Source organism: Coregonus clupeaformis, unplaced genomic scaffold, assembly GCF_020615455.1.
Source record: "Coregonus clupeaformis isolate EN_2021a unplaced genomic scaffold, ASM2061545v1 scaf0114, whole genome shotgun sequence".
NCBI classification, from domain to species: Eukaryota; Metazoa; Chordata; class Actinopteri; order Salmoniformes; family Salmonidae; genus Coregonus; species Coregonus clupeaformis.
The window spans coordinates 610,862-718,698 of record NW_025533569.1 but is presented as its reverse complement, the minus strand read 5'-3'; the positions used below and the strand labels follow the sequence as shown (position 1 = coordinate 718,698).

The 107,837-nt window shown below is 42.0% G+C and overlaps 3 protein-coding genes and 1 long non-coding RNA gene across 5 annotated transcripts; 3 read left to right on the top strand and 1 right to left on the bottom strand.

Annotated features, from left to right (window-relative positions):
* Nucleotides 1-23,647: 23,647 nt before the first annotated feature.
* LOC121583570 (mucin-5B-like) lies at nucleotides 23,648-37,025 on the top strand. Its single transcript, XM_045213489.1, is given in 30 exon segments — nucleotides 23,648-23,675; nucleotides 23,768-24,029; nucleotides 24,167-24,281; nucleotides 24,762-24,852; nucleotides 24,949-25,055; nucleotides 25,185-25,398; nucleotides 25,500-25,625; nucleotides 25,932-26,049; nucleotides 26,196-26,334; nucleotides 26,535-26,645; nucleotides 26,947-27,016; nucleotides 27,140-27,277; nucleotides 27,375-27,539; nucleotides 27,649-27,743; nucleotides 27,842-27,968; nucleotides 28,186-28,438; nucleotides 28,601-28,642; nucleotides 28,866-28,977; nucleotides 29,155-29,306; nucleotides 29,430-29,568; nucleotides 29,655-29,765; nucleotides 29,906-30,085; nucleotides 30,538-30,777; nucleotides 30,900-31,056; nucleotides 31,295-31,423; nucleotides 31,581-31,728; nucleotides 35,356-35,399; nucleotides 35,492-35,752; nucleotides 36,478-36,906; nucleotides 36,909-37,025. Coding segments are annotated over 30 exon segments (4,359 nt in total). The 3' UTR covers nucleotides 36,965-37,025.
* Nucleotides 37,026-45,470: 8,445 nt separating this feature from the next.
* LOC123483452 (intestinal mucin-like protein) lies at nucleotides 45,471-53,224 on the top strand (the record flags this gene model as incomplete). The annotated part of the gene is made up of 19 exons (XM_045213487.1): nucleotides 45,471-45,792; nucleotides 45,909-46,114; nucleotides 46,263-46,434; nucleotides 46,535-46,782; nucleotides 46,989-47,172; nucleotides 47,332-47,533; nucleotides 47,774-47,946; nucleotides 48,089-48,158; nucleotides 48,245-48,366; nucleotides 48,581-48,612; nucleotides 48,978-49,146; nucleotides 49,314-49,418; nucleotides 49,570-49,610; nucleotides 49,819-49,941; nucleotides 50,083-50,181; nucleotides 50,277-50,405; nucleotides 52,196-52,235; nucleotides 52,442-52,565; nucleotides 52,768-53,224. Coding segments are annotated over 19 exons (2,775 nt in total), but the record flags the coding sequence as incomplete, so codon positions are not given.
* A 1,594-nt stretch (nucleotides 53,225-54,818) lies between these two features.
* On the bottom strand, nucleotides 54,819-62,833 carry LOC121582926 (toll-interacting protein). Of its 2 annotated transcripts, XM_041899089.2 has the most exons (7): nucleotides 62,659-62,833; nucleotides 59,522-59,606; nucleotides 58,947-59,096; nucleotides 58,636-58,818; nucleotides 58,300-58,452; nucleotides 58,087-58,174; nucleotides 54,819-56,991 (listed from the first exon to the last, which is right to left on the bottom strand). In XM_041899089.2, the coding sequence occupies exons 2-7, from the start codon at nucleotides 59,597-59,599 to the stop codon at nucleotides 56,771-56,773; spliced, it is 873 nt and encodes a 290-aa protein (XP_041755023.1). In that variant the 5' UTR covers nucleotides 59,600-59,606; nucleotides 62,659-62,833; the 3' UTR covers nucleotides 54,819-56,770. The 2 variants fall into 2 exon arrangements, with proteins under 2 accessions (XP_041755023.1, XP_041755024.1); XM_041899090.2 differs by lacking the exon at nucleotides 59,522-59,606.
* A 17,482-nt stretch (nucleotides 62,834-80,315) lies between these two features.
* On the top strand, nucleotides 80,316-84,766 carry LOC123483453. Its single transcript, XR_006658253.1, has 3 exons — nucleotides 80,316-80,393; nucleotides 82,147-82,161; nucleotides 84,716-84,766. It is a non-coding gene; the product is annotated as an uncharacterized LOC123483453 (long non-coding RNA).
* Nucleotides 84,767-107,837: the final 23,071 nt, after the last annotated feature.

Below are 107,837 nucleotides of genomic sequence, written 5' to 3'. Positions count from 1 at the left end.
AAAATTATGGTAACTAGTCTGGCCCTAATTCAGGGTAAAACATTTTTTTTTGAGTAAGCAGCTGATGTGCCAAAAAGCTGCAAAGCATTATCAGGCAGCTGGTGCTCATAGCAAGCCTCACCAGACAGCTTCAGTCCATATCGAATGAAGGGTCTGCAAGGACATCCGATTTCTAAGTTTGCTTTTTACCACATTCATCTGGCTGAATACTCTCTCGACTTCAGCATTCGAGTGTGGCAAGGACAACACAGACACAGCAGCCATGGCAAGTTCTTGAAACGGGTTGATATCAGCTGCATCCCTGAACTTCCAAATCTCACTCCAGAAGCCCAGTGTGTTTTTTGTCTCATTCCATTTACTAAGATGGATGGCACGCCATTGCTAGACAATCTTGTCTATCTCTGCAGGGGAGTAGCCTAGGAGCTTGACTATTTTTTCTATTTCTCCAGGGCTCTTATTGTGCTTTAGACTTTTCTCCACATTGAAAACTGACATGTACTGCAATGCTTCGATGTTATCCGGCAGTCTCACCATCAACTCATTAATGAGGGAGATGGTGAAGGCTACACACCACTTTCGGACATTGTTTTCATCCTCAGGCGCAAGGTGGAGCTCAGCTGCCTTTGACTCAAAAAGGTAACCAAGGTACGGTTTGGGACTGATGTATCCATCTATTGGCCCTTTGAGTACATCAACATTTGCCAGTGGATTCAGCACCCTGCTGCTCACAGACTTGATCAAGCTAACCAAGCTGTCAAGTAGCTTAAGAGGATCTACTTGCTCTCCCTCAAAAGCCTTGATGGCCAACTGTACCTCACCCAGCACTGACTTCAGAAAAGTCAGATACAATATGTTTTGAGGATCACTGTACATGGAGTACAAAACCTCAACCATGTAGCAGTGTTCACAACTCCCACTTAGAAGACACTAGATAATAACACGTTTTATTAAGTTAACTACACCTTCCACTATAAACCTATAACCCCTTTTTAGTAATTTAAACATCGCAAACTGTTGCATTGATGTTTTTAAAAATATAAATCTATTGTTTCATAATCCAAAACCCATAAAAAGATGTCTACTTAATCCATCAGGCCAACAGCAACAACTACCTCCCATCGTTCAACATATCTATAAACATATTATCGTTATCTGAAGTAATGAACCATCGTCATAACTCACCGCTGTTTAACCAAACTATATAATGTCATAATAAAATGATCAATTATCAAATATCGTTCCTTATTCAACTATCGAGACATGTTCTTCATTAGTAAATCGTCTCCACAAAGCAATGCTACCTAATAACATATTCTCATTCTCCTAAAAATAAATAATTGCTTCTATTAAACAATCCCATTCAACATCAAGTCAACCTGTCTCATCATCCAATTAACTTACTTATTTTTTAAACCCTCTACAATATCTATCATACTCTACCGCTAATTTTCCTCATAACGGTACCTCAACAGATGATAAATTAATTTAAAGCTATAGTCAAAACCAATAAAACATCCATTCACCGATATGCAATTTTAATTACTATTTTCCTATCCACATGGATTGCCTTTCCTATAATGTTATCAATGAAACCAGTAATTCACGTCAATAGCATCAATGTAAAAAATGTGCTTTCTGTCCCTTACTGGATTCGAACCAGGGACCCTCTGCACACATCGACAACACTCACCATCGAAGCACCGTTACCCGTCGCTCCACAAAAGCCGCTGCCCCCGCAAAGCAACTACTTCCAGTTCATAGAGCAAGTGACGTCACCCAACGAAAAACAGCACTAGCTCTCACCGCTAACTAGCTAGCAATTTCCTGCCGATAATATTCAACCTCCTACGACTTCCTATACCTAACGTAACCCATAATGTGCCTTAAAGCGCTCTCACGTTTCAGCAAGCCCCAATGGTTAACACCCGCAGACAAAAATGGAAATTCTTCCATTTTTACTAGCAGACCTAATAAAACACACTTTCAAACAGCGTTCTGCATTTTCCTCTATCATAGGGTTTAAAAACGAACTTAACAACATTAACCATCCTAAATTGCTGTAGTAACGTCATGTTTGGTTCAGTGTATCTATTACCATATAAGACATTCACTTCTCCATGCGTCGTAAACTATATCCTATTTCTCTTGTAATCAACTAAAATCATAGCCACGCAATTAAACCATCACTCCGCCATTATCAGAATGAATGAGATCTATTCAACTACCCTTTCTAAGTAAGCTACAAGTAACACCAAACACTTGCTGTAGTTTACCATCATATATTGAAATCATCCATTTATCACGATCCAATTTATTTATAGACATATTCCACCATTGTCACTTGTTTCATCTAGCAAAACATTCAATGCCCAAAAAAATTACTACCACGTACTCTTCTCTGCATACCCATTAAGATTTTTACATGTTAGTCATTTAGCTGATGCTCTTATCCCAAGCGACCCACAATTAGTGAGCTCATACATTTTTATACTTATACTAGCCCCCCTTGGGAATCGAACACGCAACCCTGGCGTTGCAAGCACCGTGCTCTACCAACTGAATACATTATCATTCTAGAATTCACCAACTATTCGCATACATCACTGGTGTCACGCATACTATAGAATAAAGTAATAACAATTAGAATTTGTCAAATAAATGTTTTCCATCCAACTATTCAAACTTGCTTCAAATATCTCTTTCAGCTCGATACAGTCAAGCAAGTACGACTCTCTTTTACCCGGAAACTAGTTCATGGCATTAGTAAAGTCTATTCACATCCCAACAATAACTAATAATATATTTATATTCATATTATTAAAAGACCTTACTTTCATTCCAGTCGACCTAAACAATTCAAATTATGGCCATAACTCTATCGCAATTGCCAGTCCGCTATTCAAATGTATGTAACTGTCCTTTCTGATTAGACTATAGTCACTCCTCCCTCTTTCCTGTTGAATAAGTGAGTCCTTCAGTCTGAAAAGACACAGGCTGCTAAATCGTCCAGTTTGATCCTGACTGTTCCGTCAATCTAAACAACCCACAACCATAATTGAACTATACTTAGAAAACCTAGACTCTGATCAGCGATGCAGAATCTATGCTTTATTGAAAAGACAAGTTAATCCTCCTTCATTTCAATGATAATGGTCAGTAGTTTTAGTATCTGGCACATTCCACACTTTATCAGTAAATAGCTTTGAAGGACACAGATCTCACACTCTCAACGTAAACAACTTAGCAGTCAACGAGTCAAACCCCACATTCATTGATTTGGAAACAGATCTAACGACCTAACCAAATGAATTATATTTTCCCCTAATATACTAAAATTCCTTGACTATTTCACCTCTGCTTCTGAAATAATAGATAGTTTATTATAATGCTTAATTCCATCACATGCCCTATGTACTTTCTCCCATCCCCACGTACGTCTAAGTTTTTTTGGGGGGTGCAAGTCAGCACCTATTAATTTTATCCAATCCCTCTTAATAAATTACACTCCCATAAAATTCATTCTATTCTAATACATCCACATCTACCAAACCATTCATGTTTCTAATGATTCTTTATTGCCACAAATCAATTAATCACAATCTAGTCTCAGCGGAACGAACAACAAATTACCCAAATCCTTCCCCTCAGTCATAGAATCCTCCCAGAATCGTATATGCTGGTCACTATTCCCTGATCTTACAAAATTCCATGACAGGCATTGTTGTACAAAACTCCAAGATATCATTTACAAGAAAAGCGTATTATTCCAACGTATATATATGTAATTATCATACACACCTCTATATCTCATCATTCAAACTTTAGAGTGCGACTCATTTACACCATTATACCACTCTTATTTCATATTTATACAATGTTGTTCTCAAACGCGCTTAATTACTATTTGTATAACCTACAGGAATTTTTTATTCTATCAAAGGGCCCAAATTTGGAATGCTAACCCTATCCCAGTTATTATTTTACTGTAGTCAATTTTCCAAATATAATGTCAGAAACATACCCTAAAAGATTGATCAAAATACAATGCATAGACATCATATGATCACACCGGTACACGTGACCTGTTCCTCCAACAGGATTTATTCTACCCCTCCTGGTAATGTGAATCTTCTACACTCAGTTGGTCAATGAATATCCACGCACCATTTATTCTTCTCTTTCCTAATGTGAGATTGGGCACGCCCTTTCTCCATCAGACAGAAGCTTCAAACGACCTCAAATATAGTTCCTTTCCTTACAGAAAGGCTATTACTTGCAGGATTTGTTATTATACTCACTCACACAGATGAGCAGCCACTTGTGCCCAAATGAATCAGACAGTTGATTGACTCACAGTAGCCCAAGCAAACCACTCATCCACATGATCAGACCTACTCTATCTAACACATTCTCTATACTTTGAAGCCCTAGTGACTGTTTAACCCGTTCACCTACTCAGGATGACCGGTGTTAACTCCAATTTATGTCACCTACTCAGGATGACCTATCTTTTTACCTGATCGACCCTTTCTGATTCACTTCCCCGACACAAGAAAGACGATTTTATACAGGATTTCTATCTATTGCCCCCTAGGTGATACACTTCCTCAACACACCTGGACTTCTACCTATCTTACGCTTTCCTAAGCGACCTGTAAATTCGGCCCTCTTTCTCTGATACACTTCCACGACACAGGAAAGAGCGTTATTGCACAGGATTTTTATCTAACCTACTGTGGGGTTCTAGATGTGATGCCTAGCATAGAAAGAATGCATTAATGATTAAACATAATAGGTTTGTACTGTACTGATATAAATTGTTTCACATAACAAGCTGTGATTCCTGTGAGGAGCTGTTAGGGAGTAGGGGGAGATAAGAACTTGTGTCTCAAATGTCTCACATACACGAACACTGCCTCTTTGTTAAACCGCGCTCAAGGGCATGTGTACTGCAAAAGTGCCGACTCTCTACAGGTTGTGATGATAACAACTTATGCCAGGCAACAGTGTGCAACAGTGAAGCGCCAAGGGCCTGGGACCAGCCTGTGCGCCAACGATTGGCTGAGTAAGTCTAAACCACGCTCAGTCTCTACCCTGATAGGCCCAGCAAGGAGCGGGAACTATCACTGTCAGGGTATTTAAAGAAGAGCCTGTAACAATGGATCAGTTCTTTGAGTGCCCTGTGTGGTATTTCAGTGGACCCGTATATACAAACATCATATTTACCATTGAAGTGGTTTGCATTAATTAAAATACTAGTCTATTTTAGAAGAAGTGTATTGACCTCTTTTGTTCCTAATACCAGATTTGAATTGACGCAACTTAACACTACGCTTTCCTAAGCGACCTGTAAATTCGTCCCTCTTTCTCTGATACACTTCCACGACACAGAGAAAGAGCGTTATTGCACAGGATTTCGCCTACCTAAGCAGTCCTCAAGATGATTCACTTCCACTACACGTCTAGAGCGGTATCTGTAGGTCTTTTTAACATGTTATTGTCTGATCGCTCAACCAGATGGACAGCCGCCCGTGCCGAAATGACCCAGACAGAGCGATCAGCAAGATGAATCAAATGAATCGACTGAATCGAACAGACGCATCTGATGAGCCGCCGAGTGACCCCGATGATTGAATGCACGAATTGAGCAATTGAATCAAACAGATCGATCAGACTGTCCAGATGAGCAACCTGAATGAGACAGATTAATCATCCAACTTGACCACAACCAATCAAATCACAATGGATTAAGCAGAATGACCAACAGGACGAACAAATGAATCATATGATTTGAACAAACGGTTCAGACGAACAACAGAGTGACATCGACATGTATTCTTAAATCCAAAAGCTCCCAGTCTCTAATTTTCTGGTTCTTAAATTTGGAGAGACCTACTTGGTATTCTGCTGCTGAGGCCGGGCCCTGGATCGAACCATACAACTTTATACTATATAAGTAAGAACTTGGCTTACCTATTAAAAGCGGCCGCTTTTGTTTGTATGGTCCGTCCATGCCGTTTCATAAATGCAGATGTACACCGTCTCTGGCCCCTGTTATCAACTCATGGCGAAGCTCGCCAAATATGTCGTAGAAATATTTGACTCAAAAGTAGTCAACTTAAAGATATTTCTCAAGAGACTGGAGCCTGTGAATCCAAAAATTAGACTTTTATTATCTAATAACAGAAGCCGAGCAGTTCCATGGAATGGCTGTCTCTCTTTGGCTTAGACATCCCTTTTATACACAAATGCAGAATCATGTTACATAGCATATACAGTCACTCCCCTTAGGGCAAATTATTAACTTATTTTAGTGCCACTCTACCCTTATCTTTCAACGTCCAGATGTCACATGTGGTTTACTCCAAAAGGCCATGGGCGCTTTTCCATATGAGGCCTCTTCCCTAATCTCATTATATTTGTGGCAGACCCTTTCATAAAAACAATACACATACATAGATTAATGCATGTTTACACACTGTATTGGCTATATTCCGTATTTAAACATGCATCTGGATTACAAAATGTCAATCATGTTTACTATATTTTACCTTTGACATTTCCCAACATTTTGCCTTAATGATAAATAATTGATTACCATAAAAACCAGTTATAAGTCTCTCGTACCAAGTACTCCACACTACGGGGGATGGTGTCATTGGAAGCATGACTTACAGCAAGCTGCAGAGAGACTCACACACAGCGAATCAGATCTTTGAGGCCATACTCCTCCTACAGCACTTTATGGACCCCATTGTTAATCCCCGTCATAACAGAGGCATTGTCAGTCCCTATCCCCAGGAGTTTCTCTTTTTTTCATCTTGTAACGATCCCGGCAGTCTGAGTCGGGTCCTGTCTGTGGACTAGTTTTTCTGCTCGGGATCTCCAGTTTCCCGAGGGTTCTGGAACGCTCCGGGGAGCTCTCTTGATTTCCGCACCTGCATCCCATCAGCAATCTGCACACCTGGTCCTGATCATCACCCTTCTTAGGCTCTGGCCTAACATCCATTCCCTGCCGGATCGTTAGCCATGAACAGTAGGTTTACCAGAGTATCAGTCTTAGAGCTTCTAGCGTTAGTTTTGTTGTTTTGCACCTTGTTGGTTTGTTGTTTACTTACCTCCGTTTTGTTCCATCTGCAGTCACTCGTCCGGAACCTTCATCCAACCTCTGCCTGGTGGTCGGCGGCTGCCGAGCCATGACTGGATCAACCACTGCACCCCCAACAACTAATCAACGCCGCCCGCTCTGTTCCCTGGATTATTCAGCATCACTCTTGAATTTGTAAATAAACACTCACCTTCGTTTCAACTTACCTTGTCCTGGTCTGCTTCTGGGTTCTGGCTTTGTAACGCGTGACAGAACGATCCGGCCAGTAATGAACCCAGCGGACCTGGACGCTGTTCGCCATGCCATTTCCCATCAGGAGAAGATGTTGGGACAACATAGCACGGCACTACAGGAGATAGCGTTGTCAGTTCGGAACCTTTCTACCGGTCTGACGGAGGTCCAGAACCAGCGCAAGTTTCCGGTGGAGGATCCACTACCGGTTTCACCCATCTCGCCTGCCGCGTCTGGAGCTGTGTCCTTCCGTGAGCCCAAGGTTCCGACGCCGGATAAATATGAGGGGGAGCTGGGAAGATGCCGTTCTTTCCTTATGCAGTGTGGGTTAGTGTTCGATCTACAGCCCTACTCTTATGCCACAGACAAGGCTAGGATAGCCTTTGTGATTGAGTTGCTGCGTGGTCGAGCGCTGGAGTGGGCTTCAGCCGTTTGGGAACGACAAGACCCCTGCATGGCTTCATACCAGGGGTTCACGGCCGAGATGAGGAAGCTCTTCGACCATTCCGTCCGAGGGAGGGACGCAGCTAGGCGCCTGTTTTCGCTTCACCAAGGAACTCGCAGCGTGGCCGACTTCGTGATCGAGTTCAAGACGTTGGCTGTGGAGAGTGGGTGGAATGAGGAGTCTCTGCAAGCGGCCTTTTACCAGGGTCTGTCGGAGCAGCTCAAGGATGAGTTGATCTCCTATCCGGAGCCTAGTGACCTGGACAGCTTGGTAGCCTTGTCTATTCGGGTGGATAATCGAGTCCGAGAGCGAAGGAGGGAGAAGCAATGGGGTCCGTCCAATCGATCAGCTTCTCAGTTCCCAGTCGGGTCGGGTGGTGGACCAGAACACGTCGATCATTCTCCACCACAAAGGATTAGTGGAGAGGTCCTCTCTCCCGATTCTGAACCCATGCAAGTGGGGCGGCACGGGTTAACCAAGGAGGAGCGTCAACATAGACGTAAGACCAACTGCTGCCTCTACTGTGGTAGCTCGGGACATTACATCTCCACTTGTTCCCGGCGGTCGTCAAACTGCCCGGCTCGCTAAAGTTGGGAGGACTTTTAGCGAGCCAGTTTCAACCTCTCAGTACCTCTGTCAGACCCCGTTTCCCGGCTACCCTTGTGAACAGGAATCAGAGCTTAGCGATTAACGCTTTTATCGATTCAGGTGCCGATGGAAGCTTTCTTGATGCCGAGTTGGTGGAACAGCTGGGGCTTTCCAAGGAGCAATTGCCGGAAGCCATTGAAGCGACCACTCTGAACGGCAGTAGTCTGGCACGTATCACGATGAGGACTGAACCGGTTAAGATGCTGTTGTCGGGGAATCATTCGGAGATGATTTCATTCTTCATTCTGCCGTCTTCCCATGTTCCTCTGGTCCTTGGATACCCCTGGCTGAAGGAACACAATCCCACGTTCGATTGGGTGACGGGCAAGGTAACGAGTTGGAGCCTTGATTGTCATGCTAACTGTCTCAAGACTGCCTGTCCCCATTCGGTTCCCAGTCAGGTGATTGAGGCTAAACCCCCAGATTTGTCCCTGGTTCCCGAGACATATCACGATTTGGGGGAAGTGTTCAGTAAGCAGAAGGCTCTGTCACTCCCTCCCCACCGACCATATGATTGTGCCATCAACCTGTTCCCTGGAGCTGTCTACCCCAAGGGAAGGTTATACAGTATCTCCCGCCCTGAACGTGAGGCTTTGGAGACCTACATCAAGGAGTCCCTAGCTGCTGGTCTCGTTCGTCCCTCGTCATCACCCCTGGGGGCAGGATTCTTCTTTGTGGGTAAGAAGGATGGCTCTCTTCGACCGTGTATTGATTATCGGGGGTTGAATGACATCACGGTCAAGAACAAGTATCCCCTGCCCTTGATGAGTTCTGCCTTCGACTCCTTACAGGGTGCTACGGTGTTCACCAAGCTAGACCTACGCAATGCGTATCACATGGTCCGGATCAGAGAGGGAGACGAGTGGTTGACGGGTTTCAATACACCGATGGGTCACTTCGAGTATCAGGTGATGCCGTTTGGACTGACCAATGCTCCAGCGGTATTCCAGAGTATGGTGAACGACGTCCTGAGAGTTATGATCGGTCTCTTTGTGTTTGTTTACCTGGATGACATTCTGATCTTCTCGAAGGAACCTTCCGACCACGTCCAGCATGTCCGGCAGGTTCTGCAGCGATTGTTGGAGAATCGCCTGTTCGTGAAGGCCGAGAAGTGCGAGTTTCACGCCCACACGACATCCTTTCTCGGGTACATCATCTCCAGGGGAGAGATTAGGATGGACCAGGAGAAGGTTAGAGCGGTTCTGGAATGGGCCCAGCCCGGTACGAGATTGCAGCTCCAGAGATTTTTGGGGTTTGCGAATTTCTACCGCAGATTCATCCGGGATTACAGCCGTGTGGCCGCTCCGTTAACTGCCTTGACTTCCAGTATCAGGAGCTTCAAGTGGAATCCGGAGGCGGATCGAGCGTTTCTGGATTTGAAGAGGCGATTCACCAACGCACCGATTCTCTCTCAACCGGACACGGCCCGTCAGTTCGCCGTTGAAGTGGGACGCGTCTGATGTGGGAGTTGGCGCCATCCTGTCGCAGCGATGCTCCACGGACAGTAAACTCCATCCCTGCGCCTACTACTCTCGTCGCCTTTCGCCTGCGGAGAGGAATTACGATGTGGGTAACCGGGAGCTTCTCGCGGTGAAACTTGCCTTGGAGGAGTGGCGCCACTGGTTGGAGGGGGCGGAGCAACCGTTTATTGTCTGGACTGACCACAAGAATCTTGCTTACGTGCAATCGGCTAGACGTCTCAACTCCCGTCAGGCCAGGTGGTCGTTGTTTTTCGGACGATTCAATTTTTTCCCTGACGTTCCGACCTGGATCTAAGAACGGCAAGGCGGACGCCTTGTCTCGGATGTTCTCCAAGACGGAGGAGAGTGGGTCCAAGACCGAGACAATTCTCCCCCGGAACTGCGTCGTGGGAGCTGTTAGGTGGAAGATTGAGGAGGAGGTGATGGCGGCTCTTCGGACGCAGCCCGGTCCCGGTAACGGTCCACCCGGTCGGTTGTTTGTGCCTGAGTCGGTTCGTCCTGCGGTCCTCAAATGGTCCCACGCCAGCAAGATGGCTTGTCACCCTGGCGTGGCTCGGACGATGGCGTTTCTTCGCAGACGTTTTTGGTGGCCTGCCATGGCCGAGGATACTCGGGGGTTATGTTGCTGCCTGTCCAGTGTGTGCGCAGAATAAGAGTACCAATCGGCCCAGCTCTGGACTACTTCACCCCCCTTCCTATTCCCCGCGACCATGGTCGCATCTGGCCCTGGACTTTGTCACTGGGTTGCCCGCTTCTGAGGGGAACACGGTCGTTCTGACTATCGTGGACAGATTCAGCAAGTTCGCCCACTTTGTGCCAATTGCCAAGCTTCCCTCTGCCTCGGAGACGTCCGAGATCCTGGTTAGGGAGGTTTTCAGGGTCCACGGGTTGCCCAGTGATATCGTTTCCGACCGTGGCCCTCAGTTTACCTCTGCTGTCTGGAAGTCCTTCTGTTTGGCCATTGGAGCTACAGTCAGTCTCACATCTGGTTTTCACCCCCAATCTAATGGTCAGGCGGAGAGAGCCAACCAGAAGATGGAATCCACGCTACGCTGCCTGGCCTCTTCCAACCCCACCTCCTGGGTCTCTCAGTTGCCTTGGGTTGAGTATGCCCACAATACTCTCCCCTACATCTGCCACTGGGATGTCTCCCTTCCAGTGCCTGTATGGCTACCAACCTCCCTTGTTCCCTTCTCAGGAGAAGGAGCTCTCAGTGCCTTCTGTTCAGGCCCATATTCGTCGTTGCCACCGGACCTGGCATCGGGCCAGAAAGGCACTCCTTAGAGTTTCGGACCGGTATCAGCTCCAGGCGAATCGTCGCCGGATCCCCGCTCCCACCTACACCATCGGAGATAGGGTCTGGTTGGCCACACGGGATCTTCCTTTACGGACTGAGTCTAGGAAGTTGTTACCGAAGTTCATTGGTCCGTTTGTGGTGGAGAAGGTGATCAATCCGGTGGCAGTTCGACTCAAACTCCCGAGGACGCTCAGAGTCCATCCCACCTTTCATGTCTCCTGCCTCAAGCCTGTTTTCCTCAGTCCTCTGTTGCCTCCTCCGCCTCCTCCTCCTCCTCCTCGGATGATCGGAGGTGGTCCTGCCTACACGGTGCGACGCATCATGGATTCCAGACGGCGGGGCCGGGGTTTCCAGTATCTCGTGGACTGGGAGGGGTATGGTCCTGAAGAGAGGAGTTGGATTCCGCGGCGACAGATCCTAGATGCTGACCTCATCCGTGACTTCTACCGCCTCCATCCTGGCGCTCCGGGGAGTCCGCCCGGTGGCGTTGGTCGGAGGGGGGTACTGTAACGATCCCGGCAGTCTGATTCGGGTCCTGTCTGTGGACTAGTTTTTCTGCTCGGGATCTCCAGTTTCCCGAGGGTTCTGGAACGCTCCGGGGAGCTCTCTTGATTTCCGCACCTGCATCCCATCAGCAATCTGCACACCTGGTCCTGATCATCACCCTTCTTAGGCTCTGGCCTAACATCCATTCCCTGCCGGATCGTTAGCCATGAACAGTAGGTTTACCAGAGTATCAGTCTTAGAGCTTCTAGCGTTAGTTTTGTTGTTTTGCACCTTGTTGGTTTGTTGTTTACTTACCTCCGTTTTGTTCCATCTGCAGTCACTCGTCCGGAACCTTCATCCAACCTCTGCCTGGTGGTCGGCGGCTGCCGAGCCATGACTGGATCAACCACTGCACCCCCAACAACTAATCAACGCCGCCCGCTCTGTTCCCTGGATTATTCAGCATCACTCTTGAATTTGTAAATAAACACTCACCTTCGTTTCAACTTACCTTGTCCTGGTCTGCTTCTGGGTTCTGGCTTTGTAACGCGTGACACATCTCCTCCCTCCAACTCAACAAGCCCCAGAAATGTTGATACAATTGCCTGCTTGGTGTCACTAAAGTACCTTATCACAACCCCCAGGTACTTAGAAACACTTACATTCGTGGACTCATCGAGGAGGCTGAAACACTGGTCACCCACATCTGCGACCAACTTTTTCAGAAAGTATGGTGCTAGAACACCATTAATCATTTCTGTGCACTTTGTCCTGTGCATTTTGAAGTGGGTAGCAGCAGTGGAGTCTGAGAAAGCAGCTCTACATGCTTCTCCAATGTGATCACATGCCAGCATGGAACAGTGTTCAGCGATAGCTAATGCCATGGTGGCCTCAGCCATTTTTTGCAGAGTCAATTTCTTTAACCATAAATGGCAGCTTGTTTTGGGTGGAACTGTTATAAGGCTTTGCCTTCTGAGTATGTTTTTGAGTTGTCATGTGTTTTTTTACATCACTAAGTTTGGTGTAGAAATCAGCCTTACAATACAGGCAGTATGCCTGTGTATCATCTCCAATAAACGGCTTCAACCAGCCTTTGAATTCAGGGTTTGATTCCCACTCCTTTCTGTATTTTTGAGTGTACAGTTTAGACTGAGACATGATGAGCTAGCCAGCTAGATGTTTAGCTTATGTCACAGAGAGGCACATACACAGTGGACGAGGTGAGTAAGTGACTGAGGCTGTGTGAGTCAAATGCAGTGATTTATTTTTGTGCAGTGATTTATTTTAGACAAAGAACATTTTACATTTACATCCCGCCCTGAATGTAAGCCAGGGCGGGATCAGCCAGCGGCGGCTTCCCGCATGCGCGATTAATTTGCAGTCTGGACGCGGAGGGGTGAACATCTCCTGCTCTGACTGCAGCTGGGAGGGACTGCTGTGCGAGGACTGGGCCGCCTGTGAGTGCTTTGGGACGGGGTTGTGGCCCACGGCTGCACCCGCTGCTCGTTGAGAAGAATAAGAACGATATGTGCTTTCACGTCAGTCTCCAAAAGTCTCCAATAACACCAGATTTGTCACTGGTCGATTTTTTTGAAAATGTGTCGCTAGAGGGGTCTGAATACTCGCTAAATATAGTGACAAAGTCGCTAAATTGCAACACTGGAGCTACGGGGTAGTACCAGGGTGTTAGTAGGTGACGTAAGCACCCAGATGAAATAAAATAGATTTAATGAAATAAAACCGAAGATGTTAATATCATCCAGCTACTGTAGCTTGTTAAATTGCGTCAATTCAAATCTGGTATTAGAACAAAAAGAGGTCAATACACGTCTTCTAAAATAGACTAGTATTTTAATTAACACAAAACACTTCAATGGTAAATATGATGTTCGTATATACTGGTCCACTGAAATACCACGCAGGGCAGACAGAGAACTGAGCCATCGTTCTAAGTTCTTCTTTAAATACTCTGACAGAGATAGTTCCCGCTCCCTGCTGGCCTATCAGAGTAGAGACTGAGCGTGGTTTAGACTTACTCAGCCTATCGTTGGCGCACAGGCTGGTCCCAGCCCCTTGGCGCTTCACTGTTGCCAGGCATTAGTTGTTATCTCCACAACTTGTCTCGAGTCAGCAACCTCAGACACAGTTTGTTCCTGAGATTTCAGTACTTTCCCACTCTAACTGTGCTCTTTGTACATACAGTGGGGAAAAAAAGTATTTAGTCAGCCACCAATTGTGCAAGTTCTCCCACTTAAAAAGATGAGAGAGGCCTGTAATTTTCATCATAGGTACACGTCAACTATGACAGACAAAATGAGAAAAAAAATCCTGAAAAATCACATTGTAGGATTTTTTATGAATTTATTTGCAAATTATGGTGGAAAATAAGTATTTGGTCAATAACAAAAGTTTCTCAATACTTTGTTATATACCCTTTGTTGGCAATGACACAGGTCAAATGTTTTCTGTAAGTCTTCACAAGGTTTTCACACACTGTTGCTGGTATTTTGGCCCATTCCTCCATGCAGATCTCCTCTAGAGCAGTGATGTTTTGGGGCTGTCGCTGGGCAACACAGACTTTCAACTCCCCTCCAAAGATTTTCTATGGGGGTTGAGATCTGGAGACTGGCTAGGCCACTCCAGGACCTTGAAATGCTTCTTACGAAGCCACTCCTTCGTTGCCCGGGCGGTGTGTTTGGGATCATTGTCATGCTGAAAGACCCAGCCACTTTTCATCTTCAATGCCCTTGCTGATGGAAGGAGGTTTTCACTCAAAATCACATGATACATGGCCCCATTCATTCTTTCCTTTACACGGATCAGTCGTCCTGGTCCCTTTGCAGAAAAACAGCCCCAAAGCATGATGTTTCCACTCCCATGCTTCACAGTAGGTATGGTGTTCTTTGGATGCAACTCAGCATTCTTTGTCCTCCAAACACGACGAGTTGAGTTTTTACCAAAAAGTCATCTGACCATATCACATTCTCCCAATCCTCTTCTGGATCATCCAAATGCACTCTAGCAAACTTCAGACGGGCCTGGACATGTACTGGCTTAAGCAGGGGGACACGTCTGGCACTGCATGATTTGAGTCCCCGGTGGCGTAGTGTGTTACTGATGGTAGGCTTTGTTACTTTGGTCCCAGCTCTCTGCAGGTCATTCACTAGGTCCCCCCGTGTGTTTCTGGGATTTTTGCTCACCGTTCTTGTGATCATTTTGACCCCACGGGGTGAGATCTTGTATGGAGCCCCAGATCGAGGGAGATTATCAGTGGTCTTGTATGTCTTCCATTTCCTAATAATTGCTCCCACAGTTGATTTCTTCAAACCAAGCTGCTTACCTATTGCAGATTCAGTCTTCCCAGCCTGGTGCAGGTCTACAATTTTGTTTCTGGTGTCCTTTGACAGCTCTTTGGTCTTGGCCATAGTGGAGTTTGGAGTGTGACTGTTTGAGGTTGTGGACAGGTGTCTTTTATACTGATAACAAGTTCAAACAGGTGCCATTAATACAGGTAACGAGTGGAGGACAGAGGAGCCTCTTAAAGAAGAAGTTACAGGTCTGTGAGAGCCAGAAATCTTGCTTGTTTGTAGGTGACCAAATACTTATTTTCCACCATAATTTGCAAATAAATTCATAAAAAATCCTACAATGTGATTTTCTGGAAAAATAATTCTCAATTTGTCTGTCATAGTTGACGTGTACCTATGATGAAAATTACAGGCCTCTCTCATCTTTTTAAGTGGGAGAACTTGCACAATTGGTGGCTGACTAAATACTTTTTTTCCCCACTGTATGTCCTTGGGCAGTTCAACAAAGAGGCAGTGTTTGTGTATGTGAGACACAAGTCTTATCTCATCCTACCCCCTAATGGTTCCCCACATTAATCACAGCTTGTTATGTTAAACAGTCTATATCAGTACAGCACAAACCTATTATGTTTAATCATTAATGCATTATTTTTAAGCTAGGCATTCACATCTAATTATAAGAAAATAGATCCCCACAAGCTGCTTCCTTAACATCAACAGGCAGTACTAGTAGCGCAACAAATGTAAATAGAAACCAAAAGTAAAGTTCTAAGCGATCATAGCGATCTGACTCCCCCTTCTGTCTGAACTTGGAACATTCCTGTTCGCATGCTTGGGCCACTGACCCTTAACCTGGATGTTCTGTTCTGCGTTGTGTACTATTCTAATAATCTGACGTTTTAACTCTCCTACACAGACACCCAGTTCAACAATGACTTATCCTCTTCCAGACAAACAACCAGTGGCGACCCATCATTCAGGGCAGGTGGGTTGCCTGTTTTGCATGTTATTTTGGCATTAATAAGTGTCACATATCAGTTTGCAAACAATGCAAAAAAATAAAAAATAATAATAGAGTTAATAAAGCATCCATAAAAACATGGTCTCTTTTTTTGCTTTCTTGAGTAAGGCAGCTCCAAAATGCAGGTGTTTCAGCCTAGCTCAGTGCTTTCTGTGGTGGTGGTGGGGCAGCCAGCGGAAAATACAGAGCGTAGGGGTTGGTAATTTTTTCAAGTTGCGCCTTGATTGGCTCAGTGTTTTGTCACTCATGGGGACAATACATCACTGCCAAATCTAAGGGTAGAGCTAAAAAATTCAAGCCCCTTGGGTGCTGCCATATAGTTACATTAGAAGTGCCCATCCAAGAAGGCTCAAGGTCATTGGCCACAGATAAAATGACGTTATATCTATAGTAGCTTTGATTGGACTGATCATGTCAACATCATACTTCAAAATCTTAGCTAGCAGTCAACATCATGAATCAAGTTGACAATCTACTGGCAAATCCTTTTTAATCCTTGTCATATGAAGATAAATAATGAAGAGAAGTTATAGATAAAACGTATCGGTGCTCATCGGCCATTGGACATAAATATTACACAAAAGTTGGAAATCGCAAATTCAACAATGAGTGGTTTGGAAGTAATCAGTGGCTAACATTGCAAAGCAATCACCAGCCTGTTATTCAGTGGAGTGGGTGTGTGGTCCCAATTCTGGGTTTAAGGTTCTCTTTTCCAAGCTTAAAATTAGAAACATTCAACACTGGCCATGCAGTCAATCCAACATGATTTCTGCCGCGCTCAAAACAACTGTTAACTCGGAACTGGGAAATCTGACTTTCAAGACAACTGGGAACTCGGGAAAAAAACGAGCTCCGACTGGGAAAATACGTTTTGAACGGTCATCCAACTCAGAATTGTAAATCGGGAACTCGGGCATCTTTCTAGAGCTACGACCTGAAGATCACTGACGTCATCATGATTCAACCTTGTTTTTTTCAGAGTTCCCAGTTGTCTTAAAAGCACCATAAATCCAGAGAATGCCACACTTTGATGACAAAGTTTGATGACAGAATTTGCCCACGAAAGGACCGCCGTGCCACCTTCCTGTTCAAGTGAGCACAGCACAACAATGTGAGTCCAAAAATGTATTGTATGCTGCTGCATAAATGATATAATTTGCCAGGGAGATATGTATACTGTAGCTAAGAAAGTAATACTAAGTGTATGTTGTGTAGTAAGCTGTTAGTAGCCCATGTGCCTCACCCTAATAATTGGTCTATTTTCCCCTCAATTTCGCCTACTGTTCTGACTTGGCGAGCCTATAACCTGTTTTAGAGAAATGTAATCATCAAATATTGTAAGAGCTTTCATTGTCTGCTTATATGCCCCTTTTATTTATCCTACAGTTCTGACTTGGTGTACAGGGAGAACACTGTAAGAACGGCCCATGTTCTGAATTCTGTCCTTGTACATTGTTATAATGAACAAATAGTTAGATTGACTACGTCCGTCCTAGCTCGCTCATTGTCTTAATTGAAATTACGGATTGCCTCTTATCCGCTTGTCGTCCCCTTATGCCATAGTTTGTACATCTCAATTGTCAGTAGAAACCACATGTGTTTAAGCATTTCAGCCATGTCAGCTATGTTTTTATTTAAAGGCAGTAAATGAGGCTGAATCAACTGTTTTGCTGCTAGACAAGGCTCCGCTGATAGACAGGTGTAGCAGTGGTAAGGTGTTGGGACTGCTGTTGGGACTCTGCTGTTGGGACAGCTTTATGTAGGCCCTAACAGTTTGTGGGCACCATTTGTCACCGTTATAGTGCAATTAATGTATTGTTTAGTGTTGTGTTTTGTGTAGTGGCTTGGGGGTGGGGAGGGGTGGGGGGTTTGCCCCACCAAGATTTACATGCTAAAGTCGCCACTGCAAACAACCACAATTCAAAGTGTCAAAACACTTATTTAAATTTGAGATGGTGTTAGGTTAGAGAAACTGATCAGTAATCAGAAGGTTGCTGGTTTCAGATCCCTGGCACCACTTCCTACAGTTGTCCTTGAGCAACGCACTTAGCTAACCTCTACATAGCTCCAGGGGCAGCACTGTGGCTGACTCTGTGCTCCTCCCTATACAGTACTAAAGACACATTTTCGTCTTTGATGGACTAATAAAGTAATAAAGTACTTATCCTAACTAATCCCTCATATTAAATAAAGTTATAAACATAAAAACCAAGAAGGAGCAGATCACTTCATTTTAACTGTACAAAGTGTACAAAGTACAAAATGTACAAAATGCAAAGATAATACATGGGGCGTGTGTGATTACATAAAACGAACAGGGTATTATTCAGTATGCACTTAAACAATTTCTTCCAAATGTTTTTGATAGAGTTTGTCAAACTGTGTGAACAGAAATGGGAAGGTTCCCACCTTAGTTGGAGGGAATTATACAACTCTTTTGCTATTATAACCAGTCCTCTGTTACAGATGACTTACCTTAATGATGTTGTAGCCTCACAACAATCAGACAAAAAGTGGATCAATATACTAATTCAAATCAAAACTAATATTGCAGAAAAGAGTGTTGGTGTCCAAAGGGACATTTTGCTGACAGCTTTAGGTTAGTTGAGGCTTAAGAGGCTGTTTAAAAGGGAAAATACTCCCTACAGTTTTTTAAAACCCTTTACCTGAAAGAGAATGATTTTCAAAAACGTACAATTGATTTAAATAAAAGTCAGTGGCGTGCCAATTGCTATGGGCAGGACTTTACAGATATTTAGAAGATTATGCCTTGAGGTGGAGTGGATTAGATACACATTTCAATGATAATTAGATCAATAATTGTATTGACACTGAATCAACATTGAAAGTCCCATCTAAGTAGGCAAACAACATTCCTGTAAGATTAAAAGTTTTCAGTAGAATAGGTAGGGTCAATTTAAAAGGGACCATAATACTAGGACTGTTTATTAGTTTTACCCAGCTCCAGGCACTGTATACTTGCTGCCTAGTCATCAAAGAAGGAACTCTGAGCTCACAGAAAGTGGGTCATATGTATAACATAATTAGACCAGGAACAGGAAAATACCCATGAAATAATATAATGCTCAAATAAATAAGCTAATGTATTTTTTTTATGTAAACATTTATCAAACATGGTGTTGTTGGGGAACTTCTCTTTACTAGCCTATGTAGCCGATAAAACAGAAAACATATGTTGCTCAACTGTGTGCTCCACACTGGATAGTTACTCCTGAGTCATTTCTCCCACTCTATTAAAAATAAATATATGTTACGCTTTCTTTTACATAAAGGTTCCTGTATCAACCTACCTCAATCTAACATTTAGTTACACTTAACATTAAGCTGTCGCCCATAAATCATCACAGTTTGTTTGAGTTATTCAGAGAGCTCATCAACTTGCACCGTATAATATTACTTCTGTATGCTGAATTGAGTTTACGCTCAACCTCAATCTATTTACCCAGAGCTTATGTAATAATGGTTCTGTACAAAAACCAAGTATAGCTATGACGATAGAACAGCCAAATACGCAACCCAGAGCTGCTAAAATCATCAAACATTGTTGAAGCCTTTGGGTAAGGTGGAACCGCACACAGCCTCTGGCAAGACCTAGGTGGGGATGGGTGGGGAAAAATGGATAGGCTATTCAGTCAGTGAAGGCTTTGTTTGGAAAGAAACAACCTGGGGTGTAGACACAAGAGCATATACCATAGCCTAGGCAGTGTGAAAGACATTTAAAGGCTGGGCCAATTATCAGTCATAAATCAGTCAATAGCATTTCAGAAGAGCGCCCTAGGTACGGTAGTGAGGTTTGAGGTCTGTCTGAATTCCGGATTGACACTTTGAATATTCCATTGTCCAATGTAAAGATGAGTCAGATATGAAAAATACTAACCTGCAAACCTGCAACAGATTTTTCCCTATAGCAGATGAATGTAGACATGATCATATGCAGATATGATAATTTCACACAGAGGTCAGCTCTGTCAGCAATGGATCATAAAATCCCTGTGTGTCAAGTTAGATGATTGACTTAATAAAAAAAAGGCAATTCTCCAACAAATGTTAATCAACTGATGGTATAATATTTAATGTCATGTGTTACATTCATGGCAGGAAAACCACTGAAACAAAGCAGGTTTTGGCTTGACAGAACTGCCAAAATGAAGGAAACACCAACATAAAGTGTCTTAATAGGGCGTTGGGCCACCATGAGTCACCAGAAAAGCTTCAATGCGCCTTGGCTTAAATTCTACAAGGGTCTGGAACTCTATTGGAGGGATGCGACACCATTCTTCCATGACAAATTCAAGTTTTGTTGATGGTGGTGGAAAACACTGTCTCAGGCTCCGCTCCAGAATGTTCAATTGGGTTGAGATCTGGTAACTGACATACACATACACACGATCCTAAACATGATGGAATGTTAATTGCTTAATTAACTCAGGAACCACATCTGTGTGGAAGCACCTGCTTTCAATACAATGTGTATCCCTCATTAATCAAGTGTTTCCTTTATTTTGGCAGTTACATGTACATTGGTGGTTAAATAAATTAGTGTCAATGTAAAATGAAATATAGAAAGGCATGCACGTAAAGCAAACTTGTTTAATTGGTTTTTAGTAAAATATGTACTTTCTGGTCGTTTAGTGTGATAAAAAAAAGGAGTATATTTATGTTGAGACACAAAAAATATTGAACTTTTTTAAAATGTACACCTAAAGTGAAGGTTTGAAGGTGTGTCTAACCTTAACAATAACCATACGCCTTAATATGACAACCATCAATTGAACAAGGAAGGTTTGACAAAAAAGTTAATATGTTACATTTTCAAACATGAATTTGTAAAACGTAGATATGCTACTAAACATAGAAAATGCTAATATGTTACTAAAGCTAAATTCATTTTGCAACAGCATAGGGTGTTTGTGCCATATACAAACGAGTTATTCCTGTTGAATAAAAAAATAAAAAAATAAAAAAGAATAGGTTGATACTATTGATAGACTTAGTGGCCATATGAGAAAGCTGAATTGATTAACATTATAATAGTTGTGAAATAATAGTTTTAATAGTTGTGAAAAAATGCACATCAGTGTGTCAAAATTATTTCAAAACAATAATGGATCATCTTTTTCTTAAAAAAAATCAGGATGCAGTTCCTGGATCAGCTTGGTGAGTCACATTAGCCTATGAATACTAACTATTAATAAAATTTGCCTGATCGCTCCTTTGAGCAACAGCAGAGAGACAAATGTTTGCATTTGGACAGTGTGTGCTCAAGATACTGAGCCAATAGAGTTGTTTAATGTATTATTAATCCGTTACACATTGCCTGAGTTTAAGATGGCTGTGGAGATACACCATTGTGTTCTATCAAACCTCACCACTTATTTACATGTATCTGTAATTATACATTAAAATATACATTACATAAAGAAAAAAACATGTATTGTGTTGTGGACACCAGGAAGAGTATCTGCTGCTTTTGGGATAATGGAGATCCTAATAAAATACCAAATACCAAATGCTCAAACCACTGGAGTGGAGATGCTGCCTGAGATAAATAGATAATGAATGAGGAAGGAAGGCACCTCTCTATGTAAATAAGGAAATCACGACTACTAAGTAACTTATCTTGTGAAATATAAATGTGAAGGCCTATAATAAAGGACAATTAGGAACCCCTGAGTTTATAGTAATAATAGGGGTACACAACTAATCCCAATAATAAAATACTTTATGAAAATAGCTAAATCTGTATGTAAATGCTCATGCTTAGTGGACTGAAGAACCCTCATAAGACAGAAGATTGGAGTCTTAAAGTCGTCATTGAGTCATGTTTAACCTTTGGCCCCACCTTTGTGTTAACCTTTAAGGTCCCTCCTCAAATACAGGTGGTTATAAAGACCTGATCCATCCTAAGCACCTCTCTCATATCACCTGTGGAGGACCTGTTCACTACCCACAGGATCACCATGGGGACAACCAAGGATATACAGATATGGACACTGATATGCCTGGCACTACTGATCAGATCAACACAAACAGGTTGGTAGAATATTTATTAATTTGCTTTATTTCAGAAACTTTTCTGATTATTATTATAATATCATTATTATACATTTTTAAAAGTCTGACATAATCTGTGAAATCTATATATTATTTCATAAATCAGACTGATTGTAAATGACAAATAGTATGTATTCGGGACAACACCAAATTATTATGATTATTGACACTTGGAATGTATGTATGGAAGAATGTCATCAACATACACAATAATTTATAATAACATGTTAATTCAGCAGGTCTATAGGTTTAAAAGCTGTAACCACAAGTTTAGTTTACAAATATACCCTATCAATATATGATTAGGTGACTTTCAGATTTGATTATATACTGTATATATTTTATGTAAAATCTCATTATCAAAAATAAATATGTATTAGCTATTCAGAAATGTACTAACACACAGAACATTGATTACATGTATTATACATGCATTTTGAAGAATTTGACAGTAGGCATACAGTAGCAGTTTTTACACAATCAGTAATAACGGTTTTCCTGTTTTCTGCTTTAGGGCAGCATACACATTTACTACGATCATATGATTACATTATTCATTTAAGTTTTCATGCTATTTCTGTTCCTTATTCACATTTGTTTATGAGATTGTTTCTGTCTAAATTTGAAAATGTTACACATTTGTGGTGAAAAATCTGTAACCTTATAGAAATCATTATCATCAGTGATTGTTATCATGAGAGGTTGTAGCATAGTTTATAGTGTTATAAATACATAAAGCACTCCCCCCACTGAGTGTGTGTTAGTACCTTTCAACAAAAATTCAGATCGGGAACGAAAACAAGAACAGAATACAGACAAAACTCAAATGTCTATCGTTAAAATAACAGTTGTGGTAAGTATGTCTGATATTACTCAAATAATACTGACAGGAAACATCAGATGCCTAAATATGTAAAATAGGAACTGAACTGACATTGGAATTCAATGTGTTTAGTTTACAAAGCAGATGACACTTGATTAAGGAATCTTCAGGTGCGTTGAATGTGTCGGATGACCTGTCAGCCAGGCCTGAGCTTTCCAAAAGCTTTGACCCCACCTATGCGATTCATAGAACATAAAAGTAGTTCAGGCACAGAAGATTGACCCTCAAACATTGATTTTACAATTGTTAGCCCCTTGCAGCTGTGTGACTCAATTGTCAAGTGAAACAAAGTGCCACATTAACTATGCAGCTTTTGGTAAAGTAGGTGCTCGATTTAATCTCTATCGCCACAAAGGCAGACTCCGCGAACGCAGGAACATTCCCTTTAAAATTCAATTGCACGATAGCGCTTAACTTTGGCGATACGGATCGAATGGAGCCTTAGGTCCGCCGTTAATATTGAATGGGTCACATCATGCCTCAAATGTCCCTTCATCTGGGACATACTGCTGTGCAAATCAAATACACTTCTAAAAGCGCAGTGCGACAATCTATGTCTAGAGTGATTGAATTCCATCCGTAATGTACATATAATATTGTCAAATACTCATGAATTGCTTTTATTTCAGTGAGCCCCACCACAACTTTAACAATCATCCCAGCAATGACCACGACGATACCCACACTTTCAGGTAAATGTCTGACAGAATGCACACCAAATAAATGACTGGGTATCCATCAATAAGCTAACAAGGAACTGACATTTGTATTCCTTGTCCCTTAGGAGTGAATGCCTCACACAATGACCAGGTCTGCAGCACATGGGGTAACTACCATTTCAAGACCTTTGACGGGGACTTTTTCCAGCTCCCCTCCACCTGCAACCATGTTGTGACATCACTGTGTAAGAGCAGCTATGAGGCTTTCAACATCCAGATGAGGAGGCAGGTGGTGGACAACCAGCCCACCATTAGCAAGATCACCATGAAAGTGGATGGTGTAGTGGTGGAGCTATCCAAGGGTGTTGTTGTGGTCAATGGGCAGACGTGAGTTTCCCTGTCATTTAACTGATACGCCATTCTGCAAGCACCTGTCTTGAGGATTCTATGTGCTACATTCTGGAATTAAATAAAAATTACAATCAGGATGTATAGGATGACCTTTATGCATCTTCCACCTGAAGGGTTACCCTGCCATTCAGCTTGTCTGGAGTCAGCATCGTGAAGACTACATCCAATGTGAAGGTCGTAGCCAAACTGGGGCTGGTTGCCATTTGGAACAAGGATGACTCCCTAATGGTAAAATACCTGCTTTTCTAATATTCCTCTTCAATGGTTGATTAGTTAACCATGTTTAATTTGCCTTTAGATTAAAAGCATAACATTTTTGCCGTCAATGGCAATGATCAGCAGTTGATCGGGAGTGAGAGACACCTATTTTTGGCTGCACCTTGTCTCATGTTGGTTGAAGCACTGTCTACTCACCTCCTGATATGTTAACATTGAAAAGGCAGAATTACCTGAAGAACGAGGATGAATTAAACAGGATCTGTGAAGATCTATAGGCTATACACACACAGGCTGATCCTCCAATGTTTATATGATGAAGTGTTTGCAAATATTTGTAGATTTGAATGAGATTTTCTGTCACTCCCTAATACAAAGACCAATAAAAATAAAGTTTATAAACATGGAGGATAGCCAAGACTGAACATGTGAATGATGCTGAATCGGATGAGATTTTGTGGACTAAACACATTACATCTGGTCATTCTACAGATTGAAATGAACGAGAAGTACAGAAACCAGACCTGCGGACTCTGTGGTGACTTCAATGAAGTCCAAGCATATAACGAGTTCATCATCAATGGTAAAATAATTTCTGAAACTGCCAAAACTATTGAAATGTAACTACATTACATACTGTAGGTGGAAAAGCTAATTGCCAATGTTTGTGTTGTTGCAGGTGGGGAACTCTCTAGCTCTGACTATGGAAACCTCTGGAAATTGGATGGCCCTCTGGAAGTCTGTGAGGAGCCTATGCTAACTTCTGCAGAGAGTTGTGGAGATGAGGTATGCATTTCAAACAACAGAAGAAGAATACTAAACAATGTTAATAGAAGTTAGAAATGGCAATCAATCCATGTGATCCAACAAATGTTTTCTGTATGGTAACCTTTTGTGGTTTGTCTCTATTTGTAGGAGTTTTGTCAGCAGCTGTTCTCCAATGCAGCTTTCAGTAGCTGCACAAATTATTTGGACATGGACTCCTTCGTCAAGACCTGCCTGGCTGACCTGTGCCACTGTGATAACAGCACCAACTCCTTCTGCCTGTGCAACACCATCTCAGAGTACTCCCGTCAGTGTGTTCACGCAGGGGGGAAGCCACAGCAATGGAGGACTAAACAGTTCTGCTGTAAGCATGCAGATACACTTCAACATGCCCCCCAAACCCCAAATGATCATGTTCACAATCTCTGTTAAAGAAACTGTTAATCACAATGTTTATTTTCCCAGATAAGACATGCCCCTATAACATGGAGTACCAGGAGTGTGGAAGCCCCTGTGTTGACACCTGCTCCAACCCAGAGGCCAGCCAGTTGTGTGAAGACCACTGTACAGACGGCTGCTTCTGTCCTCTAGGTACCACATAGGTTCAACTCTGGTGTATAAGTTAACCTTAAGCACATCATGAAAACATCACACCTTTACCCATTATGCCTTTCATGTCAATGTGTGCAAAGTCTTTAATAATGAAATAAGTAAATATTGGATGTTTCTCTCAGTTACTTCCTGGAGTCAATTAAGTTCTCTGTGTAAAGAACACATTAGAATAACACTCCTTACTGAATGCAGTGTTAGCAATCTCTTAAAAAGTGAAAATTATATAATGTTTTTTTCTGGCAGGAAATGTTGTCTTAAAATTCTGCCTGATCTCTCACCAAATAGGTACTGTTTTTGATGATGTTAGCAACAGTGGCTGTATTCCAGTGAGCGAATGCCTTTGTGTCCACAATGGACAAGTATACAAATCTGGAGAATCTTATACCAGCAACTGTAAAGAATGGTAGGCCAAGTACATAATCTGATTTAAACATGAAATATCCTATGCCTCATTTTCATTAATCATGCCAAAATCTACAGTGTGATTATCAAAACTAAATACTGTATGAATGCAGTTGTGAGATGAGCCTGTATAAATGTTCCCTTTAGCACCTGTGCTGGTGGTCAGTGGGCCTGTACGGACAAGGACTGTCCTGGGACCTGCTCTGTGGAGGGAGGATCCCACATCAACACCTATGATGGGAAAGCCTACACCTTCCATGGGGACTGCTCTTACATTCTGACCAAGGTCAGTTCATGTGGTGCAGTATAGCAAAGCAATAGAAGCAAGTAGAAACTCTTGATAAGTTTTCAGTGCAAACTAAGGTGAAAAGGTGAGGTAAAATAGCTTTTCCTCAAGCCATATGTTGGGTCCAATGGGGTCATTCTTTAAATGAGTCACTCTCGTTTCATGTTTTTGCCGTCAAACTCATGCTTGTTTTCTTTCAGCAATGCAATGGAACTGAATTCACCGTGCTGGGAGACATTGTGAAGTGTGGGTTGACTGACACTGAGACCTGTATGAGGGCTGTTACCCTAGCCCTCTCCAGCAGATCCACCGTAAGGCAACTCTCCAAATATGTTTCAGAGCAAATAACACAATGACCTGTCAACTCTTTTCAAAGCAAAGCCACTTCTTTAAGATCATTATTCTGGCTTGCAAATAAATGTCCCTCAAACTTTTTGTCTAAACACAATCATCTTATTTAAAATGTCCCTGATTTGGCAAATATTGCCGGATTGTTTGCAATCTTCTAAAATGCTCATGCATGGTAATGTTTGTGTCTTGAGGGGATTGTTCAACAAATATATATGAACAAATTAGAATTGTATCAAATATATTATCTTATCTAATTCACAGGTGATCCAAGTCCAGTCATGTGGAAGTGTTTTTGTAAATCAGATTCTTTCTCAGCTCCCACTCTATACAGGTGAGATAATCCATTGTAATACCTAATTAAATTGTTGTGTGGATCAGTGTATAAACTCCATATCATTTATATTCACTAGATGAAGCCTTAATGGTGTCCCTCTATTTATTTCATGTATTGCAGCTGAAGTGACCATCTTCAAGCCCTCCTCATTCTACATTGTTATCCAGACAACCCTTGGAGTTCAACTTCAGATCCAGCTTTCACCAGTTATGCAGATCTACATAACTGCCATCTCATCCTACAAAGGAACAACCTGTGGTATGCTTCAGATTCATCCACCAGTTTCATAACTTTTTCTTCAGTATCTCTATTCATAAAAATCGAATAACATATGGCTTCAATTATTTATCCACAGGCCTTTGCGGAAACTACAATGATGTTCAGGCAGATGAGTTCAGAGTCATCAGTGGATTGGTGGAGGGCACAGCTGTAGCTTTTGCCAACACGTGGAAGACCATGGCCAGCTGCCCTGATGTCAAGAGTAGCTTTGAAAACCCCTGCAGTTTGAGCATTGAAAATGGTACATATTTATTAAACCTACAGATGAATCACTTGTTGAATGATTATAACAAAGTTATATAAGAAAGAATATGCTGATGTTGGACAAATTATGATTGTCTTTTTCACAGAGAAATATGCCCAGCACTGGTGTTCCATGTTATCAGATCCTAAAGGAGTGTTCTCCCCTTGCCATTCTGAAATAAGACCTGAGACCTACAAAACCGTAAGTTAGTTAAGAAGGATACAATCACAAAGTAAAACCATTAAAGTCTTATGTGATGAGGTTATAGTCCTGACACACTTTGACTCTTTTTCCAACAGAACTGCATGTATGACAGCTGTAACTGTGAGAAGAGTGAGGACTGCATGTGTGCTGCCGTGTCCTCTTATGTCCACGCTTGTGCTGCCGAGGGCATCCAGCTCAGTGGCTGGAGAGACACTATCTGCAGTAAGTAGACAGCATGGCACCATGGAGACCTCTTGCAATGTGTTATTATAATAAGTGCTGCAAATCGATTAGAATATAATGATTTTATTGACAGAACAACCGTAGGGTTGAGTTACTAAATACAAATAACCGGAAGAAATAACTGCGCAAATACAAAGATATAAGGAAACCAAAAATAGTATTGCTAATACCACTCGTATCTAATGACTTTTCTCAGATAAATTCGCCACCTGCCCCAGTCAAACAGTATATACCTACAACATGACCAGCTGTGGACGCACCTGCCGCTCCCTGAGTATGACAGACCGATCTTGCCAGGTGGAGTTTGTTCCGGTGGACGGCTGTGGCTGTGCAGAGGGCACCTACATGGACGAGGCTGGCCAGTGTGTTGCCCCCACCAACTGTCCCTGCTATGACAAGGGCTCAGTGGTCCCTGCAGGAGAGGCTATCAGCAGAGACGGTGCCACCTGGTAAAGACCTCCCTCATACGTATTAAGCTAGGAGACCAAAATAAATACAAGTACTCGTGAAACTTGATGGATATATTCAAAACTGTGTATTAAATTATGTCATAACAATGATATTTGCAGTTATTATCTAACAATAACTTTTAAACTGTAACTATTTTACAGCACTTGCAGACAAGGGACACTGAGTTGCACTGGCGGAGCAAGACTGTTTAGTAAGTTTGATGTTCTTTGCTTCCAATTTAGTAGGTATTTATAAAATATATGGCTCGATATGATTTAACCCTTTACATGCATCCTTCACAAAACAGGTACATTTGAAACGACCCAAGAGGATGATGAATGTGGATATTTCTGGATATATTACAATTATATTCTGCTTGTTTGAGAATTGAAAATAGTTTTTTTTTAAACTTGTATTGTTATTCCATATATCCCCAGTATGCACACAGCCTATGGTTTTCTTCAACTGCTCAACTGCACCTCCAGGAGCTTCAGGGTCAGAGTGTCAGAAGAGCTGCAAAACTCTGGACATGACCTGTGTGAGTCCCTCATTAACTCTAAAGGGGATTGTCACACACTGTCACTATTACACCGAGTTTTGTGTTGAAAGAACAAAAACATTGGAAAATCTAAATGATGTCAAATTGCACAAAAACATGGTCCTTGTGTCTTTAATTTGCCATGACTTATGTGAGTACTTTGTTAAATCACTTTAGATCAGCACAGAGTGCACATCAGGTTGTATGTGCCCCACCGGACTGGTGTCTGATGGGAACGGAGACTGCATCAAGGAGGAACTTTGTCCTTGTTCTCACAATGGAGCTACTTACCAAGCTGGAGAGACCGTTAAGGTTGACTGCAATACATGGTATGCCTGTTTTGTTTCTTACATCTCAGGGGGGAGAAAACATTAAAAAAATAGACTTACAAATAATGAAAATACGGAGGCAATTTTTGTGACATTGTGTGTGTGTGTGTATGTTGTTCACAGTACTTGCAAGGACAGACAATGGCAGTGTACCACACATCTTTGTGATGGAGTTTGTGCAATCTACGGAGAGGGTCACTATATCACTTTTGATGAGAAAAGGTTTAACTTTAATGGAAACTGTGAATACACTCTCATTCAGGTTTGTGTCTCTTTATTTGGTAGAATTGTATCAGGATTGAAAAGTGTGAATTTGAACCATATTAAGAATATTTTCCTTTCGCACAGGACTACTGTGGCAATACTAATGGCAGTGGCAGCTTCAGAGTCCTCACTGAGAACGTTCCTTGTGGAACTAAAGGCACCACCTGCTCCAAGACCATCAAGCTCTTCCTGGGGGTAATGAGCAACTTGACTTCACACAATACTGTACATTCCATCCCTCGTGTAAAGCACAATCAACAAATGATCAACCAAACATCAAGTTGAGATCCGATTTCAGACCAAGTTATGTATGAAAACATATTTCTCTATTTCAGACCAGTGAGCTCATATTGGCAGATGGGACCGCTCAAGTTGTCAGGAGTACTCCAGAAGAGCAGTTTCCTAAACAGATCAGTCTTCTGGGGAATTATCTGGTCATTGAAGTCAAAAGTGGTCTAATCCTCATGTGGGACAAGAAGACCAGTCTGTCTATCAAGCTTAGCCCACAATACCAGGTATATTAAGATTGTCACGCCCTGGCTCTGGGGACTCTAGTATGTTGAGCCAGGGTGTGAGTTTTCATGTGTGTTGGTTCTAGTTGTTGTATATCTTTGTTGGCCAGGGTGGCTCCTAATCAGAGACGGCTGTAGCTCGTTGTCTCTGATTGGGAGTCATACTTAGGTAGCCGTTAGGCATTCATTCGTTGTGGTTTCTTGTTCCGTGTTGGTTCGTGTATGTAACCAGGGACGTCACGTTTTCGTTTTGTTGTTTTGTTCGTGTGTTCATTCAAATTAAATAAAATGTTCGCATTCCACGCTGCGCCTTGGTCCTCCTCTGTTCCCGACGAGCGTGACAAAGATACTCTGATGAAGAACTGAATTCAGTATTCAGTCAAAACTGATATTACCAAGACTTTTGTAGAACCCTGCCAAGTCAATCATTTAAATTCATGATCTCTTTTCTTCAGGGGCAAGTGTGTGGTCTGTGTGGAAACTATGATGGCAACGCAATCAATGACTTCACAACTAGAGCCCAGGCGACTGTTGTTGATCCGGTGGAATTTGGAAACAGCTGGAAAGTTTCATCAAGCTGCCCAAGTGTATCCGCTGTAGTGCATCCATGTACCTCCAACCCGTACAGAGCGTCTTGGGCCCAGAAACAGTGCAGCATCATTAACAGTGATGTCTTCGCAGCCTGCCAGAACCAGGTATGGATATATTTAATTAGGATATATTACTAGTAAGATATGTGGATTTGTCTTTTGTAAATGTACTTCACCATGTACCATGAACTACTGTATATCTTACAACACATTGCTGTGTTTTTAAGGTGGATCCCTCTCCTTACTACGATGCTTGTGTGAGAGACTCATGTGCTTGTGACAGTGGTGGAGACTGTGAGTGCTTCTGTACCGCAGTGGCAGCTTATGCAAAGGCCTGTAATGAAGCTGGAGCATGCGTAGCCTGGAGAAGCCCCCGAATTTGCCGTAAGTTTCTTCACAATCAACAGTGAAGTCTGAGCTGAGTAAAATTGAGGTTAAATTGAAAATTGTTTGGTTCTGGTCTGGAACATGATTTTCAATTACATTAAGGGGCTTGTCAATTCAATACTGGACCAGGTTGAGACATTATCATGTAGGACAGTTGATTGTGGAAAGGGAACATAATTCTAGTTCAAATAATGAAAACGTTTTTTGTCCACCATATTTTGTCCACCACATACAGCACTGTTCTGTGATTACTACAACCCCCCTGGAGAATGTGAGTGGCACTACAAGGCATGTGGAGCTCAGTGTATGAAGACCTGCAGAAACCCTTCCGGAGACTGTTCTAGTTTAATTCCAGCATTGGAAGGTAGGGATGTGACCATCTGACTCATTTTTTGTCTTTTTCGATATGCTTTCTGATTAACAATTTAAAGTGGATCTGACCCCGACCATTTACAATGACTCCTGTTATCCTTAACAAGACTTGACCTTTTGTAACCTCTTGGCTATTGTGCTTATTACAGGCTGCTATCCTAACTGCCCTGCGGCACAACCTTACTTCAATGAGGAGACAATGAAGTGTGTAGAGAGGGAACAATGTGGCTGCTATGACTATGAAGGAAACCAGTACACCAAAGGACAGAATGTTCCGGCACAAAACTGTGAAACATGGTATGTTTAAATCATTCAATTCACAGTACCTGTGCTCTTTCAGAGCATATTCTAAATGTTCTAACTGTGAAAGTATTAGGTATTCTGTATTATCTTAATTATTGGGAAGAGGGTGTGTAGGGGTTTGTCTAAGATGGGAAGGTCATGCTAGTTTTTCCATATGATGCCAATTGTGACTATATGGCAATCTGAAAAGTTGCCCTGCTCCCCATGCATTTCACAACTTACAGTACTTTATTACCAAGACCTGACTAGTTTTACCTCTATAATAGTATTTTCAACAAAACATTTATATATATATATATATATATATATATATATATATATATACAGTGGGGAGAACAAGTATTTGATACACTGCCGATTTAGCAGGTTTTCCTACTTACAAAGCATGTAGAGGTCTGTAATTTTTATCATAGGTACACTTCAACTGTGAGAGACGGAATCTAAAACAAAAATCCAGAAAATCACATTGTATGATTTTTAAGTAATTAATTTGCATTTTATTGCATGACATAAGTATTTGATACATCAGAAAAGCAGAACTTAATATTTGGTACAGAAACCTTTGTTTGCAATTACAGAGATCATACGTTTCCTGTAGGACTTGACCAGGTTTGCACACACTGCAGCAGGGATTTTGGCCCACTCCTCCATACAGACCTTCTCCAGATCCTTCAGGTTTCGGGGCTGTCGCTGGGCAATATGGACTTTCAGCTCCCTCCAAAGAATTTCTATTGGGTTCAGGTCTGGAGACTGGCTAGGCCACTCCAGGACCTTGAGATGCTTCTTACGGAGCCACTCCTTAGTTGCCCTGGCTGTGTGTTTTGGGTCGTTGTCATGCTGGAAGGCCCAGCCACGACCCATCTCCAATGCTCTTACTGAGGGAAGGAGGTTGTTGGCCAAGATTTCGCAATACATGGCCTCATCCATCCTCCCCTCAATGCGGTGCAGTCATCCTGTCCCCTTTGCAGAAAAGCATCCCCAAAGAATGATGTTTTCACCTCCATGCTTCACGGTTGGGATGGTGTTCTTGGGGTTGTACTCATCCTTCTTCTTCCTCCAAACACGGCGAGTGGAGTTTAGACCAAAAAGCTCAATTTTTGTCTTATCAGACCACATGACCTTCTCCCATTCCTCCTCTGAATCATCCATATGGTCATTGGCAAACTTCAGACGGGCCTGGACATGCGCTGGCTTGAGCAGGGGGACCTTGCGTGTGCTGCAGGATTTTAATCCATGACGGCGTAGTGTGTTACCAATGGTTGTCTTTGAGACTGTGGTCCCAGCTCTCTTCAGGTCATTGACCAGGTCCTGCCGTGTAGTTCTGGGCTGATCCCTCACCTTCCTCATGATCATTGATGCCCCACGAGGTGAGATCTTGCATGGAGCCCCAGACCGAGGGTGATTGACCGTCATCTTGAACTTCTTCCATTTTCTAATAATTGCGCCAACAGTTGTTGCCTTCTCACCAAGCTGCTTGCCTATTGTCCTGTAGCCCATCCCAGCCTTGTGCAGGTCTACAATTTTATCCCTGATGTCCTTACACAGCTCTCTGGTCTTGGCCATTGTGGAGAGGTTGGTGTCTGTTTGATTGAGTGTGTGGACAGGTGTCTTTTATACAGGTAATGAGTTCAAACAGGTGCAGTTAATACAGGTAATGAGTGGAGAACAGGAGGGCTTCTTAAAGAAAAACTAACAGGTCTGTGAAAGCCGGAATTCTTACTGGTTGGTAGGTGATCAAATACTTATGTCATGCAATAAAATGCAAATTAATTACTTAAAAATCATACAATGTGATTTTCTGGATTTTTGTTTTAGACTCCATCTCTCACAGTTGAAGTGTACCTATGATAAAAATTACAGACCTCTACATGCTTTGTAAGTAGGAAAACCTGCAAAATCGGCAGTGTATCAAATACTTGTTCTCCTCACTGTATATTTATATATATATATATACAGTGAGGGAAAAAAGTATTTGATCCCCTGCTGATTGTGTACGTTTGCCCACTGATAAAGAAATGATCAGTCTATAATTTTAATGGTAGGTTTATTTGAACAGTGAGAGACAGAATAACAACAAAAAAATCCAGAAAAACGCATGTCAAAAATGTTATAAATTGATTTACATTTTAATGAGGGAAATAACTATTTGACCCCCTCTCAATCAGAAAGATTTCTGGCTCCCAGGTGTCTTTTATACAGGTATTGAGCTGAGATTAGGAGCACACTCTTAAAGGGAGTGCTCCTAATCTCAGCTTGTTACCTGTATAAAAGACACCTGTCCACAGAAGCAATCAATCAATCAGATTCCAAACTCTCCACCATGGCCAAGACCAAAGAGCTCTCCAAGGATGTCAGGGACAAGATTGTAGACCTACACAAGGCTGGAATGGGCTACAAGACCATTGCCAAGCAGCTCGGTGAGAAGGTGACAACAGTTGGTGCGATTATTCGCAAATGGAAGAAACACAAAATAACTGTCAATCTCCCTTGGCCTGGGGCTCCATGCAAGATCTCACCTCGTGGACTTGCAATGATCATGAGAACGGTGAGGAATCAGCCCAGAACTACACGTGAGGATCTTGTCAATGATCTCAAGGCAGCTGGGACCATAGTCACCAAGAAAACAATTGGTAACACACTACGCCGTGAAGGACTGAAATCCTGCAGTGCCCGCAAGGTCCCCCTGCTCAAGAAAGCACATATACAAGCCCGTCTGAAGTTTGCCAATGAACATCTGAATGATTCAGAGGAGAACTGGGTGAAAGTGTTGTGGTCAGATGAGACCAAAATGGAGCTCTTTGGCATCAACTCAACTCGCCGTGTTTGGAGGAGGAGGAATGCTGCCTATGACCCCAAGAACACCATCCCTACCGTCAAACATGGAGGTGGAAACATTATGCTTTGGTGGTGTTTTTCTGCTAAGGGGACAGGACAACTTCACTGCATCAAAGGGACGATGGACGGGGCCATGTACCGTCAAATCTTCGGTGAGAACCTCCTTCCCTCAGCCAGGGCATTGAAAATGGGTCGTGGATGGGTATTCCAGCATGACAATGACCCAAAACACACGGCCAAGGCAACAAAGGAGTGGCTCAAGAAGAAGAACATTAAGGTCCTGGAGTGGCCTAGCTAGTCTCCAGACCTTAATCACATAGAAAATCTGTGGAGGGAGCTGAAGGTTCGAGTTGCCAAACGTCAGGCTCGAAACCTTAATGACTTGGAGAAGATCTGCAAAGAGGAGTGGGACAAAATCCCTCCTGAGATGTGTGCAAACCTGGTGGCCAACTACAAGAAATGTCTGACCTCTGTGATTGCCAACAAGGGTTTTGCCACCAAGTACTAAGTCATGTTTTGCAGAGGGGTCAAATAGTTATTTCCCTCATTAAAATGTAAATGAATTCATAACATTTTTGACATGCGTTTTTCTGGATTTTTTTTTTGTTATTCTGTCTCTCACTATTCAAATAAACCTACCCTTAAAATTATAGACTGATCATGTCTTTGTCAGTGGGCAAACGTACAAAATCAGCAGGGGATCAAATACTTTTTTCCCTCACTGTATATATATAATGTGATCCTGGGAATAATTAAAATGTTTAAATTATATTTCTTCTTTTAAAGCACCTGCACAATGACTGGAGTGAGCTGCAGTTATGATGTAAATGGTAAGGATGAGATCCCCAAATGAAAGTAACATATTTAGCAATGACCAAAGCAACATTAATTGAACCTAATTTAAAATACTTTTTTTGTGCAGATTGTACATGCTTGTATAATGGTAAACAACACCCATATGGAGCAACCCTCTACAATACAACAGATGGGATTGGTAACTGCATTGTTGCTGTTTGTGCCGCGAACGGAACCATTGCCAGGAACATTTACCCTTGTCAAGTGACCACAACTCCAGTACCAACCACAACATCCCCTCTGACCACAACAACTGTCCATGCAACTACAACACAGGCCTCTACAACAACACTAAAGCCCACAACTGTCTTCCACTTCTCAACACCTGGTAAGCAGAGAAACTCTTGAATGATTAAAGTGTAGCCCAAGTTTTGCTAAATACCATACTGATAAATTGCAATATTGATGGAAATGAATAGCAATTTGTATGTAAGGTGGTAGTAGAGGTCTTCTCGGGTCCAAAAAGTTGGACCCCAAACCGAACGGATCCGACCCAAACACGAATGGACCCGACGACAACCAGACCTAGACCCGACCCATACCCTAACGGGTCCAGGTCTAGACCAGACCCGATTGGACCCGAGTGACAAACTAATTATATTTATCAGCCACGTTGCTCCTCTGGTTAATTAAAATGTCTTTATATTTTGCCTAGGCCTTCTATAAGTCAATAAATTCACTGTATTAGCGTAAAATAAATATGGTACAGGCTATGCAAAGCCGTGTTCGGGTCCAATCGGGTCCACTCAGGTCAATCAGCTGTAATTACATTGACCCAAGACCCGATGACAATCAAACGGGACTCAACCCAGACAAGACAGAAAAGTTTGAATTTTGGACCCGTACCAGCTCAGGTCCCTGGTGGGGTCTCGGGTATTCAGGTTCGGATGGAACCATGAAGACCTCTAGGTGGTAGTGATGAGTTTAATTCATATTGACAATATGTTAAAACTTGAATATGAATGATAAGTATTGTAAATACGAGCTATTTGGTCAATTCAAATTGTATTTTTCTGGCCTAGTTAACTAAATATATATATTTTTCAAAAACAGAACCAACATCTACTTCAACTTGGTCATCCAATATTGGCACCACAAATCCTTCAACTACAACATCAGGAGCAAGTACAGTCACAATTTCCAAACCGACAACTGTAACTACAACAACTAAGGTACCCTCAACAAGTACAGAAGTAGCTACATCGACCACAGCTGAATCTTCAACAAAGGAAGAAACCACAACTGAGACCATTATATCTACAAAGCCCCCTACATTTGTCACCAATGGTACAATAACAACGTCATCACATTTCACCACCAAAACTTCAGTGACTTCGATTGCGCCAATAACAAAAACACTACCTTACCTTACAGCCACCTTGTGGCCTTTAACATCAACAACACAGCCCTCAACAACAACAGAATCAGTCATTACAGGTGGAATATTGACAACAGAGCCTCACTCCCAAATTACCAATACAACTACATCCGGGATATTCACACACACCAAAGCATCATCATCTACAACAGTAATTGTTGAAGACTCTACCTCTACATCAGAGCCCTCTACTTCAACCACAACTACAAAGGCACCAACAACAACTGCAGAGGTAACTAAATATACTACTATTGAAAGTTCAACGAGGGAAGAAGACACAATTCAGACCATTCCATCTTTATCGACACAGCCACCTAAAATTGTCACCACAGGCCCAACAACCACTTCCACGACTGTAATTGTTGAAACCACTATCTCAACATCACAGCCCACAACAACAACTGAAGAAACAACAGGGCCAGTTGTCATAACTTCCAAACCCATTACTTTAACCACAACTACAATTGCACCCTCAACAACTGCAGAGGTATCTACACCTACCACAGGTGGAACTACAACAATTGAAGAAACCACAACTGAGACAATTCCATCAACATCCACAAAGCCACCTAAAGTAGTCACCACCGGCCCAACAACCACTTCCACCACTGTAATTGTTGAAACCTCTACCTCAACATCACAGCCCACAACAACAGGTGAAGAAACAACAGGGCCAGTTGTCATAACTTCCAAACCCATTACTTTAACCACAACTACAATTGCACCCTCAACAACTGCAGAGGTATCTACACCTACCACAGGTGGAACTACAACAATTGAAGAAACCACAACTGAGACAATTCCATCAACATCCACAAAGCCACCTAAAGTAGTCACCACCGGCCCAACAACCACTTCCACCACTGTAATTGTTGAAACCTCTACCTCAACATCACAGCCCACAACAACAGGTGAAGAAACAACAGGGCCAGTTGTCATAACTTCCAAACCCACTACTTTAACAACAACTACAATTGCACCCACTTCAACTGCAGAAGTAACTACACCAACCACAGGTGGAACTACAACAATTGAAGAAACCACAACTGAGACAATTCCATCAACATCCACAAAGCCACCTAAAGTAGTCACCACCGGCCCAACAACCACTTCCACCACTGTAATTGTTGAAACCTCTACCTCAACATCACAGCCCACAACAACAGGTGAAGAAACAACAGGGCCAGTTGTCATAACGTCCAAACCTATTACTTTAACCACAACTACAATTGCACCCACAACAACTGCAGAGGTAACTACACCTACAACAGGTGGAACTACAACAATTGAAGAAACCACAACTGAGACAATTCCATCAACATCAACAAAGCCACCTAAAGTAGTCACCACCGGCCCAACAACCACTTCCACCACTGTAATTGTTGAAACCTCTACCTCAACATCACAGCCCACAACAACAGGTGAAGAAACAACAGGGCCAGTTGTCATAACGTCCAAACCCATTACTTTAACCACAACTACAATTGCACCCACTTCAACTGCAGAGGTAACTACACCTACAACAGGTGGAACTACAACAATTGAAGAAACCACAACTGAGACAATTCCATCAACATCCACAAAGCCACCTAAAGTAGTCACCACCGGCCCAACAACCACTTCCACCACTGTAATTGTTGAAACCTCTACCTCAACATCACAGCCCACAACAACAGGTGAAGAAACAACAGGGCCAGTTGTCATAACGTCCAAACCCATTACTTTAACCACAACTACAATTGCACCCACTTCAACTGCAGAGGTAACTACACCTACAACAGGTGGAACTACAACAATTGAACAAACCACAACTGAGACAATTCCATCTACATCAACAAAGCCACCTAAAGTAGTCACCACCGGCCCAACAACCACTTCCACCACTGTAATTGTTGAAACATCTACCTCGACATCACAGCCCACAACAACAGGTGAAGAAACAACAGGGCCAGTTGTCATAACTTCCAAACCCACTACTTTAACAACAACTACAATTGCAACCACTTCAACTGCAGAGGTAACTACACCTACCACTGGTGGAACTACAACAATTGAAGAAACCACAACTGAGACAATTCCATCAACATCCACAAAGCCACCTAAAGTAGTCACCACCGGCCCAACAACCACTTCCACCACTGTAATTGTTGAACCCTCTACCTCAACATCACAGCCCACAACAACAGGTGAAGAAACAACAGGGCCAATAGTCATAACTTCCAAACCCACTACTTTAACAACAACTACAATTGCACCCACAACAACTGCAGAGGTAACTACACCTACCACAGGTGGAACTACAACAGGTAAAGAAACCACAACTGAGACAATTCCATCTACATCCACAAAGCCACCTAAAGTAGTCACCACTGGCCCAACAACAACTTCCACCACTGTAATTATTGAAACCTCTACCTCAACATCACAACCCACAACAACACGTGAAGAAACAACAGGGCCAGTTGTCATAACTTCCAAACCCACTACTTTAACAACAACTACAATTGCACCCACAACAACTGCAGAGGTAACTACACCTACAACAGGTGGAACTACAACAATTGAAGAAACCACAACTGAGACAATTCCATCAACATCCACAAAGCCACCTAAAGTAGTCACCACTGGCCCAACAACCACTTCCACCACTGTAATTGTTGAAACCTCTACCTCAACATCACAACCCACAACAACACGTGAAGAAACAACAGGGCCAGTTGTCATAACTTCCAAACCCACTACTTTAACAACAACTACAATTGCACCCACAGCAACTGCAGAGGTAACTACACCTACAACAGGTGGAACTACAACAATTGAAGAAACCACAACTGAGACAATTCCATCAACATCCACAAAGCCACCTAAAGTAGTCACCACTGGCGCAACAACCACTTCCACCACTGTAATTGTTGAAACCTCTACCTCAACATCACAACCCACATCAACACGTGAAGAAACAACAGGGCCAGTTGTCATAACTTCCAAACCCACTACTTTGACAACAACTACAATTGCACCCACAGCAACTGCAGAGGTAACTACACCTACCACAGGTGGAACTACAACAATTGAAGAAACCCCAACTGAGACAATTCCATCTACATCCACAAAGCCACCTAAAGTAGTCACCACCGGCCCAACAACCACTTCCACCACTGTAATTGTTGAAACATCTACCTCAACGTCACAGCCCACAACAACAGGTGAAGAAACAACAGGGCCAGTTGTCATAACTTCCAAACCCACTACTTTAACAACAACTACAATTGCACCCACTTCAACTGCAGAAGTAACTACACCAACCACAGGTGGAACTACAACAATTGAAGAAACCACAACTGAGACAATTCCATCTACATCCACGAACCCACCTAAAGTAGTCACCACTGGCCCAACAACCACTTCCACCCCTGTAATTGTTGAAACCTCTACCTCAACATCACAACCCACAACAACACATGAAGAAACAACAGGGCCAATAGTCATAACTTCCAAACCCACTACTTTAACTACAACTACAATTGCACCCACTTCAACTGCAGAGGTAACTACACCTACAACAGGTGGAACTACAACAATTGAAGAAACCACAACTGAGACAATTCCATCAACATCCACAAAGCCACCTAAAGTAGTCACCACCGGCCCAACAACCACTTCCACCACTGTATTTGTTGAAACCTCTACCTCAACATCACAGGCCACAACAACAGGTGAAGAAACAACAGGGCCAGTTGTCATAACGTCCAAACCCATTACTTTAACCACAACTACAATTGCACCCACAACAACTGCAGAGGTAACTACACCTACCACAGGTGGAACTACAACAATTGAAGAAACCACAACTGAGACAATTCCATCTACATCCACAAAGCCACCTAAAGTAGTCACCACCGGCTCAACAACCACTTCCACCACTGTAATTGTTGAAACATCTACCTCGACATCACAGCCCACAACAACAGGTGAAGAAACAACAGGGCCAGTTGTCATAACGTCCAAACCCATTACTTTAACCACAACTACAATTGCACCCACAACAACTGCAGAGGTAACTACACTTACAACAGGTGGAACTACAACAATTGAAGAAACCACAACTGAGACAATTCCATCAACATCCACAAAGCCACCTAAAGTAGTCACCACCGGCCCAACAACCACTTCCACCACTGTAATTGTTGAAACCTCTACCTCAACATCACAGCCCACAACAACAGGTGAAGAAACAACAGGGCCAGTTGTCATAACGTCCAAACCCATTACTTTAACCACAACTACAAAGGCACCCACTTCAACTGCAGAAGTAACTACACCTACCACAGGTGGAACTACAACAATTGAAGAAACCACAACTGAGACAATTCCATCAACATCCACAAAGCCACCTAAAGTAGTCACCACCGGCCCAACAACCACTTCCACCACTGTAATCGTTGAAACCTCTACCTCAACATCACAGCCCACAACAACAGGTGAAGAAACAACAGGGCCAATAGTCATAACTTCCAAACCCACTACTTTAACAACAACTACAATTGCACCCACAACAACTGCAGAGGTAACTACACCTACCACAGGTGGAACTACAACAGGTAAAGAAACCACAACTGAGACAATTCCATCTACATCCACAAAGCCACCTAAAGTAGTCACCACTGGCCCAACAACAACTTCCACCACTGTAATTATTGAAACCTCTACCTCAACATCACAACCCACAACAACACGTGAAGAAACAACAGGGCCAGTTGTCATAACTTCCAAACCCACTACTTTAACAACAACTACAATTGCACCCACAACAACTGCAGAGGTAACTACACCTACAACAGGTGGAACTACAACAATTGAAGAAACCACAACTGAGACAATTCCATCTACATCCACAAAGCCACCTAAAGTAGTCACCACCGGCTCAACAACCACTTCCACCACTGTAATTGTTGAAACATCTACCTCGACATCACAGCCCACAACAACAGGTGAAGAAACAACAGGGCCAGTTGTCATAACGTCCAAACCCATTACTTTAACCACAACTACAATTGCACCCACAACAACTGCAGAGGTAACTACACCTACAACAGGTGGAACTACAACAATTGAAGAAACCACAACTGAGACAATTCCATCAACATCCACAAAGCCACCTAAAGTAGTCACCACCGGCACAACAACCACTTCCACCACTGTAATTGTTGAAACCTCTACCTCAACATCACAGCCCACAACAACAGGTGAAGAAACAACAGGGCCAGTTGTCATAACGTCCAAACCCATTACTTTAACCACAACTACAAAGGCACCCACTTCAACTGCAGAAGTAACTACACCTACCACAGGTGGAACTACAACAATTGAAGAAACCACAACTGAGACAATTCCATCAACATCCACAAAGCCACCTAAAGTAGTCACCACCGGCCCAACAACCACTTCCACCACTGTAATCGTTGAAACCTCTACCTCAACATCAAAACCCACAACAACAGGTGAAGAAACAACAGGGCCAGTTGTCATAACGTCCAAACCCATTACTTTAACAACAACTACAATTGCACCCACTTCAACTGCAGAGGTAACTACACCTACAACAGGTGGAACTACAACAATTGAAGAAACCACAACTGAGACAATTCCATCAACATCCACAAAGCCACCTAAAGTAGTCACCACAGGCCCAACAACCACTTCCACCACTGTAATTGTTGAAACCTCTACCTCGACATCACAACCCACAACAACACGTGAAGAAACAACAGGGCCAGTTGTCATAACTTCCAAACCCACTACTTTAACAACAACTACAATTGCACCCACAGCAACTGCAGAGGTAACTACACCTACCACAGGTGGAACTACAACAATTGAACAAACCACAACTGAGACAATTCCATCTACATCAACAAAGCCACCTAAAGTAGTCACCACCGGCCCAACAACCACTTCCACCACTGTAATTGTTGAAACCTCTACCTCGACATCACAACCCACAACAACACGTGAAGAAACAACAGGGCCAGTTGTCATAACTTCCAAACCCACTACTTTAACAACAACTACAATTGCACCCACAACAACTGCAGAGGTAACTACACCTACAACAGGTGGAACTACAACAATTGAAGAAACAACAACTGAGACAATTTCATCAACATCCACAAAGCCACCAAAAGTAGTCACCACTGGCCCAACAACCACTTCCACCACTGTAATTGTTGAAACCTCTACCTCAACATCACAACCCACAACAACACATGAAGAAACAACAGGGCCAATAGTCATAACTTCCAAACCCACTACTTTAACAACAACTACAATTGCACCCACTTCAACTGCAGAGGTAACTACACCTACCACTGGTGGAACTACAACAATTGAAGAAACCACAACTGAGACAATTCCATCTACATCCACAAAGCCACCTAAAGTAGTCACCACCGGCCCAACAACCACTTCCACCACTGTAATTGTTGAAACCTCTACCTCAACATCACAGCCCACAACAACAGGTGAAGAAACAACAGGGCCAATAGTCATAACTTCCAAACCCACTACTTTAACAACAACTACAATTGCACCCACAACAATTGCAGAGGTAACTACATCTACAACAGGTGGAACTACAACAATTGAAGAAACAACAACTGAGACAATTTCATCAACATCCACAAAGCCACCAAAAGTAGTCACCACTGGCCCAACAACCACTTCCACCACTGTAATTGTTGAAACCTCTACCTCAACATCACAACCCACAACAACACATGAAGAAACAACAGGGCCAATAGTCATAACTTCCAAACCCACTACTTTAACAACAACTACAATTGCACCCACTTCAACTGCAGAGGTAACTACACCTACCACTGGTGGAACTACAACAATTGAAGAAACCACAACTGAGACAATTCCATCTACATCCACAAAGCCACCTAAAGTAGTCACCACCGGCCCAACAACCACTTCCACCACTGTAATTGTTGAAACCTCTACCTCAACATCACAGCCCACAACAACAGGTGAAGAAACAACAGGGCCAATAGTCATAACTTCCAAACCCACTACTTTAACAACAACTACAATTGCACCCACAACAATTGCAGAGGTAACTACACCTACAACAGGTGGAACTACAACAATTGAAGAAACAACAACTGAGACAATTTCATCAACATCCACAAAGCCACCAAAAGTAGTCACCACTGGCCCAACAACCACTTCCACCACTGTAATTGTTGAAACCTCTACCTCAACATCACAACCCACAACAACACATGAAGAAACAACAGGGCCAATAGTCATAACTTCCAAACCCACTACTTTAACAACAACTACAATTGTACCCACTTCAACTGCAGAGGTAACTACACCTACCACTGGTGGAACTACAACAATTGAAGAAACCACAACTGAGACAATTCCATCTACATCCACAAAGCCACCTAAAGTAGTCACCACCGGCCCAACAACCACTTCCACCACTGTAATTGTTGAAACCTCTACCTCAACATCACAGCCCACAACAACAGGTGAAGAAACAACAGGGCCAATAGTCATAACTTCCAAACCCACTACTTTAACAACAACTACAAATGCACCCACAACAACTGCAGAGGTAACTACACCTACCACAGGTGGAACTACAACAGGTAAAGAAACCACAACTGAGACAAATCCATCTACATCCACAAAGCCACCTAAAGTAGTCACCACTGGCCCAACAACAACTTCCACCACTGTAATTATTGAAACCTCTACCTCAACATCACAACCCACAACAACACGTGAAGAAACAACAGGGCCAGTTGTCATAACTTCCAAACCCACTACTTTAACAACAACTACAATTGCACCCACAACAACTGCAGAGGTAACTACACCTACAACAGGTGGAACTACAACAATTGAAGAAACCACAACTGAGACAATTCCATCAACATCCACAAAGCCACCTAAAGTAGTCACCACCGGCCCAACAACCACTTCCACCACTGTAATTGTTGAAACCTCTACCTCAACATCACAACCCACAACAACAGGTGAAGAAACAACAGGGCCAGTTGTCATAACGTCCAAACCCATTACTTTAACAACAACTACAATTGCACCCACTTCAACTGCAGAGGTAACTACACCTACAACAGGTGGAACTACAACAATTGAAGAAACCACAACTGAGACAATTCCATCAACATCCACAAAGCCACCTAAAGTAGTCACCACCGGCCCAACAACCACTTCCACCACTGTAATTGTTGAAACCTCTACCTCAACATCACAACCCACAACAACAGGTGAAGAAACAACAGGGCCTGTTGTCATAACGTCCAAACCCATTACTTTAACAACAACTACAATTGCACCCACTTCAACTGCAGAGGTAACTACACCTACAACAGGTGGAACTACAACAATTGAAGAAACCACAACTGAGACAATTCCATCTACATCCACAAAGCCACCTAAAGTAGTCACCACAGGCCCAACAACCACTTCCACCACTGTAATTGTTGAAACCTCTACCTCAACATCACAACCCACAACAACAGGTGAAGAAACAACAGGGCCAGTTGTCATAACGTCCAAACCCATTACTTTAACAACAACTACAATTGCACCCACTTCAACTGCAGAGGTAACTACACCTACAACAGGTGGAACTACAACAATTGAAGAAACCACAACTGAGACAATTCCATCTACATCCACAAAGCCACCTAAAGTAGTCACAACTGGCCCAATTACATATTCTACAACTGCTATCATTGTGACTTCAACTTCAACATCACTGACTTCAACTTCAACATCACAGCCTTCAACAACAAGTACAGGAACAACAGAGCCAGTTGTCATCACAGGCATATTAGAAACAACAAGAAATCCTTCAACTTCACCACAAGTGATCATTACACCTACATCACAAGTAGTCACCACCAGCCAGTGCATTTGCAATGTTAATGGGACACAGTATCTACCAGGTAATATGTTATAAATGTTATTCAGACAATCAAAATTAATGACATTCCACTAATCTTTTAATGAACTTTCATTTGCAAACTGAAATGTTCTAACGCTTGCCTTTGTCAACAATCAGGGAACCTAGTGTATAATGTGACCGATGCTTCAGGGTGGTGCTTCACCGCTTACTGCAAAGCAACGTGTCAAGTTGAAGTGGAATCAAATCCATGTCCTTCCTCTACACCACCCACTTTATCACCCACAACGTCAGAAGAGACCACGACCCCACCACCAACAACTCAATCCTCTCCAGACTGCACTAGCGTTCAGCCACCAAGAAAGGTCATTTTTGCCTACAAATCTTTAAAAAATATATATATATAATAAAATGGGTGTATGGTTATATTTGTCTTTGTGGTGTAATGCTTGTATGTTCAACCCTGTGTGTACATGTTTGAGTAATTGTTTCCCCTTATCAAATCAATGGCAGAATGGAGAATCTTGGCAGCTGAATAGCTGTACCACAGCAATTTGCCAGGATGGCATTGTTGTCCAGCTACCAGTAAAATGCAAGCCAGTGGAGCCACTACAGTGTGAGAATGGCCGTCCACCTGTCAAGGTCTATGATTCAGCTGGATGCTGCTTCACATATGAATGTGAATGTAAGTGACAACATACAATCTAAAACCCCAACTTTTGAGTTTTCAATGTCCTCTGTCAATAGCTTAGATTATTATCAACTCATATTTTATCATGTTGCAGGTGTATGCAGTGGATGGGGTGGATCTCACTATATTACATTTGATGGAGTATATTACAATTTCCAGGAGAACTGCTCATACACCTTAATGAAAGAAATCAACTTAAAATACAACCTTACCATTATTGTTGATAACCACTACTGTGGAAACGCTGACAGTGGATTCTGTCCTCAGTCCCTTATCATTCATTACAAATCCTATGAAGTGATTCTTACCCAGCAGAGATCTGGTGAAACAACAGAAAATGTGGTAACTATTTTAAAATATAATTCTCATTGCTTGTATTATTTAATATCCATAATTGTTTTATGTATGCTACTGCGTTATCATGCTTTATTGAAATCTCATAACTTTAAATTAAAACCAATAAAGGTGTCAACATTGTCATGTTCCTGCTTTCAAGATAACACATGACTCAACCATCTAAATGTGTATTCATTTCTACACAAATGCAGGTATATGTCAACAGTAAACAAATCTACCCAGCTTACAGAATGGGTGACATTGCTCTAACAAGTACAGGTGTGGAGGTCATGCTGGAGATCCCTGATCTTAAGGTTCAGGTGTCTTACAAGAGGTCATCATTTAGCATCAACCTTCCTTATTCCCTCTTCCAAAGCAGCACAGAGGGCCAGTGTGGTGAGTATTATTAAAGAGGGTCAATATACATTTCACAGTTTCAAACCTTCAGTAGATGCTCCTATCTAGACCACCCTATAGAAATTGCATACAACAAGGAATCTATGACCTGGCCTTGCTAACTAGGGTTCACCCTACTTAATGTCTGTATTTTTCAAGGTACCTGTGATAATTCCCAGAAGAATGACTGCCAGTCACCTAATGGTCAGATACAGAGCTGCTCAGTCGCAGCTAGCCAGTGGCTGGTTCCAAACCAGGACTGTCCAACTCCTCCAACAGCACCACCCTCTACCACCCCGGCAACCCCAAGCACGTCCCCTACACCCTGCAAGACAGCCATTTGTGAAATCATGAACAGCAAGTAAGGAACATATCAAACTAAGTTTGAAAAAGGGAACAAGCACACAATAGGAATGCCTAAATGATAATTCACTTCCTAATGTGTTTTATCAATTGTAATGTACATTTTCTGTACTGTTAATTTGCTTGTATTTGCACCTGTTTTTATCATAATACAGGTACCGTTCCATTGGCATTTCTAGTTAAAGGTTGCACTCCATGCATCTCTTTAAATCACTCTCTATGTTATTTTCTGTCAAAGGGTCTTTGAGGCATGCCATAAAGCGGTTTCTCCTGACGCCTTTGTTCAGGCCTGTAGTTCAGATGTCTGCAACAATGCTAATTCTAGATGCTCTAGTCTGGAGGCGTATGCATCTGAATGTGCAAATAAAGGGATCTGCATTGACTGGAGGAAGTCCACCGATGGAGAATGTGGTGAGCTATGAATCCAAGCATAGATGTCATGCCACAAATTCATTGACTAATGTGTAACATTAGCAGATGTCATAAGCAGCTACTTTAAAAAAACATGTTTTGCTGGTGTTTAGCATAACTGTGACCTATTTTTGTCCTACAGACCATACATGCCCAGACACTAAGGTGTACATGCCATGTGGTCCAGCAGTTGAACCAACATGTAATACCAGGTAAGCTATATTCTGATTGGATGTAATATGAGCCTTCTTTTAAATAAATTATCTCCTGCATAATCCAAAACCTCTTTTGTTTGCAGATATAATGAGAAGTATTTGAACAATCAAACCCAAATGACCAATAAGACGAAGGAGGGTTGCTTCTGTCCATCTGGAACCGTCTTGTTCAGCACCTACTCTGATACTTGTGTGGTCTCCTGTGGTAAGAATGGGTTATGGGATATTTTGCAGGTCACTATCAATATGAGAATTAGACCTTTCTGTGCTTTGAAACCTTGAATTAATCATGAATCATGGTTTACTGACTTTATTTGTAATGGAACGGTTAACAAAATGTGTTGTTGTGGAGGTGTGAAGAACAAGACCCCAACTATGTGAGACAAACATTTTAAACACACCCTGTATTCATTCCTCAGGCTGCACTGGACCTGATGGCAACCCCAAAATGGTAAGAATTTCCTCCATCTAAATATTCTCCAGATATTCATTCTCACATAGACATATCATGAGACGCATATCACATGAGTCAAGGGAACTCACATAGGATGGATACTTTTCATTGGCACAGTATAGGTATTGGCCTCTTTATTCCTTCCAATGAACAGACCAGAAGAAAACTTTTAATATCTGAATAACCACCTCCAACCCATTTCTTCTCACCTAATGATGGTTCATAAGAATTGCCATGGTTAAATCCAGTTCATTGCAGAACAACAACATTTGAGTTACTCATCTGTCTGTTTTGAGTTTTCATAAAGATGGAGTCTTTTCTTTTTATGTGTTGACCTGACATGACCCTGTTTTTCCCTTAAGCCTGGTGATACATGGGAGAGTGTTTGCCAGCAGTGCACCTGTGACAAGGACTCTATGGTTGTCCAGTGCCAGCCTATCACTTGCCCCACACCAGTCATACCCATCTGCAATGAAACTGGATACAGACTGGTGAACAAGACAGAAGGCTGCTGCCAGAAATATACATGTGGTGAGTGATGGAACAGTGACCCTTCAGTGAATCATTAGAAAGCCAACTCTTACTCATACAGTACTAGACCAATATTGTCTGAAGTGTTCTGTAGGGTCATAGGGGGGTTATTTGACCCTCTATCAGCTTGTCTTTTAATCACTTCTCATTGGTTACCTCTGTAACAGAGTGCGATGCACTGCTTTGCCCCAAAATCATGATGGACTGCCAGCCAGGGTGGGAGGCAATTATAAGCACGTCCATCTCAAGCTGCTGTCCAGAGTATACCTGTGGTAAGTCCCTTTGATTTGCTTCATCAGTGGTTTAGTTAGTTCATTGACTTTGTAATTCCCAGGTATCACTAGTTTGAATTACGTTTGTGTTAACAATGACATGAATCGCTGGTATCACTGACTGATTTCTTCTCAATGTGTGTCTGTTTAGTTCCTAAGGGTGTATGTGTCTACAATAACATTGAGTACCAGGTAAGAATAAATAATTTCAAAGAAATTAAATTCAACAAGCTTCTGAAAGATACACACACAAATAGCTTGAGATAAGCTGTATTGTGTTTGCTGCCCTCATAATTGGTCATATTCTACTATAGAACTGCTTCCTTTGCACTCTGACCCTCCTCTATTCAAACAGTCTGTTATAGTGGATGATAACTTTTGTCTCTCTCCTTCACTCCAGCCTGGTGCTCAAGTTCCTAAAGGAACATGTGAGAATTGTATCTGCAGCTCGACCATGGATCCTAGCACCAAGCTCAACAACATTGTGTGCACAAATATCTCCTGCGACACTACATGTTCACAGGTAGTCATGTCTCTCTTAACAAAGATGATAAATGCATTTACATATTTATAAGAAACTTGCAGTAGCCTACTCTGGAGACTACCGCATGCTTATAAAATAAGTGAACAATGATTCAATGATGGCTCTCCATCCTTGTCTTAGGGCTTCCAGTATCAGGCCATACCTGGTCAGTGTTGTGGGAAGTGTGTACAGACAAGCTGTGTGGTTAATATGCCAGATAACACCAAACACACTATTCAGGTGAGTACAACAAGAGTGTGTATGAGGATGCATAATCTGTCTGCATGATCTGAAACTCCATCATAATTCTTCATAATCTTCTCCTTGTGCGACAGGTGAACCAAACATGGTCACCACCTGGTGACAAATGTGTGGAGTACACATGTGAGAAAACGGATGGCCAATATATACCAAGGGAGGTGAAGACTGTGTGCCCTGCATTCAGCCCAGAGAACTGTGTCCCAGTGAGTTTCTGTCCTATCTCACCTCCATTGTGGGGACAATCAAAACTGCAGTTACAGTGGGGGAAAAAAGTATTTAGTCAGCCACCAATTGTGCATGTTCTCCCACTTAAAAAGATGAGAGAGGCCTGTAATTTTCATCATAGGTACACGTCAACTATGACAGACAAATTGAGAATTTTCTTCTCCAGAAAATCACATTGTAGGATTTTTAATGAATTTATTTGCAAATTATGGTGGAAAATAAGTATTTGGTCACCTACATACAAGCAAGATTTCTGGCTCTCACAGACCTGTAACTTCTTCTTTAAGAGGCTCCTCTGTCCTCCACTCGCTACCTGTATTAATGGCACCTGCTTGAACTTGTTATCAGTATAAAAGACACCTGTCCACAACCTCAAACAGTCACACTCCAAACTCCACTATGGCCAAGACCAAAGAGCTGTCAAAGGACACCAGAAACAAAATTGTAGACCTGCACCAGGCTGGGAAGACTGAATCTGCAATAGGTAAGCAGCTTGGTTTGAAGAAATCAACTGTGGGAGCAATTATTAAGAAATGGAAGACATACAAGACCACTGATAATCTCCCTCGATCTGGGGCTCCACGCAAGATCTCACCCCGTGGGGTCAAAATGATCACAAGAACGGTGAGCAAAAATCCCAGAACCACACGGGGGGACCTAGTGAATGACCTGCAGAGAGCTGGGACCAAAGTAACAAAGCCTACCATCAGTAACACACTACGCCGCCAGGGACTCAAATCCTGCAGTGCCAGACGTGTCCCCCTGCTTAAGCCAGTACATGTCCAGGCCTGTCTGAAGTTTGCTAGAGTGCATTTGGATGATCCAGAAGAGGATTGGGAGAATGTCATATGGTCAGATGAAACCAAAATATAACTTTTTGGTAAAAACTCAACTCGTCGTGTTTGGAGGACAAAGAATACTGAGTTGCATCCAAAGAACACCATACCTACTGTGAAGCATGGGGGTGGAAACATCATGCTTTGAGGCTGTTTTTCTGCAAAGGGACCAGGACGACTGATCCGTGTAAAGGAAAGAATGAATGGGGCCATGTATCGTAAGATTTTGAGTGAAAACCTCCTTCCATCAGCAAGGGCATTGAAGACGAAACGTGGCTGGGTCTTTCAGCATGACAATGATCCCAAACACACCGCCCGGGCAACGAAGGAGTGGCTTCGTAAGAAGCATTTCAAGGTCCTGGAGTGGCCTAGCCAGTCTCCAGATCTCAACCCCATAGAAAATCTTTGGAGGGAGTTGAAAGTCTGTGTTGCCCAGCGACAGCCCCAAAACATCACTGCTCTAGAGGAGATCTGCATGGAGGAATGGGCCAAAATACCAGCAACAGTGTGTGAAAACCTTGTGAAGACTTACAGAAAACGTTTGACCTGTGTCATTGCCAACAAAGGGTATATAACAAAGTATTGAGAAACTTTTGTTATTGACCAAATACTTATTTTCCACCATAATTTGCAAATAAATTCATTAAAAATCCTACAATGTGATTTTCTGGATTTTTTTCTTCTCATTTTGTCTGTCATAGTTGACGTGTTGACTATGATGAAAATTACAGAGAACTTGCACAATTGGTGGCTGACTAAATACTTTTTCCCCCCACTGTACACTGTTTTCCATTCTCACTCAGAATGTTACTATCAGTCCTAGCGCTCTTGGGTCATAGCGAAAGAGGTTTCAGTAACATTTAGAATGGAAGGGAGCTCACAATTTATACAAACTGCCACTTATAAATCATCTATCCTATTTTTTACCCCAGGGCACAGAAAAGACAGATGCAAATGGATGCTGCAAGACCTGTAAGTAACACGTCCAGCCAAAGCATTCCTAATAACCACCTATCTACTGGTTAATAATAGCTTGCTATGTCACCTAAACAATAAAATAAGACCAACAGGAAACATTGTGCCTACATGCTGGCCAAAAATGTATATGTTGTCTGTTTCTGCTTAAGCTATTTAATAATGTATCAAACAATAACTCTTGATGCATCTTCCCTGACCAGGCACAGAACGCAGCAATGTCTGTGAGATGAAGTACACCACCACTAGCATCGTCATCAGTGGCTGTGCGACCACTGAGCCTGTGGAGATCAATTCCTGCTCAGGAAACTGTGGAACCTCTTCCATGTAAGTACTACAGATGCTGAATGCAGCACTAGTCAATGTCATGCAGGCCCCAGTCAGTGATCACTTATTCACCATATATTGTGCCCTTTATGAACTAGGAGCTTATTTGACTTATTTACTGCTCCTGTGCTCATCTTGTCAAGACAACCCAGGAAATTCAAGCCCTCTTTTCAACTTGTCTTGTGTTTATGTGGATGTGCAGGTACTCAGCAGAGGCCAACACCATGATGCACTACTGCTCCTGCTGCCAAGAGGCGACCACTAGCCAGAAAGAGGTGGAGCTGATCTGCCCTGATGGGTCAAAGGTCAAGCACTCCTACATCCACGTTGAGTCGTGCGGATGTCATGTCACAGACTGTGATGCAGGCATGACCGCTGCCCCGGGAACGACCAGACAGCGCAGGAGAAGGCGCTAAACGTCTAGGGAGACAACATACACACTGATATCAGAATTATCCTCATGACATCGAATGTTTTAGTCCAAATTTGTTTTCTTGTTAACTTTTATTTACATTTTCATGCCAGTGTATTTCTACAATCGGCAGCACTTAGTATTATGTTCTTATACCTTCATTGTAGAATGAATGTATTTTCAATGATAAATGTAGTGGAGAATCTCTTTTCTCATTTGTAGTGATTAATAAACAACAGCAACATCATGTGCTTCTGCATGTTCCTTTTGCTTTTTGAGCAATTCTCACATTCCTTCAAGCTATTCACAGTGATCACTATAACAGTAACATTATGCTACTTGGAGGTTTAACTGCCAAAATAATGGAAAGTGTCTTAATATGGCGTTGGGCCACCACGAGCCGCCAGAAGAGCTTGAATGCACCTTGGCATAGATTCTCAAAGTGTCTGAAACTCTACTGGAGGGATGCAACACCATTTTTCCAAGTGAAATTCCATCATTTGGTGTTTTGTTGATGGTGGTGGAAAATGCTGTCTCAGGCGCTGCTCCAGAATCTCCCATAAGTGTTCAATTGGGTTGATATCTGGTGACTGAGACGGACATGGCATATGGTTTACATCATTTTTATGCTCATCAAACCATTCAGGGAACACTTGTGCCATGTGGATGGGGGCATTGTCATCCACTCCCATCAGGATAGAAATGATTCACCATAAATTGAAGGTGATCACTCAGAATGGTTGTGTATTTACTGGTGCTTATCTTACCTTCAGTGGTATTCAAAGTTGGGGTTGCGACGGAACTGCAGTGGGGTCGCCAAAATGTAATACAAATAAAATAAAATAGGGTACAGATTGTTGTATGGGACAATATACAAACGTTTTTGAGAAAGACAATTTGAAAGATACCATTTTGAATACATTTATATATTGGTTTCGTTTATTTTTGATAAGAGATGAAAATGCAATGCATTAAAGGTTATTTGTTGATGTCAAAATCTGGCTGAAACAATTGGGGGTCCCCGCTGAAAAAGTTTGAATACCAGTGCTCTCGGGGTTGAGTGGACCTAAGCCATGGCAGGAAAATGCACCACACACCATAACAGAGCCACCAGAACTCTCATTTACGCAAGAGTTTCTATTATTTTGGCAGTTACCTGTAGCTATCTACCAGTGGCTTTTGAAAATATATTGACGCAACAAAACATGCCAAGCAGTAAGCCACAAGTTAGTAAAGGTATAATAAAATATGTAGCTAGAATAGGGTAGTGACGTTCTTGTGTCATTGACAACATGGTGGGATTTAAAGGGGCAATCTGCAGTTCAGACAAAGCTGAGGGATAGGGCTGGAGAAATGTAACCACTCTCAAATTCATATAGAGCTATAGATGTAAGAACCGACCATCCATGAGATCATAATTATAGTTTAAGGGCCAGATTCAATCCGATCGCGTTTTGTCCACTATATGCATATTTTAAAGGCAATATTCCAGCGATCGCAGAGACCACATTAACGGTAAACACAGCATTTGTCGGCTCAATCGAAAATTACCGCTGTAACACAGATCTTCCACAGTCCGGATTGAATCTAGGCCTTAATCATGTTGAGTCTATACAGTGTTTGTTTACAATTATATTGTTTACAAACAAAGAAGTAAAACACGCTTATATTTTGGGGTCTGATGGGGTACGACAGTTGAACTAAACTCATGAGGTATTTCTAAGTTATAGTAAATAAATAAATAAATAATTTGGTATATATCAATATATCAATTTCAAAGTCTAAAAATGGCACGGCAAACAAACCAGTAGGATGAGATATACACTACAAGACCAACCAAATGTAGACTAAACCTTTATTTCCATAATGTAATAATTAATGAGTAAAGGAAACAAGAGCAAATGTCAAATTGCAAACATAATTTGATGCCAAAAAAGTTTTGTACATTCAAACCAGATAACCCATTAAACTGCTTTAGCACATAGCCTTGCCATTCCATTGCAACAGAATCAGAACAACCTTCCTAACTTCGCTAGAGCGCCTTCGAACATCCTTGTGCACATTGATCTCAAAGGACTGTAAAAGTGAAATAAATGTTATGCTCTCTTTAGCTTAGGAAGGTACATTTACTTATGAACTAACAAATAAGTAGAATGGCTAAACGTTGGAAGTGTTAGGAGTTATACAGACGTCTGGCTAAACATGACACAATCATGTTCAAAATATGTCTATGCGAATGGGACAAGTATGGGGGAAAACAGAGAAGAAAACCTAACATATAAAATGAAAGTGCTAGGTAGACAGGAATTTATTAAATCAAGAGGGGATAGAGCAATCAATCAAACATAAGTGCCCAGAATTGGGATCACTGAAAATCAATGAAGTCTATTAAATTAAAACAATAAGTATTTTACATATGACACTCATGGAGTATGGCCTAAGCATAAATGAAATAACAATTGTTTTTGTGAATCAAACCACAACAGAGGATCTTTCCTTGGAAAAATATATGCACATCTTTGAAGATTAAGCAAATACAAATATCAAATGAAAACCCCATGTTAAAATTAGACCTTTGGGGGGACGGCAACATTCAATGCCTCATGTCAATGGATCTTTACAAGTCTCCTCTAAATGTGTGTGTGTGTGTATATATAAATATATATGGTAGTGGTAGGACATTACATTTTATTTGTATGATAATCATACCAACATTTACACATTTTCTGAATATAATTTGGTCGTGCACACAATTTTGTTTATTAATCCAGCAGGGATTTTCACAGCCTATAACGGTTCGCAATAAAGCCTGTGAATTCAGAATGGGTTAAGGGAAAGGATGATATCAGTCATATGTTTATTTCTTCACTGCTTTCAATAATTCGATATTAACATGTAATTATTTGATATTGGTTTACCATGATATATTCTTCCACCACAGTTACTAAGCCACTGACCAGTGATATTGAAACATTCAGAGAGGCATTTTTGTTTGGAGACGTGCAAAATCACATGGCATTATCCAGAGTAGAGTGGAATGGTGGCAAATGAACCTTAACATTTGAGAGGTTGTTAGGCATTGGCTGTGTGGCTATGAGGGGATTTGCACATCTCCTAAGTAATCGCGGTTTGTTATATTGTGATAAGTCCTCTTTCTGCTCTGAACCACTGCATACCTAAATCTCGTCTTCATAATTTATAATCTTTTGAATATATAGAACTATATTTATACAGATATATATATATATATATATATAACACAGATAGGCTCAAGACAGTACTGGTCAATACACATATACAGAGAAGACTGGCTTGGGAGCGCTCAACAATGTCGCACAACAACTGCTTTCACAAAGATCTAAAGCTTCTGCAGGATCAATTCCTTTCATTACCCCCACATAGCACTTTTTATTACCCCCACATAGCACTGCATCAACATCAATTGTACATAACCCATTCTGAGTAAAGTGGAATGTAAAATTGAGAAGCCAACCAGCCATCACAGCACTTATCAGTAGGTAAACCAATTTGTCCCAATCCCAGATGTGGACTGCGAACAAAGCTATACATTGTTTCATAATACAGATGGTAATGTATACAGATGTATAAATGTTTGACACCTCAGATATGAACATCTGCTTATGGTTGGAAAAAAACTGCTGGATTTTATTTAGTGTGAGTGACAGTTGAGAGCTCGCAGGCCTGAGTGCATATTTACAAACTGTGCAGGGTGCTGTTGATGTGAATGGGCAATGTTCTGGCCGCCACAGTGGCTCTATGTGTGGCTCCACTGTTACAGCTCTTCTGTCATCTGCAGCAGAGAGTTGATTGCGGCATCCTTGTTACCTTGCTGGGCCTCAATTACAGTGCGGATCACTTCCCTGTCCAGATTGGGGAACATGTCCTGCAGTGCCTTAAGATCCTCCTCGCTACAGGGAGCCTCCTGTGGGGCGACAGTGGGTGCTGCAGGCATACCCATGGGCACCATTCCCTGGTTGTATACAGTGGGCACTCCTGAGAAGAGCAAACCAGAGAGAAATGGGTAAGCAACAATCTATTAAATGTATCATTTAAACAGGTCAACAGTTCTTAAGGGCAACACACACTCTAATAAACATCAGCCGTGCGCAGTAAGTAGATCACCTGCTGGGTGCTGATGAGCAGTGGCAATTCAACATGTAGAATAGTCGGGAAAATGAACAGAAAATGACAATGTTCTGTGGTCAGTCAGAGGCGTGGTCTGTTTCGTCCTTTAGTTTAATTTACATAAGACACGCTATGCCCACTTCCATTTGTCTCTACCAATTTGGCTTGGAAAGTAGACAAGCAATCTAAATAGAATCGGGCCTTAGATGGCTGCAGTGTCTCTGTCCAAGATTGCTAACTGTTGAAGACTGACTTGAGCCCGTTTTAATCTGTTTATAATTGTATAATTAGCCTAGCAGTAGTAATTATTATATTATTGGTTAGATGGAAAGATCTATGTGCATTGTATTTGGGCAGAGGGAAAAGGGGGCCTGTCTCTGAGGGCAAGAATGACTCCATAAGGGTGGAATAGGGCTGATAGAGTTAGAGCTGATAGATCGTAATTACTGTTCTATAACACTGTCTTATATCTTTACTGTTTTAGATATATACTTATATACTCTGAATATGAATATACCGTTTTTATATATCCTTAGAGATTGAAAGTAGTGTTAGATTTAGGCTCTTTGTGTATGAGAAGTGTAATTATCTAGTGGATTGCTGTAGCCTGTAGAAATGTGTACCCTCCATAACTCAAGGGCTGACTGATAAGAAGACCTGTGAAAGGCAGAGGAGTGCGAAGGTTCCGGACTCAAGCTGGGACATGATAACACCAACATGAGGAACAGACTCAGTTCCTGCCCAGCAACAGAGACTGATTGTTCATCCTAGACTTAGAAGGGGGGTATTGTCGGAGAGGAGGGGGGGGGGTAGTCATGTTATTACCTGTATGTGTGCTTTTGCAGCTGCAACACCCAGTGTGATGAATAGATCTAGCACAAGTTTTCTTGGAGACCGTCTGGATTATTGTACCAGAAATTAAACCTAACACTATGTCTCAGTGGAGAGTATGGTTCTACTCACCTGCAATGGGTACGTATCCTACCCCCTGCTGATAGACTGTGGGCATGAGGACAACGGGTGGAGACATGTGCATACCTGCTGGCATGTTCTGAAAGCATGAGAGCCAATAGGAAGAGATAAGGGGCAAGTTGTAAAATGACAATCAATCAATCACTTTCAAACTGTACTACAATGACAATGTACAATGTGAGCATGTGTGTTTTATGAACTCACAGCGTAAGACATGACCAGGTTGATCATGCCCTCTTTGTCGTCGCCTTGTCTGCCACTGAGGCTGTACCACTCATCAACCACACTGCCCTCTCTCAGGCCTTCCGGGATGGTGACGTGTGTCCATGCAATTCTGTCATCCATCGAGAATGCCCTCTGGAAAAGTGACCAGCACAAACACCTCAAATCAGTAACTTGTCTCTAAAATCATGGATGATCATCAAGAAGAAACACTCAAAGTAGATTGCTATCAATAACTCTAGACAGGCCTAGTTGTCGAGCCAATAACACGTTAGGATCTTCTCCTCACCCACCACCCTCTAATTCCTTCTTCCTCACCTCATCAAAGATCTCCAGGTAGAAGGAGTCTACTCCAGGTGGGACAGTGCACTGGATAACTTTGTTCCATCGTGGATTCTTGGCACCATTATGGGCTGTGGGTGTTTCATAAACAGCATACCCTAGTCGGACCCTGCAGTAAGGGTCCATGCGTGTCATACCATAGTTTTTAGCAAGCTTGGCCTGGAGAGAAGAGGGACATAACAGTGATTCACAGGAAAACATTCCCACTGCATTAATAACCTTGTGTTACACAATAAGTCTTGATACTAGGGAAAGACCAAGCAGATTCACAGTTAAAAACACCCTACCTGCACTACAGTGATGCTAAGCCGTCCTACAGTGCCCAGGGATCCCCCATACTGCAACTGCTGCGCTGCTTGGGCATCCAACTGAACTTGTTGCTGCTGCTGAGTGGGAGTAATACGCAGGAAGTCTTGGGGCAACTCCCCAATGTATACCTAAAAAGACGAAAGGAGCGGAGGAATTGTGAGAGTGAGGACAGGCAAACTACACTAGAGGAAGAAAAGGGTCACACTATGCAGCGATTTCCCGGACACACCATTGATAGGGTGTTAGGTGACGCGACAAACAATGGACGCTATGCTAGAATTCTACAAAGAACAGGAGTAAACAAATCTATTTTCACTAAATGTCAATAATGTGGTCGTCAAAATACATTAATCATTTGAAAACATTAATGTGGCAGTTGTTACCCATCTCTAAAAATCCCAATACTGTATGTTATGATATTTACGTGATATGAGCCCAAATCTAAAGCAAGTGCCGTGCTAAGAACGTTAAATTCTGTGGGACAGACCTTTTTGTGAAACCCGCAAAATCAGTGTTCATATTTGCTCTTGGCGGAAGGTATTCCTCAACCTACCAGAGTAAGATCGATGTGACGTTGTATTGCTAAGAAATGTTGGGAAAGTCCTGAGGGTGTTTCATGGGCATCGGACATCCTTGGACTGAAATATAAGGTAAAACGATTTTCTTTCAGCTCTATCATTGAACCATTTCTTCAGAGATACAAAAAAAAACATAGCAGGTTACAAAGTAGAGCTTCGTAGCCAGTGTTTCCAACTATTTTTCAGCGAGACCAACTATTGGCTCCTTGATTTGTCGGCAGATGACGTTTTGCCTTGCGGCACAGCTGCGGTCCCCAACGTAGCATTTGAACCCCGTCTCCCGGCGCACACCCCCTCCCCTTGTGCCTCTGTGTGCACTGTTGCTGTGACTTCTGTTGCACAGACAGCTTCTCCCACTCTTGTTTGCGGCAGAATGTATTGGGAAAAGTCGCTAAATGCTATCAAAACCATAGAAACCCACCGTGACTCCCCAAAAGGCAGCCTGAAAAGTAGCTGAATTTGTCGCTAGAATATTTTACCAATAAAACTCACTGGTGGGGTCTGAAAACTTGCTAAATATAGCGACAAAGTCACTAAGTTGGCAACATTGTATTGTAGCTACGATTTGATGTATGGGTTGTCAGGGATTGCTCCAAATTCTTGTTCCGCCACCGCCATTTACATGATGAGTGCTAGGTTGCTAGCTTTGTGGGAGTGCTTGACGCCATTCGCTGAGGCAACTGGGGTGAGAGGCAGCGCTGTGCAGCATTGACAGTATTATGCCACCAGTGATTTCTGTGATTCATGGTTTTTTCTTTCAAGTAAAAACTACAAGAATTCAGTGGCGACAGGCCTACAATCGATAAAAACATAGCTAAATACCAGTGAATTGAAAATGTGTCCCATCTATCTTTCTGCAGCTGGCTAGCAGGCAGTGCACTCTGTCTCTTCTGAGCCTAGGCTAATTATTTGCTGGAAATAGTGCAGTTTATCCTCCCTTCACCAGAGAAACTCATCAACACCAAAAAATAACATTACAAATGAAACCCAACTCAGACGTAGGCCTACCTTAGAAGTAAGCTATGTTATTACACTAGTAGCCTACTGTGTGACAGTTCAGACATAGTGAGAATTGTGTGTCTGTGTTAGGCTATGTGTGATGTAGTGTGTGTGTGTTGGTGGGTGCTGTGTAAGGATTCTGAGAAATGTGTGTCTGTGTTAGGCACTGTGTGTGTGTGTGCTGGTGGGGGTGCTGTTTGAGTGTGTGTGGGATGTGTGGAGTGTGTATGCAGGTGGCACAGGCACAGGGTTGGGCCTATTATTTGGCACTCCAGGCCTAATCAGTTGGGCTACTAAATACAACATAACTGTGATATATCCCGCCTAACAGTTGCTAATTGGTAAATACTAAATAGTAAGCCTGCTTTTTGTTATTATGTAATTAATCCCAATTATGTAAATGATTATGTAATTAATCCCAATTATATGTACTCTTAACACCCCTGGTGTGTGTGTGTGTGTACACGCACATGGGCTGCACCTTACTCCTCAGTGTAAACTCCCAGTTCTGCATAAAACATCAATATATATGTTAACAATGTCCACCTTAGTTTAAATGTATAGGTTTAACATGCTGTATTTTGTGTTTATTCCGTACAGACCAATTAGCATATTAAGTATCACATTTTTATAAATCGTACAAAAAGTTATTCTAATTTCATAAATTGTTTAAAATTGTTACAAACTCTGTTTTGCATAAAACATTAAGATTTGTTAATAATATGACCATCCCTACTTTAAATTATTGGGCTTTCATTACTGTAATTGTGTGTTCCATACTGCCTAATTTGCATATTAAGTGCCTAATTTACATAATACAGCATTTTAATTTAATACATTTAATCAAGCAATAAGGCCCGAGGAGGTGTGGTATATGGCCAATATTCCACAGCTAAGGGCTGTTCTTAGCCACGACAACGCGGAGTGACTGGATACAGCCCTTAGCCGTGGTATATTGGCCATCTACCACAAACCTCAGAGGTGCCTTATTGCTATTATAAACTGGTTACCAACATAATTAGAGCAGGCTGTCAACCAATCAGCATCCAGGGCTCGAACTACCCAGTAAATAATTTTATTTGAATCATCTCTGTGTTCTACATCAACCCTGAAAATGTCATAACAATATGACCACCCTATCTTTAGTTATTGGACAAAACGTGTCAGGTGATTTGGTCCCTTATATTGACTAGGGATTCAGATCCGTCAGCGACATTTTTCGATCACTTGAAAATAAGTCATATCCTCATGAAATAAAGTTCTGTGTTCATGAGAAGTTTCTCTATAACATGGAATGCAAAGTATTATGCCAGAACTAGTTTCATTTAGTCCCCAAAACCCTACTATTGAGAATGCTTTTCAGTCCAGGGTTAAATCAGTCTGGGAAACCGGTCCAACATCATCAGATCTAGTTTGGCCCTGCCTCTCCATCGCTTCCCTATAGAGGTGGTTCAGTAAAATGTTGCTTAATACCTCATGCCTAGGCTTCAGCTCAAATGGCTAACAGACGACACTGGTTTAGCTGTGTCCTGATAAACTCAAGCAAGTTTAAATCTGGGCGAGTAACGTTAGCTAATCCGGCCATACAGACGCTAGCTACAGCCATGTGCCTAAGGCTCCTGTGAATACAGTAGTTAGCTAGATAACTAGCTAGTTGACTTTAGATTTAACCAGTAGCGAGCTAATTTACATAGCTAGTTAGCCTAATGTTAACTCTGCCATTGGTTATTGTTCCTGGCAAGCTCTATCTAAGGAGCGCAAACTAGCTACCGTTTGCTAGATGGCTATATCCAGAGAGACTTGTCAAACTTTAGGCTTCTAAATTAGCTGGCTAACGTAAAAACTACCCACCCAGCAAGCTAGCTTGTTGAAGCTAATGTAGCTAGCTGGAAGTTTGTTAGCTACTGTAGCTAGCTAACATTTGTTAAATCAACAAACATTACGGTGCTGTTTCATTAAAACGTTGCAGCTAGCTAGCTACAGCTAATCTGGCCAATTTTGGTTAATTTGAAAACGAGTGATAATTGAAGCTAATGTTAGCTAAAATGGTGTTGATCCGTGTTCGTTAGCTAGCTACTATAGCTTGTTAGCTAACGTTAGTCGTTATATTTACCTGTCCTCGTTGGGTGCTAATAGTAGTACTCATTCCGTTTTAAAGTGTGTCCGTTTCACAAATAACGAAAGCCTACTGTAACGGTATACAGTTAGAAAATGACTAGCAAAAAAAGTAAACAACTCAAGCTCCCCAGCTATCCAATCGTGTCACGCCAAGAATCCTGTCAGGGCTGGTTTGATGATCAGCTGACTTGACTTCGTTCCGCTTCTGATGGGTGCGTTTCAGGACATCAGTAAGCGTGCAGTCGCAATTTCAGTGTGCTTTGGGCGAGAGAAACATATAGTGCGTCTCAAACGTCCATAATAGTCAATAGCTTCTCTCCTTCATGTTCACAAAAACAGAACAGCCAGAATTTGCTTTAATCTGTCATATATGAGCATACGTCCATAATAGTCAAAAGCTTCTCTCCTTCATGTTCACAAAAACAGAACAGCCAGAATTTGCTTTAATCTGTCATATATGTGCATAGAGGAAAAACAGCCATTATGTTCATCCTATTAGATTGAAGTGAGTTGTGAGTATAACATATTGTTCACACTGCAGGCCTTAATGCTCAAATCAGTTTCGTTTTTCAAATCCGTTTTGGAATACTGTCCAAACAGCAAGTTACAAGTGACCAAAATCGGATTTCAGACAGCAGTCATTAGTTGACATGGCCAAACTAGTTCTCATAGTAACAATTGGTGTGCGTGCAGTGCCAGTGGTGTAGGCAGATTGGCGGTGGTGCTCTTGCTTCTTCCTATCACTCAGAAGTTATGTAGCAAGCTAATGTGACAACAATGCCTGCCATGTACGTTTCACATTTGCTTTGAATGTTCAAAATCATAGCGTAAGAACACTTTTAAAGCCTCTAAGGATAAGATGATCCAACATTCAAAACAAGCCCTTTTTGGCCACAGCAGTCAACTAGCTAGCTAGCTAGCTAGCTAGCTGTTTAGCTTTCTAGCACATTCACTAATTTGTTTGTAAACAATTAACAAGCTAGTTAGCTACTACATGTTCTTGTCAAACTGTCAACAAAGCAGCTAGCAAGCAACAAGACATGCCAAATAACAGTCTAAAAACCACTTGAGGGCAAATAAATAAGATTTTACCATTCAGACACAAGTCACATGGCCAGGAACCAGATTTGTATCTGACTTCAAACCACCTATGAAGGTGGTTTGAAATGTGGTTTGATATATCTGATTCCATGCGTTTTTTGGCTGTTCAGACTCAGTAGCGGTGCAGGGGTAGAATCACTGGGGAAGCCAAGCCAAGAAAAAAAAAGCCATATTACAACCTATGTTTTATGATAATTGCGTTGTTTGATCTATAACCTGTTAGTTCATATGCCTTGCCACCGTGACATACAGAGTCCACAAAGCATATTGGATGTAAACAACTGTTACATGACCTACAGCATGGTCAATGATATGAGGTTTTTATAGTGTTATGATGTCATGTCATAGTATCGTGGGGACCATGTTAGATTTAGTAGATAATTGGCTTGGTGCCACAGAGTCTACATTCCGTTATGTCAAAGGAGATTACTGATGTTTAGGATAGCATGATTGATGGACAGGATATACTGACTTGGGGTAAAGAGTAATAACATCAAAGAATGGGAGTGCTCATTGATGATGGCCAGATGTGGTTGAAGAAATGTGTAACCAAGAGTATGAAAGATGTGAGATTTGTGTGTGTGGGCAGCTCAACTGACAATGGGGCAAGGCTATGTCCGTTTGTTAGATGAACCCACGGGCTCGTGATCAAATAAATACTTGGTAAAATCTCCACAGAATGTCTAAGTAAATTCTTGCATCTTGAACTTCTCAATACCAGAAACTCATCATAACAGTCAATCAAGTTAATGTTTTCAAAATGTTCAGACTACTAAACAACTACTGATTTAGAACACTGGAGAGTTACTGCAAGTTGCAAAGAAAACATGAGCTGCCTCCACTATTCCAGCACCATTTCAATTTCAACATTTCAATATCATTAAATCACCTACAGTATGCTTAGTCTAATACAGTGACAACTAATATATTCCAAAACCAAATTAGTCCAATCAACGTAAGCTAAATATCATGTGGCTGTCCGTGTGTGAGTATGTGTGTGTGTGTGCGCGTGTGTGTGTGTGTGTGTGTGTGTGTAAGTAGAAAAAACATGTTGACTCACCCTACTTGTAGAGAAACGCCAATGCCATTTTCCTCTCTTTCATGTTGCCAAAATGGCCTATGACTCTGTCATACAGTACATGCTTTTAGTTTTTGTTGTCCTAGGCTACCTGGCTAAAATGCTTGCTCGCTAGCCTAACTTCCTTTCATGGGCAACGATTAGCCAGCTAGTTAACATTAGCCTACTACAACTAGCTACACTGAACAAAAATATAAACGCAACATGTAAAGTGTTGGTCCCATGTTTCATGAGCTGAAATATCTCAGCAATTGTTCATACGCACAAAAAGCTTAAGTCTCTCAAATGTTGTGCACCAATTTGTTTACATCCCTGTTAGTGAGCATTTCACCTTAGGCAAGATTATCCATACACCTGACAGGTGTGGCATATCAAGAATCTGATTAAACAGCATGACCATTACACAGGTGCACCTTGTGCTGGGGACAATAAAAGGCCACTCTCTTCCACCTGCCCCTTAACACAGGCTTAGGAGATATTTGTTCTATGAGATAATATCAGTCAGTTAACATGACCTTAATGAATTATAAAGCCTTTACCCACTGGGTACAGACGTCAGTTCAACGTCTGGTTTTGATTTACATTTGGTTGAGTTGTCAACGTGGGTTGGAACCGGTTCAGGGAACATAAACGAAAACCTGAAAATAATGAAAATTTTCAAGGAACAGAAACGGTACCTGGAACGAAAGTGATCCATAGTGTTCCAGAACAGAATCGTTATTATAAAAGCATGGGAACCGGTTAATAACGTTATTTTACATTCCAGGCATTTTTTTCTAGTCCCACAACAAAATGCAACAAAGTGCACATGCAAAGCCCTCACTCTGTCACTCAGAAACTTATTCCAGTGTCTGCCTGCAAACTGAAAATCTTTGCCTGTGCATGTTTAGGCTACCTGCCCCTCCCCCCTCCAAAGCATAGGCTACTGTACTGAAGTTACAAGCTTGATTCAGAAGATAGGGAGAGAGATTTTTACTTAGCTAGAGAAGAATGGATTAACTTTTTCAGTGCTAGTGAAGGATACTATAGGCCTAGTTATCACATTTCACGTTGGATTTATTAACTACAAAAAGGTCAAGCTTGTTAGCTAGCTAGCTCAAAGGACATTCAAAGTTCCTCCATTGAAGCCGCTCCTCCTAGGTATAATTCTGTGGACCTAATTCATATAATGCACGTCATAACAAGATGCCCAGTGCTTCTAACCTCCTCCTCAACCTTTTCTCGCTCTCTCCCCACCCGCAAAATTTCAGTCGCATCTTGCTCCATAGGCTACACTTGTCTGTCCATCACGCATGTAAACAACTAACTTGCCTGCTCTATCCACACTGACTGGTGAAGTAATTTAATGAGCTAAATGTAAAAAACTGTTGATTTCACAGGTTTAAAAAGGAACAGAAAGGAACGATATAAACTGGTACTTTTTTGGGTACGAACCGGTTCAGAACTTTATTTTGCTGGTCGGAACAGTGGCACAAAACAAAAAAATGGTGGTTCTGTTCAGAACAAATTATTGGAAAATCATTTTGGTTCCAAACCCTGGTTGTCAACTAACCTGAATTCAATGTGAAATCAACAAACAATGCCACCATGTCATTGGATTTTGGTTAAAAGTTGGGTGAAAAAAAGACAAAATTCCCTTACGTTGATTACTTTTTTCAAATCCAATCAGTTTTCCACATTGATTCAACGTCATTACATTACATTTTTTGTTGTTGAAATGACGTGGAAATAACATTGATTCAACCAGTTTTTGCCCAGTTGGTATGTGCTTGTTTTGATTACATACAGTACATGCTTCAACATAAAAAAAAAAAAAGTGATGTTAGCTGATGAAGATTATCTCATAGTACAAAAATGTATTAGATCTTCTAAGCCTTCTAATACCGTATTTTCTGCGTTTATCCAGAAACCCTACAAAAAAAAACATTCATTTCCCCATAGGCTTTGGCCAACGAGCCATGGCGGAGTTAGTGCCTACAAAAAGATGCCATTACTATTGCTCTCTATAAGTGACATAAGCAGCCACTTGGGGGCCCCGACCAAAAACTCAGTCGGTGTCTCAACTTACTGTTCAGCAGTTTTCCTCTAGTTATGTCAGTCACTGTCAGTCACTCAATTGGCCCATGTCAGCCAACATTTTTTAGATTGCTAGGTAAGTTAGTCTAGCTAGCTACCTAAACCCTGCAGTAATCATGGCCGAATTACCAACCAGGCATGCAGGGTACATACCCAGGCTAGGGCCGGCCCTGTGTGTGTATGTGTCTGTGTGTGAGAGAGAGAGAGAGAGAGAGAGAGAGAGAGAGAGAGAGAATTCCAGTGTGCCCACAATTATTTTCCTCTGCATTTTAAGAGAACCTTCAACTCAAGTTTGAGTTTAAGACAGGACCCACTGGGCACAGACGTCAGTTCAACGTTTAGTTTTAATTTACATTTGGTTTAGTTGTCAACTATTGTGAATTCAATGTGAAATCAACAAAAAATTAAGATTTAGGTTAAACGTTAGATGAAAAAAATACGAAATGCTCTTACAGTACATTGATGACTTTTAGCAAATCCAATGAGTTTCCCACATTGATTCAACGTTATGACATTACTTTTTTGGGTTGAAATAATGTGGAAACAATGTTGATTCAAACAGTTTTTGCCCAGTGGGGACTATATTTTGAATCTGCCCCGGAAAAGGAGAAGAGAATGAGGCATGCTTAGCCGTCTCTGGCCTGGTGGATCAGTATGCCACAGAGAGGCCCAGAATAAAAGCCAGTCAGCTTGTCTTCTCCACCGAGGGCAGAGAGGGGAATATAATGAAGGAGCTGAGTCACTCATAACACCAGCGATGACAGGTCACCAGCCAGTAATCACAGCCACACTCAGGAGGAGCATCGGGGGGTGGAAGTTATCACTTATTTGAAGGCTCGATCATTCCTCTGTGGGCACCTGTTGTCTCGCTACACACCTCCACACTCTTCTTGAGCCCTTGTATACTCTAGTGAGTAATAAGAGTGAATAGTAAGCAACATTAATAAAGGGCCTGTATTCAGCTCTTCCCTCCATGGGCGGACTGTGTAAAAGCCAGAGTGATGCTGCTAACCGGGAGCATGAACCATAGAGCTGGCAGAGACAGGGCCCTAGAGGTTGAGATCAGACACTGAGAGGTTTTACTAAGCCACTCAGCAGTCAGAACACATTGTATAAGACTGAGCCTGGACAGTTACTTTGAAGCCAGGAACCTGCATTGTCCCTTTATTGAACTAACTCTCTTGCAATGATCCTATGCACACACACTGGACTATACCAACACACTCACACATACTTACACTGACACCCCAACACACACATACACTGAGTGTACAAAACATTTGGACCACCTTCCTAATATTGAGTTGGACCTCCTTTTGCCCTAAGAACAGCCTTAATAAATCGGGGCATGGACATCCACAGGGATGCTGGCCGATGTTGACTCCAATGCACAGTTGTGTCAAGTTGGCTGGATGTCCTTTGGGTGGTGGACCATTCTTGATACACACAGGAAACTGTTGAGTGTGAAAAACCCAGCAGCGTTGCAGTTCTTAACACACTCAAACCGGTGCGCCTGGCACCTACTACCATACCCCGTTCAAAGGCACCTGAATATTTTGTCTTTTCCATTCACCCTCTGAATGACACAGTTACACAGTCCATGTCTCAATTGTCTCAAGGCTTAAAAATCATTCTTAAAACCTGTCTCCTCCCCTTCATCTATACTGATTGAAGTGGATTTAACAGGTGAAATCAATAAGGGATCATAGCTTTCACCTGGATTCACCTGGTCAATCTATGTCATGGAAAGAGCAGGTGTTCCTAATGTTTTGTACTCAGTGTATATACAGACACACACACACACACACACACACTACATATGCCCACACACACATAACATGCGCACACATGCATACTGACACCACACACACTCACACACACACACACACACACACACTTTCACACTCACCACATAAGCTGCTGCTACTTCTCCACATACACTGCTGCTACAGCTCAGTCTATTATCTATCCTGTTGCCTAGTCAATTTACCCCTACAGCTACCTCAAATATCTCGTACCCCTGCACATCGACTCGGTACTGGTACTCCCTGTATATAGCCATGTTATTTTGACTTGTTATTGTTATTTGTTATTCACTGTTTATTTATTCCTCATGTCACTATTTCGACTTTATATCTCTGCATTGTTGGAAAAGGACCTGTTAGTAAGCATTTCACTGTTAGTCTACACCTGTGGTTTACGAAGCATGTGACAAATACAATTTTATTTGATGTTGTAGTGTAATGTTGAGTGATTAGTGCAGCCAGGTCAGCCGGTCAGTATTTGACGTCCATCCATATCTGAGGATGTCGGGAGATGACGTGGAAACCGGACACTTCTTTTCATGTGGAACCCGGCCACTAGAGGGAAACAGTCAGCGCTGGTACCTTCAAGTAGGTTTGGGTTTTGCCAGGGCATTGTAGACAGGGATGGTGGATAGGCATACGCATCTGCCTCTTGTGCAAATGATTGCATGTTTGAATCCAGCAGTAGAAAGTTGTTTTTTAGATTTTTGTTTTAAGCCTATCCCAAACCTTAACCCTTACCTTAAAAAGTTAATGACTAAACTTAACCTTAAACACTTAGAAATTTGACGTTTGGAACAACTTCGAAATTTGACATTTGAGAAACATGGATGAAAGTCTAATTCTGACGTGAGACTGTGAGAGCTTGTTGGATTAGTGATGCAGATGAGGCAGGAGATCCCTCAAAGAGAGGAGAAGTGGAATTAAATACATATCTACTGAGGCTGAGATTATTCATTGAAAGTGCTGACAGGCTGTGCTCTGGGTGTGTGTGTGTTTGTGTGTGTGTGTGATGCCGGTAGCCTGTAGTTAATTTATTTATCTTTCCACCAGGGCTCAGCAAAGAGTTGCCCTGGATGTTTTCCCTTTAGTAACGGATAGAGAAGTCATTTGATAGTCCCAGAACTGATTTGGGAGTGATCATCATCATCACCTATATAAGTTGCAACATTGACTGAGCTTGTAAAATGGAGTTGAATATTTTCTGCTTAGTAAGCCCCAAATCATAATGTTATGGCACCAGTGGAGCCTGAGCCCCCTGCTCTTCTCAGTGTGTGATTGGGAGTGGGCCTGAGGAGTGTGACTCTCTGAGCGCTCTTTAACAGCTTACCCATTGCCCTTATAAGCTTTTCAATTAGGGGCGGTGTAGGGTTTAGCGGGCCACGACGCTGGTTCTAGCCTGCCCAGGAGCACTCATGTCACCATTTACTCAATTAGGATAGATTGCATGGCAGATTTGACTAACATCTAGACAGTTCAGAGAGGGCTGAAGATTCTGAGAAATTCTTATTTTTCCACCAATGGGAATTACCATGCAGTGATATTATATATAGAGCAGCACAGAGAAAGCTTAAGAAGAAAGATAATTAAAAGATGCATCCTTTTCATAACACAGGAGGAGGATATGTCTAAGGTGGAGTGGGTGAAGAAATGATTTTCATTGTTATTCAAAGATGTGTGGAGAAAGAGAAACAGAGACTATCATAACTAAAGAGTGCGTTGGACCTTTATCTGTAACACAGTACAATGAGCCATAGAAACAACTGTGCTTTGAACATATGTTGTGCTTATACTGTATAATAGGAACGTATAATTCAGTCTTTTGTGTATGTTGCACTATTTCACCAGACAAGGGTACATATTCTATCTTCTCAATGGCATCATCAAGTGTGTGTATGTGTGTGTGTGAAGGAGAGGAGAGGAAGTAACATGGACCCAGAATACACAGCAGGGGGTGTGGGTCGCAGAGGATTCTGGGCTAGGGAAAGGCTGCATGACCTCTGACCCTGCAGGGGACCTGACCTATCAGACCCCTAAGCCCACGATCACTCCTACACAAAGAGAGCGGGAAAGGAGGAAGAGGGGGAAAGAGCAAAAGGTAGAACAAAAGAGGGCGAGTATGAGTCCCAGCAGAGCCAACACATACAGTGGCTTGCGAAAGTATTCACCCCCCTTGGCATTTTTCCTATTTTGTTGCCTTACAACCTGGAATTAAAATATATTTTTTTGTGGTTTGTATCATTTGATTTAGACAACATGCCTACCACTTTGAAGATGCAAAATATTTGTATTGTGAAACAAACAAGAAGACAAAAAAACAGAAAACTTGAGCGTGCATAACTATTCAACCCCCAAAGTCAATACTTAGTAGAGCCACCTTTTGCAGCAATTAAAGCTGCAAGTCTCTTGGGGTATGTCTCTATAAGCTTGGCACATCTAGCCACTGGGATTTTTGCCCATTCTTCAAGGAAAAACTGCTCCAGCTCCTTCAAGTTGGATGGGTTCTGCTGGTGTACAGCAATCTTTAAGTTATACCACAGACTCTCAATTGGATTGAGGTCTGGGCTTTGACTAGGCCATTCCAAGACATTTAAATGTTTCCCCTTAAACCACTTGAGTGTTGCTTTAGCAGTATGCTTAGGGTCATTGTCCTGCTGGAAAGTGAACCTCCGACCCAGTCTCAAATCTCTGGAAGACTGAAACAGGTTTCCCTCAAGAATTTCCCTTTATTTAGTGCCATCCATCATTCCTTCAATTCTGAACGGTCTCCCAGTCCCTGCCGATGAAAAACATGGTGTACTCGGGGTGATGAGAGGTGTTGGGTTTGCGCCAGACATAGCATTTTCCTTTATGGTCAAAAAGCTCAATTTTAGTATCTGACCAGAGTACCTTCCTCCATATGTTTGTGAAGTCTCCCACATGCCTTTTGGCGAACACCAAACATGTTTGCTTATTTTTTTCTTTAAGCAATGGCTTTTTTCTGCCCACTCTTCCGTAAACCCCAGCTCTGTGGAGTGTACGGCTTAAAGTGGTCCTATGGACAGATACTCCAATCTCCGCTGTGGAGCTTTGCAGCTCCTTCAGGGTTATCTTTGGTCTCTTATTTGCCTTTCTGATTAATTCCCTCCTTGCCTGGTCCGTGAGTTTTGGTGGGCGGCCCTCTCTTGGCAGGTTTGTGTGGTGCCAAATTCTTTCCATTTTTTTAATAATGGATTTAATGGTGCTCCGTGGGATGTTCAAAGATATTTTTGTATAACCCAACCCTGATCTGTACTTCTCCAAAACTTTGTCACTGACCTGTTTGGAGAGCTCCTTGGTCTTCATGGTGCCGCTTGCTTGGTGGTGCCCCTTGCTTAGTGGTGTTGCAGACTCTGGGGCCTTTCAGAATAGGTGTGTATATACTGAGATCATGTGACAGATCATGTGACACTTAGATTGCACACAGGTTGACTTTATTTAACTAATTATGTGACTTCTGAAGTTAATTGGTTGCACCAGATCTTATTTAGGGGTTTCATAGCAAAGGCGGTGAATACATATTTCCGCACCACTTTTCCGTTATTAATTTTTTAGAATTTTCTGAAACAAGTTATTTTTTTCATTTCACTTCCAATTTTGACTCTTTTGTGTATGTCCGTTACATTAAATCCAAATAAAAATCCATTTAAATTACAGGTTGTAATGCAACAAAATAGGAAAAATGCCAAGGGGGATGAATACTTTTGCAAGGCACTGTACTCAAAAAAGTCAGGAAGAAAGAGAGGCTGAGAAAGAGAGAAGGAACTCTCTGTCAACCCTGTCAAACGTTTAACCTTGCACACTCCGTTTACAATGTATCTATTACACTCAGCGTACAATGTATTGCTTGACCCTAAACAAGACCTCTTCCAAAAAGAATTGCTTTCATAAGATCTTTTCAGGTCTTGGAGAAAGGTACTTTTTGTAATTCTCTATGTTGGTTCTTGGAAATGGTCCTTGAGATGTACTGTGTGGTTAAAAAACCTGCTCTCTTTACAAATGAAAAAACCTAATTAAAAAATGTTTTGTTATCTTAGTCACGATGTTGCCCAATGGGAAGACTTTGTGTGGGTCTTGCAGCCATGGTTAAAGATGCAGTTTGGCATTTATTGGGATGACTCTGCAGGGTAGTCACTAGCTGGCACAGCCACAAAGTTATAAAATCTGATTTTAAACCTAACCCTTACCGTAACCCTAACCGTAACATCACTGCTAGCCGTATGCATAACGCTAACCTGAAATGAAAATACCAAAAATACAATTTTATGACTTTTGCAGCTGTCCCATCTAGTGGAAATCATTCAGCTTAGCCTCCAGGACAAGATTCATCCCAATAAACGTTAACCTGCGTTAAAGATGCTGTTTTGTTTATAGGAATTATTTGGTAGCTCATTCTTATGCAAGTCTTGCTCTATGCTGTATGACCCCCCTGGGAATGGCTCTGCATGGAACGAAAACACAGTGGGAATCTACTCAGAGTATCAAGATGTATAATCTTGAATCTTTATTCTATATCTCACACACGTGTTTGGCTTGCTTGGGAATTTCCACCATATTGCTTATACCTAAACACTCCTATCAGGTCTATACAAGTGACTAGAGACTGGTCTGGAGGGTCAGGGCTAGGGACGCTGGGCTAGAGGTTCAGGACTAGGGGGTCAGGGCTAGATGGTCAGGGCTAGGGGATCAGGGCTAGATGGTCAGGGCTAGGGGGTCAGGGCTAGAGGTTCAGGACTAGGGGGTCTGGGCTAGATGGTCAGGGCTAGGGGGTCTGGGCTAGAGGGTTAGGGCTAGGGGGTCAGGGGTAGGGGATTTGGACTAGGGACTCTGGGCTAGGGACTATGGGCCAGAAGGTCAGGGCTAGGGACTCTGTGTTAGAGGGTCAGGGCTAAGTGCTAGGGTTGAATTTGGGATATGTTCATCTTACACACGTGTAAGGTTTAATTCTCAGTGTGTCCTTTCTCGCAGGTAGGTTGTTCAGGCCTAATTTGTCAAACTTAATGAGATCTGATGTGCCTCTGAAGGTCCATTATCTCTTAATAAGGTCTAGTTAAAGTAATTATGGTACTGCGGTCCTGAGCAGTCGACGGGCCTCATCCTTACACTGATGAAGGTGGGCAGTCCAAGGACGGGTCGAGGAAAAAAGACATGTGAACATGTATGAGTGAATAAACTTTTGGTAGGATCGTTATCTGATGCATTCTGTTGTACTCTGTTAAGTGAATTAAATGTGGGAGCACTGAGGTTTCAGATACTCATAATACTGTCTTTTGTTGATGGTGTTCTGTTGCATGCGTATTTGTCTCCCTCTGCTGGTGGTTTTCCATAAGCAGTTTCTTCCTATTGTGACCGTGACCTTGACCTCACCTGCCATGTGACCTCAGTAAACAGGAAGTTTGTTTCTCTAATGGAAGAGACAAAGATGGTGGATAAATAAAGATAGTTCACTCAGGCCGTTTACCATTGGGGGAAAAAAAATAATTTCCAGTCTACTTAAGGGGGTGGCTCTCCCATAGACACCAATGCGATAGCAGCTGGGTCTAGTTTACCTAGTTAATTGACTTCCATTGAAACAGAAAAAAATAGGGAGTGGGATGTCTCGCTTCCTGTTCTGTCTCTGGAAGAGGGTGGTTGTTTCTGCATACTTCACATTTGTAATCTCCATCAATGTGCAATGTGTCTTATGCCTTTGGTAGCATTGTTGGTATGTAACATATTCTTTAAAGGTGCAATATGCAGAATTTCGCTCTGCCATTTCCTGGTTGCTAAAATTCGAATAGTTGTAGAATAGTGTAGAAAATCATTGTACCATCTAAACCGCTATGAAATATCTTATATTGTATTTTCAGCTGTTTGAAGCAGGTGCACAAAACCGAAAGTAAAAGACGCAAAAACGAAACTTAAGAACGGGAAGCATAGAAATAGTGCACATAGAAGAGATCTACTGCTTCTTAGACTTGCTTTCAATGAGAATGACAGATCTATAACTCTAATTTCTATGTGAATTTGGTTGGGTTTCCCCAAAATGTACATGTTGCAGCTTTAACTACTTACCTGATATAGTGGATAGTTATTTTAGTGAACTTTGAATCAATATATAATGTGATAACTTTGTAAAAAGTGATGACATGGTGAAACATGCTAGCTATGGCTCTATTGGTGTATATGCTAATTCTGTATACTGCCTGTTGTTTTCTCATGCAAGACTATGCTAGCTTTGTATAATCATTCATCTGAGCTACCTAGGATGACGATGAAAAATCCAGTTGAATTGAAAACACATATCGATTTGCCTTTTTGCATTGTGGGATAATAAGGAGTACAGCGACACTTTCCATGCTTGGTTTTCCTATCTTTTTTAGTCTGGATCCACAGAGGTGCTTATGTGTTGACCTACGATCGTTACTAGGAGATGGGAGAACAGCCCTTATCATAATTATATTAAAGCTAAAGGAGAACAGAACAGACAGTGATTATGTAAGGCATGATGATGATGATGAGGAGGAGGAGGAGGAGGAGGAAGGTCAACCCTTAGAGATGCAAAGATACAGGCAGACGCTTATACACTGCGCTGTTTTCTGAAAGTCAGCCTCTTCACTCTAGTTTCCCCTCTCTGAAACTCCAGGAATACTCTGAACACTTCCACAGTTGGGGGAAGCTGGGAAATCACAGAGTGTTTGTGTAATGGAGCGCAGCATCAGTCTCTGTAGTATTACACAACGTAGACAGAGTCGGGAGGTCTCACTTAAATGAGATAAATGATGAATCATTGGTCCTTTACATAATCTGACGGCTGTGGTTTCCATTTTTAAATACAGTTTGATTCAACTCATCTCCCTCTCATTTGGGTTTAAATAGACAGAGGGCTCCACTTATTTTTTCCTTCTGCAGTTCCTGAGTTAACTTACTGTGAAATGAGAGCGCCACCCTCATCTCAGTATCATTGAGTAGACTATCCCCACACTATCAGTGGTTGAAGATGCTATCATTTAAGAAGAAAAGGAAAAGCTGCACACTCTAGTAGCTCAAATACAATCAATTGCAGATGAAGGAACACACCATTGCAGGTTCACCATTGATTGCTATGGAATCCTCACTGTTACTTTAAAATATAAATATTAAGTACAGCAGATGGAACAAAGTAGCAGTGCATTTATTAATCAACTGGTAGGACAATATTGCCATGCCAGCGTATTATCCATGTATGGTAACAGATGGTCACTTAAGGGTCTATCTGAGTACCAAATGTGTACGCACAACTCAAGCAATTCCTCCAGCTGTCAATACATTCAAATGAATAGTGGATGAGTACCAAAATATGCATTGGTTAGGAATTGTGGTGAGGTGCGTGTTCGGGCTGTGCGTCCCACGTGGATGGTGGTCTTCTACAGTGCCTTCAGAAAGTTTTCACACCCCTTGACTTTTTCCACATTTTATTGTGTTACAGCCTGAATTTAAAATGGATTAAATTGAGATTTTGTATCACTGGCCTACACACAATACCCCATAATGTCAAAGTGGAATTAGATTTTTAGATTTTTTTTTACAAATTAATAAACAATTAACAGCTGAAATGTATTGAGTCAATAAGTATGCAACCCCTTTGTTATGGCAAGCCTAAATAAGTTCAGGAGTAATATTTTTCTTAACAAGTCACATAATAAGTTGCATGGACTCACTCGGTGGGCAACAATAGTGTTTAACATGATTTTGAAATTACTACCTTATCTCTGTACTCCACACATACAATTATCTGTAAGGTCCCTCAGTTGAGCAGTGAATTTCAAACACAGATTCAACCACAAAGACCAGAGCGGTTTTCCATTGCCTCGCAAAGGAGGGCACCTATTGGTAGATGGGTAAAACTGAAACAAAGCAGACACTGAATATCCCTTTGAGCATGGTGAAGTTATGAATTACACTTTGGATTGTGTATCAATACACCCAGTCACTACAAAGATACAGGCGTCCTTCCTAACTCAGTTGCCAGAGAGGAAGGAACCGCTCTGGGATTTCACCCTGAGGCCAATGGTGACTTTAAAAAGTTACAAAGTTTAATGGTTGTGATAGAAGAAAACTGAGGATGGATCAACAACATTGTAGTTACTCCACAATATACATTTAAATGACAGAGTGAAAAGAAGGAAGCCTGTACAGAATACAAAAATTCCAAAACATGTTGGCTAGCTAGCTCACAAAGGACTCAATGTTTTCCCATAAAAACACACAAACAGTATTGTTCCACAAGTGCATATGTTGTACATGTAAGCAGGGATGGAAATTAAGGTAGTCCTAGTACTTTTCAGACTGGGCTAGTAGAAAATGTGCCAAACTAGCCTGACAGCAGTGAAATCTTGCCTTTACCAACATCACATGCCACAGATTTAGGATCTGGATGTAGAAATGGTGGTCTGCTGGCCAGTGCCCAAAATCCTTATGTTACATCCCTGCATATCATCCCTTTCAGACGATCCCACTATCACTGAAGAATGTTGGAGGCTGCTGTCTGCACAGTTGCAGAATGTTCTCACTGAGGTGCATCTTGAGGAAACATTAGCGCAGTTGAAGGTTCTACTGGAGAATCAGCTGTATACCTGCAACAGGTGTTCAGCATCACAGCTGTCTGGTAAAGTACTTAGGATGGAAACAGGACTAAGTACATGTTCAACATCGTTGTTAAATACTTGGAAAGTTACAAGGACTGCGTTGTCTACTTTGCCAAGTGGAGGGTCGAGATGCTGTCATTTGAAGATCAGGTGATTATGACACTTATGAAGTTGCATCACAGCTACACCAACTTGCACCTGGCTCAACTATTCCATTGTAGTGCAAACACTGTCAGCAATGTTACCATCACTTTCATTCACGTGATCCAAAAGCTTTTTTTCATTAGCATCATGAAGACTGTTCCAAGTCGGAAGAAGAACCAAATGTGCTTGCCTGCATTTTTTCAGGGGTCCAGCAGAAAATGCAGGATGGTCATTGACTGTACTGACATAGAAGTTGCTACTCCAAGTCAGATGGATCTGCAGAAGCAATCCTACTCTGTGTACCGTTCAATGCACTCCTTCAAGCTACTCCTGGGAGTTGCACCTAATGCGGTGATAACATACTGCAGTGATCTGTATCCAGGATCTGTGACGGACAAAGCCATTGTCCAGAAGTCGGGGTTTGAGAAGATTTTCCCTTCTGGAGACATGATGTTGGCAGACAAAGGCATCTTGATCCAGAGCTTGATGCCTGCAGGAGTCACTGTGAACCTTCCTCCATTCCTGAACCATGGAAGGTTCACAGAGAGTGAGATACATCTCACAAAAAACATAGCGAGAAACAGGATCCATGTTGAGGCGGCAAATGCTTGACTAAAAGATTTCAAAATCCTGAGATTCATCCCACCTTCTGTGTTGTTATAGTAATGTGCTGGTGCAGACTTGCTGTGCACTTGTAAACATCCAAGACCCACTCATCAGAGAAGTAGCTGTTGATTGGGAAACAAGAACAAACAATGAAGCATGATGATTGGATGTTGAGGGATCACTTGTCACATGGTCCAAGGTCGGTTTGTATTATGATAAACAATGCATTTTCTGTCCAGATAATGATGTTGATACAGCATTGAAAAAGACCCACCACTGACCAAATGTCAATGTCTCATTGTTTTCCAGTCCAACAGGAGTGCATCCCTCAGACCATCCGGCGCATGGACATCCTGTGCCAGTGTGATCTGGATTTGTAGACTACAGCACATTGAGCCTATGGACGAACAGGTCAGTAACACATGAAATATGATACAATATTGTGTAAAACATTGAATTTGTGAAATTTTGACTTTACAGTGCATTTGGAAAGAATTCAGACCCCTTTACTTTTGCAACATTTCGTTACATTACAGGCTTATTCTAAAATGGATTAAATAGTTTTTTCCCCTCATCAATCTACACACAATACCCCATAATGACAAGGCAAAACAGTTTTTTATATTTTTCTCTACTCACTTAATTGATAACTTGGGATTTTTTCACTTGACATATCAATCATATACAGTGCATTCAGAAAGTATTCAGACCCCTTGACTTTTTCCACATTTTGTTACGTTACAGCCTAATTCTAAAATTGATTAAATAGATTTTTTCCATCATCAATCTACACACAATACCCCATAATGACAAAGCAAAAACAGGTTTGTAGAAATTTTTGCAAATGTATTACAAATTAGAAACTGAAATATGACATTTAAATAAGTATACAGTGCCTTGCAAAAGTATTCATCCCCCTTGGCGTTTGTCCTATTTTGTTACATTACAACCTGTAATTTAAATTGATTTTTAGTTGGATTTCATGTAATGGACATACACAAAATTGTCCAAATTGGTGAAGTGAAATTAAGAAAATAACTTGCTTTAAAAAAGTATACAAAATAAATAACGGAAAAGTGATGCGTGCATATGTATTCACCACCTTTGCTGTGAAGCCCCTAAATAAGATCTGGTGCAACCAATTACCTTCAGAAGTCACATAATTAGTTAAATAAAGTCCACCTGCATGCAATCTAAGTGCCACATGATCTCAGTATATATATAGTGAGGGAAAAAAATATTTGATCCACTGCTGATTTTGTACGTTTGCCCACTGACAAAGAAATGATCAGTCTATAATTTTAATGGTAGGTTTATTTGAACAGTGAGAGACAGAATAACAACAAAAAAATCCAGAAAAACGCATGTCAAAAATGTTATAAATTGATTTGCATTTTAATGAGGGAAATAAATATTTGACCCCTCTGCAAAACATGACTTAGTACTTGGTGGCAAAACCCTTGTTGGCAATCACAGGTTGTAAGGCAACAAAATAGGAGAAATGCCAAGGGGGGTGAATACTTTCGCAAGCCACTGTATTTAGTGCCATCCATCATTCCTTCAATTCTGACCAGTTTCCCAGGGGGTCTGGGCTTTGACTAGGCCATTCCAAGACATTTAAATGTTTCCCCCTAAACCGCTCAAGTGTTGCTTTAGCAGTATGCTTAGGGTAATTGTCCTGCTGGAAGGTGAACCTCTGTCCCAGTCTCAAATCTCTGGAAGACTGAAACAGGTTTTTAGATTCATTCTCATCAATGACAACATTCTAGAACTGAGTTATCACTCATCAAAGTCTGATCTGGGGTTATCTGGTTAATAATTAATTGATTAAGTGGCTCTTTCCTTGTAGAATGTTGACATCTTTATAGAAGACATTGTATTGCTAAGCTGCTCAAATGTAATTTAATAGCTACACTCACTGGCACAGGATAAACCTTATCCCTCATGCTGGCCCTGACCAAACCGGTAAGTTGCCTCTCACTGTAGCTGCACTTTTGCACATTGCCAGACTTATAGTGGTCTTCTCCACTTTTAATGCTCTTATGCTCATCCTTGAAAAATGCTATAAGGTCTAAAATGGGCACAAAGCTCTCTGATCGCGCTGGTGAACGGTAGCTGACAGTGTCGGCTAGAGATTACATGCAAGAGCTTCCTGCAGGAATGTCTTAGTCTTGCTGAGGTCTTCTTTGTTGCTAATTAGCATTATTAATTTTTTTGAGTAAATTGAGGCGAATATATTGAGAAAACTCACCTTGTCCGAAAGAGAATTACATGGCTATCAAAATGTCATGCCAGGGTAAGCCTACACAAAACACAAACCTTATATGAAGTAGTTCTTCTCCAGACCATCTCCGGTGACCTTCTCCCTTACCTCACCTCGCTGATCAACTCATCCTTGACCGCTGGCTATGTCCCTTCCGTCTTCAAGAGAGCGAGAGTTGCACCCCTTCTCAAAAAACCAACACTCGATCCCTCTGATGTCAACAACTACAGACCAGTATCCCTTCTTTCTTTTCTCTCCAAAACTATTGAGCGTGCCGTCTTTAGCCAACTCTCTTGCTATCTCTCTCAGAATGACCTTCTTGATCCAAACCAGTCAGGTTTCAAGACTGGTCATTCAACTGAGACTGCTCTTCTCTGTGTCACGGAGGCTCTCCACACTGCTAAAGCTAACTCTCTCTCCTCTGCTCTTGTCCTTCTAGACCTGTCTGCTGCCTTTGATACTGTGAACCATCAGATCCTCCTCTCCACCCTCTCCGAGCTGGGCATCTCCGGCGCGGCTCACTCTTGGATTGTGTCCTACCTGACCGGTCGCTCCTACCAAGTGGCGTGGCGAGAAGCTGTCTCCGCACCACGTGCTCTCACCACTGGTGTCCCCCAGGGCTCAGTTCTAGGCCCTCTCCTATTCTCCCTATACACCAAGTCACTTGGCTCTGTCATATCCTCACATGGCCTCTCCTATCATTGCTACGCTGACGACACACAACTAATCTTCTCCTTTCCCCCTTCTGATAACCAGGTGGCGAATCGCATCTCTGCATGTCTGGCAGACATATCAGTATGGATGACGGATCACCACCTCAAGCTGAACCTTGGCAAGTGGGAGCTGCTCTTCCTCCCGGGGAAGGACTGCCTGTTCCATGATCTCGCCATCACGGTTGACAACTCCGTTGTGTCCTCCTCCCAGAGTGCGAAGAGCCTTGGCATGACCCTGGACAACACCCTGTCGTTCTCCGCTAACATCAAGGCGGTGACCCGATCCTGTAGGTTCATGCTCTACAACATTCGGAGAGTACGACCCTGCCTTACACAGGAAGCGGCACAGGTCCTAATCCAGGCACTTGTCATCTCCCGTCTAGATTACTGCAACTCGCTGTTGGCTGGGCTCCCTGCCTGTGCCATTAAACCCCTACAACTCATCCAGAATGCTGCAGCCCGTCTGGTGTTCAAGTTCTCTCACGTCACCCCGCTCCTCCGCACACTCCACTGGCTTCCAGTTGAAGCTAGCATCTGCTACAAGACCATGGTGCTTGCCTACGGAGCTGTGAGGGGAACGGCACCTCCGTACCTTCAGGCTCTGATCAGTCCCTACACCCAAACGAGGGCATTGCGTTCCTCCACCTCTGGCCTGCTGGCTCCCTTACCTCTGCGGAAGCATAGTTCCCACTCAGCCCAGTCAAAACTGTTCGCTGCTCTGGCACCCCAATGGTGGAACAAGCTCCCTCACGACGCCAGGACAGCGGAGTCACTCACCACCTTCCGTAGACATTTGAAACCCCACCTCTTTAAGGAATACCTGGGATAGGATAAAGTAATCCTTCTACCCCCCCTTACCCCATCCCAAACCCCAACCCAAAAACTAAAAAACTAAAAAAAAACATTGTAAAGTGGTGATCCCACTGGCTATAAGGTGAATGCACCTATTTGTAAGTCGCTCTGTATAAGAGCGTCTGCTAAATGACGTAAATGTAATGTAAATGTAGTTCTAAAATTCCACTGGACCGGAAAGGTTTCTCACAACTTTGACACTGCTCTGTCATTGAAATCAGGACAACAACATTAAGGTAAGAAACTGTATACAATTTGTTTTTATGTTGTTAATTATAATATTGACATTTTAGAGTATTTTTTCCAATTGATACGATTAGTCTGTGAAATGAACTTTTGATAACAAGCTGAGTAGACAGTCAGCCAAAACGAGGCAAGGTAACTAGCTAGCTAGCCTAGCTAACGTTAGCTAGCTACTTGATTTAGCTCTTGTCTTTATGATGTTAATGTTTTTTTGATAGCTGTACAACATAAAATGCTCATATTGACAATTTGAAGAGCATTTCTCATTAGGCATTATTCAGAGAAAAAACGAACTGTATAGTGATTAATGTATGATGATCCCCATAGCTATAATTATTAGCTAGCTAGGTAATTAGCTACATATCTAGATATCTCATTAGGTGTCTGTTTATCTGTGATATCATAGCTTTGATCGCTAAAAATAGTAGCTAACGTTAAGCCCGCTGGCTGTTGATTGCAATAAGTAATGTAGCCTAAGCCTGAATCCTAACCCTTATGATGATAGCTAGCTAGCTACAGTTGAAGTCGGAAGATTACGTACACTTAGGTTGGAGTCATTTAAACTTGTTTTTCAACCACTCCACAAATTTCTTCTTAACAAACTATAGTTTTGGCAAGTCGGTTAGGACATCTACTTTGTGCATGGCACAAGTAATTTTTCCAACAATTGTTTACAGACAGATTATTTCACTTATAATTCACTGTATCACAATTCCAGTGGGTCAGAAGTTTACATACACTAATTTGACTGTGCCTTTAAACAGCTTGGAAAATTCCAGATAATGATGACATGGCTTTAGAAGCTTCTGATAGGCTAATTGACATCATTTGAGTCAATTGGAGGTGTACCTGTGGATGTATTTCAAGGCCTACCTTCAAACGCAGTGCCTCTTTGCTTGACATCATGGGAAAATAAAAGAAATCAAGCAAGACCTCAGAAAACAAATTGTAGACCTCCACAAGTCTTGTTCATCCTTGGGAGCAATTTCCAAACGCCTAAAGGTACCACGTTCATCTGTACAAACAATAGTACGCAAGTATAAACACCATGGGACCACGGAGCAGTCATACCACTCAGGAAGGAGACACGTTCTGTCTCCTAGAGATTAATGTACTTTGGTGCGAAAAGTGCAAATCAATCCCAGAACAACAGCAAAGGACCTTGTGAAGATGCTGGAGGAAACAGGTACAAAAGTATCTATATCCACAGTAAAACGAGTCCTATATCGACATAACCTGAAAGGCCGCTCAGCAAGGAAGAAGTCACTGCTCCAAAAATCGCCATAAAAAAGCCAGACTATGGTTTGCAACTGCACATGGGGACAAAGATCGTACTTTTTGGAGAAATGTCCTCTGGTCTGATTAAACAAAAATAGAACTGTTTGGCCATAATGACCATCGTTATGTTTGGAGGAAAAAGGGGATACTTGCAATCCGAAGAACACAATCCCAACCGTGAAGCACGGGGGTGGCAGCATCATGCTGTGGGGGTGCTTTGGTGCAGGAGGGCAGGTGCACTTCACAAAATAGATGGCATCATGAGGAAGGAAAATTATGTGGATATATTGAAGCAACATCTCAAGACATCAGTCAGGAAGTTAAAGCTTGGTCGCAAATGGGTCTTCCAAATGGACAATGACCCCAAGCATACTTCCAAAGTTGTGGCAAAATGGCTTAAGGACAACAAAGTCAAGGTATTGGAGTGGCCATCACAAAGCCCTGACCTCAATCCTATAGAAAATGTGTGGGCAGAACTGAAAAAGCGTGTGCGAGCAAGGTGGTCCTCTGTAGCTCAGCTGGTAGAGCACGGTGCTTGTAACGCCAGGGTAGTGGGTTCGATCCCCGGGACCACCCATACACAAAAAAATGTATGCACGCATGACTGTAAGTCGCTTTGGATAAAAGCGTCTGCTAAGTGGCATATTATTGTTATTATTGTTATTACAAACCTGACCAGCTCTGTCAGGAGGAATGGGCCAAAATTCACCCAACTTATTGTGGGAAGCTTGTGGAAGGCTACCCGAAACGTTTCACCCAAGTTAAACAATTTAAAGGCAATGCTACCAAATACTAATTGAGTGTGTGTAAACTTCTGACCCACTGGGAATGTGATGAAAGAAAGAAAAGCTGACATAAATCATTCTCTCTACTATTATTCTGACATTTCACATTCTTAAAATAAAGTGGTGATCATAACTGACCTAAGACAGGGAATTATTACTAGGATTAAATATCAGGAAATGTGAAAAACTGAGTTTAAATATATTTGGCTAAGGTGTATTTAAACTTCTGACTTCAACTGTAGCTAAATTAGCTAGATAATGAATTGAAAGCTCAGGCTGGTAGTCAGCTTGGTAAATCATCCTGGTTTTGTGACTTTGTTGCTTACAGGCAGGCGGACATTATCATATTTTTTCAGTTATAGACTATCAGATATGCAATTATGTTACATGTTTTCTCAGATGTTACAGTGAAAAGCTGTTTGATATCTACACAATAGCTACACAATTCCCTTCCATTAATGATTCCCTTTTTTATGTGCTGAAGGGTCATCGTTACTTGGTGAGGATGAAGTGGATGAGAGAGGAAGTTGAGAAGCCACCATGTGATGCTGCTGCCTCTCAGCCAAGCTTTTTGAATGGAAGGTAACTGTCAATTATGTATTATTTTATATATATACAGTGCCTTGCAAAAGTGTTCATTCCCCTTGCCATTTTTTTTCCTATTTTGTTGCATTACAACCTGTAATTTAAATTGTTTTTTATTTGTATTTCATGTAATGGACATACACAAAATAGTCCAAATTGGAAGTGAAATGAAAAAAATAACTTGTTTAAAAAAAATCTAAAAAATTAATAACGGAAAAGTGGTGCGTAAATATGTATTCACCCCCTTTGCAATGAAGCCCCTAAATAAGATCTGGTGCAACCAATTACCTTCAGAAGTGACATAATTAGTTAAATAAAGTCCACCTGTGTGTTATCTAAGTGTCACATGATCTGTCACATGATCTCAGTATATATACACCTGTTCTGAAAGGCCCCAGAGTCTGCAACACCACTATTGATAGATTCATTATTAATGACTAATTATTACACCCTGAAACTGTGTATAATGTGTTAGAAATGTGTGAGTGTAGGACCAGTAAAGGCTATGGCATTGAGCCACTATTTAGCAATGTGAGTAAGAGTTAGGCCAGACAACAAAGACAACTGAGAAACTAAGATAAAGAGGCCTCCCAATTTAGGGAGGGGAGAAACTGTTATGAAAACATGGTGCAGAATATTGAGAGAACGGCAATAACTGAGTAATGCAGGGAGTAGGATGTGTGTGTGTGTGTATGTATGTGTGTATGCATGTGTGTATATGTGTGTGTGTGTGAACTGATGGTCAGTAGAGCAGTTTTAGAGTGGAAAACTACAGCCCACCTACAGAGGGGAGGGATTTTTTTTGTATGACGTATGACGTATGAGTATAAAAGATGGCAGAATTCTCAATGAATAAATATCTCTGACTATGCAGACCGGTACTCTGGCCGTTACTTAAATCCCAAAAGACTTACAACCTTTTGGGAGACGCACAGAGACACTGAAATAGTTTGTTAAATAATTCACGTAACAACTATGCAAGGGGCAGCAACAAGCAAGCGGCACCATGAAGACCAAGGAGCTATCCAAACAGGTGGAATGGCGCTAAATACAGGGAAATTCTTGAGGGAAACCTATTTCAGTGTTCCAGAGATTTGAGACTGGGACGGAGGTTCACCTTCCAGCAGGACAATGACCCTAAGCATACTGCTAAAGCAACACTCGAGTGGTTTAAGGGGAAACATTTAAATGTCTTGGAATGGCCTAGTCAAAGCCCAGACCTCAATCCAATTGAGAATCTGTTGTATGACTTAAATATTGCTGTACACCAGTGGAACCCATCCAACTTGAAGGAGCTGGAGCAGTTTTGCCTTGAAGTGTAGGCAAAAATCCCAGTGGCTAGATGTGCCAAGCTTATAGAGACATACCCCAAGAGACTTGTAGGGGTGGGGGGGAGGTGGGGGCTCAAGTTTTCAGTTTTTTCAAATCATATTTTGCATCTTCAAAGTGGTAGGCATGTTGTGTAAATCAAATGATACAAATTCCCAAAAAATCTATTTTAATTTCAGGTTGTAAGGCAACAAAATAGGAAAAATGCAAAGGGGGGTGAATACTTTCACAAGCCACTGTATATATATGTGTGTGTATGCGTGTGTGTGTGTGTGGTGCCTTCAGAAAGTATTCTTACCGCTTGACTCTTTCCACATTTTGTTGTATTTTAGCCTGAATTAATAATTGAATACATTTTTATTTTTGTAGCACTCATGTACACAGAATACCCCATAATGACTAAGTGAAAACATGTTTTTAGAAAATGTTAGAACATTTACTGAAAACGAAATACAGAAATATCTCATTTATATACAGTACCATTCAAAAGTTTGGACAGACCTACTCAATCCTGGGTTTTTCTTTATTTTTACTATTTTCTACATTGTAGAATAATAGTGAAGACATCAAAACTATGAAATAACACATATGGAATCATGTAGTAACCAAAAAATTGTTAAACAAATCAAAATATATTTTATATTTGAGATTCTTCAAATAGCCACCCTTTGCCTTGATGACAGCTTTGCACAGTCTTGGCATTCTCTCAACCAGCTTCATGAGGAATGCTTTTCCAACAGTCTTGAAAGAGTTCCCATATATGATGAGCACTTGTTGGCTGCTTTTCCTTCACTCTGCGGTCCGACTCATCCCAAACTATCTCAATTGGGTTGAGGTCAGGGGATTGTGGAGGCCAGGTCATCTGATGCAGCACTCCATCACTCTCCTTCTTGGTAAAATAGCCCTTACACAGCCTGGAGGTGTGTTGGGTCATTGTCCTGTTGAAAAACAAATGATAATCCCACTAAGCCCAAACCAGATGGGATGGCGTATCGCTGTAGAATGCTGTGGTAGCCATGCTGGTTAAGTGTGCCTTGAATTCTAAATAAATCACAGACAGTGTCACCAGCAAGGCACCCCCACAACATAACACCTCCTCCTCCATGCTTTACGTTTGGAAATACACATGCGGAGATCATCCGTTCACCCACACCGCGTCTCACAAAGACACGGCGGTTGGAATCAAAAATGTCCATAGCTCGTGTTTCTTGGCCCAAGGAAATCTCTTCTTCTTATTGGTGTCCTTTAGTAGTGGTTTCTTTGCAGCAATTCGACCATGAAGGCCTGATTCACACAGTCTCCTCTGAACAGTTGATGTTGAGATGTGTCTGTTACTTGAACTCTGTGAAGCGTTTATTTGGGCTGCAATTTCTGAGGCTTGTAACTATAATGAACTTATCCTCTGTAGCAGAGTTAACTCTGGGTCTTCCTTTCCTGTGGCGGTCCTCATAAGAGCCAGTTTCATCATAGTTCGGTAGCATTTTCCTCAAATTTGCTTTGTTAAAATCCTCAGCTGCAATAAATGCGGCCTCTGGATATGTGGTTTCCATTTTGCATAAGGTCCAGTGAAGTTCTTTGAGGGCCGTCGTGGTATCGGCTTGAGGGGAGGAATAATATACACGGCTGTGACTGTAATCGAAGATAATTCTCTTGGGAGGTAATACGATCTGCATTTTATTGTGAGGTATTCTAGATCGGGTGAACAAAAGGACTTGAGTTCCTGTATGTTATCACAATCACACCATGAGTGGTTAATCATGAAACAAACACCACCGCCTTTCTTCTTCCCGGAGTATTTTATTTCTGTCTGCGCGATATACTGAGAACCTAGCTGGCTGTATGGATGGGGACAGTATATCCCGAGAGAGCCATGTTTCCGTGAAACAGAGTATGTTACAATACCTGATGTCTCTCTGGAAGGAGATTCTCGCCCTGAGCTTGTCTAGACTGAACATTAGCGAGTAATATACTCAGAAGCGGTGGATGGTGTGCGCGCCTCCTGAGTCGGACTAGAAGTCCACTCCGAATATCTCTTCTCCGCCAGCTGTGTTTTGGATCAGCCTCTGGAATCAGTTCAATTGCCCTGGGTGGTACGAACAAAGGATCCAATTCGGGAAAGTTGTATTCCCGGTCGTAATGCTGGTGAGTTACTGCCGCTCTGATATCCAAAAGTTATTTCCGGCTCTATGTAATAACACAAAACATTTCCTGGGCTAATAATGTAAGAAATAACACACAAAGAAACGAAATACTGCAAAGTTGCTTAGGAGCTAGAAGCAGAGCTGCCATGTCTGTCGGCACCATTTTCCAGTGAACAGTGAACAGGCAGGGGCTGGAGAGACTGGACAAAATGCTGCTGAGGCTGCAAACGGGCTGAGGGATAATCACACCCTCACAGGACACACCCTCACAGTCTAGGTGAGCCTAGGTGTACTTCAATGTACTGGAGGACTACTGTAGAATTGTTGGCTTTGTTACAGGACAGATAGAAAGGAGAATATGAAGTGATTTGTTTGTGTAGCACCTGAATGGGCAAGCAGTTATGCATCGTAGGGGACCAAAATTGTTTTAGGTTGTGGCACTCCAATGAGATGACTTTGCAAACATAGGAACTAGTAAAGTTACTCCTAGTCTTCACCCATGGTAGCTCAGATTGTCACTGCTTTTTTCTCCTCTCTTGCATGCTTTTAGTTAGTTTTTATTCTGACTCTTTGTGTATTAAGCTATAGGCCTAGTGGAATGTAGTACACAATACATTTAAGTTTAAAAACCAATTATTGTTATAATATGCTTAGTCTTATCATATTTTGTAATTGCAGTTCAATTTTGATGACAATATCCCTGAGATGAATGTTGTATATAATGTTTTGGTTATGATAGCGGTGTAACTTGCACTTTGTTTTCAGGTTTGAATGAGACATTGTATTCCCCTAACCTTATTCTTTCAATAAAGTGATTGTTTTATTAATATTATATATTACTTGTGTATGTCTTTCCTTATCATATGTAAGACTAAATACAATTTTTTATATGTTTTGGTGCATATATGTGTTTAATCAATCAATCAATCAATTTTATTTTATATAGCCCTTCTTACATCAGCTAATATCTCGAAGTGCTGTACAGAAACCCAGCCTAAAACCCCAAACAGCTAGTAATGCAGGTGTAGAAGCACGGTGGCTAGGAAAAACTCCCTAGAAAGGCAAAACCTAGGAAGAAACCTAGAGAGGAACCAGGCTATGAGGGGTGGCCAGTCCTCTTCTGGCTGTGCCGGGTGGAGATTATAACAGAACCATGCCAAGATGTTCAAAAATGTTCATAAGTGACAAGCATGGTCAAATAATAATCAGGAATAAATCTCAGTTGGCTTTTCATAGCCGATCATTTAGAGTTGAAAACAGCAGGTCTGGGACAGGTAGGGGGTTTCGTAGCCGCAGGCAGAACAGTTGAAACTGGAATAGCAGCAAGGCCAGGCGGACTGGGGACAGCAAGGTGTCATCATGCCCGGTAGTCCTGACGTATGGTCCTAGGGCTCAGGTTCTCAGAGAGAAAGAGAGAACGAGAGAATTAGAGAGAGCATACTTAAATTCACACAGGACACTGGATAAGACAGGAGAAGTACTCCAGGTATAACCAACTAACCCCAGCCCCCGACACATAAACTACTGCAGCATAAATACTGGAGGCTGAGACAGGAGCGGTCCGGAGACACTGTGGCCCCATCCGAAGAAACCCCGGACAGGGCCAAACAGGAAGGATATAACCCCACCCACTCCGCCAAAGCACAGCCCCCGCACCACTAGAGGGATATCCCCAACCACCAACTTACAATCCTGAGACAAGGCCGAGTATAGCCCACAGAGGTCTCCACCACAGCACAAACCAAGGGGGGGCGCCAACCCAGACAGGAAGATCACGTCAGTAACTCAACCCACTCAAGTGACGCACCCCCCCAGGGACGGCATGAAAGAGCACCAGCAAGCCAGTGACTCAGCCCCTGCAACAGGGTTAGAGGCAGAGAACCCCAGTGGAGAGGGGAACCGGCCCGGCAGAGACAGCAAGGGCTGTTCGTTGCTCCAGCCTTTCCGTTCACCTTCACACTCCTGGGCCAGACTACACTCAATCATATGACCTACTGAAGAGATAAGTCTTCAGTAAAGACTTAAAGGTTGAGACCGAGTCTGCGTCTCTCACATGGGTAGGCAGACTGTTCCATAAAAATGGAGATCTATAGGAGAAAGCCCTGCCTCCCGCTGTTTGCTTAGAAATTCTAGGGACAATTAGGAGGCCTGCGTCTTGTGACCGTAGCGTACGTATTGGTATGTACGGCAGGACCAACTCGGAAAGATAGGTAGGAGCAAGCCCATGTAACGCTTTATAGGTTAACAGTAAAACCTTGAAATCAGCCCTTGCCTTAACAGGAAGCCAGTGTAGGGAAGCTAGCACTGGAGTAATATGATCAAATTTCTTGGTTCTAGTCAGGATTCTAGCAGCCGTATTTAGCACTAACTGAAGTTTATTTAGTGCTTTATCCGGGTAGCCGGAAAATATACTTTTTAATATACTATCCAGATAAGAAAGTATCTGATCACAGAACATCTATATAATTCTAGATAAATACCACTGTTCACTCAAACAGCTGTAACTCATTCACAGTAAAAGGTATTACTATTCTGATTTCAAATTTCTGATCTTTACAAAATCCTAAAGACTCAATATGCTCTACGTTTTTCTCAAATGGCAGTTGTTGGGAAAGAAGTGTTGATTTTCATATAATATACACATTTTCACAGCTGTTTTTTCTTGACTGATTACCATTTGATTGATGTGGTGCTATTGTATGCCATATCATTTGAAAGAGCTGTTTCTCAGATTTCAAAATATGTATCATGTTTTCATATATAGTTTGACACCAGCAAATTATGCTTATTAATGCACGCAGAGGTCATGCTCTCAGCAAATTTTGGAATTCCAAAACTCTCCTGCCAGTGATGTATCAATGTCAATATGGCGATTTACAGTTACAACAGGTCGTTATCAATAAAACGTCACAATATGGTGCAGAGCTTTCGATTTTGCTGCTTTAAGCTCCTCTTAAACCATTGACAACTACATGCCGTTTTCAAGGAATAAATAAATAAATGTTTTTACTATTTGGTTTTAATATCATCTTCTCTTGAAGAGCATAGTCAGAACTGCACATTTCCGATTATTCCACATGTATCTCTATGATCAGAGTCATACTGCATGCTTTTTATGATAAGTAAACATCAATTGATCATGTATTTTCAGATAAGTGAGGGTAGCCAGTTCATTTGGCATGTAGCTAGCTAGCTAAGCAAACAATGTGTCATTTAGCTTGCCTCATCAGAGAACTTGGAAAGTGCTTAACATCGGCAAGTCCTCGTCCTGGTAAAGTTGTCAGTCAGACTACTGTCATCACCACTATAGATGGCAAGCAATATTTGGATATAGCCATCTAGCTTGTTAACTAGCCATATTGCTCGCCTTCGTTTCTCTCCGAATTGGTACACTATGTCACCCGTTTCCTGCGGAAGCCTATAATTGTCGCTCTCCCTTTCGTTGTCTCTCTTTGCCTTTCTCCTCTATATGGTCATTGTCATGGCAGTATTGAACTGTCCATGGTACCTGTACATTAGTAGTACATTACATTTTTGTAGTGTCAGAACTCAGCGATCTCAATGCTGCAATCCAAACTGAGAGCCAAACAGTGATCCAATGGCTCTTCTACTGATCTATGATATCTCTGAGGTCAATGTGCATACTGTATATATGCGACCCCAGTGAGTACAACTTTTTGTATCTTCAAAACAATGCTGTACACTCTTCAATGTTTTGTGTAGGTTTTGGTTGCACTATCCACTGCACATCACTCAGAGTGAATTCAACAACATAGCATTGTCTCTTATAGTGTTAAAGTGGTCTGAACTTAACAGGGACAGAAATAGTAACAGTAATGCTCCCTAAAAACTGTTATGGGGAATTTAGATCTAGCCAACTCGGAAGAGTTAAGTAGCTTACCGTCTCTTATAAGTGAATAAAAATTTGGAGCATGTCGGGAGTGTGTTGGACGCCGTTGGTTGAAATTCTCCCGGAGAATCTGATGGTCTTATTGGATCGACCTCCTTTGACACTAGCAAATCATGAGCCAATCACCACAGAACGCAGGGTGATTCCAATGCATACTTGTTGGTGCCCACGTGGACAGAAAGTGCAATGTTGAATTTGCTGAAATGCAGGCGATATCCTCATTTGATTTCTCCACCCTGTAAAATGTTGTGGGTAACAGTTGTTTCATGGGCTGGAGGCATTCCAAAGAACTGGTTCTGAGGCTGTTGGAACCGACTCTGATGGTTGTTGGTTGTATATAAATTGAGCTTTCGCGTCACCTCGTAGTCACACCACAGCACATAATACTGTACGTGCATATTCTCTGTCTACTTTATAGCCTCTCGGTGGATACATCATCACTTTCTATTAACAGTTAAGAGCATCCAAGGACACAAAAGATAACCTGGAGATCACCTAAACTAGCCCTCATCACTTATATGGGAGAAAGAGAGAGAGGGTAAGAGAGAGTAGGAATGAGAAAGTGGTGCACTGTGCCTCATTCACTTAATATTCTTTATTCTGTTAATGGACCCTGCCCCAGTAATTGATGGCCAGTTTGTGGGTGGATGTTGACTTTGTCGTAACCCGGCACAGGGAAGGGACGGATATAGAAACATACAGAGTTTCTTATGCTGGTGTAATCACTTCACTTAATCATATTTAAGCATATTAAAAGCTCCAATCGGCATGAACATTTTATTTCTCGCTGGGGGTACACATGGGCTTTTTTTGGTATTCAGCTAAAGGTGTACTCTGAGCTACACGTGAAACTACACTTCTGCTTTATAACCAGTAGGTGGAGCTATGAGTCACTAGAAATCCAGCAGTTGTCTTTTTTTTTAAAATCTGTTCAAGTGATAAGTGCCTTTTCAACTGGGTGTTGAGTAGAACCAGTGCAGCAAAAGTGTGTGTGTGTGTGTGTGTGTTTGTGTGTGTACTCTGCTTTAGAACAAGTGTGTGCATGCAATGCAGCAGGGATTCTCTTCAAGTGTGTGTTCAGTACAGCACAGGTAAACAAATCAATCCTGGGCAGGAAGCATGTGTGATTGTCCCCTAGCACCTCCAATCTCTCTGTAGTCTCTGTAATCTGCACAGTTCCACAGTAAGGTCACTCCATCAGTGTTATGCACATATGTAGGCTTATACAGCTCTATGATTAACTCTGTGAGGTTATTGTATATCTGTTATATTGAAATGACACAAGGCCATCTGTCTATGCCTTTATACTGTGAGGGAATTATTATGTTGCCATCTGCAGAGCCACCCCTCACCTTTCACAGACATGCACAACAACATACACACACACACACACAATCACACACACACACACACGTTCACCCAGGGGGTAATTGACTGTCTCTGCTCAGCTGAAGAGGTCTGCTGGCCCCTCCAAGGTGTCTTTCATCAGGCTGGGTAAATACAGGGGGAGGAGATGGAGAGAGGGAAGAGAGAGAGCGAAGGAGGTAAAAGGCAAGGGATGGATGGATGGAAAGATGGAGTGAGTGTAATCAAAGAACCATAGGGAGAAGGTAAATGGAGGAAAGCCCACTCACTGTATCCCGATCTCTCCCTCACCTCTCGCTCTGTCCCTTCGAGAGTCATTGAATAACATAATTACTAGACCTAGAAATCATTCCTTTGCTCAGAAGCCATTGTCCTCATAATAATGTCTATCAGAGTAAACAATAGGAAAGTACATTTCTTCAGCACTTGGAGAAGGGTGGAAAAGGGTCACCGCCGCAGAAGAAACAGAAGAAGAGTAACACAGAGAAGAGAGGGATGCACACACACACACACACACATACACACACACACACACACACACACACACACACACACACACACACACAGAGCCAAGGGTTGCCCTGCCCTCGCTACTCTTACTGCAGTTCAGCTAGAATCAAACTGGGGAAAATCATAGCTAGAGAGAAGGAAAGAATAAGGTAGATTTTTTACTGTAAAGAGGATATTACCTTCTGAATCAAATCTTTAGAAAATTGGGCTAGAGATTGTGATTGTATTCTAAAGGCAGAGTGGAGTGAAGAGAGAGATGAGTGATTTAGACCGGCAAGCCCATAAATTAGTGAAATATGGCAGAGAAACTGAGACTCAAGATGGAAGCCACAAATTCTAACCGAATAAACAAGGTGAATGGTCGTGAAAACACAGGGACGGTTATGATTCACTGCTGTTTTAATGAGGCTGTTGTTAAAGACCGCTCAGAAAGATAGGGCTCCAGAAAGATTCCATTCTCTCCTCTATCTAAAATGTACTCTCTTTTTTTCCTTTATACTTCTCAACATCCCTTCCCAAGGCATCCTTTTTTTACTATTCTCTCTGTCTCTTCTTTCTCTCTCTCTTTCTCTCTCTCTCTCTCTCTCTCTCTCTCTCTCTCTCTCTCTCTCTCTCTCTGTCTCTCTCTCTCCCTCTCTCTCTCTCTCTCTCTCTCTCTCTCTCTCTCTCTCTCTCTCTCTCTCTCTCTCTCTCTCTCTCTCTCTCTCCCTCCCTCTCTCCCTCTCCCCCCTCTCTCTCTCTCTCTTGCTTTCTCTCTCTCTCTCTCTCGCTCTGTCTCCTTCCTTCCTCTGTTCCAATCTTTTTTAAACAAGGCCCAGGCTTCACCAGGCTGCCACCCAGCAGAATGTGGGAATCTGTCTTGCAGAGTGTATTTTAGGATGCGCTCCTGTATCTGCCGTACACTGAGCAGTAACAGGTTGCATTGAGGCATAAAGAGAAAGGATAACTCAGCCTCATCCCACATCGTCAGACGGAGAGACATATTTATCATTCACTACATGGGTGCTTGGGAGTGAACATTCTATTTCTCTGCTTGGCTCTCAAAATAGTTTTAGATAGATTTGAAATAAGAGAGAGCTCTGTCGGCGCATTTGCCAAAATTGAATGGCTGTGTGTGTGTGCGTTTGTGTGTGTGTTGTAGTGAAAACAAGATACAGTCTATCCATCAATTTCTATCCATTCATCTCATCTGCCCTACTGTAGCCTCATCTGTTTCTTTCACAAGATGAATGTGGTGTGTCAGGGAAGGGTTGTGTGTTGTTCCATTTCAAGGTCTCTGATTGTTCTATATGTTTAAAAGCTGTAGGGTAGATTGTGTGTGTGTGTATGTGTGTGTGTCTCCCAAAGTCTTAGCTTGTCTTTGGCATCTGTTCCATAGTGTTGTACCGATAAAGATCCAATCAGGAACGAATTTACATCCTGATAATAACAAGGAAAAGTACATCAGTTGATGTTTGTCAACAGAGCAGTAAGGATACAATCAGACTACTTCTGAGAACCTCCACCTGCAACACTAAGGAAGGAGGACATGATGACCTTGCAAGTGATTCAAGGCACATACTGTATATGGAATGGCAACAATGACAAGCACATGGCTTCCAAACCTTTTTTATGAAATGAAAACGTTATACAGTAGTTCTTTAATACTATACTGAACAAAAATATACACGCAACATGCAACAATTTCAAATAATTACAGTACATACAGTGCCTTGGAAAGTATTCAGACCCCTTGACTTTTTCCACATTTTGTTACGTTACAGCCTTATTCTAAAATGGATTAAATAAAACATTTTCCTCAGCAATCTACACACAATACACCATAATGACAAAGCAAAAACTGTTTTTAGAAATGTTTGCAAATGTATAAAAACTTAAATAAAGAAATACCTTATTTGCATAAGTATTCAGAACCTTTGCTATGAGACTCGAAATTGAGCTCAGGTGCATCCTGTTTCCATTGATCATCCTTGAGATGTTTCTACCACTTGATTGGAGTCCACCTGTGGTAAATTCAATTGATTGGACATGATTTGGAAAGGCACACACCTGTCTATATAAGGTCCCACAGATGACAGTGCATGTCAGAGCAAAAACCAAGCCATGAGGTCGAAGGAATTGTCCGTAGAGCTCCGAGACAGGATTGTGTCGAGGCACCGATCTGGGGAAGGGTACCAAAACATTTCAGCACCACTGAATGTCCCCAAGAACACAGTGGCCTCCATCATTCTTAAATGGAAGAAGTTTGGAACCACCAAGGCTCTTCCTAGAGCTGGCCGCCCGGCCAAACTGAGCAATCGGGGGAGAAGACCTTGGTCAGGGAGGTGACCAAGAACCTGATGGTCACTCTGACAGAGTTCTAGAGTTCCTCTGTTGAGATGGAAGAACCTTCCAGAAGGACAACCATCTCTGCAGTACTCCACCAATCAGGCCTTTTGGTGGAGGCCACCAAAAGGCACTTAAAGACTCTAAGACCATGAAAAACAACATTCTCTGGTCTGATGAAACCAAGATTAAACTCTTTGGCCTGAATGCCAAGAATCACGTCTGGAGGAAACCTGACAGCATCATGTTGTGGGGATGTTTTCAGTGGCAGGGACTGGGAGACTAGTCAGGATCGAGGGAAAGATGAACAGAGCAAAGTACAGAGAGATCCTTGATGAAAACCTGCTCTAGAGCGCTCAGGACCTCAGACTGGGGCGAAGATCCACCTTCCAACAGGCAACGACCCTAAGACAACGCAGGAGTCTCTGAATGTCCTTCAGTGGGCCAGCCAGAGTCCGGACTTGAGCCCGATCTAACATCTCTGGAGAGACCTGAAAATAGCTGTGCAGCAATGCTCTCCATCCAACCTGACAGAGCTTGAGAGGATCTGCAGAGAAGAATGGGAGAAACTCCCCAAATACAGGTGTGCCAAGCTTGTAGTGTCATACCCAAGAAGACTCTATGCTGTAATCGCTGCCAAAGGTGCTTCTACAAAGTACTTAGTAAAGGGTCTGAATGCTTATGTAAATGTAATTTTTCCGTTTTTTATTTTTGCTTTGTCATTATGGTGTATTGTGTGTAGATTGATGAGAAAAAAAATTACCATTTCAACAATTTTAGAATAAGGCTGTAAAGTAACAACTTGGAAAAAGTCAAGGGGTCTGAATACTTTACGAATGCACTGTAAGGAAGTCAGTCAATTGAAATAAATCATTAGGCCCTAATCTATGGATTTCACATGACTGGGCAGGGGTTCAGCCATGGGTGGGCCACCCACTTGGCAGCCAGGCCCACCCACTGGGGAGCCACGCCCTGCCAATCAGAATGAGTTTTTCCCGACAAAAGGTTTTTATTTCAGACAGAAATACTCCTCAGTGAAAAAAAACGTTACTACATTTTTGCAGTGCAGGTGCTACAAGTGCCTCCTGAGTGTTGTGTTAATCTATTGCCATAAATATGTATTTGCACTAGATCACTTCTCATCACTCTTCTTACCTCTAATATTGCTAAGGTGGTACATTTCCCTTGCACCAAAATTCTCTTTAAAAACAATTTTTTTGTCCCACTGCTATTGCTTAGCAGCTGAACAGGTCATTGATGGACCAGAAGTCCTTATTCACTTTACTGGGTAATGGGCCAAATTGGCTGACAATCACTTGAGGAAGCATTCCACCCAATCAGAGCAAAGCTGGCCTCATTGTCTGGAAATCCATTTATGTTCCCTGTAATTTGAGAAAAGGACTGAGGAGAGTCTAGCCATTATTGCAGTAGGGACACACACTAACACTATCACACACACAGTACATCCCCGAAATCGAAAGTGTGTTCTGTCCCTCAGAAACCTGATGAGTGATGAAGTGTGTTGAACAACCATTTTCTTCCTGATACAACGGCCCCAAAAACAGACAAGACAATCAGCCATACTGTCTGTGGGCTGACAGCCTCCTTTCTCTTCCATGGCTCAGTGTCCAACATGACAGCTCCCATGTTGGAGGTTTAAGACATATCACAGAACACCCACTGCTACAACTTCATGTAATGTAACACTTCCCTGTGCCAGACCTCTGATCTGTGTGCTGTGTCTGTCTATTGCCCTCTATCATAGAGGATCAGCCATCTGTGGGGATGGTCAAGTCAGAGCACAGCAGCAATCAGTCCCTCTCATCCTGGCTCCTGCCTTTGGTGTTCTCCTGTCTCTCTCTCCATCGTTCCTCCCCTCTGACCTTCCTCTGCTCTCTCTGGCTCTAATTGAGTCTGTTTGGCCTCTTCTGCTCTGCTGGATCTGTAGAGCATCAACCACTGGCTGGAGTAGTGGAGAGAGAGAAGGAGAGAAGGAGAGAGAGAGAGCGAGAGAGAGCAGAGAGAGGGCAAGAGCAGAGAGAGAAGCTGGCAAAGATCATCAGCCCCCCAATCAGGATTAATTTCCTCCACACCTGGCTTTGGGAAATGAATGGGTGTTAAGTTCTCCCCTCTGTTTTCCCTCTCCCGCTCTGACAGGCGCTCTTTCTTCCTTTCTCCTTTACTCTCCATCCCTCTCTCTCCCGCACTTTCTTTCTCTATCTCCCACTCATTCTCTCTCTCCCTTTCTCTCTCTCTCTGGATGTTTAAATGGCCACTGTGAGTTTCCTCAGCCAGCTGTTAGAAAGTGGAGCAGTCAGCAGGATCTGGCCTGCCTCTCTCGATCCCCAGCTTCCGTTACTTCTCCCTCTTCTCTCCCTCCATCTCCTTCTCTTGTACTTTCCTCTTCTCCTCTTTCTTTTCCCTCCTTATTTCCCCCCACTGATAGATTGTACTGTTCTGAATGTCCCTTTTAAGAAGTGTTCTAGAGCATTTGGTCCTGCCTTTTGCCAGCACCATAGTCAAGCTTAGATGGAGCACTGAAAGCTCAGTTATCTGCCTTCCACCACCTTATAAATTGAAAAGATACCCTGCCTTTACACTCCTTAGAGAAAGAACAATGGTGCTGTCAATCATTTCCTTAATGATTCAGTCTCAAGGATACTTGCAGTTTGTTTCCTACGTGTTCTCATTAAAAAGTTTCCCTAGGCCCGCTCCACACCTCCCACTTCCCCTCCTCCTCCTAATAAATGGTTCATATTTAGAACCATATGCCATTAAATTGGAAGTGAACACTTTGAAAGGCTCAAAGCTGTCTTACTAGATCAAAACACACTTCGTCACTGTGTTGATATGCCGCTTGAAGATAAAACAGCTCATTTTTCTACAAGTTTTCACTTGTCAATTAAAATCTGCCGCTTTGCACCATCACCCTCCTCTAGTTTTCTGACTCACATACTCCAGCACACTGTCAGTGTCACGTTCGTTTACAGACGGGTCAGACCAAGGCGCAGCGTGATATGCGTACGTGTTTATTAAATATCAAACACAACGACAAAATAACAAACAAAATGAAACGTGTAGTCCAAGGCAGCACAACACAACATACCTTAACACGGAACTAGATCCCACTAGTGCCAATAGGCTACCTAAGTATGGTCCCCAATAAGAGACAACGAGCGACAGCTGCCTCTGATTGGGAACCAAACCGGCCAACATAGATCTAGACGATCTAGACCTAAACCTAGAAAATACGACATAGAACATACCACACAGAAAATACACACCCTGACTCAACAAATACCAGTCCCCAGAGTCAGGGCGTGACAGTCAGCTAGTTTTCCCAGAATAGCAGTTAGTGTATGAGGTCCAATGGCACAGTACAGTGCACCACCCGACTACAGTACAGTAGGACGATGTACTCTCACGTACCTGGGACACCTTGCGTGACAGAATCTACTTTCCACGCTGCTGCTTTTCTTAAGGAATTGATACGGAGGGGAAGCAGGGAGTGAAAGCCAGATACCTTTATTGAATACATAAATCACTTCCTTGTTGCGAGCTGTGTTGTTTCACTGCTAATGGATCTTTTCCACAGCACCGTAAATCAATGCATACACACCGAGACACTACACCCCTTCGTACTCTGTGTGTGGAAGAAACACTCCTTCACAGGTAAAGGTACTACTCTATGCTTTCCTTTTCTCTCCCTCTTTCTCTTCATTCCTGTTCCGCTCAAGGGCTTTTTCATTCACGAACACAGCAGCACAAACACTATTAATGTGTACTCTGTCTCTGCCTCCCACTGTCCCCTTTCTCAGCTCAGTGGGGTGGCATTAATCCCTGACTGGTGTCAAAGTCATGGAAAGTTCAAAGCTGGCTGTGCGGCCGTACTTCCGCTTCACATGTCCGGAGCACCTTAAACTTCAGATTACTTCCCAGACTTCCATAGCCCCATTGTGAATGGCTGCTTCTGAATTTGAAATCTTGAAATAAAAAATAATCTAAAATGTCTGTACTTCCTTACTGAAGCCAGATGACAGAGGACTTCACTTTCTACATAGAGTAAAATAACTGAGTTAAATTAATCCAGCACTAACTGTACTCTGCACTTACACATCCTTCCCACTATTCATCTAGTATAGCTGTGGTATCCTAACCACTCCTTAAGTTCTACACTTCCAGGTTTCCTCATTTAATTAACTGGCCTTTCACTGTCCATGGTGTGGAAGCTGAAGTAATGAGTCAGATTGACTCACACTGTGATAGTTCATCCCTGGTCTTTGTTAGGGGGGCTGACCTCAGCCTGAGCCTGATCCCATCTCTCTCCTCTCTCCGCAGGGTGACTCTCACACCTTAATCCCTCCTCACCTGGCTCTCTGTGCCTCACTAACCCTGGATGGAGCAGCAATTGCTGAAACCCCTCAGGCGGAAAAGTTTCATTACAGGGAGGAGCTAGTTAGTGAACCTTGACCCCTGTCAACTGCAGCCATCGTCTCCATTGGCATAGTCTCCCTAATCAGGCTGTGTAGAGTTATTTATGACATGTCCAAGTAGATCTCCCCCTCTCTCTCTCTCTCTCTCTCTCTCTCTCTCTCTCTCTCTCTCTCTCTCTCTCTCTCTCTCTCTCTCTCTCTCTCGTTCACACTCTGTTTCTTTATCTCCCTCTTCACACTTGGACTCTCTCTCTTTCTCCCCCCTTCTCTCTCCACACAGAAGCTGTCCATCACTGTAATTACCGTAGAGCGAAAGACAGGGAGAGGGAGAGAGGGGCGGGGTCAGAGGTGACGTGAGCGTTGGTCCTCGTGGCAGAGCATGCAGCCATTAATGATGTATGAATGGAGAGTACCAGCGGGACCTGCCAAGGAGAGATAGTAATGAAGGGGAGCTAATTAGCGTTTAGCGAGATGCCTCTAACGCCGCATGCTTCTCACTGACCTTATAGCGACTCTCTTCACTGGTCTCTCTCTCCCTGCGTACAGGCTCTCAATCAGCCGCTCAGAACTGATGACCTCATCATTCTGTTTGTAGGAGACTATGTTAGGGCCATAGCTACTGGGTTCCCTAGCCATTTACGGTACACAGCAGCAAAGCCAATGGCTAGCTCACTGTACTTTATCTCTGATGTCTACAACAGAATGGTGTAGCAAATGTTGTATTATTACCTCTTGTAGCATATTTGTGAATTATAATGAAGTTACTAGTTACTAATGTTTTTTGACAATCATGTTGGGAATCCCTAGTCTCTTAATGAAATATAACCTATACGTAACTAGACAACAAACAAGCAATTCAAAACATATGACACAGGTCAAGGCAACTTTCCTGGCACAAATGTAACAACCTCTAATATTTGAGCTGATAGAGTTGGGTCACCCCTTCCACAATGTATGTAACTTCCATATCTCCACAGTGAATCACAGTCAGCTACACAATAGCATTGAGGCAGTAGCTAGGATAACGTAGGCTAAGTGCTTTTCCCAATAATTTGCCTCCCTTTCCCTTTCTCATTCACAGAACCAATAGATAAGTAATATACTGTACTGTGTGATCTTCACTGAAAAAAACGTGTTTATGACTTCACTGTTTCTTTATATTCACTTCTTTTCACATGGGAACTTTTTACTCCAGTAAAATAGATTTGGGTATGACACAATATATGTTAGATGTTCTATTTGGTCTGATAAACCAAAACGTACAACTTACAAAGGTGATCAATTGATGTTGCTCTCCCTTCTATAGTTAGCTTGATAATGAATGAACTAACCAAAATAAGTTAGTTCTCAAAGTCATTAGCGCACAGTTCTGACAAGGTTGAAGGTTGACTTTCTCAATACCACTGTTTGTGATGACTAAGGTTATTTTTACCCCCCCCCTCCCCCTGGTCCACTGATACCCTGGTCAGGCTGTGGGTCAGCCCCTTTCCTCTAAACCCACACACACTCATTAAAATAGGCTGTAGAAAATTCAGAATAAAATCGCTGAGTCTAGCTTGTCTAGCATGTGGCAGGGCTGAAAGGAGGAACATCTCAGAATGGAGAAACAGCTTAGTCTTTGTCAAGGCTAGGCAGTCCTCTGGAGGTGACACTATCACGGACACTTAAAGATGCAAGCTTAGTAGTTTTACTATCCCTCCTTCCTCTCTCCCTCCTCCTCCGTCTGCCCTGAATCTTACGAGGTCAGAGCCCTCATTTGCATAACTTCGGCCACTGCATAAGGAAGCTGCATATTCCCAGCTTTTAAAATGTGAATGGTCATTGACATTGACTACACTCATTAATAAGTAGAAACTATGGAGCAGTGTAGCTGATTTTAGGCCTGGAGAAATTAACATTAATACAGTTAAACAAAGTTTAAAACATTATCTTCATAATATACTTTTTCATCTCACCAACGATTAGTCATATATCAACAAGAGATGGACAAGGAATGTCACTAACAAGAGAGAGGGTGGTGGTTTTCAGATAATGACCTCCCACACAGAAACAATCCAAAGCCTCTCTCTCACAGTCTGAGTTCATGATCCTACCAGGTGATATAGACAGAGCCGCCTCTAGCCTTTTAGACTAACTTACCTAGCAATCTATAAAATGTTAGCTGACATTGAGTGACTGTCATCGACTGGCATAACGAGAGGAAAACTGCTGATACACTACCAAATTTCGAAAATGGAACCTTGTGTATTCTAACTCCCAACAGTAACTAGAGACCCCGACTGAGTTCCTTTTCTTTTTGGGTTGGGGGCCCCCTGGCGGCCGCGGGGCCCTACGCACAGTGCATAGTCTGCGTATAGGCAGAGGTGGCACTGGATATAGATATATCATATTCATAGACCAAAGGTACACCTGACGCCCTCTTTCAGGGAGTCCATTCAACTCTGTAAACTAAAGACATAGAACTAATTAGATATTAATGGGTGTCAACCGCTTCATTAAAAGGATCGATTTGAAGAAGAATCGTATTAGATCAGTCAGTGCTGGTAAATGTAATTAAATGTGTGTGTGTGTGTGTGTGTGTGTGTGTGTGTGTCTGTGTGTGTATGTGTGTGTGTTTGTGTGTGTGTGTGTGTGTGGCACTGTGGAGGGATGGTGTCAGAGGGCAGGCCTGTTTATTATCAAAGGCTTATCCTTGTGCAGGACTGGCGTTGACTCACTCACCATTAGCATACAGTGGGGAAAAACGTATTTAGTCAGCCACCAATTGTGCAAGTTCTCTCACTTAAAAAGATGAGAGAGGCCTGTAATTTTCATCATAGGTACACGTCAACTATGACAGACAAAATGAGGGAAAAAAATCCAGAAAATCACATTGTAGGATTTTTTATGAATTTATTTGCAAATTATGGTGGAAAATAAGTATTTGGTCAATAACAAAAGTTTCTCAATACTTTGTTGTATACCCTTTGTTGGCAATGACACAGGTCAAACGTTTTCTGTAAGTCTTCACAAGGTTTTCACACACTGTTGCTGGTATTTTGGCCCATTCCACCATGCAGATCTCCTCTAGAGCAGTGATGTTTTGGGGCTGTCGTTGGGCAACACAGACTTTCAACTCCCTCCAAAGATTTTCTATGGGGTTGAGATCTGGAGACTGGCTAGGCCACTCCAGGACCTTGAAATGCTTCTTACGAAGCCACTCCTTCGTTGCCCGGGCGGTGTGTTTGGGATCATTGTCATGCTGAAAGACCCAGCCACGTTTCATCTTCAATGCCCTTGCTGATGGAAGGAGGTTTTCACTCAAAATCTCATGATACATGGCCCCATTCATTCTTTCCTTTACACGGATCAGTCGTCCTGGTCCCTTTGCAGAAAAACAGCCCCAAAGCATGATGTTTCCACCCCCATGCTTCACAGTAGGTATGGTGTTCTTTGGATGCAACTCAGCATTCTTTGTCCTCCAAACACGACGAGTTGAGTTTTTACCAAAACGTATTTTGGTTTCATCTGACCATATTACATTCTCCAATCCTCTTCTGGATCATCCAAATGCACTCTAGCAAACTTCAGACGGGCCTGGACATGTACTGGCTTAAGCAGGGGGACACGTCTGGCACTGCAGGATTTGAGTTCCTGGCGGCGTAGTGTGTTACTGATGGTAGGCTTTGTTACTTTGGTCCCAGCTCTCTGCAGGTCATTCACTAGGTCCCCCCGTGTGGTTCTGGGATTTTTGCTCACCGTTCTTGTGATCATTTTGACCCACGGGGTGAGATCTTGCGTGGAGCCCCAGATCGAGGGAGATTATCAGTGGTCTTGTATGTCTTCCATTTCCTAATAATTGCTCCCACAGTTGATTTCTTCAAACCAAGCTGCTTACCTATTGCAGATTCAGTCTTCCCAGCCTGGTGCAGGTCTACAATTTTGTTTCTGGTGTCCTTTGACAGCTCTTTGGTCTTGGCCATAGTGGAGTTTGGAGTGCGACTGTTTGAGGTTGTGGACAGGTGTCTTTTATACTGATAACAAGTTCAAACAGGTGCCATTAATACAGGTAACAAGTGGAGGACAGAGGAGCCTCTTAAAGAAGAAGTTACAGGTCTGTGAGAGCCAGAAATCTTGCTTGTTTGTAGGTGACCAAATACTTATTTTCCACCATAATTTGCAAATATATTCATTAAAAATCCTACAATGTGATTTTCTGGATTTTTTTTTCTCAATTTGTCTGTCATAGTTGACGTGTACCTATGATGAAAATTACAGGCCTCTCTCATCTTTTTAAGTGGGAGAACATGCACAATTGGTGGCTGACTAAATACTTTTTTTCCCCACTGTAGCTTACAAAGCTACTCCCCTTAAGATCACTGATTAACATATTTAACTGTCCCGCCACTATTATCTTTGAAAGTCCAATAACACATGTTGTTTACTCCAAAAGGCCATGGGCGCTTTTGCCTCTTTCCCTTATCTCATTATATTGGTGGCATGGCTCAGACACTTTTAAAAATAAAATACATACATTCATCAAAGCATGTTTACACATTGTATTGACTATATTCCTTATTTAGACATGCATCTGGACTTGTAAAATGTCAATCATGTTTACTATATTTTATCTTTGACATTTCCCAACATTTTCCTTAATGATACATAAAATATTACCATATAATCCCCCCTTTGGGACATTACAACAATGTCCCAAATAATACAAAGATTAATTTTTAAATGAATGTAAGCATGCGCATTAACTTATTCTTATCCTTGCCATATGTGGTTACTTTTCATATGCATATATTTAAACCAATATATATTCCTAATTGTTTGACCCATCCTGATGAGGGTGGTGTATTTCTTTATAAACATTTCTGGGTGTATTTCTTTATAAACATTGCTCCCCACTTTTGTTTAGTTATAGCATTTCCCGTATATGTGTTAGTATCCTATCACATCAACATATGCAACTTTGTCTTAACAATAATATCTAGGACATATTAAGAATGGTGTCAATATCTTTAGCTTACATAACCTTTTTCACCCATATCACAAGTATTATAACAATCAAAATAATCAATATCAATATCTAATCCATTAATTGCAATGTCAACATCACTAAGCATTAATATTAATAAGTTATTCAGATCAATCAGTCCACTTATAATTTATAATCATAATCAAATTAATTACCCAAAACAACTTTGGAATGACAATTCTTAGTTAGTCACCTTTGTTCCATCATTCAAAGTTAAAACTCTCACCTTGGCACATATTGACACTGGCAGAATGTATATTTATATTAAAATAATTCTAGCATTAACTTTCTCATAACGAGAATTACAACAGATCAGTATCTTAATGCATTGTCCAAATTACTATAAATTTAGTAGTGTATAATACCTCCTTAATCAACATACTACCTCAACTAAGAGTCCCTTCCTCTACCGGCACTCAATCTTCTGGCGTCTTCATTATGTTCTTCAGATAGCTTCATAGTTCATCTTGGATTACCCATGGCAATGTCCCAATTCCAATGTCACACCTGAACCGCCCCACCTTTGCAAACCAGTATACCTAAACTAGGAAGAACGTTGCATTTGCATAGACCTCTCTCCTCCTGCTCACTCCACATGGACTCCTGTCACATTCTTGAGAGAAAAGGCACAAAAGAGAAGGCAATTGATTGCTTTGATTTGATGCTGGATTCAGGTCTCCTGGCAGAGGTGGTGTCGGACAGGAACGTCTTCAACGCCTTTGTTGTTCCTCTTCAGCCGGGTAGAGGGTTTTTGGTTTTTATTGAGGTTTACACCATTCTGGACCGAATTATTTCTGCTATGCATTACGACACCATCCGTAGTAACCTCAGGAAAGGACAGATCATAACAGTTTAGTTGAGTTCATTTCCAATCCAAAACATCCCTATTAACATTGTCTACATGTCTTATGTTTCATCACTCATTCTTAATACCCATTTCTATCTAATGCCTGATAGATTTTTCTTTGAGGGGTCCCTGTATTCCAAAGGCTATCTGTTTAAACACCCCCTATTTTCACATTCTCCCTTGAATTCTCCCAAACTATATAACCCAATTGTTTTACTTTAACATTCCTATATTTTTGCTCATAATCTATTTGACATTACTCTGGTGTTTCCCTTTTCCTTGTTCCTATTCTAACAATTGCTTACACTTCTCTCCTCATCCTGGTTGATCATAAAATTGTTTATAGTTAGAATTTCCTAAATATTACAAAAGTTATGATTGAATCCTAGCACACAGTCCTAGTAACTGTGAAGATGTTGAACTACTGTTAACTGTTTAAAACGGAGATGTGGTGCATATTAGACTATTTAATTTAATTTAATTTTAATGCAATATATTGTACTCATCTATACCAATCATTGTTTAACAGCTCCTTCAATTCCCTTTCTTCTGTATTTGGTATGGCTCTAACATGTACAGGGTTCAGTGCACTTTCCCAAGGAATAACTACTCCAATAACACTTCCCCCTGGAAATCTAACACTAAATACTACATCAAATTGTTTATCTAAGTCTTGGACTGTTCTCCTTATGTCTATGATTCACTTGTCTCTTTCTTTCATTATCTTAAAGTCACACTACCCCATGTGACTTCCCCATACTCTTTGTGCTGGTTCCTCACACACCAATAATATTTTAACCCTTGTATTTTAATAATGATCCCTTCCTGCATTTTAGTTATGGTTCCTGCCTGTGCAAGAATATACATTCTAATCCTGTCTATATCCCTTCTATGTCTTGTTCTTCTGCTCTCTACTATTATCAGTACCCCATTCCCCTTATTCTCAGGGAACTAGTCAAGTACAGAGAAATCAAACATGAGGATTTCTGGTGCGTCTTGGAGGTCTTGAAAGTCTCGGTGGTCTCTTAGTCATCAGTTTCCTCACTCTGGTACAATGGTTTAGATGATACCCGATCGCGCTCCCCTCTATCCGTACCGCTTTTGGTTTAACCTGGACGACGATGTATGATCACTTTAG

Coding starts and splice junctions, on each gene's coding strand:
- LOC121582926 (XM_041899089.2), bottom strand. CDS start 59,599: ATGTCCGATGCCCATGAAACACCCTCAGGACTTTCCCAACATTTCTTA. Junction 58,819..58,946: donor TTAGCATCACTGTAGTGCAG/GTAGGGTGTTTT, acceptor TCTTCTCTCCAG/GCCAAGCTTGCTAAAAACTA. Junction 58,175..58,299: donor ACCTGGTCATGTCTTACGCT/GTGAGTTCATAA, acceptor TCATGCTTTCAG/AACATGCCAGCAGGTATGCA.